Here is a 141979-nt window from a genome sequence, read left to right as displayed (position 1 = left end):
GTTATGGGCCTGTTTTGCTGCAAATATAAATTCTTCAGGACAACCTAAAATCATCAGCCCGGAGCTTGGGTCTTGGGCGCAGTTGGGTGTTCCAACATGACAATGACCCCAAACCATACTTGCCCACCCTCACAAATTTTCCAGGGGGCCTCCTTAATTTCAGTTCATCTCCCGGGACAACCATTTTCCTGAAGAAGAGACCGTCATGACAACGACGAGTAAGAAGAATAAGTACGCTTGAAAGTCATCAGAGAGGGTGTTGAGCATGGTTAGAAAGATAGTGACGGGATAGAACAAGGATGGACAATTTAACCCTAAACTCACTCCTTTCCTGCAAGTTAAATTTCACAGATGCTGCCCATACCTATCAATCAATCAATCATTCAATGTTTATTTATATAGCCTTAAATCACAAATGTCTCAAAGGACTGTACAAACCACTACGACTACGACATCCTCGGAAGAACCCACATAAGGGCAAGGAAAACTCACACCCAGTGGGACGTCGGTGACAATGATGACTGAGAACCTTGGAGAGGACCTCATATGTTGGCAACCCCTCCCCTCTAGGGGACCGAAAGCAACGGATGTCGAGCGGGTCTAACATGATACTGTGAAAGTTCAATCCATAGTGGCTCCAACACAGCCGCGAGAGTTCAGTTCAAAGCAGATCCAAGACCACAGCGAGAGTCCCGTCCACAGGAAACCATCCCAAGCGAAGTCGAATCAGCAACGTAGAGATGTCCCCAACCGATACACAGGCAAGCGGTCCATCCTGGGTCCCAAAAAGCGGTCCATCCTGGGTCCCGACTCTGGACAGCCAGTACTTCATCCATGGTCATCGGACCGGACCCCCTCCACAAGGGAGGGGGAGACAGAGGAGAAAAAGAAAAGAAGCGGCAGATCAACTGGTCTAAAAAGGAGGTCTATTTAAAGGCTAGAGTATACAGATGAGTTTTAAGGTGAGACTTAAATGCTTCTACTGAGGTAGCATCTCGAACTGTTACCGGGAGGGCATTCCAGAGTACTGTAGCCCGAACGGAAAACGCTCTATAGCCCGCAGACTTTTTTTGGGCTTTAGGAATCACTAATAAGCCGGAGTCCTTTGAACGCAGATTTCTTGCCGGGACATATGGTACAATACAATCGGCAAGATAGGCTGGAGCTAGACCGTGTAGTATTTTATACGTAAGTAGTAAAACCTTAAAGTCACATCTTAAGTGCACAGGAAGCCAGTGCAGGTGAGCCAGTACAGGCGTAATGTGATCAAACTTTCTTGTTCTTGTCAAAAGTCTAGCAGCCGCATTTTGTACCAACTGTAATCTTTTAATGCTAGACATAGGGAGACCCGAAAATAACACGTTACAGTAATCGAGGCGAGACGTAACAAACGCATGGATAATGATCTCAGCGTCTTTAGTGGACAAAATGGAGTGGCTTTTAGCGATATTACGGAGATGAAAGAAGGCCGTTTTAGTAACGCTTTTAATGTGTGACTCAAAGGAGAGAGTTGGGTCGAAGATAATACCCAGATTTTTTACCGAGTCACCTTGTTTAATTGTTTGGTTGTCAAATGTTACAGTTGTATTATTAAATAGAGGTCGGTGTCTAGCAGGACCGATAATCAGCATTTCCGTTTTTTTGGCGTTGATTTGCAAAAAATTAGCGGACATCCATTGTTTAATTTCATTAAGACACGCCTCCAGCTGACTACAATCCGGCGTGTTGGTCAGCTTTAGGGGCATGTAGAGTTGGGTGTCATCAGCATAACAGTGAAAGCTAAGCTAACACCGTATGTGCGTATGATGTCACCCAGCGGCAGCATGTAGATGCTGAAGAGTGCAGGGCCAAGGACCGAACCTTGGGGAACTCCACAAGTTACCTTAACGTAGTCCGAGGTCACATTGTTGTGGGAGACGCACTGCACCCTGTCAGTAAGATAAGAGTTAAACCAAGACAGGGCTAAGTCTGACATACCAATTCGTGTTTTGATACGCTCTAATAAAATATTATGATCGGCGGTATCGAAAGCAGCGCTAAGAACGAGGAGCAGCAACATAGATGCTACTTCAAAGGCTGTGTTACTGGCTGTAAAGCATTGCACTTCGAACTCAACGATGAGTAGAGAGGAGTATTGTGTGTATTTGTATATGTGTAAATAAATGAAAACTGAAATTCAAGTATTAATTTTATTTTATATATATATTTATATATATATACATATACATATTTATATATATAATATATAGATATAATATATATATATGCATGAATCTTTGGGTGTCCCACAATTCGATTCAAAATCAATTTTTTTTTTTCAATTCAACACGATTCTCAATTCAAAAACTAGTTTTTTCCCTATTTAAAAGGATTCTGTATTCATTCAATACATAGAATTTCAGCAGGATCTACCCCAGTCTGCTGACATGCTAGCAAAGCAGTAGATTTTTGTAAAAAGCTTTTATATTTGTAAAGGACAATGTTTTATCAAATGATTGCAATAATGTAAATTTGTTTTAACTATGAATTGAACCAAAAATATGACTTATTTTATCTTTGTGAAAACATTGGACACAGTGTGTTGTCAAGTTTATGAGATGCGATGCAAGTGTAAGCCACTGTGACACTATTGTTATTTTTATTTTTTATAAATGTCTAATGATAATGTCAATGAGGGGTTTTTAATCACTGCTATGCTGAAATTATAACTTATATTGATACTGTTGTTGATAATATTCATTTTTGTTTCACTACTTTTGGTTTGTTCTGTGTCGTGTTTGTGTCTCCTCTCAATTGCTCTGTTTATTGCAGTTCTGAGTGTTGCTGGGTCAGGTTTGGTTTTGGAATTGGATTGCATTGTTATGGTATTGCTGTGTATTGTTTTGTTGGATTGATTAAAAAAATTTAAAAAATCTATATTTTTAAAAATGAGAATCGATTCTGAATCGCACAACTTGAGAATCGTGATTCGAATCGATTTTTTCCCCACACCCCTAATATGTATATATACTGTATGTATATATATATATGAAATACTTCAGTGAATTCTAGCTGTAAATATACTCCTCCCCCTTAACCCCGACCCCGCCCCATCACCCCACCCAGCTCTACATTCATTGATTGATTAATACTTTTATTAATAGATTGCACAGTTCAGTACATATTCCATACAATTGAACACTAAATGGTAACACCCGAATAAGTTTTTCAACTTGTTTAAGTCGGGGTCCACGTTAATCAATTCATGGTAAAAGCAAAAGCAATCTCCCGAATTCAGAGATCACAAGGTTGGCAAGTATGCCCAAAACACAAGTCAAAAGTGGTAAAGGAATGGCTAAATCAGAGTAGAACTAAGGTTTTAAAAAGGCCTAAAACTTTTGACCAGGACTATCTCCTCTGTGCTTGGTACAACATGTCATTCGTAGCGTTCAAATGCAGAAAGAAGAGGAAAAAGCTCAACGGGCTCACCATCAACTGCAGTCAGTGCCATCACGGCGCAAAGCAGGGACGCGGCAAGCGTGCCGGTTGTTGAAGGCCTCATTTTAGCACGGAGCTGGACCACCGTCGGGTCTCGCTCCTGCTGTGTTTTATAGCACACAGAAGATCAGAGTTCAGCACACATGACCCCATCCAGCCTATCTAGAAACAAATACGTCTACGTCACCACGGCGGCAGCTTCAACGTGCTCCTGATATCATCAGCCAATGATAGCAACAGTTTTTGAAACAAGCCTCTTGTCTGGACTCTTGCTGTGTGCAGAAAACCTGTTTTATTTTGGTGTTAAAATGTCATGCCACACATGAACTCTCGCATCTTGTCTCTCAACGTGGCTGCCGATCAGTCCCGTCTCAGAGCAGGCTGCGATAAGCTTCATCAAACTAAACCTTGCCCCCGTTTTTGTCAGTAAAGTTCATGTTGGCCAGTGTTGCACCAGTGAGGGTAAGGGTTTAGACATCTTCTGGCTGGTGGACTTACCAGCAATCCAGGTCGGACCCTGTCCCTCAACCCGAGTGATCTGGGACCATGAACCACCTACTCAGAGGCCTAGTTGGTTAGAGTGTCCGCCCTGAGTTCAAATACCGGCCGAGTCATTCCATCCATCTTCCTCCGCTTATCCGAGATCGGGTCGCGGAGGAAGCAGCCTAAGCAGGGAAACCCAGACTTCCCTCTCCCCAGCCACTTCGTCCAGCTCTTCCCGGGGATCCCGAGGTGTTCCCAGGCCAGCCAGGAGACATAGTCTTCCCAATGTGTCCTTGGTCTTCCCTGTGGCCTCCTACCGGTCGGACGTGCCCGCAACACCTCCCTAGAGAAGCGTTCGGGTGGCATCCTGACCAGATGCCCGAACCACCTCATCTGGCTCCTCTCGATGTGGAGGAGCAGCAGCTTTACTTTGAGTTCCTCCCGGATGGCAGAGCTTCTCACCCTATTTCTAAGGGAGAGACCTGCCAGCCGGCGGAGAAAACTCACTTGGGCTGCGTGTACCCGTGATCTTGTCCTTTCGGTCATAACCCAAAGCTCATGACCATAAGTGAGGATGGGATTGTAGATCGACCGGTAAATTGAGAGCTTTGCATTACGGCTCAGCTCCTTCTTCAACACAACAGATCGATACAGCGTCCGCATTACTGAAAACGCCCCACCGATCCACCTGTCGATCTCACGATCCACTCTTCCCTCACTCGTGGACAAGACTACGAGGTACTTCAACTCCTCCACTTGGGGCAGGGTCTCCTCCCCAACCCGGAGATGGCACTCCACCCTTTTCCGGGCAAGAACCATGGACTTGGAGGTGCTGATTCTCATCCCAGTCGCTTCACACTTGGCTGCGAACCGATCCGGTGAGAGCTGAAGGTCCTGGCCAGATAAAGTCATCAGGACCACATCCTCTGCAAAAAGCAGAGACCTAATCCTGCAGCCACCAAACCGGATCCCCACTGTATAGTACCGGCGGGGCAGCTCTAATGTTAATTTGATATTGCCTCAAGGACCAAATGAAATTACACGGCGGGCCAGAGATTGACACCCATGCCATACGGGATTACTCCAAACCCCCACCTTCGTCAATTGGACAACGACTGCGAATCAGGCTTGTCGGGATGAAATAGCCTCTGTGTTTTTTCCTGACCTAACGTATATTGCGCTCTACCACACCCGGTAATGAGCACTGTATAACGGATATACCACAGAAACCTTGCCTTTATTTATATATATATATATATATATATATATATATATATATATATATATATATATATATATATATATATATATATATATATATATATATATATATATATACACGTACACAAAAACACACGTTAGATCAGGGAAAAACAGGCTACATCATCCCAACAAGCCTGTTTCGCAGGTTTATATGCAAACCCCGTTTCCATATGAGTTGGGAAATTGTGTTAGATGTAAATATAAACGGAATACAATGATTTGCAAATCCTTTTCAATCCATATTCAGTTGAATATGCTACAAAGACAACATATTTGATGTTCAAACTCATAAACTTTATTTTTTCTTTGCCAATAATAATGAACTTAGAATTTCATGGCTGCAACACGTGCCAAAGTAGTTGGGAAAGGGCATGTTCACCACTGTGTTACATCACCTTTTCTTTTAACAACACTCAATACACATTTGGGAACTGAGGAAACTAATTGTTGAAGCTTTGAAAGTGGAATTCTTTCACGTTCTTGTTTTATGTAGAGCTTCAGTCGTTCAACAGTCCGGGGTCTTGTTGTCGTATTTTACGCTTCATAATGCGCCACACATTTTTGATGGGAGACAGGTCTGGACTGCAGGCGGGCCAGGAAAGTACCCGCTCTCTTTTACTATGAAGCCACGCTGTTGTAACACGTGGCTTGGCATTGTCATGCTGAAATAAGCAGGGGCGTCCATGATAACGTACACCCCCATACCATCACAGGTGGGGGCTTTTGAACTTCGCGCCTATAACAATCCGGATGGGTATTTTCCTCCTTGTTCCGGAGCACACAACGTCCACAGTTTCCAAATATAATTTGAAATGTGGACTCATCAGACCACAGAACACTTTCCCACTTTGCATCAGTCCATCTTAAATGACCTCGGGCCCAGCGAAGCCAGCGGCGTTCTTTGGTGTTGTTGATAAATGGGTTTTGCTTTGCATATCAGAGTTTTAAAGGCCTACTGAAACCCACTACTACCGACCTTGCAGTCTGATAGTTTATATATCAATGATGAAATCTTAACAATGCAACACGAAATTGCAATTTTAAATTTCCCGCGGAGTTTCTTGTTGAAAACGTCGTGGAATGATGACACGTATGATGACGCGTGTTTGTGACGTTATTGGTTGGAGGGGACATATTAGCCCAGCACCACACACGGCTAAAAGTCGTCTCTTTTCATCACACAGTGTTGCTGAATCTTTTGCAATTTGTTCAATTAATAATGGAGACTATAAAGAAGAATGCTGTTGGTGGAAAGCGGTGGATTGCAGCTGTCTTTAGCACCGAAACACAGCCAGTGTTTCTTCGTTTGTTGTGAAGCTTCAACACAGAGCGGTCAAGCGAACATGTTTCTCTACGTCAACCAGCAAGTTTTTGGATGGGAAAATTGTGATATTAAGTCAGCTCTTACCGGAGACTTCAGCGGATTATGCAACTTCCTCCCGCAGCTCAAAAAGGCAGCTGTGATCCTGGCTCCTGCATTGGCTTCTCTGAGAGACACTGGCGTTCACCGCAGCCATCCGACTTTCAGGTATGGCTTTACAATCTCACTAAAACACTATTAAAACAATAAGCAGATAAGGGATCTTCCAAAATTATCCTAGTAAATGTGTCTAATTACATCTGAGACGGTCCCACTGCTGTCACTTTTTCTTTTTCTTTCCTCATCCACGAATCTTTCATCCTCGCTCAAATTAATTGGGAAATTTACGCTTTCTCGGTCCAAATAACTCTTGCTGCTTGAGGCTATGACTATAAACAATGTGAGGAGCCCTCTCACTGGTGACGTCACGCGCACATCCTCTGCTACTTCCGGTAAAGGCAAGGCTTTTTTATTAGCGACCAAAAGTTGCGAACTTTATCGTCGATGTTCTCTACTAAATCCTTTCTGCAAAAATATGGCAATATCGCAAAATGATCAAGTATGACACATACAATGGACCTGCTATCCCCGTTTAAATAAGATAATCTCATTTCAGTAGGCTTTTAACTTGCACTTACAGATGAAGCAAACAACTGTCGTTACTGACAGTGGTTTTATGAAGTGTTCCTGAGCCCATGTGGTGATATCCTTTACTCACGGATGTCTGTTTTTTATGCAGTACCGCCTGACGGATCAACGGTCTGTAATAGCATCGCTTACGTGCAGTGAATTCTCCAGATTCTCTGAACCTTTTGATGATTTTACGGCCCCTAGATGGTAAAATCCCTAAATTCCTTGCAATAGCTCGTTGAGAAATGTTGTTCTAAAACTGTTCGACAATTTGTCTACAAATTGGTTACCCTCACCCCATCCTTGTTTGTGAATTACTTAGCATTTCATGGAAGCTGCTTTTATACCCAATCATGGCACCCACCTGTTCCCAAATAGCCTGCACACCTGTGGGATGTTCCAAATAAGTGTTTGATGAGCATTCCTCAACTTTATCAGTATTTATTGCCACCTTTCCCAACTTCTTTGTCACGTGTTGCTGGCATCAAATTCTAAAGTTAATTATTATTTGCAAAAACAAAATGTTTATCAGTTTGAACATCAAATATGTTGTCTTTGTAGCATATTCAACTGAATATGGTTTGAAAATGATTTATTAATCATTGTATTCCATTTATATTATATGTATATATATATATATATATATATATATACACATTCAGGACTGTCTCAGAAAATTTGAATATTGTGATAAAGTCCTTTATTTTCCGTAATGCAACGAAAAACATGAAAATATCATACATTCTGCATTCATTATGCATCAACTGAAATATTGCAAGCCTTTTATTTTAATATTGCTGATTATAGCATACAGCTTAAGAAAACACAAAAATCCTATCTCAAAAAATTTGAATATTTCCTCAGACCAAGTAAAAAAAAAGATTTATAACAGCAAAACAAAATCAAACATTTGAAGATTTCAATTAATGCACTCAGTACTTGCATGGTTAGGAATCCTTTTGCACGGATTACTCCATCAATGCGGCGTGGCATGGAGGCAATCGGCCTGTGGCATTGCTGAGGTATTATGGATGCCCAGGATACTTCAATAGCGGCCTTCAGCCCATTTGCATTATTGGGTTGGTTGTCTTTCAGCTTCTTCTTCACAATACCCCACAAATCCCTCACCCCACAAAGGATTGTTTTCACTGCTTGACTCTAGAAAGAGGTTCCGCAGCCTCCGGAGCAGAACCTCCAGGTTCTGTAACAGCTTCTTCCCTCAGACCATAAGACTCTTGAACGCATCATAATGATCCCATTAATACCCAGCCCCAACCCCCCACCACCACCACCACCACAAAATGGATTAACTGGCTGGAATATAAAGACAATATAACATACATCCATAAACGTGGATACACATGCAAAAGTGCAATATATTTATCTGTACAGTAATCTATTTATTTATATCTGCACCTTATTGCTCTTTTATACTGCACTACTATGAGCTAATGCAACAAATTTTTGTTTTTATCTGTACTGTAAAGAAGGCATCGAAACTATGAATAAACACATGTGGAGTTATGTACTTAACAAAAAAAGGTGAAATAACTGAAAACATGTTTTATGTTCTAGATTCTCCAAAATAGCCACCTTTTGCTCTGATTACTTTTTCGCACACTCTTGGCATTCTCTCCATGAGCTTCAAGAGGTCGTCACCTAAAATAGTTTGAAGCTCATCCAGAGAATGCCAAGAGTGTGAAAAGCAGTAATCAGAGCAAATGGTGGTTATTTTTAAGAAACGAGAACATAAAACATGTTTTCAGTTATTTCACCTTTTTTTGTAAAGTACATAACTCCACATGTGTTCATTCATAGTTTTGATGCCTTCAGTGACAATCTACAATGTAAATAGTCATGAAAATATATGTATATATATATATATATATATATATGTATATATATGTGTATATATATATATATATATATATATATATATATATATATATATATATATATATATATAGGGCTTCACGGTGGAAGAGGGGTTAGTGCGTCAGCCTCACAATACGAAGGTCCTGCAGTCCTGGGTTCAAATCCAGGCTCGGGATCTTTCTGTGTGGAGTTTGCATGTCCTCCCCGTGAATGCGTGGGTTCTCTCCGGGTACTCCAGCTTCCTCCCACCTCCAAAGACATGCACCTGGGGATAGGTTGATTGGCAACACTAAATTGGCCCTAGTGTGTGAATGTGAGTGTGAATGTTGTCTGTCTATCTGTGTTGGCCCTGTGATGAGGTCGCGACTTGTCCAGGGTATACACCGCCTTCCGCCTGATTGTAGCTGAGATAGGTGCCAGCGACCCCAAAAGGGAATAAGCGGTAGAAAATGGATATATATATATATATATATATATATATATATACATATATATATATATACAAACCCGGTTTCCATATTAGTTGGGAAATTATGCTAGATGTAAATATAAACGGAATACAATGATTTGCAAATCCCTTTCAACCCATATTCAATGGAATATGCGACAAAGACAACATATTTGATGTTCAAACTGATAAACATTTTGCAAATACTCATTAACTTTAGAATTTGATGCCAGCAACACGTGACAAAGAAGTTGGGAAAGGTGGCAATAAATACTGATAAAGTTGAGGAATGCTCATCAAACACTTATTTGGAAATCCCTCAGGTGTGCAGGCTATTTGGGAACAGGTGGGTGCCATGATTGGGTATAAAAGCAGCTTCCATGAAATGCTAAGTAATTCACAAACAAGGATGGGGCGAGGGTCACCACTTTGTAAGCAAATTGTCGAACAGTTTTAGAACAACATTTCTCAACGAGCTATTGCAAGGAATTTAGGGATTTTACCATCTACGGTCCGTAAAAATCATCAAAAAAGTTCAGAGAATCTGGAGAAATCACTGCTCGGAAGCGATGATATTATGTACTTTCGATTCCTCAGAGGGTACTGCATCAAAAACCGACATCAGTGTGTAAAGGTTATCACCACAGGGGATCAGGAACACTCATAAAACCACTGTCAGTAACTACAGTTGGTCGCTACATCTGTGAGTGCAAGTTAAAACTCTACAATGCAAAGCCAAACCCATTCATCAACAATATCCTGAAACGCCACCGGCTTGGCTGGGCCCGAGCTCACCTAAGATGGACTGATGCTAAGTGGAAAGGTGTTCTGTGGTCTGACAAGTCCACATTTCAAATTATATTTGGAAACAGAGGATGTGGTGTCCTCCGGAACAAAGAGGGAAAAAAAACATTCGGATTGTTATAGGCGCAAAGTTCAAAAGCCAGCATGTGTGATGGTATGGGGGTGTATTAGTGCCCAAGGCATGGGTAACTTACACATCTGTGAAGAAACCATTAATGCTGAATGGTCCATACAGGTTTTGGAGCAACATATATTGTCATCCAAGCAACGTTATCATGGACGCCCCTGCTTGCAGCAAGACAATGCCAAGTCACATGTCACAACAGCGTGGCTTCGTAAAAAAAAGAGTGAGGGTACTTTCCTGGCCCGCCTGCAGTCCAGACCTGTCTCCCATCGAAAATGTGTGGCGCATTATGAAGCGTAAAATACGACAGCGGAGACCCCGGACTGTTGAACGACTGAAGCTCTACATAAAACAAGAATGGGAAAGAATTCCACTTTCAAAGCTTCAACAATTAGTTTCCTCAGTTCCCAAAGGTTTATTGAGTGTTGTTAAAAGAAAAGGTGATGTGACACAGTGGTGAACATGCCCTTTCCCAACTACTTTGGCACGTGTTGCAGCCATGAAATTCTAAGTTAATTATTATTTGCAAAGAAAAAATAAAGTTTATGAGTTTGAACATCAAATATGTTGTCTTTGTAGCATATTCAACTGAATATGGATTGAAAAGGATTTGCAAATCACACACATATGTATATATATATACATACACGTACATATATATATATATATATATATATATATATATCTATATATATATATATATATAAATAAATATGTACACGTTAGGTCAGGAAAACACACAGAGGCTACAGTATTTAATCTCTACAAGTTTGTTTCGTAGGTTTCCCTTATCTTGTAATAAATAATATAATAAAATCCCCTGACGAGCAGGGAAACCTGTGAAACAGGCTTGTGGGGATGAAATATTCCGTTCTACCCTGGTATTGAGCACTGTATAATGGATATACCACAGAAACCTTGACTATATACTATATATATGTATATATATATATATATATGTATATATATATATATATATATATATATATATATATATCTATATATATATACATATATATATATATATATATATATATATATATATGATGTTGGAGCTTATTTATATTATTTATTTATGTATTGTTTAGACAATCTAATTCAATAATGCTAATGAAGATGTTGATTATTTATTGAATGTTTTGGATGAATTGTGATTGATAGGTGGTTTTCGGCTGCTCGCGCTCATCCTGGTGGGCAACTTCCTCTTCCTATGGTTGGGAGGGCGGCGCGGCTGGGCGCTGCCTTTGTCTGTCTGTCATATTGAAGGAGTGAGGAGTGATATTGTTTGTTTACCACTAAATAAGTTTATTTTCCATTATATAGAAAGTCAACCACGGTGAATATTTTTTGTTTGTGAAAATAAATTAACATTTTGAATCTAGAAATATCTCCGCGAGTGCTTATTTGGAATTTAGTGCGTCATAAAACCTCCTCCTCAAGGCTACTCTGCAAACTTTATTTTTATTCTTCCGAATCTTGTTGGAACGACAGAGTAGCCGTAACAAAGTAAACAAACTGAAGACCCAAAGGACCATCCACAGTCGTGCTTCACCGACTACAGCAATCAGCCAGCGAGCCGTGAGTAAAATCAGCTGATGACGTCAGGAAGTTGGACCACTGGACAGCATATCAAATGTATCTCACAAATCAAAGTCTGCCACTGGATCAAAAGCCTCCAGATGTTCCTCAGTATCCTCAGAATTAAAAATGGCCAAAGCAGACCAGGCTGCTACAATGGCTCGAGCTGCTGCACTGAAGGAAAAACACACCTTGCAACTGGAGGAAACAAAGCTTTAAGCAAAGATGGAGCAAATGGAGTTGGAAGCAGATCTAGCAGCATCAACTGCTAAAATACAAATCCTTCAAAGCGATTTAATTCATGGAAGCCATGAGGTGGCTCAGGAACCTCCGGGTGATGGCATGACCGAATATTATGATTCTCACCATGAAAGAAAAACTATGAAAAGGAATGTGGACTTTCTAGAGTTCGGTGCAGTACCCAAGTACCCTACTTCACCAAACCATCTCAAGTCTCCACAGACCTCAACCTAAAAGGAACACCAACACATCAGAAGATCTAAATAAATCTCAAAACAAAAACACAAACGAAGAACACAAGACCCAGAGTGTAAATCAGACTCAAATAATAAATCACCATGCACAAGATAATGTGGTCATTAATGCTCCTCATGATAACTTGGAAATGGTTATTCAAAGACAAAGTGACATCGCAAAACTCATTGTCTCGCAGCAAAAACTGTCTCTACTACCAACAAGAGAGATGTCTGTGTTTGATGGTAACCCACTGGCATATCAGTCTTTTATCCATGCATTTGAACACTTGATTGAAGACAAGACTGAGAATCATCAAGACCGACTCTACTACCTTGAACAATTTACATCCGGTTTGCCAAGAGACTTGGTTCGCAGCTGTTTGCACATGGAAGCCAGTAAGGGCTATAATGAAGCAAGGCGCCTCTTGAAAGAACACTATAGAAATGAGATGAACATTTCGGGAGCTTAATTGGAAAAAGCCTTGAATTGGACAGCGATTAAAGCTGAGGATGGGAAAATGCTGCATGCATATGCACTGTATTTGAGAGGATGCTGTAATGTAATGCAAGATTTACAGTATTTGGAGGAACTTGATATCCCATCAAACCTAAGGCTGATTACATCCAAACTACCCTACAAACTCAGAGAAAAGTGGCGCAGCACAGCTTATGAGACACAACAGAGAATCAGAGAATCAGGAAGGAGAATCAGATTCAACAACATTGTGGATTTCGTGTAAAACCATGCCAAGATGCTTTTGGATCCGTTGTTTGGAGACATTCAGGACCAAACAACGAAAAGGCTTCTGCCAAGAAGCACAAGTGGACTAAAACCAATCAGCGGCAGAAACAGCAGCTTTGCTAACTCAATAGCTGTGAATGCAGAGCCAGCAGCATCCACAGTAAAACAATCATCTGTTCCACAACAGCCTGCTCAAACCACACCCAGTGGTATCAATCAATCAATCAATGTTTACTTATATAGCCCTAAATCACTAGTGTCTCAAAGGGCTGCACAAACCACTACGACATCCTCGGTAGGCCCACATAAGGGCAAGGAAAACTCACACCCAGTGGGACATCGGTGACAATAATGACCCAGTGGGACGTCGGTGACAATGATGACTATGAGAACCTTGGAGAGGAGGAAAGCAATGGATGTCGAGCGGGTCTAACATGATACTGTGAAAGTTCAATCCATAATGGATCCAACACAGTCGCGAGAGTCCAGTCCAAAGCGGATCCAACACAGCAGCGAGAGTCCCGTTCACAGCGGAGCCAGCAGGAAACCATCCCAAGCGGAGGCGGATCAGCAGCGCAGAGATGTCCCCAGCCGATACACAGGCAAGCAGTACATGGTCACCGGATCGGACCGGACCCCCTCCACAAGGGAGAGTGGGACATAGAAGAAAAAGAAAAGAAACGGCAGATCAACTGGTCTAAAAAGGGAGTCTATTTAAAGGCTAGAGTATACAAATGAGTTTTAAGGTGAGACTTAAATGCTTCTACTGAGGTGGCATCTCGAACGGAGTACTGGAGCCCGAACGGAAAACGCTCTATAGCCCGCAGACTTTTTTTGGGCTTTGGGAATCACTAATAAGCCGGAGTCCTTTGAACGCAGATTTCTTGCCGGGACATATGGTACAATACAATCGGCAAGATAGGATGGAGCTAGACCGTGTAGTATTTTATACGTAAATAGTAAAACCTTAAAGTCACATCTTAAGTGCACAGGAAGCCAGTGCAGGTGAGCCAGTACAGGCGTAATGTGATCAAACTTTCTTGTTCTTGTCAAAAGTCTAGCAGCCGCATTTTGTACCAACTGTAATCTTTTAATGCTAGACATGGGGAGACCCGAAAATAATACGTTACAGTAATCGAGGCGAGGCGTAACAAACGCATGGATAATGATCTCAGCGTCTTTAGTGGACAGAATGGAGCGAATTTTAGCGATATTACGGAGATGAAAGAAGGCCGTTTTAGTAACGCTTTTAATGTGTGCCTCAAAGGAGAGAGTTGGGTCGAATATAATACCCAGATTCTTTACCATGTCGCCTTGTTTAATTGTTTGGTTGTCAAATGTTAGAGTTGTATTATTAAATAGAGTTCGGTGTCTAGCAGGACCAATAATCAGCATTTCCGTTTTTTTGGCGTTGAGTTGCAAAAAGTTAGCGGACATCCATTGTTTAATTTCATTAAGACACGCCTCCAGCTGACTACAATCCGGCGTGTTGGTCAGCTTTAAGGGCATGTAGAGTTGGGTGTCATCAGCATAACAGTGAAAGCCAACACCGTATTTGCGTATGATGTCACCTAGCGGCAGCATGTAGATGCTGAAGAGTGCAGGGCCATGGACCGAACCCTGGGGAACTCCACACGTTACCTTAACGTAGTCCGAGGTCACATTGTTATGGGAGACACACTGCATCCTATCAGTAAGATAAGAGTTAAACCAAGACAGGGCTAAGTCTGACATACCAATTCGTGTTTTGATACGTTCTAATAAAATATTATGATCGACAGTATCGAAAGCAGCGCTAAGATCGAGGAGCAGCAACATAGACGACACATCAGAATCCATCGTTAGCAATAGATCATTAGTCATTTTTGCGAGGGCTGTCTCCGTGGAGTGATTTGCCCTGAAACCGGATTGAAAGGTTTTACATAGATTGTTGGACGCTAAGTGTTCATTTAACTGCTCCGCAACAATTTTTTCGAGGATTTTTGAAATAAAGGGAAGGTGAGACACCGGTCGGTAGTTTACCATGAGGTCAGGATCGAGGTTAGGTCTTTTAAGAAGAGGATGAATAACCGCTTTTTTGAATGCTAGGGGAACAGTGCCCGAGGAAAGTTTATAATATTTAGCACTGATGGACCTAATAATACAAAGAGCTCCTTGATCAGTTTCCCAGGAAGAGGGTCAAGTAAACATGTTGTTTGTTCTATTCCATTTACACGTTGTAACAATTCCTCTAATGTTATTTCCTCAAAACGAGAGAAACTATTTTGGAGGGCAGTATCCGCCGTATATACCATCGTGTCAGTGTTAATAGAACCCCGTTGTAGCTGGGACGCATTGTCTTTAATCTCCTTTCTAATGACTTCAATTTTCTTACTAAAGAATTGCATAAAGTCATCAGCTGAGTGGGTGGAGCTACTGGAAGGAGTCCCTTGTTGGGTTAGCGATGCTACCGTACTAAACAAAAATTTAGGGTCGTTTTTATTACCGTGGATGAGATTTGAGTAATATTTAGCATTAGCTAAGGTAAGCATGCGTTTATAAGTTATTAAACCATCACTCCATGCTTGATGGTGCACCTCAAGTTTAGTCGTGCGCCATTTGCGTTCCAGCTTTCTACATAATAATTTCTGAGCTCTAGTTTCTTCTGTAAACCACGGGGTACGCTTTTTTGGAACCTTTTTTAACTTTGGCGGTGCTATGTTATCAATGGTTTCGCGCAGGGCGTCGTTAAAGTTGTTAGTGAGGTTATCAATAGAGCCCACATATTTTGGGAATGGTGCCATTACCGAGGGCAGTAGGTCAGCAAGAGTTGTCGTTGTGGCCGTATTAATGTTGCGGCTGCTATAGCAGTTATTATTATTATTAGTTTGACGAACATGCGTCTGAACCTGGAATTTTATAAGGTAATGATCGGACAATACTTTAGTATACGGGATTATCGTAACTTTGGAAACGGTGATACCCCTGACAAGTACTAGGTCTATCGTATTACCGTTCATTTATTATTTGTGTGAGACCACAGCTATCAATTATAGTCTGGAGCGCTACGCACGGTGGGTCCGATGGGGTATTCATATGGATATTCAAGTCCCCCATTATGATTATATTATCGGCGTGTGTCACTAGATCAGCAACGAACTCTGAGAATTCATTGATAAAGTCCGGATAGGGCCCTGGTGGTCGGTAGATAACAGCCATGTGTAGAGGCAGCGGTGTGACAGACCTCATAGTAAGCACCTCAAACGATTTATATTTATTATTTATGTTAGGACTAAGGTTAAAATTTTCGTTGTATATTAGTGCGACCCCCCCACCCCTTTTAAGCGGACGGGCAATATGCGCATGTGTAAAGTTAGGAGGACATGCCTCATTTAGCGCAAAAAAGTCGTTTGGTTTAAGCCAGGTTTCACTGAGACCGATGACGTTAAGATTGTTGTCTCTGATGATATCATTAACTAACAACGTTTTGGGAGACAATGATCTTATGTTTAAAAAACCTATATTATAGGTAGTCGGCTGTTTTAGGGAATTTTTTATCAAATTATCCGTAGTAGCAATATTAATAATGTTGTGTTTATTATGCCCAGTGCATTTAGTATAATTACGACCAAATCTAGGAATTGATACGACGGGAATTTTCCGATTGTTTGATTGTTGCTTTGATAAACTGCACGCATCACCTCGGTAAAACACAAGTCCAACTCTGAAACACTCAAAGCAGAAAAAACTTGTTTCTAATTTAACTGACTCCTTACCCAGACCAGTAGTCTCGCATCTTTTATTTAAATCCGGCTGCAGGATGGAGGGAAGTGGTGTTCTGTGGGGATTAGCCTTCTGCTTTGTTTTTAGCCCCGCTCGGCATCCGCGTTTCCGATCACACCGCTGGCGTCTGCTCCGTAGACGGCCCCCACTGCTACTATACTCCCCTGCTTCACAGGCCGCTAGATGTAGCCGCCGCAGCACTCCCGTGCTAGTCAGCACGTCCAGCAAGCACGCGTCTATCAGTCCAAAACGGCCCGATATGTCCATATCCAGAAGTGTCTGGTGGTCGTACGTGATCACGGAGTGACCACGATGCGAGCCAGCCATGAAGTCTGCAGAACTGTCCGGCATTTCCGCCAAATGTTCCATCCTTAGCAAGAGCTCCGCAATGTCGCAGCCCGTCCGGGCGCCGCCATCTCCCTTTATCATCCCTTTATGTGGATATTGTCTGGCAAACATGCTCTGATTGACTGCTCACAATTCAAAACACAGTCACATGACAAAAACATTTTCCTCCCACTTCCAAATTTTTAAGAACACAAGGATAGTGTTTTGGTTGCCTAATAAAAGGTCATCTAAGCAAACATTGTACAAGAAGATCAATGGGTCAGGTTTGCAAGATGAAACATCCTACTGCACTTCATATTTCAAGTAAAACATTCCCAAAACAGGAAAATCAAGCAAAGCCCACAGCTGAGACAAAAGAAACCCCTGTTAGCATTGCCCTTGTTTCAGCTGGTGATGCAACCGGGGCCGGGAAAGACTGTGCACTTGCAATCGTGCCAGTCAGAGTTAAGACAGGAAGAGGGAACAAGTATGTTCAGACCTATGCCTTCCTCGATCCAGGCAGCACAGCAACATTCTGCACAGAAAATCTAATGAACAAGCTGAATGTGAAAGGACGCAAAACACAAATTATTTTGCGAACAATGGGACAGGAAAAGCCTGCGATGACCAATGAGGTCAGAGCTCTGAAGGTTGGAGACTTGTAAGGGTTCACATATCTGGACCTGCCGAAAGTGTTTACACAGAGCAAGATACCTGTCTCAAAGGAAAACATTAACACAAAGACTGACTTGAAGAGGTGGCCATATCTTGGTGGCATCGACTTATAGGAAATTGAGGCAGACGTCGAACTTCTTATTGGGACTGATGTTCCTCGGGGAATGGAGCCATGGAATACAATTAACAGTCAAAAAGATGGACCATATGCAGTCCAAACTATACTGGGGTGGGTGGTAACTGGTACTCAGTTGCAGGGCTACAGAACTTGCTGGGCCCATTGCAGTGTCAACTAACAGAATCTCAGTAATTGAGCAGAAGGACCTCCTCATGAGAGAAAACGTAACCAGGATTTTTCTGAAAACATGTATGGGGAGAAAAATGAGATGTCAGTCAAGGATAAATATTCTATGGAGATTGCCTCCAGTTCAGTGTTTCTCAGAGATGGTCACGATCCTCTGCCACTGCCTTTCCGGCATAAGGACAAAATCACACCTCAGGATAAGTTTAGAGAGAAAGAAAGACATCGGCATTACTCCTCTTTTTCTTTCAAAAAATGCCAGGACAAAGATAAAGAAAACATCCCAAAGTTGACAAGGAGAAGACCACCAAGGAAGAGACATTTAAAAAGGACAAAGTTCAGAAGGACAAGTCGGAGTATGAAATCTACGACGTCAACAATGGTTTGCTCAACCTGGATAACACCATGCTCAGCGCCTCAGATGATCATCATGACAGATGGATGCGAGCAAAACCATGGTACAAGGAAACGCATAACAAGACCATGGACCATGCAACAAGGAAAAATACTGCTGGACTTAAGTAAACTCATGGACGATGGACCATATTGTAAAGAAATTCCAGATGCCAAAGGCTTCCTCAGAAGTGTTTTGGTTAAAACCAAGACCAACACGGTTCAAAGACCAATAGAAGCCCTGGCTGCTAATGGAAGGAGCTTGATGGACTGAAGGGGAATTTGATACTCCATCCTTGATGACTCGATGACCGCTTGAGATATGACTATAAACTTTGAGACTTGACTAGTAACTCAAGTAAGTCCATCTTGAATTTGAAGAACATAATTATATTGTTCTAATATGGCTCCTTTTGAATATTATTATTTATGTAATTCTTTGGACTAAAGCACACGATTAGGGGCCGAGATGTTGGAGCCTATTTATATTATTTATTTATTTATTGTTTTGACAATCTAATTCAATAATGCCAATGAAGATGTTGATTATTTATTGAATGTTTTGGATGAATTGTGATTGATAGGTGGTTTTCGGCTGCTCGCGCTCATCCTGGTGGGCAACTTCCTCTTCCTATGGTTGGGAGGGCGGCGCGGCTGGGCGCTGCCTTTGTCTGTCTGTCATATTGAAGGAGTGAGGAGTGATATTGTTTTTTTACCACTAAATACGTTTTTTTTTTATTATATAGAAAGTCAACCACACTGAATATTTTTTGTTTGTGAAAATAAATTAACATTTTGAATCTAGAAATATCTCCGTGAGTGCTTATTTGGAATTTAGTGCGTCATAAAACCTCCTCCTCAAGGCTACTCTGCAAACTTTATTTTTATTTTTCCGAATCTTGTTGGAACGACAGAGTAACATACATACATATATATATATATATATATATATATATATATATACATACACATACATGTGTGTGTGTATGTGTGTTTGTGTGTGTGTGTAAATATTAAGTTAATCCTAAACATTGCATCAATGGAGTAATTGTGTCGGCAAAAAATAAAAAATTAAAAAAATTATAAAAATTCTTACCTTATCCCTTTTGAATTTGGCAAAATCTTTCTTCAACAATCACTTATTGGTATCATTTTTGAGGAGCAGAAACTTATCTGTATCGGTATTCCTGTCCTTTTTGGGTTCGGTGTTATCTTGTAAAAAAAAATATATGTATATATATATATACATACATATATAAAAAAAATATATGTATATATATATATATATATATATATATATATATATACATATATATATATATATATATATATATATATATACACATATATATGTATATATATATATATATATATATATATATATATATATATATATATATATATATCGTACATCTCTAGTTTTTAGTGTTAACAATTCAGAATTTTCCTGTTACTTTACACCTATTTTCTTTTTTTATTACACTTTGTATATTTTTTTTTGTAAAAGTATCTTTCGGACACAGGGTGTCTGAACTTTGGATCACTCAAATGTGATCCTCCGTACTTTGTGTTGCTCACACAAACATTTACGGTCTATCTCATTTTGTTCAAGAGTGCAATTCAATATTTGTATGGAATAATAAATAGTGTGATGCACGTCGATTTGTTGACAGAGCCCAAAGTCTAGTTGAAAGAAAACACTGCAATGAATAAACGGGCAGCTTTTGAAGGTTGACTGACAGTATATAAGAGCAGCTCTTGTTCATGAGCTCTATCTACACAGAAGCAAGAAGGAGCTCTCACCTGCAGGTTTGTACTCGCATGCTTTTTGTCGTCTCTCTCGTGCAGATTGTGATGACTCAGCAGCTCTTTTGGGTTTCTCAGTCTGTCGTCCTCAACCTCTGCACCATCTTCCTGGCCAAGATGCTGACTGTGACTTTCGTTCTTTGTGCAACGGTGGCACTGGCTACAGCTGACGGTGAGCAGCAAAAGACCAAGTGTTCTACAGGATGGACACACAGAAACAGACGGACAGTCAGTCACTGGTTCTTGTTTGTCCACTCTAGATGCAGCTGCCAACCATACCGAGCTTTTTGCGTCACAGTGTCCACCCAACTGGCAAAAACACAACCAACGGTGTTTCTACTTTGAATCCTCCACCAAGAACTGGGTTAATGCTGAGGTGGGTATCATTATTTCATGCTCATAGACAGCTGCTCAGTTGGTCTGGTGTGTAAGAGACGTGTTTCTCTGGCTCTACCCTCCGCAGAGACAATGCCAGACCATGGGTGGGAACCTCGCATCGATACACCAGGATGACGAGCATAAATTCCTTCAGACCTTGAGTCAGGCAGAAGCATGGATTGGAGGCTCAGATTGCCAAACGGTAGTAAGAACTTTCCCTAAATTTCATTTTTGTGTTTTGAGGCTAACATGATTCACCGCGTGTACAGGCTGGAAACTGGTTATGGAGTGATGGTACGGGCATGTCCGGAACTTTCTGGTGTCCACAAAAACCGGACGACACGCTGGATGAGTGCTGTCTGCAGACCAACTCACAAAGTAGACAGACTTAAGATCTGATCTTAATCAATCTCAGTAACTACATTTGTTAAAAAGAGATGACATTTTCTCTTTGTTAACAGTCGGCAAATGCTGGGATGATGTCGCCTGTAACACACTACTGCCTTTTGTGTGTGCAAAGCCACTTTAGACTGCAGGTATGTACAGTGACACGGTTTTGTTGCAGTCTCGTGCATATTCAAACTCTCTTTTTTATCATGCTATGTCAAAAGGCTGACCTGGACGCAAGAAGGCAGAAGACTGCGGATGGATGGATATTTATCAACTGGAGAATATATCACAGACATCCTTTCATACATGGAATAAACATATTCAGAATTGAGAAGTGCATTTTGAAATTATTTTTTTTACAAATATTTACACACCTAATTTTGACCTGCATCCTCCAATCGTTACGTGCACAGAAAAGGTAATAGACACAGGCCTAGTCGTCAGCGGTCACTCGAAGCGAGTCTGACGATCCTCCTGGTAAGGGGGGTATCCCTTTATGGAGGATGCCTGTGCGTGACTTAGTCTAACGTGGGGAGACTGGTTCAAGTCACCACACGATCCTTCACAGGTCCGGGTCAAGGTCCGGTGGCATGGAGTCCAAGACGACTGGGAAACCCGTTTCTGCTGCAGCCTTCTGCCGCCATCTCAGCCGTTGTGACGCTCCACAGGGTTAGCAATCATCCGCCGCCTGTTCCTGTTGAGAAGACAAAAGCTGTCTTTGAACCTACCAAGAAGAAGGCTTGTAGAACTCCACTGTGTAGGGTGGGAAGCAACATGAAGGTGTTCTGTTTCTTTGATGTGTTGTAATCCACAGAAAGATTTTGTCTTGACCCGAGAACTACAAAGCGGAGAGGAAGCAGGACCCGACTGATCACCAGGCACCTGTTCTTTGAACTCTTTTACGACCTTTTCTTTGAACCAACCTTTTCTTTAAACTGTTTTTAATCAGAGGGGTTGGCTGTTTACGACCCCCTCCCATAGAAACAGCTGTTGCCATGTAATCAAGGAAAGTCCAAATAAAAGAAGAGGCATACAATCTTTCATCAGAGTGTGGTGGACCTGTACAAAGAGTACAGTCCAGATGTTTCTCTTCACTGAGGCAAATTTAATTCAGTCTCTGTTTGATTCCTTGCTTCTTGTCTTTTTTAATAGATGTCATCAGTGTTTGAACTAGGGCTGGGCGATATATCGATGTATACGATACATCGCGGGTTTGTCTTTGTGCGATATACAAAATGACTATATCGTAATATTCGAGTATATGTTCTCATGCAGGACTTTTAACTGCGGGCGTACACTTCAGGCTCTCCTCGCTCTTTCCTGTCTCCTTCTCACAGACAAGCAGGCGCACATTCTTACATACGTCACAAACTGTCACGTCATACGTCACATACACACCCTCGCCCAACAGAGAGGTAGCGGCGTGGCTAACGTTAGCTGCTAACATTAGCCGTACGAGAGAAAGATGGTGCGGAACTGCTAACAAACGAAGGAAGACTTAATTCCCAATAAAAACAGCAGGGTTTCCATCGTCTGGCGGAGGTTCGGCTTCAAGTGGGAATATGTTGAACATCCATCCATCCATTTTCTACCGCTTATTCCCTTTTGGGGTCGCGGGGGGCTTATCTCAGCTACAATCGTGCGGAAGGCGGTGTACACCCTGGACAAGTCGCCACCTCAACGCAGGGCCAACACAGATAAAAGACAACATTCACACTCACATTCACACACTAGGGCCAATTTAGTGTTGCGAATCAACCTATCCCCAGGTGCATGTCTTTGGAGGTGGGAGGAAACCGGAGTACCCGGAGAGAACCCACGCATTCACGGGGAGGACATGTAAACTCCACACAGAAAGATCCCGAGCCTGGGATTGAACCCAGGACTGCAGGACCTTCGTATTGTGAGGCAGACGCACTAACCCCTCTTCCACCGTGAAGCCGAATATGTCGAACAGACAACCGTAATTTGTCAAGTGTGGGGGGAAAAGCGTTGCTATAAAAAGTAGCATTACTGCTAATATGTAGCATTATTTGTAAAGTCACTCGCTAGAGAATTAAGAGAATTTGATAACCTTAGTAACCTACCACATAGTGAATGACGAATACTATTTGATTTCCTGTTATGCAGCTCATTTTTATTTGACACATAGAATGTCTCTGACAATCTTGCAATTTTTGTTTTGGAAAGGACTTGAATGTTTGTGCCACTGCTTAATAACTTTAATAAATAAAGTTTTGGTCAATTGACTTAGTTGGGATTTCCCTCTCTGCATGAAAGTTTAAAATTAGCATATATGAATGCAGTATTAAGAAGAATGTTTGAATGTAGACACATAGAATCATCATACTGCTGTGATTATATGCATCAAGTGTTCATTCAAGGCCAAGGCAAAATATCGTAATATATATCGTATATCGGGATATGGCCTAAAAATACCGCGATATTAAAAAAAGGCAATATCGCCCAGCCCTAGTTTGAACCTTACAAGATACTTAACAAAAGCTTAGTTTTCTCTGGACATTTGTATTAAGTAGGGTAGGTAAATTATTAAGACTCCTTTAAATGTTTCACTTTGTTTCATTGCAACCATTTGCTAAAATACAATTTTAATGTACACTCAGCACCCCATATCGACATAAAAAAAAATATTGTAAAAATGTTTGCAAATTTGTTCAAAATAAACTGAAATATCACATGGTCATAAGTATTCAGAGCCTTTGCTCAGTATTAAGTACAAGCACCCTTTTGAGCGAGTACAGCCATGGGAACGATGCAACAAGTAATTCATACCTGCATTTGGGGATCCTCTGCCATTCTTCCCGTCAGACCCTCTCTAGTTCTATCCAGTTGGAGGGTGAACGTTGGTGGACAGCCATTTTCAGGTGGAAGGAAGAAAGAAAGCTGTAAAACAATTAGAAGCATACAGATAGAGAAAGATAATACTTTGCTTTTTTCACAACAATGAGCAGTCACTCATGGCGAACAGGAAACCGGAAAATATTGTAGGATGACAAAATAAAAGCTATACATATATGTATGCATATGTATACAAACATACATACATATAAATATATATATATATATATATATATATATATATATAAATATATATATATATTATATATACATATATATATAAATACACATACACATATATACATATATATATATATAAATATATATATATATATATATATATATATATATATATATATATATATATATATATATATATATAGCATTCTCCCGATGAGCTTCAAGAGGTAGTCACCTGAAATGGTTTTCACTTTACAGGTGTGCTTGAAGCTCATCGAGAGAATGCCAAGAGTGTGCAAAGCAGTAATGAGAGTAAAGGGTGGCTATTTTGAATAGACGTGAACATAAAGCATGTTTTCAGTTATTTCACCTTTTTTTGTTCTGTACATAACTCCACATGTGTTCATTCATAGTTTTGATGCCTTCTGTAATGGCAATCTTCACCTTCAATTGTTCAAATTTATTGTCAGGGGCGGCATGGCTTAGTGGGTAGAGTGGCCGTGCCAGAAACCTGAGGGTTGCAGGTTCGCTTCCCACCTATTGAAATCAAAGTCGCTGCCGTTGTGTTCTTGGGCAGGACACTTCACCCTTTGCCCCCGGTGCCGCTCACACTGGTGAATGAATGATGAATGAATGATTGATGGTGGTCGGAGGGGCCGTAGGTGCAAACTGGCAGCCACGCTTCCGTCAGTCTACCCCAGGGCAGCTGTGGCTACAAATGTAGCTTACCACCAACAGGTGTGAATGAATGATGGGTTCCCACTTCTCTGTGAGCGCTTTGAGTATATAACAATAGAAAAGCGCGATGTAAATCTAATCCATTATTATTATTATTATTATTATTCATTACTCAACAGGTTTGAGGGAGTGCTCCTATGCAGTAGCAAACCTTGCAAATGAAGTGAGGTCCAATCGGAAATCCAGTTTATGCATATTTATTAACAAACTTGCAGGGTGAATGAAACATACCATGGATTATTGCAGTGATATTGTGTTATATGTTCTCCTGTCTTTCCTGCCTGTTGCTGTCTGCTGTTGGTAAGAACGGTTTGTGCTCCCACACCTGAGTCCTTCCTGCCCTGGCTCACCTGTGCTCCTATATATGCATTCCCCCCTGCACTGCTCAATCAAAAAGCCCGCCACCCAGTGACAAAAGAAAGTAATGCCAACTCAAAATAAGGATGCCTAAAATGGCTCCTACACACCAGCCCTAATTGTTTACACTGTAACAATTACTTGAAAGGGAGCCATTCAAATTCACTTTTACATGATTCTTCTTCTGAGTTTTTATTTTTTTCACATTTCTTTTTTTTCCGTAATTTCAAAATAAAAATATGTTTGCATTTATCGTTAATTAATCTTGAATCTTCATCAATCTTCAATTTCAGTCTTTTGGAGGAGACATATCTTGGTTATTGGTCTTTCCAGTATGTTGTTTTGGTCTTTAGTCGAACGTGTGTGCTGTTTGTAAAACAGGGTGTGTGTGATGCATCAGCGCAGTAACACTGCGTAGAAGTGCTTGTAGTTAGCGCATGTTGCATTTTGCATGTTGCATGTTGCTTCTGCCTGCTACTGTCTGCTTTCAGCTACTGCCACCGGCTAGCCCTCCTTACGGGGGGTGAAAAGAAGAGCCGAGCGTGTAAGCCTCCTCTTGCCGGTACACAGCCTCTCCACCACCAAGACTCCTACAGTGCCTCCTTGCGGCCACACACGGTAACTGGGACCTCGCGGTCTCAGGCTAAACAGTAGGGGATCTCGGAGCAGCAGTGGGCCCCAGAGGCGAGGTGTGCAGACCCACCGGTGTGTGGACACGCCATGGCATCCGCCAACCACTGCCCCATCTATGGGTCAAATAGCTCTCATCCACCCCCCCGCCCCCACCTGCTGCCTTGCGGTACCTTTGGGAGAAGGAAAGGCTACGGGAGAAAACTCAGACAGAAAATCAGGAGTGGAGCCCCTGAGGCGACTGGGTGTCATTGCTGACCCCCCGCCGGCAGCTCCTGCAGCCAAGCCGATGCCAGATGTATTGCCTTGCTTTCTTCTGGGCCACATTGACACGGCCGATAGGGGCATCTTGATGTCTGGGCAACCCAAGATCTCCATACTTTCTGCCCAGACTTGCGCCACAGAGATTTCACTCCAGCCTTCCCCCAAAAGGGAGGAAACAACACGGAAGCTGGCAGTCTTAAGTTCCACCCGATTGGGGCCAGCTTCGACGGTGGGAGGAATCATTGACTAATGATTGGCCACCGCCCGCCTCAAGCCGGGAAGCTCCCGGTCAAATAGGTGCCAAACCGCCTGGCGGGGAATAGGGTAAAGCGCGACTAGCAAACGTCAACAATTGCACCAAAGATGATCAGAAAAAAAGCGAAAACTGTGAGAAAGAAAATGAAGATACCAGCTCTTCGAGTATCAAGCTAGAATGTCAGAACAATGCGCACAGGGCTCATGGACAACCTTGATCTCATTGGCGACTCGCGCAAGACAGCTATCATTGACCGTGAGCTCCACCCACTTAATGTCGACAGTGCTGCGCACGAGTGCAGAGAGATCCCGGGAATATAGTGTGGGATTTGCAGTGAATAACACTCTGCTTCCCATGATGGACCCACCGACAGGAGGATCTGACCAGATCCTTGTAATCCACCTTTCTACCAGCAGCAACCAGCAAACCTGTTGTGTGCTTATGCCCCGACCCTCGACTCACCACCAGAGCCAAAAGACAAGTTCTACGAGGAGCTAGATGCGGCTGTCAACAGCAGCCCGAAAAATGAGCATCTGCTACTTCTAGTAGACTTCAATGCCAGGGTAGATGCTGACCACAAATCCTGGCCAGACTGCCTTGGTCACTTTGAAATGGGTAGTATGTACGAAAATGGACGACGTCTGCTAGAGTTGTGCTGCTACCACAAGCTCTGCATCACGAACTCCTTCTTCCAGACTAAGCCTCTGCACCGGGTATCCTGGAGACACCCCAGATCTAAACATTGGCACTAGCTCGACCTCATCATCACAAGGCGAGAGGCCCTTAACAGCGTACTTCTCACAAGGACATTTCACAGTGCTGACTGCGACACGGACCATTCACTAGTCCTCAGCAAGGTCAAGCTTCGACCAAAACCGATCAATCACACCAAGCAGAAGGCCCGTCAACGAATCAATGCCAGCCGTTATACAAACCCAGCTGTCACACAACGCTTCCTCACCTCCCTTGACCAAGCATTCTGTGGACCATCAATCAGGCAAAGTGCTGTGGACAAATGGAATTCCTTGCGTGATACCATCTACGACCAAGCCATTGCAACATATGGCAAGAGAACGAGAAGAAATGCAGACTGGTTTGAGGCTAGTGCTGCTGTGATGGAGCCAGTTAGAGAGGCAAAGCGTACCGTTTTCCTCAAGCACAAGGGAAACCCGTCACAGAGGAACCTTGACGGCTTGAGAAACGCAAAGAGCGAAGCCCAGAGAATGGCACGTAGCTGTGCCAACAATTACTGGTTCGAACTCTCCTCAAACATACAAAGGGCCTCATACACGGGAGATATCAGGGGCATGTATGAGTGGATAAAGCAAGCAACCGGCCCGTCCGTCAAGAAAACAGCACCACTAAAAGCTAAGTCTGGTGAAGTGATCACTGACCGCAACAAGCAGATGGGCCGAACACTATACAGAGTTTTATGCCACTGAGAGCATTGTGTCAGAGGCGGGTCTGAATGGAGTTCCAAACCTGCCTGTTATGATGGAGCTCGACTAGGAACCCACGCAGGAAGAGCTCAGCAAAGCTATTGACAACCTTTCATGCGGCAAGGCCCCAGGTGCTGACGGGATAACACCTGATGTCATAAAACTTGCGAAACCTTCGTTACTGCCGCACCTTCACGATCTCCTCTGCTTCTGTTGGAAAGATGGAGCCGTCCCCCAGGATCTGCGTGACTCCAAGATTGTCACACTGTATAAGAACAAGGGAGACTGTAGTGACTGTAATAATTACCGCGGCATCTCCCTGCTTAACATTGTGGGGAAACTCTTCGCTCGTGTCGCCCTTGCTGGATTCCACCTTCTTGCAGAATGTGTCTACCCTGAGTCACAATGTGGCCTTAGGGCAGCAAGATCCACAGTGGATATGATTTTCACCCTTCGGCAGCTGCAGGAGAAGTGCTGGGAACAGAGGAGACCCTTATATCTCGCCTTTGTCGATCTCACTGAAGCATTCAACCTTGTCAGCAGGGATTGTCTTTTCAAGCTGCTTGCAAAGATCAGCTGCCCCCCAAAACTCCTCGCCGTCATAAGATCATTCCACGAAAACACACAGGGTTCCGTTTGTTGGGAAGGAGGAACATAAGAGGCCTTTCCAATCCGCAGCGGCGTAAATCAGGGCTGCGTTTTTGCGCCAACCCTCTTTGGAATTTTCTTCTCCCTCGTTCTGTCTGCTGCATTCGGCACATGTTCTAAAGGTGTCCTCCTACACACGAGAGCTGATGGGAAACTTTTCAACCTTGCCCGTTTGCGCTCCAAGACTAAGGTGACCAGTGTCCTCCTGAGGGAAATGCTTTTTGCTGATGATGCAGCTCTAGCATCCCACACCGAGTCCAGGCTCCAGAGGCTGATGGACAGGCTTTCATCTGCCTGTAAAGAGTTTGGTCTCACCATCAATCTAAAGAAGACCAATGTCATGGGCCAAGAGGCTGAAACTCCACTCTCCATCTCCGTCGACAATCAAACTCTGGAATGTGTCAACACCTTTACATTCCTTGGATCCGCAATCTCCAGTGACTTGTCACTCGACACAGAACGTGCCATCCGGCTTGCAAAAGCTGCCAGAGTGATGGCCAGGCTGTCCAAAAGAGTATGGTCGAACAACCAGCTATGCACGCGCACTAAACTCCAGGTCTACCAAGCCTGCGTCATTAGCACACTGATGTATGGCAGCGAGGCCTCGACCACCTACACCAGACATGAGAAAAAGCTAAACAGGTTCCACCTGCGCGGTCTTCGCCGCATCCTAGGAATCTCATGGCAGGACAAAGTTCCCAAGATGGAAGTCCTAGATCATGCTCACTCCACCAGCCTGTTCACCATGCTGAGCCAACGCTTCCTGAGATGGCTTGGCCATGTCCACAGGATGGACCCCAGCCGGCTCCCCAGAGCTGTCCTGTACGGCGAATTGTCAACAGGCTCCAGACCCCTTGTTCGCCCCTGACTGCGTTTCAAGGACGTGTGTAAACGTGACATGAAACTGGCAGACATCGACCACAACAACTGGGAGGAAGCTGCAAAAGTCCGCAACGTTTGGAGGCAGACTGTTGCCACAGGGACCCGCCGTGCCGAGGAGAAGCATATCTCCCTGTTGCAGGCGAGGAGACTAAAGCGGAAACTGCGTGACGCGGGACCTGTTCCTGTGTCAGAACCCTCCCCATACCTGTGCGCCAACTGCACCAGACATTGTCACTCTAGAGTGGGGCTGTACAGCCACAGCCGCCGCTGCAAGAAACAATGAACTCCCCCAGGCGCAACCCATCATCACTACTGACGGACGGATGCCTATGATGATCTTTAGTCGAACTGTGCGTACAAGACCTTTTGCATCAGGAATAGTTTCCGGTATCCTCCCCAGTAACCAGGATCCTCTTGGGGCAGGGGAATCGACCTCCACCACAATGTCACCAGGGGCAAAACTTCTCTTGGCTCTGGTCCATCGCTGACGTTCTTGGATTAAAGGTAAGTATTATTTTGTCCATCGTTTCCAAAAGAGATCTGCCATGTATTGTACTTGTTTCCATCTACGTTTGATGTACAGATCCTCTTTTACAAAGAGTCCAGGTGGCAATATTGGATTGTTTTTTACAAATGAAGATGGTTTGGGGTCAGCGCTTCCAGGTCCATGGGGTCATCAGAGGATTTAGTTATGGGTCGGTCTTTTAAGATTGCTTCAACCTCACACATTAAAGTTTGTAATCCTTCATCATCAAGTACTTGTTGATGAAGAACAGAGCGCAATACACTCCGTATCATGCGGATTAGTCGTTCCCATACACCACCGTGATGGGATGCTGCAGGGGGGTTAAAGTTCCACTCTGTACCTTGCTGTAGCACAGCGTTCTGGATTTTATCCTGATTCAAGCTGTTCAATGCTTTCTTTAATTCTTTTTCCGCTCCTACAAGACAGCATGTCATTTCTTCCTGCATGTCCGAGTTGCTTATGGATGTGGCATAATAGTAGTGTGGATATGTGGAACTCCTTAGAGAGAATAATCGGATGTTTGATTTCTTCAGGCATTGCTAGCCTATTCAGGCGACCACCTGCTCTGAGAAGTTGATCCTCCAGCACTGGATTCAATTTGTACAAATGACTGTTTCTTTTGACATTTTTATCAGTGTTTGGAACAGACATTTTCCCTTGAAATCTTTCAATTTGAATGAATGAGATTACTGCATTCTCTGCTTGGATTAGATCTTGGGGAGATAAGCCCTGTCCATGAAGTGTGGCTTTAATTACTTGCATCTCCTCTTCAATCTTCTTCTTTAATTTGACAGGATCATTTTCAACACTACTCACAGCAGTTTGAACTTGTTTTCTTTTCCTAGTCAGTTGCAAGAGTACGGTCTTTACTTTTAAAAGCCAGGCTATTGCAATCTTCAGTCTCATCCAGGGTGAGAAGTGTGGATGAAATAGTTAGTTGGGTTCACCTGAATTTTGACAATGGCATTACTGTGATTCCAGGTTTGATTTCTGGATCATCAACAGAGATTTTGGATTTAACTTGCAAGATTGGCCGTTCTTGGCTTGCTTTCCAGAGAAAATCTGGTCGTCTTATCCATTTTTTGTAGCCTAGGAAGCGATCTGCTGTCAGCCCTCTTGATGCTCCATCTGCAGGGTTTTCCTTTGTGCTCACATATCTCCATCATGATATGTCGGTGGCGTCCCTTACAAAAGAGACTCTGTTTGCTACAAATATTTTAAAGCGTTTGGTTTCGTTGCTTATGTATTTTAAGCACGGTTGTGCTATCCGTCCAGAAAAAAGATTTCTCCAGTTTTAACTGTAGGTCCTTTCGCAGCATTGGGTCAACTTTGACAGCGAGGACAGCTGCAGCCAGCTCCATTCTGGGAATTGTCATTAGTTTTAATGGTGCCACTCTTGATTTTCCTTTGATGAATGCAACATGCACTTCTTTGTTTTTGTTTTCCAGTCTTAGATATGAGACGGTTCCGTAGCCACTCTCACTGGCATCCGAAAAGTGATGCAGCTGTAAGTGTGTGATTTGACCAAAGTTTGTAGGCTTCATGCACCGGTCAACTTTAAACTCCTTCATGTTGCTGAGATCTGCTAGCCATCCTATCCACTGTTGAGAGAAAACGTGTGGTATGGTTTCATCACATTCAAGCTTTTCCTTGCAGAGCTCCTGCATAATGATTTTGGCTGGCAGAGTAAATGGTCCTAGAAATCCTAAAGGGTCGTATACAGAGCTGACCACAGACAAAATGCCACGTCTAGTGTGTGGTCTTTCTGGTACAACAACTGAACTTGAAGACATCAGTTTCCACACACCAGGGCTTTTTCCATTGGTAGATTGTCCTTGTCCAAATCCAACTCCTTGATTTCTTTAGCCCGGTGCTCTTGTGGAATAGATGTTAATACAGCACGGCTGTTGCTGATCCATTTGGACAGAGTATACCAACCAATTTGGCAGAGAGCAGTCAGATCTTTTACTAATTGTACTGCTTCTTGTTCTGAAGGAATCAAACGTAAACAGTCATCTACGGCAGTGGTTCTCAAATGGGGGTACACGCACCCCTGGGGGTACTTGAAGGTATGCCAAAGGGTACGTGAGATTTTTTTTAAATATTCCAAAAATAGCAACAATTCAAAAATCCTTTATAAATAAATATATTTATTTCATAATACTTCAACAAAATATGGGTCTAAGTTCCTAAACTGTGAAAAAAAAAAATACAAAAATGCAATATTCAGTTTTGACAGCTAGATTTTTTTGTGGACATGTTCCATAAATATTGATGTTAAAGATTTCTCTTTTTGTGAAGACATGTTTAGAATTGAGTTTATGAATCCAGATGGATCTCTATTACAATCCCCAAAGAGGGTGCTTTAAGTTGATGATTACTTCTATGTGTAGAAATCTTTATTTATAATTGAATAAAGTGTTTATCTTTCAACACATTTTTTGTTATTTTTGTTCTTTTTTTCCAAAAAGCTCAAGAAAGACCACTACAAATGAGCAATATTTTGTACTGTTATACAATTTAGTGAATCAGAAACTGATGACATAGTGCTGTATTTTATTTGTATATCTCTTTTTGTCAACCAAAAATGTTTTGCTCTGATTAAGGGGTACTTGAATTAAAAAAATATTCACAGGGGGTACATCAGTGAAAAAAGGTTGAGAACCACTGATCTACAGTGACAAAAGAAAGTAATGCCAACTCAAAATAAGGAGGCCTTAAATTGCTTCTACACCTTCAGTGACAATCTACAATGTGAATAGTCATTAAAATAAACAAAACACATTGAATGTGAAGGCGTATATATTTACACACACACACACACACATATAAGTGTGTGTGCGTGCGCGTGTGTGTGTGTGTGTGTGTGTGTGTGTGTGTGTGTGTGTGTGTGTGTGTGTGTATGTATATACTGTTCTGCCCTCACTATACGTGTTGGGGTTATACAGCTTGGCAGACAGCTAACAAACAATCCAAGACATCTATTAAAGTTCCAAAGCAGATTAATCCATTTAGGCTATTTATTGTTGTTGATCTTGCTTTGTCCTTTTAGTATCTTTACTTTTGTCTTGCACTGGACTTTTATTTTTTGTAAAACCAAAATACACACAATGACAAATGTATAAACTATGTGGTTCAAATTACGTACTGCAATGTAATACACAATATGTAAATATTAGCTTTACACAAATTTACAGCACAATTATCAAACCAATACTCCCGAGTGTTGAAACTATCTTGATGGTGGAAATACACGACGGGCAGCAATTTTAGGTCCTCAAAACATCCATTGAAACAGTGCACGAAAATCGTTTTTCAATAAACATTTAACTATCAAATGGAACCACATTCCATCTTAATATTGAGTTACATAAACAAGTTAAACAGTTTACTTACAGACTTAACTTTTCCAAGGCTTGTAAGAGCTAACACAACTTGTCTACTTCTCAATTGTCTCATGAAACGAACTGACATCGTCAACCCGGAAGTGCCCAAACTAGTGAGGTGTAGTATTTTCATATCGCCACTAGGTGTCAGTAAGAGTTTACAATCGAATGGGCATAACACATACACACACATATATAAATACACACACACACACACACACATATAAATATATAAATAAATATATATATATATATATATATATATATATGTATATATATATATATATATATATATATATATATATATATATATATATGTATCAGAATCAGAATCAGAATCAGACATACTTTATTAATCCCCGAGGGGAAAATGAAATTTTCAGCACAATCCCATTCATGATCAGACAAACATTACAGGGAGACAGAACAGGATCGCTGACGAGTCTGCCAACTTCTGGCGCCCCTTACAAAAAAGGTGAGATACAGGTAAACAAGTGGTTTAAGCCTGGGCCCTGGAGACGTGGTCCAGACTGAGGCCAAGGGAAAAAAACAACTCATAGCCATAGTACACATCCCTCTTAAATGTATGTAAGAGAGAAACATCAAACATCAAAGACCACAAACAACATTAAAGCAGCAGAGCTGATACAACCAGCCACTTCTACATACAGCTATGAATAAAAAGTAAAAGAAACATACACTGTGGTGGCCTCTGCGGTGTTCCACGCCGTCGTCTGCTGGGGTGGAGGGAGCATGGCCAGAGACTGGAGTAGACCCAACAAAGCAACCAAGAGAGCCGACTCCACTCTCGGTTGCCAACCAACTCTCGGCCAGTGTCCAGTCCTCATGGATGAGCGAGGATACGTCCAAGGAGACTGAGGTGTCCGATACCTGCTCATTCAGCCAAGACACTGTGAAGTTTCTCCGTCCCAGCGCTCAGTGCTACCTCCGCAGCCCTGCTTCTTCATCCATATCTCCTCCAGTCTCTCCAAACTGACTCTGGTGTGGCAGAGACCCAGCAGCTGGTCTCCATGGCCAAAAAGCTCCCTTGGAAGCAGATCCAGAAGTCCAAAAAAAGCACAGCAGAGAACACGAAAGTGCCATCCCTTGTCACACAGTCCCAAAAGGCAAAAAAATATATATACCGTATATATATAATAACACATGAAAACAAGAGGGAAACACAAAAGGATGACACAAGAGCACAGAGCTCCTGCCAACAGCAGCCACTACAGAAGCGCCATCTTGGAAAATTAAAAAAAAAAAAGTTTTCTATATATATATATATATATATATATATATATATATATATATATATATATATATATATATATATATATATATATATATATATATATATATATATATATATATAGGGCTTCACGGTGGCAGAGGGGTTAGTGCGTCTGCCTCACAATACGAAGGTCCTGCAGTCCTGGATTCAAATCCAGGCTCGGGATCTTTCTGTGTGGAGTTTGCATGTTCTCCCCGTGAATGCGTGGGTTCCCTCCGGGTACTCCGGCTTCCTCCCACCTCCAAAGACAAGCACCTGGGGATAGGTTGATTGGCAACACTAAATTGGCCCTAGTGTGTGAATGTGAGTGTGAATGTTGTCTGTCTATCTGTGTTGGCCCTGTGATGAGGTGGCGACTTGTCCTGGGTGTACCCTGCCTTCCGCCCGATTGTAGCTGAGATAGGCGCCAGCGCCCCCCCGCGACCCCGAAAGGGAATAAGCGGTAGAAAATGGATGGATGGATAAATATTAGGGGTGTAACGGTACGTGTATTTATATTGAACCGTTTCGGTATGGGAGTTTCGGTTCGGTACGAGGGTGTATCGAACGAGTTTGTAAACTAAAGTCTTAGTAAGCTGCTCTGCAGCTGCCTCTGAGCATTGAGCACCCAGCATTGTCCCGCCCAAACAACCATCTGATTGGTTACATACAAAGCCAATCAGCAATGCGTAATCAGAGCGCATGTTGTCAGTGCTCCGGCGTCAAGATGAGCAGATATGTGTCTAGCAGGTGAGCAGCTGACATTGTACACTCCCCAAATAAATGATAAAAACCACTTCCCAGTCACAACTATTACAAACATCACTATGAGCCCGTTGACCTTCTAGAAACTTAAACTGCAGCTCAGCTCGCTCATAGTTGAGGTGAACGCTAATTAGCTTTTAGCGTTACTTTAGCTCATTTTGCTGTGTGTGTGTGCGTATGTATGTGCGTGGGCGTGTGTGTGTGTGTGCGTGCGTGTGGGTGGGTGTGCATGTGTGTGTGTGTGTATAATAAATGTCAACTACAGGCTTCCCAAATGCTGTAATAAATTAAGCATGATGAGTTGACTTGGAACTGTTTAATGTTGCACTTTTTATACGTAGAAGAAGGTTTTGTCATTTTATTTAATCTAAGCAACAACTTGAGGCAGTTTAATGTGGATTAACGTGTGTAGAATTATTATAGTGTTCCCAATGTTAAAAGGATAAAGCCATTGTTTACAAATTTGGTAAATAAATAACCAAAAAATGTATATTTTGTTGTTTTCTTACTGTGACGAAAATGAACCGAACCGTGACCTCTAAACCGAGGTACGTACCGAACCGAAATTTTTGTGTACCGTTACACCCCTAATAAATATACATACATACATATATATATATACATATATACACACACACATATATATTTAATACTGTGGAGAGGGGCATGTCCTACGCGTCCCCTGCGGGCGGAGCATGTGCGGCAACCGGTCGTGAAGCAGCAATCAGGTGAGCAGATACCTCAGCTGGGACGAGTTATCTAATCACCTGTTTCCTTTATTAGCAGCGTTGGAATCCATGAGGAGGGCTGGCGAGTGAGGAGTGAGAGCCAGACGGAGGAGAGTTCAATTAAACATGTCATTCAGAGCTGAAAAGCTGGAAAGAGACATTTATGACAAATAAAAGTGTGTAAACCCTGAACCAGGCGTGGTGTTTCCGGGTAGGGAACGGAGGGTCCAAGACGAGGATCTCCACAGTGGCGCCCAACAAAGTGAAGGACCCAAAAGAAAGAAAAACTATGTCAGCACCAACCCCGCTGGAGGCACTTGCCCAAGTGCTGGCCCAGGTGGCAGCCGGGAGTCAGCAGCAGTCTCAGCTGCTCAAGACGCTGATGGACAGGGCGGAGGCGACAGGAGGAACATCGGCCATGAAGCGCATGGTGGAGGACCCACAGACGTTCCTCGACGTCTTCGAGGCAACGGCAAGGTCGAGCAGATGGCCGGAGGAAGAGTGGGGCGTGAAGTTTCTGCCGCTCCTGGTAGGGGGGGGCGCAGCGGGCGGTGTGGAGTCTCCCGGCAACCGCCCGCACGCAATACGCCAACTTACGTCATTCCATCTTGGACCGGGTCGGCAGCAGCAAAGAAGACCACCGTAGAAGATTCCGGGCGATGAGGCTGGAGCTAGGAGACTGGCCGTTTGTCTTCGCGCACAGGCTGAAAGACGCAGCAACCCGATGGCTCCAGCCAAATGGGCAGGACCCTCAGATGCTGGAAGACATAGTCCTGGAGCAGTTCCTGGATGCCATTCCGGCGAGGACCGCAGCCTGAGTCAAGTATCACAGCCCTTCAGAAGTGAATGTAGCCGTGAAATTGGCGCAGGAACATTTGGCAGTACAGCGAGAGGCGACGCCAAGGATGGACACGAGACCTGCTGCGGCCCCCCGCCGGCGACTCGCCCCACGATGGGGGGCGGTGGAGAGAGAAAAATCGCCCGGGCACCACGGACAGGTTCCCCAGGCGGACACAACGCAGAATGCACACACACACATGCACGCACACAACACAAAAAGGGGGACATGGAAATATGACAAACCTGCCTGTGGTTTTTTGTTACAGGGTGCCAGCTTCCCTCGCAAAGTGCACCTCAAATGCCGGGCCCGGTGTGTTGGGGGTGCGGTCAGCCCGGTCACGTGCGCAGGGAATGCTCCCTGATGGAGGTGGGGCAGGTGATGCGGTTACAAGGGGGTACATACCGGGCGATGGTGGATTCGGGCTGTAAACAATCCTTGATCCACCAGAATCTGGTTCGGCCCGGGGTTTTGAGGCAAGCAACACGGGTGAAAATCAGGTGTATTCATGGGGATGTGCACGAATATCCGATTGTACCAGTGGAAATTGCATATGGCAAACAAAAACATAAAGTCGAGGTAGCTGTAAGTACGCACCTCTCGCACCCCGTAATTTTGGGCACGAATTGGCCCAATGATTTGGTTCAATGATTTATTGGCAGAATGTGTGGGGGTCCGTTCATGGACAGTAGGAGAGGGGAGTATTTGCTCTGTTCTGAGTGGCGACGCGGATTCATCCGGGAGTGCCGAGCGGGAACCGGCGGGGGCTTCGCGGGAGGCCCCCCCGGCTCCTTGATGGTCACCTACGGAGGACATTCCCCTCGAACAGTCCCGTGATGAAACCTTGCGCGAGGCCTGGGACCAGGTCGACTTTATTGACGGTCAGCTGGTACGCTCGGGAAAAGCGCGAGTATTCCCTCATTTTTCAGTAATCAGAGATAGACTTTACCGAGTGGCCCGTGACACGCAAACAGGGGAGGAATGCACCCAGTTGTTGGTGCCAAAACGCCACCGGGAAATGGTTTTCCAGGCGTCGCATATGAACCCGATGGCTGGACATATGGGGTATGACAAGACACTTAATCGGGTCATGGTCCGTTTCTATTGGCCAGGCCTCCGGGCGGATGTGCGCCGCTGGTGCGCCGTCTGCCCGGACTGCCAGCTGGTGAATCCAGCGGCCACTCCAAAGGCACCATTACGCCCATTACCTCTCATAGAGGTCCCCTTCGAGGGAATGGTCATGGACCTCATCGGACCATTTCACCCGAGCACACAGGGATATCGCTTTGTTTTAGTCCTAGTGGATTATGCAACGCGCTATCCGGAGGCAGTGACGCTGCGCTCTATTTCCGCCAAAATTGTTGCGCAAGCGCTGTTTAAGGTCATTTCCCGGGTTGGGATCCCGAAAGAGATCTTAACTGACCAGGGCATGTCCTTTGTGTCGCGCACGATAAAAGAACTGTACGGATTATTGGGGATAAAATCGATCCGCACCAGCGTGTATCATCCGCAAACGGAAGGGCTGGTGGAGCGGCTAAATAAAACGCTGAAAACAATGATCCGTAAGTTTATGCACGAGGACAAACACAATTGGGATAAATGGTTGGATCCCCTCATGTTTGCGATGCGGGAGGTACCTCAGGCCTCGCTTGGTTTTGCACCGTTCGAGTTATTGTATGGCCGAAGGCCTCGCGGAGTCTTGGACGTTATTAAAGAAAGCTGGGAGGAGAGTCCAAGCTCCAGCAAAAATAAAATTCAATACGTCCTTGACATGCGAGCAAAACCCCACGAGGTGGGGCACTTGTCACGCGAGAAATTGCTCCGTGCTCAAGCGCGTCAACAGCGCACGTATAACCGGGGAACCCAACTGCGTAAATTCAAACCGGGAGAAAAAGTGCTTGTATTGCTTCCAACTTCAAGCTCTAAATTACTGGCAAAGTGGCAAGGACCCTTTGAGGTCACACGGCAAGTGAGTGATGTGGACTACGACGTTCGGCACTCGGACCGTCGGGGGGACACACAATTATATCATATTAATCTGCTGAAGGCATGGAGACAGGCGGAGCCTGTTTCCATGGCGACGGTGGTGAAGGAGGAAGAGGAGTTGGGGCCAAAGGTCCCACACTCTGGACCCACCCCTCCGCTTTCCTGTGACAACCAGCTCACATTGGCACAGCGGGCGGAGGTAGCTGAGTTACAGCGGCGCTTTTCTGACGTGTTCTCATCACGGCCCGGCCGCACGAATCTCATCCGACACCACATTGAGACTAGCCCGGGGATTACGGTGCGATCTCGGCCATATAGGCTCCCCGAACACAAGCGTAAAGTTGTGCGAGAGGAATTAAAAAAAATGCTTGAAATGGGAGGGATAGAAGAATCTCACAGCGCATGGTGCAGTCCCATTGTTTTGGTAGGGAAGAAGGATGGGACCGTGCGTTTCTGTGTAGATTACCGCAGGGTGAATGATCAGTCACGTTTTGACGCATACCCAATGCCCCGGGTCGATGAGCTCCTAGATCGGCTGGGCACTGCTAATTTTTTCACCACACTGGATTTAACCAAGGGCTACTGGCAGATTCCCTTATCACCAGAGTCCAGGGAAAAAACGGCCTTCTCCACTCCGGACGGTTTGTACCAGTTCGTAACACTTCCGTTCGGCTTGTTCGGTGCGCCTGCCACGTTCCAGCGTCTCATGGACCGGGTGCTGCGGCCCCACGCTGCATACGCGGCTGCGTACCTGGATGATGTCATCATCCAGAGTGACAGCTGGGAACAACACATGCAGCGTGTGGGGGCGGTGCTCGAGTCCCTGAGGCGGGTGGGGCTCACTGCCAACCAGGCAAAGTGCGCGGTTGGACGGAGGGAGGTACAGTATCTGGGGTACCACATGGGGGGGGGGGGGGGGGGGGGCAGGTGCGGCCACAGGTGGACAAAACAGCGGCGATCGCGGCCTGTCCACCTCCCAAGACAAAAAAAGAGGTGAGGCAGTTCTTTGGACTAGCAGGGTACTACCGGAGGTTCATTCCGCGGTTCGCGGATTGGACTGGTCCATTAACTGACCTCACCCGAAAAGGTGCTCCCGAACTGGTCCAGTGGACGGAGCAGTGCCAGGGGGGGTTTGAGAAGGTGAAAAAAGCACTTTGTGAGGAGCCGGTGCTGCACATGCCTAATTTTGAAATCCCTTTCTGTCTGCAGGCGGACGCGTCGAGTCGGGGGCTGTGGGCGGTATTGTCCCTCCACCGCAAGAGGGATTCAAACGCGAGGATCACCCGATGGTACCTTGCGCTGCAGCCTTATAACTTTCGGGTGGTCCACAAGCCGGGGAGTCAGATGGCCGTGGCCGACTTCCTCTCTCGCCCTAGGGAGGGGGGGGGGGGGGGGGGGGGGGGGGGGAGTGGCCGCGGCCGGACGGCTGCCCGACCTGAATCGGGCGGTGGAGGCATGTGGAGAGGGGCGTGTCCTACGCGTCCTCTGCGGGCGAACATGTGCGGCAAACGGTCGTGAAGCAGCAATCAGGTGAGCAGATACCCCAACTGGGACGAGTTATCTAATCACCTGCACAAATCGTAATGATTTGTGCAGTCCTTTGAGACATTTGTGATTTGGGGCTATATAAATAAACATTGATTGAAAAATGATTCCCAGGCGCGGCACTGCTGCTGCCCACTGCTAACCTCACCTCCCATGGGGTGATCAAGGGGATGGGTCAAATACAGAGGACACATTTCACCACACCTAGTGTGTGTGTGACAATCTTTGGTACTTTATCTTTATATATATATATATATATATATATATATACATACATATATATACATATATATATATATATATATATATATATATAATTAAACATTTTAATCGAAGTTAATCACACTATTTCTCCGATTAATCGCGATTCACTGCATTGTATACGCAAAGCCCAATAATGAATTCAAAAGTAGTGTGTAGTGCACCTTTATTGGAATATTCTCCCACATGAACAAAAGCGCCAAAACATTTGTTGTGCAAACACAATTTAAATCAGTCCTTCTTAAACAGTAGCAGTTAAATAGCATATTTTATGAAAATCAACTCAAAAATGTAAATACAAACATTTAAGCTTATTACCACTGCCATGGTATTTAAGTTATCCTGTTTGTTTTGGAAAATAAATATAACCTACATACAAATCTCTGAGCCACAATCATAACATCTGAACAGGCAATTTCTGAGGTAACAGCAGAAACATTTTTTTTATCAGGGATCTTATGTTTAAAAAACCTATATTATAGGTAGTGGGCTGTTTTAGGGAATTTTTGATCAAATTATCCGTAGTAGCAATATTAATAATGTTGTGTTTATTCTGCGTAGTGCACTTAAAATAATTATGACCATATCTAGGAATTGATATGATGGGAATTTTCCGATTGTTTGCTTGGTGTTTTAATAAACTGAAAGCATCATATACATGGTACTATATTGTGATGTTATGAGCCTGGGAAAAAAAGAACTACCCTGCCCAGCATGCAACAGGAATGACGATCATGCGCGGTAGCCTGGTATAGGTTGTGTCGCCATGATGGCATCTTGTATGTTGTGATTTGCACGCTCTGAAAGCAAACGTTAAGAACTCAGCCAACACTCCTCTTCTGCATTATTCATAAATAGACAGACAACACATATACTCCGCTGCTTCACAGGCCGCTGGATGTAGCCGGCAAAGTATTCCCATGCTAGCTAGCCGGTCTAGCAAGCACGCGTCATTCAGTCCAAAACGGCCCGATCTATCCACATTCAGAATTGTCTGGCGGTCGTAAGTGATCCCGGAGTGACCACGCTGTAAGCCAGCCATGAAATTTGCAGAATTGTCCGGTATTTTATATATATATATATATATATATATATATATATATATATATATATATATATATATATATATATATATATATATATGTATATATATATATATATATTAGGGGTGTATATAACTATATGTATATATATATTAGGGGTGTGGGAAAAAATCGATTCGAATGCGTTGTGCGATTCAGAATCGATTCTCATTTTTAAAAAATCTATTAAAAAAAAAACTTTTTTTTTCAAACCAACAAAACAATACACAGCAATACCATAACAATGCAATTCAATTCCAAAACCAAACTTGACCCAGCATAACTCAGAACTGCAATAAACAGAGCAATCAAAAAGTAGTGAAACAAAAATGAATATTATCAACAGTATCAACATTAGTTATAATTTCAGTATAGCAGTGATTAAAAATCCCTCATTGACATTATCATTAGACATTTATGAAAATAAAAATAAAAGAACATTAGTGTCACAGTGGCTTACACTTGCATCGCATCTCATAATCTTGACAACACACTGTGTCCAATGTTTTCACAAAGATAAAATAAGTCATATTTTTGGTTCATTTAATAGTTAAAACAAATTTACATAATTGCAATCAGTTGTCCTTTACAGTTATAAAAGCTTTTTTTTTTTAAATCTACTACTCTGCTAGCGTGTCAGCAGACTGGGGTAGATCCTGCTGAAATCATATGTATTGAATGAATACAAAATCGTTTTGAATCGGAAAAATATCGTTTTTGAATCGAGAATCGAATCGAATCAAAAAAATCGATACATATTTTCAAATCATGACCCCAAGAATCGATATTGAATCGAATTGTGGGACACCCTAATATATATATATATATATACATATATATATATATATATATATATATATATATATATATATATGTATGTATATATATATATATATATATATATATATATATGTATATATATATATATATATATGTATGTATATATATATATATATATACATATATATATATACATATACACATATATATTTATATATATACATATACACATATATATACACACATATATATATATACAAGCATATACATATACACATTTATATCTATGTATATACACACATATATATATATATATATATATATATATATATATATATATATATATATATATATAGAATCGAATCGAATCAAAAAAATCGATACATATTTTCAAATCATGACCCCAAGAATCGATATTGAATCGAATTGTGGGACACCCTAATATATATATATATATATATATATATATATATATATATATATACATATATATCAATCAATCAATCAATCAATGTTTACTTATATAGCCCTAAATCACTAGTGTCTCAAAGGGCTGCACAAACCACCACGACATCCTCGGTAGGCCCACATAAGGGCAAGGAAAACTCACACCCAGTGGGACATCGGTGACAATAATGACCCAGTGGGGCGTCTGTGACAATAATGATTATGAGAACCTTAGAGAGGAGGAAAGCAATGGATGTCGAGCGGGTCTAACATGATACTGTGAAAGTTCAATCCACAATGGATCCAACACAGTCGCGAGAGTCCAGTCCAAAGCGGGTCCAACTCAGCAGCGAGAGTCCCGTTCACAGCGGAGCCAGCAGGAAACCATCCCAAGCGGAGGCGGATCAGCAGCGCAGAGATGTCGAGGCGGATCAGCAGCGCAGAGATGTCCCCAGCCGATACACAGGCAAGCAGTACATGGCCACCGGATCGGACCGGACCCCCTCCACAGGGGAGAGTGGGACATAGAAGAAAAAGAAAAGAAACAGCAGATCAACTGGTCTAAAAAGGGAGTCTATTTAAAGGCTACAGTATACAAATGAGTTTTAAGGTGAGACTTAAATGCTTCTACTGAGGTGGCATCTCGAACTGTTACCGGGAGGGCATTCCAGAGTACTGGAGCCCGAACGGAAAACGCTCTATAGCCCGCAGACTTTTTTTGGGCTTTGGGAATCACTAACAAGCCGGAGTCCTTTGAACGCAGATTTCTTGCCGGGACATATGGTACAATACAATCGGCAAGATAGGATGGAGCTAGACCGTGTAGTATTTTATACGTAAGTAGTAAAACCTTAAAGTCACATCTTAAGTGCACAGGAAGCCAGTGCAGGTGAGCCAGTACAGGCGTAATGTGATCAAACTTTCTTGTTCTTGTCAAAAGTCTAGCAGCCGCATTTTGTACCAACTGTAATCTTTTAATGCTAGACATGGGGAGACCCGAAAATAATACGTTACAGTAGTCGAGGCGAGACGTAACAAACGCATGGATAATGATCTCAGCGTCTTTAGTGGACAGAATGGAGCGAATTTTAGCGATATTACGGAGATGAAAGAAGGCCGTTTTAGTAACGCTTTTAATGTGTGCCTCAAAGGAGAGAGTTGGGTCGAAGATAATACCCAGATTCTTTACCGTGTCTCCTTGTTTAATTGTTTGGTTGTCAAATGTTAGAGTTGTATTATTAAATAGAGTTCGGTGTCTAGCAGGACCGATAATCAGCATTTCCGTTTTTTTGGCGTTGAGTTGCAAAAAGTTAGCGGACATCCATTGTTTGATTTCATTAAGACACGCCTCCAGCTGACTACAATCCGGCGTGTTGGTCAGCTTTAGGGGCATGTAGAGTTGGGTGTCATCAGCATAACAGTGAAAGCTAACACCGTATTTGCGTATGATGTCACCTAGCGGCAGCATGTAGATGCTGAAGAGTGCAGGGCCAAGGACCGAACCCTGGGGAACTCCACACGTTACCTTAACGTAGTCCGAGGTCACATTGTTATGGGAGACACACTGCATCCTATCAGTAAGATAAGAGTTAAACCAAGACAGGGCTAAGTCTGACATACCAATTCGTGTTTTGATACGTTCTAATAAAATATTATGATCGACGGTATCGAAAGCAGCGCTAAGATCGAGGAGCAGCAACATAGATGACGCATCAGAATCCATCGTTAGCAATAGATCATTAGTCATTTTTGCGAGGGCTGTCTCCGTCGAGTGATTTGCCCTGAAACCGGATTGAAAGGTTTCACATAGATTGTTAGACGCTAAGTGTTCATTTAACTGCTCCGCAACAATTTTTTCGAGGATTTTTGAAATAAAGGGAAGGTGAGACACCGGTCGGTAGTTTACCATGAGGTCAGGATCGAGGTTAGGTCTTTTAAGAAGAGGATGAATAACCGCTTTTTTGAATGCTAGGGGAACAGTGCCCGAGGAAAGTGATAAGTTTATAATATTTAGCACTGATGGACCTAATAATACAAAGAGCTCCTTGATCAGTTTCCCAGGAAGAGGGTCAAGTAAACATGTTGTTTGTTTTATTCCATTTACACCTTGTAACAATTCCTCTAATGTTATTTCCTCAAAACGAGAGAAACTATTTTGGAGGGCAGTATCCGCCGTATATACAATCGTGTCAGTGTTAATAGAACCCCGTTGTAGCTGGGACGCATTGTCTTTAATCTCCTTTCTAATGACGTCAATTTTCTTACTAAAGAATTGCATAAAGTCATCAGCTGAGTGGGTGGAGCTACTGGAAGGAGTCCCTTGTTGGGTTAGCGATGCTACCGTACTAAACAAAAATTTAGGATCGTTTTTATTACGGTGGATGAGATTTGAGTAATAATTAGCTTTAGCTAAGGTAAGCATGCGTTTATAAGTTATTAAACCATCACTAAATGCTTGATGGTGCACCTCAAGTTTAGTCGTGCGCCATTTGCGTTCCAGCTTTCTGCATAATAATTTCTGAGCTCTAGTTTCTTCTGTAAACCATGGGGTGCGCTTTTTTGGAGCCTTTTTTAACTTTAGCGGTGCTATGTTATCAATGGTTTCGCGCAGGGCGTCGTTAAAGTTGTTAGTGAGGTTATCAATAGAGCCCACATACTTTGGGAATGGTGCCATTACCGAGGGCAGTAGGTCAGCAAGAGTTGTCGTTGTGGCCGTATTAATGTTGCGGCTGCTATAGCAGTTATTATTATTATTAGTTTGACGAACATGCGTCTGAACCTCGAATTTTATAAGGTAATGATCGGACAATACTTTAGTATACGGGAGTATCGTAACTTTGGAAGCGGTGATACCCCTGACAAGCACTAGGTCTATCGTATTACCGTTGCGATGCGTGGGTTCATTTATTATTTGTGTGAGACCACAGCTATCAATTATAGTCTGGAGCGCTACGCACGGTGGGTCCGATGGGGTATTCATATGGATATTCAAGTCCCCCATTATGATTATATTATCGGCGTGTGTCACTAGATCAGCAACGAACTTTGAGAATTCATTGATAAAGTCCGAACAGGGCCCTGGGGGGCGGTAGATAACAGCCAGGTGTAGAGGCAGCGGTGTGACAGACCTCATAGTAAGCACCTCAAACGATTTATATTTATTATTTATGTTAGGACTAAGGTTAAAGTTTTCGTTGTATATTAGTGCGACCCCCCCACCCCTTTTAAGCGGACGGGCAATATGCGCATGTGTAAAGTTAGGAGGACATGCCTCATTTAGCGCAAAAAAGTCGTTTGGTTTAAGCCAGGTTTCACTGAGACCGATGACGTTAAGATTGTTGTCTCTGATGATATCATTAACTAACAACGTTTTGGGAGACAATGATCTTATGTTTAAAAAACCTATATTATAGGTAGTGGGCTGTTTTAGGGAATTTTTGATCAAATTATCCGTAGTAGCAATATTAATAATGTTGTGTTTATTATGCCCAGTGCATTCAGTATAATTACGACCATATCTAGGAATTGATACGACGGGAATGTTCCGATTGTTTGATTGTTGCTTTGATAAACTGCACGCATCATGGTTAGCCTCCTCAGTAACGGGGATTTTCCGATTGTTTGTTTGTTGCTTTGATAAACTGCACGCATCATAGTTAGCCACCTCAGTAAAACACAAGTCCAACTCTGAAACACTCAAAGCAGAAAAAACTTGTTCTAATTCAACTGACTCCTTACCCAGACCAGTAGTCTCGCATCCTTTATTTAAATCCGTCTTCAGGGTGGAGGGAAGTGGTGTTCTGTGGGGATTAGCCTTCTGCTTTGTTTTTAGCCCCGCTCGACATCCGCGTTTCCGATCACACCGCTGGCGTCTGCTCCGTAGACGGCCCCCGCTGCTACTAGACTCCGCTGCTTCACAGGCCGCTGGATGTAGCCGCCGACGTATCCCCATGCTAGTTAGCATGTTTAGCACGCCCGCGTCTATCAGTCCAAAACGGCCCGATATGTCCATATCCAGAAGTGTCTGGCGGTCGTACGTGATCACGGAGTGACCACGATGCGAGCCAGCCATGAAGTCTGCAGAACTGTCCGGCGTTTCCGCCAAATGTTCCATCTTTAGCAAGAGCACCGCAGTGTCGCAGCCCGTCCGGGCGCCGCCATCTTGCCATCTGTATATATATATATATATATATGTATATATATATGTATATATATATATATACATATATATATATATATATATATATGTATATGTATATATATATATACATATATATATATATTTATATATATATACATATACACATATATATACACACATATATATATATACAAACATATACATATACACATTTATATCTATGTATATACACATATATATATATATATATATATATGTATATATATGTATACACATTTAAATATACACATATACACATGTATATATATACACATATACACATGTATATATATTAGGGGTGTAACGGTACACAAAAATTTCGTTTCGGTACGTACCTCGGTTCAGAGGTCACGGTTCGGTTCATTACCCAAATTTGCTAAATTTGCTAAATTTTCCACCAAACAGCTTTGTTTAATTAGACAACGTTGCAACTTTTTCTAAATTACATTTAGCCTCTAAACTTTTTTATTTCACTTTTGTTTATGTTTTTGTTTATTTTAATAGTATTTTTAGAACGTGCCACGGGGCACACTTTTGACACCCCTGCTATAGATGTTAAAAGATTGTTTATCATAACTCTCTCGCTCTGTCTGTCTCTGTCCCTCCCTCACGAATGCTGCTGTGTGCACAAATTGTATTGTTTTGAACCCCTTCTTAACCTAGAATGTACAGTGAAAATACATGCAACCAGGGGTGGTTCTAGGCATGCTTATATGAGGGGGCAGTCAGAAATGTGAAGGGGGCATCATGTGTACACATCATGCTCCAGCACTTTTTTTCCTGTGCTTATAGTAACAATGCTTTCTTCATTGAAATGGGTCTTTAGCTATGTGTCCAACCCCAACCTGGAGTAGTGGATTGCACTTTGTCAGGCCTCTACCTTCAGACCTGTCCAACTTGGGTGTCCCACCTGAAGACCAAGCTCATGCTGGTATAGCTCTTACGGTCACTGAGGCACGCAAACCCCCTGACCACAATAAGGTGGCAATCCCTCAGGGGGGGAAACATTAACAGCGCTGCCATATTTCCGAAAGGGGAAACAGAAGCAGGCGTCTCGCACCACAGAATACTCTAGCCATGGTCGTGTGCGGTACCAGGCAGGATTGAATGATCTTAATGTTGTACCAAATGCACGCTTTGGGTAGCCACCCAGTATTGGCTGAGATGGTGCGTTGCCATTTAAGTCACTGGGTAGCTGAGCAGGCTGCTTTGGGGGAGCGCTTGTTGGGGGGACGGAGGGAGCTGGTGCAGGAGAAACCGTGCTTGCTGGTGCTAAAGGTGCAGTATTGCTAGCTGATGTCCCTGATGTACTAGCAGTAGTGTCATTGCTACTACTACATGCAGGAGCAGGACTAGACTTTTTAAATGCTCTGAAAAATGGATGCATTACAGAGCATTAACTTTCTCTTTGTGAGCTGCTGGAAGCTGGAGCAGAAAATAAGTGAGCTTGAACAACAACAGAAAAAACCTGCTGTGATTACATGAAGAAAAACAACAACAGTACAGGACTACAGCCTGGGGCGGGGCTTTACGTAGGGGTCTGTCAGACACAGGTCACTTGTCTTCAGTTTGTCACATGCAGTGGACGTGGGCCAGGGGCGTCGCCAGACAGATTTCACTGGGGCACGTGCCCCACTGTTGATCTGCAGTGCCCCAGTAAAAAATTCACCAATAAAAAACAACACTTCAGAGTTTTAAGTCTACATAACATAGACAACAGCGCACATACTACTTAGTATGGTAATTGATTGCTACTGTATTCACTCCACGAAACAATGAGTACATGGCTAATTAATATGGTAATTTATTCACGTGTGGATCGAGACTTCGGTTGAGAGAGAGAGAGAGGGGGGCGGGGGGGGTGACAATCACTGCTGAGGTAGGTAACGTTAGCCAACAACAATTTGTTAATTACATTATTTTGATTTTGATTTGACACAAACTGTGACTCCTAGATGGATTTAAGAAAGTTAAAAGCTAGCTAGGCAACATCATTGTCTTAAGTTGATGCTAAGTTAGCTAACGTTATTCCTTGTATCAAGACAAACATATTCATTTGCTGTACGAGCTGTCGGGGGAATTTCCAATGAACATGAAACATAATACAATAGAATAGATAGAATACAATGAACTTTATTGTCATTATATTTGCATATAACGAGATTAAAGACTCCAACTTAAGGTGCGGTAGTGGGAACAAATATGGGGTGAAATAAATGACATAAGAGGTAATAAAGGAAAAAAACTAACAATTGAAATGAACAGACTACTATCCAATAAAAATAATAAGCATTTCTGTACAATATACAAAACACTATAGAAGTACAAAATACAAATACTGTACAATATACAGAGCAAGACAGGAGTACCGAAGTAATAAATAATAATCAGTGACGGACGTATTGCACTCGAAGGGTAGTATTGCACAGTAGGGTATTAGGGCATTATATAGTATATAATAATAACTTATATTATAAGTTAGAGTTCAACATGGTGACAGCTTTGGGAAAGAAGCTGTCTCTGAGCCTGTTTGTTCTGGCTCTGATGCACCTGTAGCGCCTACCTGATGGTTATAATGTTGAATAATGTTGGTTATTGTCTGCTGGTTCTGCATCAATGATGATTTGGAGTAAGCATGTGTGAGTTGAGTGCTTCTCAAATGGTTTATCTTCAGGAAGAAAAACATTTTTCCATATCAAGTCGTGAGCCATATTTTTAAATCATTCAAGTTTATTTCACAGAAAAATAGCACAGTAGACTTGTCTTGTTAATCGGTGTGACTTTGACTAAAATAATCTTGTATTGTCACCAGAAAAATGGCTACAGTTAAAGCATCTGGTTTTGTTTCCAGAAAAAATAGTAACATTTCTGTATTTGTTTTCAGAAAGATGGCTGAAAATATCGGGTTTTGTTGCCCTGTTTAGATTTTTAAAAAATATATTTCCATGTCTGTCCTGAGTCCTCCTCCAACTTGTTAGTCAGTTTGCCTTTTGCTAAAATACTCACTAATAGTCACTAGAAAAATAGCTAAAAATATCTGGTTTTGTTGCCACAATTTGATTTTTTTCTCCCTTAAACTTTTTTTTTTCCATGCACACATGTGACTGCGACTCACTGAAAATGACACACAACCCACTTTTATGTCACGACCCAGCAGTTGGGAACCACTGGTCAACTGTATAAGAGTTACTGTAATATTTCTATGTCTGTCCAGAGTGATTGACCACTTTGCAAAAATGAAAAGGAGACGTTACAGTTTACTTCTCAGAAAATGATTCCCTGAACAGACACACAACAGTTGTTCATTTATTCTACTACTGTGGCTTTATTGTTTTGTGTATATTTTATAGTTGTGTTTATCTGAAATAGGATTAGCCACGTTGCCATAAATAGAAATTAAATAATATTAAAGAACCCACAGATGTAGGGGTGCTTTATTTTTTGTTTTACTTTTGTAGATGTTAAATTTGCAGATGATTACTGCAATATATATTTCAAAAAGATTCATTGCTCTTCCTTTTGGCTTTTACCAGTAGCAGTTTAGAAGTCTGGAGTAAAAAAGTGCACAAGTAGGTCAAATGCATTAGTTAATTTCAGGTGGTTAATCAAAGATCCATACAACATAATCTGATATGATTCCATAGTTTAAAGCACTATTTATGTATTTTTTATGATAAATAAGAGCCAAAAATGTTTTTGCTTGCGCGCTTTGCACACTTACATGAATTATTTGTGCCCAAGGTGTGCCCCAGTACAGTATTAGGTCTAGTGACGCCTCTGGCTCAGAGCCTCTGCTGTCACTGCGTAGCACCGAAAGTCCGCGACGATAAACGTGTTTATGACAGATAAGACTACACAAATACACCCATCCTAACAAGTATATGATAAATGTAGACACCTTTTCCTTTTCTTTTACTTTCATACTGCAACAGTGATTGGATGTTTACTGAGGGCTGAGGGGTGTGTGCGGGTGTGTGTCTGCTGCGCAGCCTGTGGAATGTTGAATACACGCACAGCGGAGGGAGGGATGGGAGGGAAGCCGACACTACTATATCGTGTGTGTCCTTTTTTCTGCGGATTTTTCCGCTAGTGCAGATAATTTTGTCAACTTGTAATGTAGTAATTTTGTGAGTTTATTAAAATTTGCTTTCTCAAATTTTGATTTGAGGGGGCAAGACATTTATTTAAGGGGGCTCTGCCCCCTCTTGCCCCTGTGTAGAGCCGGCCATGCATGCAACCCTAACTTAAAATGCCGAACATTTGAGGCATTTAAGAAACTCCACCCGGACAGCCCCGCAAATGAGGACATATCCGGTAAAAAGAGGAGGGAGGTATGGTCAGTCTATCATAGCCCAGTCGTTGCTAGCATGCCGTGTGTTGTTGTTTTTTTGATTGATTGACACTTGTATTAGTAGATTGCACAGTACAGTACATATTCCGTACAATTGACCACTAAATTGACCAACAACTGTTTCAACCTGTTTTAAGTTGGGGTCCACGTAAATCAATTCATGGTGCCTCGTAGGGGTGCAACGGATCAAAAAAATCACGGATTGGATCATTTTTTTCGGATCAGCAAAGAAAAAGAAAAAAAAGACAAGAAAAAATAAACAGAAGTTTTGCCGTTTTGTTATGTAACACTTTTAAATTTTTAAATTAAAATACATAAAATCTAGTTCAAGTGCGCACGGCATAATATCTTCTTTTTAACATAATTAATGAAAAACAGTGCCACGTAAAAAGGGATTTCTTCTTTCCTCCACTGCTTGTGTACCTGCACAAGGTGACTCTCGTAGAGGGGGCGTGTTTTCTCATCTCCCACTCTGATGTGATGAAATGAGCGCTTATGGTCACATATAGTTCCCTTGGACCTCCACCCTTGCACTTATGGTCACATATAGTTCCCCTGGACCTCCACCCTTGCACTTATGGTCACATATAGTTCCCCTGGACCTCCACCCTTGCACTTATGGTCACATATAGTTCCCCTGGACCTCCACCCTTGCACTTATGGTCACATATAGTTCCCCTGGACCTCCAACCTTCTATCGTGAGCGCAACAGATGACGCTCGGGATAGTTCGTCCACAACTTTTTTCTTCTCTTGCTCATAAAAATCTGGCACAATCTTATCGCCTAAGTTGGTGCGCGACGGATGTCGTAATGTGGCTGAAGCACTTTTAGCATGTGTTTAAAACCCTCGTTTTGCCCAATGGAGTCTGCACCTATAAACACACCGATTAAATGGCACGGGGCGTTCAAGTTCCTCCGTTACTCCGCTCGCCATTTCACACACACATGTATCTACACGTTTATACACACACACACACACACACAAACACACACACACACACAAACATGTATAAATATCCATCCATCCATTTTCTACCGCTTATTCCCTTTCGGGGTCACGGGGGGCGCTGGCGCCTATCTCAGCATGTATAAATATATATATATATATATATATGTATGTATATGTATAAATATATATATATATATATATATATATATATATATATATATATATATATATATTTATACATATACATACATATATATATATATTTATATATATGTATGTATATGTATGTATATATATATATATTTATATATATATGTATGTATATATATATATATATATATATATATATATATATATATATATATATATATATATATATATATATACATACATATACATACATATATATAAATATATATATATACACATATATACATATATACATACATATATATATATATATATATATATATATATATATATATATATATATATATATATATATATATATATATATATATATATATCAATCAATGTTTACTTATATAGCCCTAAATCACTAGTGTCTCAAAGGGCTGCACAAACCACCACGACATCCTCGGTAGGCCCACATAAGGGCAAGGAAAACTCACACCCAGTGGGACATTGGTGACAATAATGACCCAGTGGGACGTCGGTGACAATGATGACTATGAGAACCTTAGAGAGGAGGAAAGCAATGGATGTCGAGCGGGTCTAACATGATACTGTGAAAGTTCAATCCACAATGGATCCAACAAAGTCGCGAGAGTCCAGTCCAAAGAGGATCCAACACACAGCAGCGAGAGTCCCGTTCACAGCGGAGCCAGCAGGAAACCATCCCAAGCGGAGGCGGACCAGCAGCGCAGAGATGTCCCCAGCCGATACACAGGCGAGCAGTACATGGCCACCAGATCGGACCGGACCCCCTCCACAAGGGAGAGTGGGACATAGAAGAAAAAGAAAAGAAACGGCAGATCAACTGGTCTAAAAAGGGAGTCTATTTAAAGGCTAGAGTATACAAATGAGTTTTAAGGTGAGACTTAAATGCTTCTACTGAGGTGGCATCGCGAACTGTTACCGGGAGGGTATTCCAGAGTACTGGAGCCCGAACGGAAAATGTTCTATAGCCCGCAGACTTTTTTTGGGCTTTGGGAATCACTAATAAGCCGGAGTCCTTTGAACGCAGATTTCTTGCCGGGACATATGGTACAATACAATCGGCAAGATAGGATGGAGCTAGACCGTGTAGTATTTTATACGTAAGTAGTAAAACCTTAAAGTCACATCTTAAGTGCACAGGAAGCCAGTGCAGGTGAGCCAGTGCAGGCGTAATGTGATCAAACTTTCTTGTTCTTGTCAAAAGTCTAGCAGCCGCATTTTGTACCAACTGTAATCTTTTAATGCTAGACATGGGGAGACCCGAAAATAATACTTTACAGTAGTCGAGGCGAGACGTAACAAACGCATGGATAATGATCTCAGCGTCTTTAGTGGACAGAATGGAGCGAATTTTAGCGATGTTACGGAGATGAAAGAAGGCCGTTTTAGTAACGCTTTTAATGTGTGCCTCAAAGGAGAGAGTTGGGTCGAAGATAATACCCAGATTCTTTACCGTGTCACCTTGTTTAATTGTTTGGTTGTCAAATGTTAGAGTTGTATTATTAAATAGAGTTCGGTGTCTAGCAGGACCGATAATCAGCATTTCCGTTTTTTTGGCGTTGAGTTGCAAAAAGTTAGCGGACATCCATTTGTTTAATTTCATTAAGACACGCCTCCAGCTGACTACAATCCGGCGTGTTGGTCAGCTTTAGGGGCATGTAGAGTTGGGTGTCATCAGCATAACAGTGAAAGCTAACACCGTATTTGCGTATGATGTCACCTAGCGGCAGCATGTAGATGCTGAAGAGTGCAGGGCCAAGGACCGAACCCTGGGGAACTCCACACGTTACCTTAACGTAGTCCGAGGTCACATTGTTATGTGAGACGCACTACATCCTGTCAGTAAGATACGAGTTAAACCAAGACAGGGCTAAGTCTGACATACCAATTCGTGTTTTGATACGTTCTAATAAAATACTATGATCGACGGTATCGAAAGCAGCGCTAAGATCGAGGAGCAGCAACATAGATGACGCATCAGAATCCATCGTTAGCAATAGATCATTAGTCATTTTTGCGAGGGCTGTCTCCGTGGAGTGATTTGCCTTGAAACCGGATTGAAAGGTTTCACATAGATTGTTAGACGTTAAGTGTTCATTTAACTGTTCCGCAACAATTTTTTCAAGGATTTTTGAAATAAAGGGAAGGTGAGACACCGGTCGGTAATTTACCATGAGGTCAGGATCGAGGTTAGGTCTTTTAAGAAGAGGATGAATAACCGCTTTTTTGAATGCTAGGGGAACAGTGCCCAAGGAGAGTGATACGTTTATAATATTTAGCACTGATGGACCTAATAATACAAAGAGCTCCTTGATCAGTTTCCCAGGAAGAGGGTCAAGTAAACATGTTGTCTGTTTTATTCCATTTACACGTTGTAACAATTCCTCTAATGTTATTTCCTCAAAACGAGAGAAACTATTTTGGAGGGCAGTATCCGCCGTATATACAATCGTATCTGTGTTAATAGAACCCCATTGAAGCTGGGACGCATTGTCTTTAATCTCCTTTCTAATGACTTCAATTTTCTTACTAAAGAATTGCATAAAGTCATCAGCTGAGTGGGTTGAGCTACTGGAAGGAGTCCCTTGTTGGGTTAGCGATGCTACCGTACTAAACAAAAATTTAGGATCGTTTTTATTACGGTGGATGAGATTTGAGTAATATTTAGCTTTAGCTAAGGTAAGCATGCGTTTATAAGTTATTAAACCATCACTCCATGCTTGATGGTGCACCTCAAGTTTAGTCGTGCGCCATTTGCGTTCCAGCTTTCTACATAATAATTTCTGAGCTCTAGTTTCTTCTGTAAACCACGGGGTGCGCTTTTTTGGAGCCTTTTTTAACTTTAGCGGTGCTATGTTATCAATGGTTTTGCGCAGGGCGTCGTCAAAGTTGTTAGTGAGGTTATCAATAGAGCCCACATACTTTGGGAATGGTGCCATTACCGAGGGCAGTAGGTCAGCAAGAGTTGTCATTGTGGCTGTATTAATGTTGCGGCTGCTATAGCAGTTATTATTATTATTAGTTTGACGAACATGCGTCTGAACCTCGAATTTTATAAGGTAATGATCGGACAATACTTTAGTATACGGGAGTATCGTAACTTTGGAAACGGTGATGCCCCTGACAAGCACTAGGTCTATCGTATTACCGTTGCGATGCGTGGGTTCATTTATTATTTGTATGAGACCACAGCTATCAATTACAGTCTGGAGCGCTACGCACGGTGGGTCCGATGGGGTATTCTTATGGATATTAAAGTCCCCCATTATGATTATATTATCGGCGTGTGTCACTAGATCAGCAACGAACTCTGAGAATTCATTGATAAAGTCCGAATAGGGCCCTGGGGAGCGGTAGATAACAGCCAGGTGTAGAGGCAGTGGTGTGACAGACCTCATAGTAAGCACCTCAAACGATTTATATTTATTATTTATGTTAGGACTAAGGTTAAAGTTTTCGTTGTATATTAGTGCGACCCCCCCACCCCTTTTAAGCGGACGGGCAATATGCGCATGTGTAAAGTTAGGAGGACATGCCTCATTTAGCGCAAAAAAGTTGTTTGGTTTAAGCCAGGTTTCGCTGAGACCGATGACGTTAAGATTGTTGTCTCTGATAATATCATTAACTAACAACGTTTTAGGAGACAATGATCTTATGTTTAAAAAACCTATATTATAGGTAGTGGGCTGTTTTAGAGAGTTTTTGATCAAATTATCCGTAGTAGCAATATTAATAATGTTGTGTTTATTCTGCCCAGTGCATTTAGTATAGTTACGACCATATCTAGGAATTGATACGACAGGAATTTTCCAATTGTTTGTTTGTTGCTTTGATAAACTGCACGCATCATGGTTAGCCACCTCAGTAACGGGGATTTTCCGATTGTTTGTTTGTTGCTTTGATAAACTGCATGCATCCTGGTTAGTCACCTCAGTAACGGGGATTTTCCGATTGTTTGTTTGTTGCTTTGATAAACTGCACGCATCATAGTTAGCCACCTCAGTAAAACACACGTCCAACTCTGAAACACTCAAAGCAGAAAAAACTTGTTATAATTTAACTGACTCCTTACCCGGACCAGTAGTCTCGCACTTTCCATCTAAATCCGTCTTCGGGATGAAGGGAAGTGGTGTTCTGTGGGGATTAGCCTTCTGCTTTGTTTTTAGCCCCGCTCGGCATCCGCGTTTCCGATCACACCGCTGGCGTCTGCTCCGTAGACGGCCCCCGCTGCTACTAGACTCCCCTGCTTCACAGGCCGCTGGATGTAGCCGCCGACGTATTCCCATGCTAGTTAGCATGTTTAGCACGCACGCGTCTATCAGTCCAAAACGGCCCGATATGTCCACATCCAGAAGTGTCTGGCGGTCGTACATGATCACGGAGTGACCACGATGTGAGCCAGCCATAAATATATATATATATATACAGTATACAGTCAAGTTTTCCGTGGTATATCCATAATACAGTGCTCAATACAAGGGTAAAGCGGAATATTTCATCCCTACAAGCATGTTTCAACTATTTTACTATATTATTTATTACAAGATCAGGGAAAATTACGAAACAAGCTTGTAGGGATGATGTACTGTAGCCTCTGTCTGTTTTCCTGACCTAACATGTGTGTATATATATATATATATATATATATGTGTGTGTGTGTGTATATATATATATATATATATATATATATATATATATATATATATATATATATATATATATATATATATGTGTGTGTGTGTAAATATTAAATTAATCCTAAACATTGCATTAATGGAGTAATTGTGTCGGCAAAAAAAATAAAATAAAAGAGCTAATAAAAATTCTTACCTTATCCCTTTCGAATTTGGCAAAATCTTTTCAAAAATCAGTTATTGGTATCGTTTTTGAGGAGCAGAAACTTGTCTGTATCGGTATTCCATCCATCCATCCCTTTTCTATCACTTGTCCTTTTCAAGTCCGGTATTATCTTGTAAAAAAAAAAAAAAAAAAAAAAAAAAATATATATATATATATATATCCATCCATCCATCCATCCATCATCTTCCGCTTATCCGAGGTCGGGTCGCGGGGGCAGCAGCCTAAGCAGGGAAGCCCAGACTTCCCTATCTCCAGCCACTTCGTCTAGCTCTTCCCGGAGGATCCCGAGGCGTTCCCAGGCCAGCCGGGAGACATAGTCTTTCCAACGTGTCCTGGGTCTTCCCCGTGGCCTCCTACCAGCTGGACGTGCCCTAAACACATCCCTAGGGAGGCGTTCGGGTGGCATCCTGACCAGATGCCCGAACCACCTCATCTGGCTCCTCTCGATGTGGAGGAGCAGCGGCTTTACGTTGAGCTCCTCCCGGATGGCAGAGCTTCTCACCCTATCTCTAAGGGAGAGCCCCGCCACCCGGCGGAGGAAACTCATTTCGGCCGCTTGTACCCGTGATCTTATCCTTTCGGTCATGACCCAAAGCTCATGACCATAGGTGAGGATGGGAACGTAGATCGACCGGTAAATTGAGAGCTTTGCCTTCCGGCTCAGCTCCTTCTTCACCACAACGGATCGATACAACGTCCGCATTACTGAAGACGCCGCACCGATCCGCCTGTCGATCTCACGATCCACTCTTCCCCCACTCGTGAACAAGACTCCTAGGTACTTGAACTCCTCCACTTGGGGCAGGGTCTCCTCCCCAACCCGGAGATGGCACTCCACCCTTTTCCGGGCGAGAACCATGGACTCGGACTTGGAGGTGCTGATTCTCATTCCGGTCGCTTCACACTCGGCTGCGAACCGATCCAGTGAGAGCTGAAGATCCCGGCCAGATGAAGCCATCAGGACTACATCATCTGCAAAAAGCAGAGACCTAATCCCGTGGCCACCAAACCGGAACCCCTCAACGCCTTGACTGCGCCTAGAAATTCTGTCCATAAAAGTTATGAACAGAATCGGTGACAAAGGACAGCCTTGGCGGAGTCCAACCTTCACTGGAAACGTGTCCGACTTACTGCCAGCAATGCGGACCAAGCTCTGACACTGATCATACAGGGAGCGGACTGCCACAATAAGACATTCCGATACCCCATACTCTCTGAGCACTCCCCACAGGACTTCCCGAGGGACACGGTCGAATGCCTTCTCCAAGTCCACAAAGCACATGTAGACTGGTTGGGCAAACTCCCATGCACCCTCAAGAACCCTGCCGAGAGTATAGAGCTGGTCCACAGTTCCACGACCAGGACGAAAACCACACTGTTCCTCCTGAATCCGAGGTTCGACTATCCGGCGAAGCCTCCTCTCCAGTACACCTGAATAAACCTTACCGGGAAGGCTGAGGAGTGTGATCCCACGATAGTTGGAACACACCCTCCGGTCCCCCTTCTTAAAGAGAGGGACCACCACCCCGGTCTGCCAATCCAGAGGTACCGCCCCCGATGTCCACGCGATGCTGCAGAGTCTTGTCAACCAAGACAGCCCCACAGCATCCAGAGCCTTAAGGAACTCCGGGCGGATCTCATCCACCCCCGGGGCCTTGCCGCCGAGGAGCTTTTTAACTACCTCAGCGACCTCAGCCCCAGAAATAGGAGAGTCCACTACAGATTCCCCAGGCACCGCTTCCTCAAAGAAAGACGTGTTGGTGGGATTGAGGAGGTCTTCGAAGTATTCCCTCCACCGATCCACAACATCCGCAGTCGAAGTCAGCAGAACACCATCCGCACCATACACGGTGTTGATAGTGCACTGCTTCCCCTTCCTGAGGCGCCGTATGGTGGTCCAGAATCGCTTCGAAGCCGTCCGGAAGTCGTTTTCCATGGCTTCCCCGAACTCTTCCCATGTCCGAGTTTTTGCCTCCGCGACCGCTAAAGCTGCACACCGCTTGGCCCGTCGGTACCCGTCCACTGCCTCCGGAGTCCTATGAGCCAAAAGAACCCGATAGGACTCCTTCTTCAGCTTGACGGCATCCCTCACTGCTGGTGTCCACCAACGGGTTCTGGGATTACCGCCACGACAGGCACCAACAACCTTGCGGCCACAGCTCCAATCAGCCGCCTCGACAATAGAGGTTCGGAACATGGTCCACTCGGACTCAATGTCCCGCACCTCCCTCGTGACATGTTCAAAGTTCTCCCGGAGGTGTGAATTGAAACTCTCTCTGACAGGAGACTCTGCCAGACGTTCCCAGCAGACCCTCACAATGCGCTTGGGCCTGCCAGGTCTGTCCGGCATCCTCCCCCACCATCGCAGCCAACTCACCACCAGGTGGTGATCGGTAGAAAGCTCCGCCCCTCTCTTCACCCGAGTGTCCAAAACATGAGGCCGCAAATCCGATGACACAACTACAAAGTCGATCATGGAACTGCGGCCTAGGGTGTCCTGGTGCCAAGTGCACATATGGACACCCTTATGTTTGAACATGGTGTTTGTTATGGACAATCCGTGACGAGCACAAAAGTCCAATAACAAAACACCACTCGGGTTTAGATCCGGGCGACCATTCTTCCCAATCACGCCTCTCCAGGTTTCACTGTCGTTGCCAACATGAGCGTTGAAGTCTCCCAGTAGGACAAGGGAATCACCCGGAGGAGCACTTTCCAGTACTCCCTCGAGTGTACCCAAAAAGGGTGGGTACTCTGAACTGCTGTTTGGTGCGTAAGCACAAACAACAGTCAGGACCCGTCCCCCCACCCGAAGGCGAAGGGAAGCTACCCTCTCGTCCACTGGGTTGAACTCAAACGTACAGGCTTTGAGCCGGGGGGCAACCAGAATTGCCACCCCAGCCCGTCGCCTCTCACTGCCGGCAACGCCAGAGTGGAAGAGGGTCCAGTCCCTCTCGAGAGAACTGGTTCCAGAGCCCTTGCTGTGCGTCGAGGTGAGTCCGACTATATCCAGCCGGAACTTCTCTACCTCGCGCACTAGCTCAGGCTCCTTCCCCCCCAGTGAGGTGACGTTCCACGTCCCAAGAGCTAGCTTCTGTAGCCGAGGATCGGACCGCCAAGTGCCCTGCCTTCGGCTGCCGCCCAGCTCACAATGCACCCGACCTCTATGGCCCCTCCTATGAGTGGTGAGCCCATTGGAGGGATGACCCACGTTGCCTCTTCGGGCTGTGCCCGGCCGGGCCCCATGGGAACAGGCCCGACCACCAGGCGCTCGCCATCGTGCCCCAACTCCGGGCCTGGCTCCAGAGCGGGGCCCCGGTGACCCACGTCCGGGCGAGGGAAATCTGGGTTCATTTCGTTGTAATTCCATAGAAGTCTTTGAGCTGCTCTTTGTCTGATCACTCACCTAGGACCTGTTTGTCTTGGGAGACCCTACCAGGGGGCATGAAAACCCCCAGACAACATAGCTCCTAGGATCATTGGGACACGCAAACTCCTCTACCACGGTAAGGTAGCAGCTCAGAGAGGAGATATATATATATATATATATATATATATATATATATATATATATATATATATATATATATATATATATAGATGTACGATATATATATTGTACATCTCTAGTTTTTAGCGTTAACAATTCAGAATTTTCCTGTTACTTTACACCTATTTTCTTTTTTTATTACACTTTGTATGTTTTTTTTTGTAAAAGTATCTTTCGGATACAGGGTGTCTGAACTTTGGATCACTCAAATATGATCCTCCGTACTTTGTGTTGCTCACACAAACATTTACGGTCTATCTTATGTTTGTTCAAGATTGCAATTCATTATTTGTATGGAATAATAAATAGTGTGATGCACGTCGATTTGTTGACAGAGCCCAAAGTCTAGTTGAAAGAAAACACTGCAATGAATAAACGGGCAGCTTTTGAAGGTTGACTGACAGTATATAAGAGGAGCTCTTGTTCATGAGCTCTATCTACACAGAAGCAAGAAGGAGCTCTCACCTGCAGGTTTGTACTCGCATGCTTTTTGTCGTCTCTCTCGTGCAGATTGTGATGACTCAGCAGCTCTTTTGGGTTTCTCAGTCCGTCGTCCTCAACCTCTGCACCATCTTCCTGGCCAAGATGCTGACTGTGACTTTAGTTCTTTGTATAACGGTGGCACTGGCTACAGCTGACGGTGAGCAGCAAAAGACCAAGTGTTCTACAGGATGGACACACAAAAACAGATGGACAGTCAGTCACTGGTTCTTGTTTGTCCACTCTAGATGCAGCTGCCAACCATACCGAGCTTTTTGCGTCACAGTGTCCACCCAACTGGCAAAAACACAACCACCGGTGTTTCTACTTTGAATCCTCCACCAAGAACTGGGTTAATGCTGAGGTGGGTATCATTATTTCATGCTCATAGACAGCTGCTCAGTTGGTCTGGTGTGTAAGAGACGTGTTTCTCTGGCTCTACCCTCCGCAGAGACAATGCCAGACCATGGGTGGGAACCTCGCATCGATACACCAGGATGACGAGCATAAATTCCTTCAGACCTTGAGTCAGGCAGAAGCATGGATTGGAGGCTCAGATTGCCAAACGGTAGTAAGAACTTTCCCTAAATTTCATTTTTGTGTTTTGAGGCTAACATGATTCACCGCGTGTACAGGCTGGAAACTGGTTATGGAGTGATGGTACGGGCATGTCCGGAACTTTCTGGTGTCCACAAAAACCGGACGACACGCTGGATGAGTGCTGTCTGCAGACCAACTCACAAAGTAGACAGACTTAAGATCTGATCTTAATCAATCTCAGTAACTACATTTGTTAAAAAGAGATGACATTTTCTCTTTGTTAACAGTCGGCAAATGCTGGGATGATGTCGCCTGTAACACACTACTGCCTTTTGTGTGTGCAAAGGCACTTTAGACTGCAGGTATGTACAGTGACACGGTTTTGTTGCAGTCTCGTGCATATTCAAACTCTCTTTTTTATCATGCTATGTCAAAAGGCTGACCTGGACCCAAGCAGGCAGAAGACTGCGGATGGAAGGATATTTACCAACTGGAGAATATATCACAGACATCCTTTCATACATGGAATAAACATATTCAGAATTGAGAAGTGCATTTTGAAATTATTTTTTTTACAAATATTTACACACCTAATTTTGACCTACATCCTCCAATCGTTACGTGCACAGAAAAGGTAATAGACACAGGCCTAGTCGTCAGCGGTCACTCGAAGCGAGTCTGACGATCCTCCTGGTAAGGGGGGTATCCCTTTATGGAGGATGCCTGTGCGTGACTTAGTCTAACGTGGGGAGACTGGTGCAAGTCACCACACGATCCTTCACAGGTCCGGGTCAGGGTCCGGTGGCATGGAGTCCAAGATGACTGGGAAACCCGTTTCTGCTGCAGCCTTCTGCCGCCATCTCAGCCGTTGTGACGCTCCACAGGGTTAGCAATCATCCGCCGCCTGTTCCTGTTGAGAAGACAAAAGCTGTCTTTGAACCTACCAAGAAGAAGGCTTGTAAAACTCCACTGTGTAGGGTGGGAAGCAACATGAAGGTGTTCTGTTTCTTTGATGTGTTGTAATCCACAGAAAGATTTTGTCTTGACCCGAGAACTATAAAGCGGAGAGGAAGCACTGACCACTAGGCACCTGTTCTTTGAACTCTTTTACAACCTTTTCTTTGAACCAACCTTTTCTTTAAACTGTTTTTAATCAGAGGGGTTGGCTGTTTACGACCCCCTCCCATAGAAACAGCTGTTGCCATGTAATCAAGGAAAGTCCAAATAAAAGAGGAGGCATACAATCTTTCATCAGAGTGTGGTGGACCTGTACAAAGAGTACAGTCCAGATGTTTCTCTTCACTGAGGCAAATTTAATTCAGTCTCTGTTTGATTCCTTGCTTCTTGTCTTTTTTAATAGATGTCATCAGTGTTTGAACTAGGGCTGGGCGATATATCGATGTATACGATACATCGCGGGTTTGTCTTTGTGCGATATAGAAAATGACTATATCGTAATATTCGAGTATATGTTCTCATGCAGGACTTTTAGCTGCGGGCGTACACTTCAGGCTCTCCTCGCTCTTTCCTGTCTCCTTCTCACAGACAAGCAGGCGCACATTCTTACATACGTCACAAACTGTCACGTCATACGTCACATACACACCCTCGCCCAACAGAGAGGTAGCGGCGTGGCTAACGTTAGCTGCTAACATTAGCCGTACGAGAGAAAGATGGTGCGGAACTGCTAACAAATGAAGGAAGACTTAATTCCCAATAAAAACAGCAGGGTTTCCATCGTTTGGCGGAGGTTAGGCTTCAAGTGGGAATATGTCAAACATCCATCCATCCATTTTCTACCGCTTATTCCCTTTTGGGGTCGCCGGGGGCTTATCTCAGCTACAATCGGGCGGAAGGCGGTGTACACCCTGGACAAGTCGCCACCTCAACGCAGGAGCAACACAGATAAAAGACAACATTCACACTCACATTCACACACTGGGGCCAATTTAGTGTTGCCAATCAACCTATCCCCAGGTGCATGTCTTTGGAGGTGGGAGGAAGCCGGAGTACCCGGAGAGAACCCACGCATTCACGGGGAGGACATGTAAACTCCACACAGAAAGATCCCGAGCCTGGGATTGAACCCAGGACTGCAGGACCTTCGTATTGTGAGGCAGACGCACTAACCCCTCTTCCACCGTGAAGCCGAATATGTCGAACAGACAACCGTAATTTGTCAAGTGTGGGGGGAAAAGCGTTGCTATAAAAAGTAGCATTACTGCTAATATGTAGCATTATTTGTAAAGTCACTCGCTAGAGAATGAAGAAAATTTGATAACCTTAGTAACCTACCACATAGTCAATCAATCAATCAATCAATGTTTATTTATATAGCCCCAAATCACAAATGTCTCAAAGGACTGCACAAATCATTACGACTACAACATCCTCGGAAGAACCCACAAAAGGGCAAGGAAAACTCACACCCAGTGGGCAGGGAGAATTCACATTCAGTGGGACGCCAGTGACAATGCTGACTATGAGAAACCTTGGAGAGGACCTCAGATGTGGGCAACCCCCCCCCTCTAGGGGACCGAAAGCAATGGATGTCGAGCGGGTCTAACATGATACTGTGAAAGTTCAATCCATAGTGGCTCCAAGACAGCAGTGAGAGTCCCGTCCACAGGAAACCATCTCAAGCGGATCAGCAGCGTAGAGATGTCCCCAACCGATACAGGCGAGCGGTCCATCCTGGGTCCCGACGAGCGGTCCATCCTGGGTCTCGACTCTGGACAGTCAGTACTTCATCCATGGTCATCGGACCGGACCCCCTCCACAAGGGAGGGGGGGACATAGGAGAAAGAAAAGAAGCGGCAGATCAACTGGTCTAAAAAGGAGGTCTATTTAAAGGCTAGAGTATACAGATGAGTTTTAAGATGAGACTTAAATGCTTCTACTGAGGTAGCATCTCGAACTGTTACCGGGAGGGCATTCCAGAGTACTGGAGCCCGAACGGAAAACGCTCTATAGCCCGCAGACTTTTTTTGAGCTCTAGGAATCACTAATAAGCCGGAGTCTTTTGAACGCAGATTTCTTGCCGGGACATACGGTACAATACAATCGGCAAGATAGGCTGGAGCTAGACCGTGTAGTATTTTATACGTAAGTAGTAAAACCTTAAAGTCACATCTTAAGTGCACAGGAAGCCAGTGCAGGTGAGCCAGTACAGGCGTAATATGATCAAACTTTCTTGTTCTTGTCAAAAGTCTAGCAGCCGCATTTTGTACCAACTGTAATCTTTTAATGCTAGACATGGGGAGACCCGAAAATAATACGTTACAGTAATCGAGACGAGACGTAACAAACGCATGGATAATGATCTCGGCGTCTTTAGTGGACAAAATGGAGCGAATTTTAGCGATATTACGGAGATGAAAGAAGGCCGTTTTAGTAACGCTTTTAATGTGTGACTCAAAGGAGAGAGTTGGGTCGAAGATAATACCCAGATTTTTTACAGAGTCACCTTGTTTTATTATTTGGTTGTCAAATGTTAAAGTTGTATTATTAAATAGAGGTCGGTGTCTAGCAGGACCGATAATCAGCATTTCCGTTTTTTTGGCATTAAGTTGCAAAAAGTTAGCGGACATCCATTGTTTAATTTCATTAAGACACGCCTCCAGCTGACTACAGTCCGGCGTGTTGGTCAGCTTTAGGGGCATGTAAAGTTGGGTGTCATCAGCATAACAGTGAAAGCTAATACCGTATTTGCGTATGACGTCACCTAGCGGCAGCATGTAGATGCTGAAGAGTGCAGGGCCAAGGACCGAACCCTGGGGAACTCCACACGTTACCTTAACATAGTCCGAGGTCACACTGTTATAGGAGACGCACTGCATCCTATCAGTAAGATAAGAGTTAAACCATGACAGGGCTGAGTCCGACATACCAATTCGTATTTTGATACGCTCTAATAAAATATTATGATCGACGGTATCGAAAGCAGCGCTAAGATCGAGGAGCAGCAACATAGATGACGCATCAGAGTCCATCGTTAGCAATAGATCATTAGTCAATTTTGCGAGGGCTGTCTCAGTCGAGTCATTTGCCCTGAAACCGGATTGAAAGGTTTCACATAGATTGTTAAACGCTAAGTGCTCATTTAGCTGCTCCGCAACAATTTTTTCGAGGATTTTCGAAATAAAGGGAAGGTGAGACACCGGTCGGTAGTTTACCATGAGGTCAGGATCGAGGTTAGGTCTTTTAAGGAGAGGATGAATAACCGCTTTTTTGAATGCAAAATGGAACAGTGCCCGAGGAAAGTGATAAGTTTATAATATTTAGCACTGATGGACCTAATAATACAAAAAGCTCCTTGATAAGTTTCCCAGGAAATGGGTCAAGTAAACATGTTGTTTGTTTTATTCCATTTACACGTTGTAACAATCCTTCTAATGTTATTTCATCAAAACGAGAGAAACTATTTTGGATATTTGCAGTATCCGCCGTATATACAATCGTATCTGTGTTACTATAACCCCGTTGTAGCTGGGACGCATTGTCTTTAATCTCCTTTCTAATAAGTTCAATTTTCTTATTAAAGAACTTCATAAAGTCATCTGCCGAATGGGTGGAGCTACTGGAAGGAGTCCCTTGTTGGGTTAGCGATGCTACTGTACTAAACACAAATTTTGGATCGTTTTTATTAATGCGGATGAGATTTGAGTAATAATTAGTTTTAGCTAAGGTAAGCATGCGTTTATAAGTTATTAAACTATCACTCCATGCTTGATGGTGCACCTCAAGTTTAGTCGCGCGCCATTTGCGTTCCAGCTTTCTACATAATAATTTCTGAGCTCTAGTTTCTTCAGTAAACCATGGCGTATGCCTTTTTGGAGCCTTTTTTAACTTTAGCGGTGCTATGTTTTCAATGGTTTTGCGCAGGGCGTCGTTAAAGTTGTTAGTGAGGTTATCAATTGAGCCCACATACTTTGGGAACGGTGCCATTACCGAGGGCAGTAGGTCCGCAAGAGTCGTCGTTGTGGCAGCATTAATGTTGCGGCTGCTATAGCAGTTATTATTATTATTAGCTTGCCGAACATGAGTCTGAACTTCGAATTTTATAAGTTAATGATCGGACATTACTTTAGTATACGGGAGTATCATAACTTTGGAGACGGTGATACCTCTGACAAGCACTAGGTCTATCGTATTACCGCTGCGATGCGTCGGTTCATTTATTATTTGTGTAAGACCACAGCTATCAATTATAGTCTGGAGCGCCACGCACGGTGGGTCCAATGGGGTATTCATATGGATATTAAAGTCCCCAATTATAATTATATTATCGGCGTGCGTCACTAGATCAGCAACAAACACTGAGAATTCACTAATAAAGTCCGAATAGGGCCCTGGGGGGCGGTAGATAACGGCCAGGCACAGAGGCAGAGGTGTGGCAGACTTCATAGAAAGCACCTCAAACGATTTATATTTATTATTTAAGTTAGGACTAAAGTTAAAGTTTTCGTTGTATATTAGTGTGACACCCCCTCCCCTTTTGAGGTGACGGGCAAAATTATATACATAGTGAATGACGAATACTATTTGATTTCCTGTTATGCAGCTCATTTTCATTTGACACATAAAATTTCTCTGACAATCTTGCAATTTTTGTTTTGGAAAGGACTTGAATGTTTGTGCCACTGCTTAATAACTTTAATAAATACAGTTTTGGTCAATTGACTTAGTTGAGTTTTCCCTCTCTGCATGAAAGTTTAAAATTAGCATATATGAATGCAGCATGAAGAAGAATGTTTGAATGTAGACACATAGAATCATCATACTGCTGTGATTATATGCATCAAGTGTTCATTCAAGGCCAAGGCAAAATATCGTGATATATATCCTATATCGCGATATGGCCTAAAAATACCGCGATATTAAAAAAAGGCAATATCGCCCAGCCCTAGTTTGAACCTTACAAGATACTTAACAAAAGCTTAGTTTTTTCTGGACATTTGTATTAAGTATATATATATATATATATATATATATATATACATATACACATATATATATATATATACATATATATATATATATATATATATATATATATATATATATACATATATATATATATACATATATATATATATAGCATTCTCCCGATGAGCTTCAAGAGGTAGTCACCTGAAATGGTTTTCACTTTACAGGTGTGCTTGAAGCTCATTGAGAGAATGCCAAGAGTGTGCAAACAAGTAATGAGAGTAAAGGGTGGCTATTTTGAATAGACGTGAACATAAAGCATGTTTTCAGTTATTTTACCTTTTTTTGTTCAGTACATAACTCCACATGTGTTCATTCATAGTTTTGATGCCTTCTATAATGGCTATCTTCACCTTCAATTGTTCAAATTTATTGTCATTACTCAACAGGTTTGAGGGAGTGCTCCTATGCAGTAGCAAACCTTGCAAATGAAGTGAGGTCCAATCGGAAATCCAGTTTATGCATATTTATTAACAAACTTGCAGGGTGAATGAAACATACCATGGATTATTGCAGTGATATTGTGTTATATGTTCTCCTGTCTTTCCTGCCTGTTGCTGTCTGCTGTTGGTAAGAACGGTTTGTGCTCCCACACCTGAGTCCTTCCTGCCCTGGCTCACCTGTGCTCCTATATATGCATTCCCCCCTGCACTGCTCAATCAAAAAGCCCGCCACCCAGTGACAAAAGAAAGTAATGCCAACTCAAAATAAGGATGCCTAAAATGGCTCCTACACACCAGCCCTAATTGTTCACACTGTAACAATTACTTGAAAGGGAGCCATTCAAATTCACTTTTACATGATTCTTCTTCTCAGTTTTTATTTTTTTCACATTTCTTTTTTTTCCGTAATTTCAAAATAAAAATATGTTTGCATTTATCGTTAATTAATCTTGAATCTTCATCAATCTTCAATTTCAGTCTTTTGGAGGAGACATATCTTGGTTATAGGTCTTTCCAGTATGTTGTTTTGGTCTTTAGTCGAACGTGTGTGCTGTTTGTAAAACAGGGTGTGTGTGATGCATCAGCGCAGTAGCACTGCGTAGAAGTGCTTGTAGTTAGCGCATGTTGCATTTTGCATGTTGCATGTTGCTTCTGCCTGCTACTGTCTGCTTTCAGCTACTGCCACCGGCTAGCCCTCCTTACGTGGGGTGAAAAGAAGAGCCGAGCGTGTAAGCCTCCTCTTGCCAGTACACAGCCTCTCCACCACCAAGACTCCTACAGTGCCTCCGCGCAGCCACAAACGGTAACTGGGACCTCGCGGTCTCAGGCTAAACTGTAGGGGATCTCGGAGCAGCAGTGGGCCCCAGAGGCGAGGTGTGCAGTTCCACCGGTGTGTGGACACGCCATGGCCTCCGCCAACCACTGCCCCATCTATGGGTCAAATAGCTCTCATCCACCTCCACCTGACCCCCCGCCGGCAGCTCCTGCAGCCAAGCCGATGCCAGATGTATTGCCTTGCTTTCTTCTGGGCCACATTGACACGGCCGATAGGGGGATCTTGATGTCAGGGCAACCCAAGATCTCCATACTTTCTGCCCAGGCTTGCGCCACAGAGATTTCACTCCAGGCTCCCCCTAAAAGGGAGGAAACAACACGGAAGCTGGCAGTCTTAAGTTCCACCCGATTGGCGCCAGCTTCGACGGTGGGAGGAATCATTGACTAATGATTGGCCACCGCCCGCCTCAAGCCGGGAAGCTTCCGGTTAAATAGGTGCCAACCCGCCTGGCGGGGAATAGGGTAAAGCGCGACTAGCAAACGTCAACAATTGCACCAAAGATGATCAGAAAAAAAGGGAAAACTGTGAGAAAGAAAATGAAGATACCAGCTCTTCGAGTATCAAGCTAGAATGTCAGAACAATGCGCACAGGGCTCAGGGACAACCCTGATCTCATTGGCGACTCGCGCAAGACAGCTATCATTGACCGTGAGCTCCATCCACTTAATGTCGACATTGCTGCGCTCCAAGAGACACATCTTGCTGACTTTGGCTCTCTGAAGGAAAAGCACTATACTTTCCTCCGGCTGGGAAAGAGTGCAGGGAAATCCCGGGAATATAAATAAATAAATGGGTTGCACTTGTATAGCGCTTTTCTACCTTCAAGGTACTCAAAGCGCTTTGACACTACTTCCACATTTACCCATTCACACACACATTCACACACTGATGGAGGGAACTGCCATGCAAGGCGCTACCCAGCACCCATCAGGAGCAAGGGTGAAGTGTCTTGCTCAGGACACAACGGACATGACGAGGTTGGTACTAGGTGGGAATTGAGCCAGGGACGCTCGGGTTGCGCACGGCCACTCTCCCCACTGCGCCACGCCATCCCTGTGTGGGACGGCGTGGTGTGGGATTTGCAGTGAATAACACTCTGCTTCCCATGATGGACCCACCGACAGGAGGGTTTGAGCAGATTCTTGTAATCCACCTTTCTACCAGCAGCGGACCAGCAAACCTGTTGTGTGCTTATGCCCCGACCCTCGACTCACCACCAGAGCCAAAAGACAAGTTCTACGAGGAGCTAGACGCGGCTGTCAACACCATCCGAAAAATGAGCATCTGCTACTTCTAGTAGACTTCAATGCCAGGGTAGATGCTGACCACAAATCCTGGCCAGACTGCTTTGGTCACTTTGAAATGGGTAGTATGAACGAAAATGGACAACGTCTGCTAGAGCTGTGCAGCTACCACAAGCTCTGCATCACGAACACCTTCTTCCAGACTAAGCTTCTGCACCGGGTATCCTGGAGACACCCCAGATCTAAACATTGGCACAAGCTCGACCTCATCATGACAAGGCGAGAGGCCCTTAACAGCGTACTTCTCACAAGGACATTTCACAGTGCTGACTGCGACACGGACCATTCACTAGTCCTCAGCAAGGTCAAGCTTCGACCAAAACCGATCAATCACACCAAGCAGAAGGCCCGTCAACGAATCAATGCCAGCCGTTATACAAACCCAGCTGTCACACAACGCTTCCTCACCTCCCTTGACCAAGCATTCTGTGGACCATCAATCAGGCAAAGTGCTGTGGACAAATGGAATTGCTTGCGTGATACCATCTACAACCAAGCCATTGCAACATACGGGAAGAGAACGAGAAGAAATGCAGACTGGTTTGAGGCTAGTGCTGCTGTGATGGAGCCAGTTAGAGAGGCAAAGCGTACCGCTTTCCTCAAGCACAAGGGAAACCCCTCACAGAGGAACCTTGACGGCTTGAGAAATGCAAAGAGCGAAGCCCAGAGAATGGCACGTAGCTGTGCCAACAATTACTGGTTCTAGCTCTCCTCAAACATACAAAGGGCCTCATACACGGGAGATATCAGGGGCATGTATGAGTGGATAAAGCAAGCAACCGGCCCGTCCGTCAAGAAAACAGCACCACTAAAAGCCAAGTCTGGTGAAGTGATCACTGACCGCAACAAGCAGATGGGCCGAACACTATACAGAGTTTTATGCCACTGAGAGCATTGTGTCAGAGGCGGGTCTGAATGGAGTTGCAAACCTGCCTGTTATGATGGAGCTCGACAAGGAACCCACGCAGGAAGAGCTCAGCAAAGCTATTGACAACCTTTCATGCGGCAAGGCCCCAGGTGCTGACGGGATAACACCTGAGTCATTAAAGTTGGGAAACCTTCGTTACTGCCGCACCTTCACCATCTCCTCTGCCTCTGTTGGAAAGATGGAGCCGTCCCCCAGGATCTGCGTGACTCCAAGATTGTCACACTGTATAAGAACAAGGGAGACTGTAGTGACTGTAATAATTACCGCGGCATCTCCCTGCTTAACATTGTGGGGAAAGTCTTCGCTCGTGTCGCCCTTGCTAGATTCCACCTTATTGCAGAATGTGTCTACCCTGAGTCACAATGTGGCTTTAGGGCAGCAAGATCCACAGTGGACATGATTTTCACCCTTCGGCAGCTGCAGGAGAAGTGCTGGGAACAGAGGAGACCCTTATATCTCGCCTTTGTCGATCTCACTAAAGCATTCAACCTTGTCAGCAGAGATGGTCTTTTCAAGCTGCTTGCAAAGATCAGCTGCCCCCCAAAACTCCTCGCCGTCATAAGATCATTCCACGAAAACACACAGGGTTCCGTTTGTTGGGAAGGAGGAACATAAGAGGCCTTTCCAATCCGCAGCAGCGTAAATCAGGGCTGCGTTTTTGCGCCAACCCTCTTTGGAATTTTCTTCTCCCTCGTTCTGTCTGCTGCATTCGGCACATGTTCTGAAGGTGTCCTCCTACACACAAGAGCTGATGGGAAACTTTTCAACCTTGCCCGTTTGCGCTCCAAGACTAAGGTGACCAGTGTCCTCCTGAGGGAAATGCTTTTTGCTGATGATGCAGCTCTAGCATCCCACACCGAGTCCAGGCTCCAGAGGCTGATGGACAGGCTTTCATCTGCCTGTAAAGAGTTTGGTCTCACCATCAATCTAAAGAAGACCAATGTCATGGGCCAAGATGCTGAAACTCCACTCTCCATCTCCGTCGACAATCAAACTCTGAAATGTGTCAACACCTTTACATTCCTTGGATCCGCAATCTCCAGTGACTTGTCACTCGACACAGAACGTGCCATCCGGCTTGCGAAAGCTGACACAGTGATGGCCAGGCTGTCCAAAAGAGTATGGTCGAACAACCAGCTATCCACGCGCACTAAACTCCAGGTCTACCAAGCCTGCGTCATTAGCACACTGATGTATGGCAGCGAGGCCTGGACCACCTACACCAGACATGAGGAAAAGCTAAACAGCTTCCACCTGCGCTGTCTTTGCCGCATCCTAGGAATCCCATGGCAGGACAAAGTTCCCAAGATGGAAGTCCTAGATCATGCTCACTCCACCAGCCTGTTCACCATGCTCAGCCAACGCTTCCTGAGATGGCTTGGCCATGTCCACAGGATGAACCCCAGCCGGCTCCCCAGAGCTGTCCTGTACGGCGAATTGTCAACAGGCTCCAGACTCCTTGTTCGCCCCTGACTGCGTTTCAAGGACGTGTGCAAACGTGACATGAAACTGGCAGAGATCGACAACAGGAACTGGGAGGAAGCTGCAAAAGACCGCAACATTTGGAGGCAGACTGTTGCCACAGGGACCCGCCGTGCCGAGGAAAAGCATATCTCCCTGATGCAGGCGAGGAGACTAAATCGGAAACTGCGTTACGCGGGACCTGCTCCTGTGTCAGAACCCTCCCCATACCTCTGCGCCAACTGCACCAGAGATTGTCACTCCAGACTGGGGCTGTACAGCCACAGCGGCCGCTGCAAGAAAGAATGAACTCCCCCAGACGCAACCCATCATCACTACTGACGGACGGATGCCTATGATGATCTTTAGTCGAACTGTGCGTACAAGACCTTTTGCATCAGGAATAGTTTCCGGTATCCTCCTCAGTAACCGGGATCCTCGTGGGGCAGTGGAATCGACCACCACCACAATGTCACCTGGGGAAAAACTTCTCTTGGCTCTGGTCCATCGCTGACGTTCTTGGATTAAAGGTAAGTATTATTTTGTCCATCGTTTCCAAAAGAGATCTGCCATGTATTGTACTTGTTTCCATCTACGTTTGATGTACAGATCCTCGTTTTACAAAGAGTCCAGGTGGCAATATTGGATTGTTTTTTACAAAAGAAGATGGTTTGGGGTCAGCGCTTCCAGGTCCATGGGGTCATCAGAGGATTTAGTTATGGGTCGGTCTTTTAAGATTGCTTCAACCTCACACATTAAAGTTTGCAATCCTTCATCATCAACTACTTGTTGATGAAGAACAGAGCGCAATACACTCCGTATTAAGCGGATTAGTCGTTCCCATACACCACGGTGATGGGATGCTGCAGGGGGGTTAAAGTTCCACTCTGTACCTTGCTGTAGTTTAGCGTTCTGGATTTTATCCTGATTCAAGCTGTTCAATGCTTTCTTCAATTCTTTTTCCGCTCCAACAAAGTTTGTACCATTGTCCGATCTCAGAGATGAAACTTGACCTCTTCCACAGATGAATCTCCTTAATGCATGGATACAGGAGTCTGTGTCAAGTGTGTGTGCATCTTCCAGGTGTACTGCCCTGCTTGCCATGCAGGTGAAAATTACACCATACCTTTCAACAAGACTTTGTCCTCTTTTGATTTCTATAGGACCGAAGTAGTCCACTCCTACATCCGTGAATGGAGGTTTGTCTGGTTGAATTCTTTCCAAAGGTAAGTCTGGCATTTTTTGCTCTCTGACATTACTCCTCTGTCGTTTACACACAATACAGTCATTTATGACTTTTCTTGCAGCAGAATCTGCTGTGATGATCCAATATTTTTTGCGGAGACAAGACAGCATGTAATTTCTTCCTGCATGTCCGAGTTGCTTATGGATGTGGCATAATAGTAGAGTGGATATGTGGAGGTCCTTAGAGAGAATAATCGGATGTTTGATTTCTTCAGGCATTGCTAGCCTATTCAGGCGACCACCTACTCTGAGAAGTCCATCCTCCAGCACTGGATCCAATTTGTACAAATGACTGTTTCGTTTGACATTTTTATCAGTCTTTAGAACAGACATTTTCCCTTGAAATCTTTAACTTTGACCGAATGAGATTACTGCATTCTCTGCTTGGATTAGATCTTGGGGAGATAAACCCTGTCCATGAAGTGTGGGTTTAAATACTTGCATCTCCTCTTCAATCTTCTTCTTTAATTTGACAGAATCATTTTCAACACTACTCACAGCAGTTTGAACTTCTTTTCTTTTCCTAGTCAGTTGCAAGATTACGGTCTTTACTTTTAAAAGCCAGGCTATTGCAATCTTCAGTCTCATCCAGGAAGAGAAGTAGTAGATTAAATAGTTAGTTGGGTTCAACTGAATTTTGACAATGGCATCTACTGTGATTCCAGGTTTGATTTCTGGATCATCAACAGAGATTTTGGATTCAACTTGCAAGATTGGTCATTCTTGGCTTGCTTTCCAGAGAAAATCTGTTCGTCTTATCCATTTTTTGTAGCCTAGGAAGCGATCTGCTGTCAGCCCTCTTGATGCTCCATCTGCAGGGTTTTCCTTTGTGCTCACATATCTCCATTATGATATGTCGGTGGCATCCCCTACAAAAGAGACTGTTTGCTACAAATATTTTAAAGCGTTTGGTTTCGTTGCTTATGTATTTTAAGCACTTTTGTGCTATCCGTCCAGAAAAAAGATTTCTCCAGTTTTAACTGTAGGTCCTTTCGCAGCATTGTGTCAACTTTGACAGCGTGGACAGCTGCAGCCAGCTCCATTCTGGGAATTGTCATTAGTTTTAATGGTGCCACTCTTAATTTTCCGATGATGAATGCAACATGCACTTCTTTGTTTTTGTTTTCCAGTCTTAAATAAGAGACGGTTCCGTAGCCACTCTCACTGGCATCCGAAAAGTGATGCAGCTGTAAGTGTGTGATTTGACCAAAGTGTGTAGGCTTCATGCACCGGTCAACTTTAAACTCCTTCATGTTGCATAACACATACACACATATATATATATACACACACACACACACATACATATATATATATATATATATATATATATGTATATATATATATATATATAAATTAGGGGTATTAGAAAAAATTGATTCGAATACGAATCGAATCGTTTACGTTGTGCGATTCAGAATCGATTCTCATTTTTAAAAAATCTTTTTTTTTTTAATTAAATTTATTTCATTTTTTTATCAATCAAACAAAACAATACACAGCAATACCATAACAATGCAATCAATTTCCAAAACCAAACCTGACCCAGCAACCAGCAACACTCAGAACTGCAGTAAACAGAGCAATTTAGAGGAGACACAAACACGACACAGAACAAACCAAAAAGTAGTGAAACAAAAATGAATATTATCAACAACAGTATCAATATTAGTTATAATTTCAGCATAGCAGTAATTAAAAATCCCTCACTGGCATTATCATTAGACATTTATATCCATCCATCCATCCATTTTCTACCGCTTATTCCCTTTAGGGGTCGCGGGGGGCGCTGGCACCTATCTCAGCTACAATCGGGCGGAAGGCGGGGTACACCCTGGACAAGTCGCCACCTCATCGCAGGGCCTAGACATTTATAAAAATAATAAAAACAATAGTGTCAGAGTGGCTTACACTTGCATCGCATCTCATAAGCTTGACAGCACACTGTGTCCAATAATTTCACATCCTAAAATAAGTCATATTTTTGGTTCGTTTAATAGTTAAAACAAATTTACATTATTGCAATCAGTTGATAAAACATTGTCCTTTACAATTATAAGAGCTATTTTTTTTAAATCTACTACTCTGCTAGCGTGTCAGCAGACTGGGGTAGATCCTGCTGAAATCCTATGTATTGAATGAATACAGAATCGTTTTGAATCGGAAAAATATCGTTTTCGAATCGAGAATCGAATCAGATCGAAAAAATCGATACATATTTTCGAATCGTGACCCCAAGAATCGATATTGAATCGAATCGTGGGACACCCTGATATATATATATATATATATATATATATATATATATATATATATATATATATATACATATATATATATATATATATATATACATATATATATATATATATATATATATATATATATATCCATCCATCCATTTTCTACCGCTTATTCCCTTTTGGGGTCGCGGGGGGCGCTGGCGCCTATCACAGCTACAATCGGGCGGAAGGCGGGGTACACCCTGGACAAGTCGCCACCTCATCGCATCACATAAATATTTATACACACACACACACACACACATATATATATATATATAAATATATATATATATATATATATATATATATATATATATATGTGTGTAGGAGCCATTTAAGGCATCCTTATTTTTGTGTTGGCAATTACTTTCTTTTGTCAGTAGGTGGCGGGCTTTTTGGTTGAGCAGTGCAGGGGGAATGTATATACAGGAGCACAGGTGAGCTGATTAGGGGGACTCAGGTGTGGGAGCACAAACCGTTCTTACCAACAGCCGACAACAACAGCAGACAACAGCAACAGGCAGGAAAGACAGGAGAACATATAACACAATGTCACTACAATAATCCATGGTATGTTTCATTCACCCTGCAAGTTAATAAATATGAATTAACTGGATTTCTGACTGGACCTCACTTCATTGCAACGTTTGCTGCTGCGTAGGATCACTCCCTCAAACCTGTTGAGTAGTGACAATAAATTTGAACATTTGAAGGTGAAGATTGCCACTACAGCTCAAGTAAGAACGGTGCTCTTCCAGTGAAAAGGACAACAAGAAGAACACTGAAGGACACCAAAAAGCCGCAAGAGGACGAGTTGTGCCACGGCCACGCTTTGCTCATCAGCCAGGGTGATTGGAAACACCTGCCAGCTCTATAGGGTGAGTTGTTTGGAGCTGAAAGCAGCAAAAGGAAGATACTTTGCCGATTATGTCTGGTGGCAAAGATGATGTACAGCCACAAGGTGGCAAAAATGTGGATCCTGAAAGGGAAAATGTACAATATGCTGAAAAGGAAAAAAGAGCCATAAAGTATACTGCCAAAGGCTTGGAAATCAAAGTTGACAATTATCGTAATGCAATAGGAGCATGTGTTAAAAAAGCTGCTAAAATAAGGGACACAATGAAACAACTCATGCATTTAAATGAAAATGATGAAAATGCAAATGCTGTAAGTGGTTACTTGGATAAATTGATTCATTTGTGTGGAGAGGCAAGGGAGAATCATTTCTCATTGATTGCCTTACCATTGCCTGAAGAGGAACTGGATAGAAAAAAATGACTAGTTTCAAAAAAAGATTAAGATACTAGAAGGTTTCATAAAACTTGTGCATGAACGGTTATCAGAAGTGAAAAAGCTAACCACACATGACACTGCCCCTGTGGGAGAGGAGTCACAATTGCATCCTTCTCAAACACATGGCTCACTTGAAACGCAATTCCAAGATGAAATGTATGTCCCACTTGCCCATGATGAACATTTATGTGTTACACTTTCTGATATTGGAGCCCAGGACAGTGCATCGAATTTCTCAATCACACGCAACTTCATAACATCAAGAACCTCTTCTACCTCATCTGCTCTCATACGAGCCCAGGCCGAAAAGGCAACTCTAATGGCAGAGGTTGCTGCATTGGAGAAAAAACATCAGATTGAATCACAACAAAGAATTCGACAGGAACAATTCACAAAACAACAGGAACAATTCGCAAAACAACAGGAACAACTCAAAATGGAAAAGGAAAAGTTGGAATTGGAAACCAAGCTGGCAGCAGCAAATGCAAGGGAGTAAGTTTTTGCAACCATGGGATCTAGGGAAGGATCAAGAGTGTCAAGAATGAGCTCTGAATCACACAAGGGAGCTGCTGCTCCAAAGAAAACAATGCCTCTCTTTGACACACAGGTTGTGAAGCCAAAACAATTCATATATGAAAAGTACACCAAAACTCATTACATGACTCCAAGACAGGATGCTCTCTCTTTAATGCAAACTGACAATGTATCAAAATCAACTATGCAAATGTAAAATGTGTCGAATACAACTGGGCAAAGTAATCACGCTCATGTGAAAAAAGATGATGTTAAAGGTCATACAGTTCAAACTACATCCCCTGTCACAAATGCCATCAAACAAGATCACATTCTTGATTTACTAAAAGGACAACATGATTTCAATGCCTTATTGGTTAAGCAGAATGTCCATTCCTCTTTACCATCAAGAGACGTACCTGTGTTTGATGGAGATCCGTTTCAGTATGAAACCTTTATAAGGGCATTTGAATATGGAGTGGAGAAAAGGTGTGACACCTATGACTGTTTGCATTACCTGGAACAATATACTAGAGGGCATCCAAAAGAGCTGGTTCAAAGTTGCCAACATTTGCCTCTGTCCTAGGCCTACCAGAAGGCAAGACAGCTACTCAAAGAACATTTTGGAAATGAATATCATATTGCAACAGTATATATGAAAAAGGCGTTTTCCTGGGGAACAATTAAATTGGAGGATTCAAAAGGATTGGGAGCATTCTCTCTATTCCTCAGAAGTTGTTCCAATGCAATGGGAAGTCTGCCCTATATGGAAGAAATGAATGTTGTTTCTAATATGAGGACCATCATCCTAAAGCTTCCATACAAGCTCAGAGAGCAGTGGAGGAACAAGGCCTGTGACCTACAAGAGAAGCAAAGCCATCGTGCCATTTTCCCAGACCTTGTAAATTTTATTGAAAAACAAGTCAAAATACTTTCTGATCCACTGTTTGGTAACATTCAGGACACTAAGCAATCAACTGTCAAACCCTCATCCGTCCCTATGCCAAGAGTAAATTCAAGTCCAAGAAGCAGCTTTGCAACAACATTAATACCCATAGAAACTGTGGAGTCAAATGAAGGAAAAAGGAATGTGACTGTCAAATCTCAAAGTTGTCTGTTCTGTAAGAAGAGTGATCACAGACTGGAGTGCTTTCCACAATTCAAGAGGAAGAAGCAGAAAGAAAAAATAAACTTCTTAAAGGAAAAAGGAGTCTGTTTTGGCTGTCTGAAAATAGGACATTTAAGTCGAGACTGCAGAAATCGTCTATTATGTGAAATCTGTAAACAACAACATCCACAGATACTCCACATTGAAAAGACAGAACAAACACAAACCAAATCAATCGGAATCAATGCTGTTGTCCCACCTCCCAAGCATACTTGTGGTCATATTGGGGCCGGGGATGACCCCTCCAGCTACTCCATTGTACCTGTACAAGTCAAAAGCAACAAGGGAGACACTGTTACAAACATATGCATTCTTGGATCATGGAAGCACCTCCACATTCTGCACAGAAAAACTGATGCAAAGACTGAACATTACAGGACAAAACAAAAACCATCCTTCTCAAAACCATAAATCAAGTGAAACCCGAAACCAGCTACCACATCACTGGACTGAAAATAGCCAGGATAAACACAAATGACTTTATTCAATTGCCTGATGTATTTACACACAAAACCATGCCTGTTTCACCACACAATATTCCAAAACAGCAGGATTTGAAACACTGGCCATATCTAAACAATATCAAATTACCTGAAATTGACTCTGACATCAACCTCCTCATTGGCACGAATGCCTCTAAGGTACTGGAACCCTGGGAGGTGGTCAATAGCCAGGAGGACGGGCCATACGCAGTGAGGACCCTATTGGGATGGGTCATTTATGGTCCTTTAATAGGAGATGACACCAGCAGGCATAATGGCTGCCCTGTTGCTGATGTCAATAGAATATCTATTCTAAACCTGGAGGAGAAATGCTTTGCCTACGACAAGATGGAGAAAAGCAAGAGACGTCTCCAGCAAGAGTTGGACGACATGGTGATAGATCACGACCAACTTCGACTAACTGTCACCAATCTGGAGAAGAAGCAGAAGTTTGACCAGATGCTGGCGGAAGAGAAAAACATATATGCACGCTATGCAGAGGAGCGAGATCGGGCTGAAGCCGAGGCCCGTGAGAAAGAGACCCGTACACTGTGTTTGACCCGCGAGCTGGAAACTCTGATGGAACTAAAAGACGAGGTGGACCGCAACAACAAACTGCTTTGGGCTGAAATGGAGGATCTGGTGTCATCCAAAGATGATGTTGGAAAGAGCGTGCACGAGCTGGAGAAGTCCAAGCGTGCCATGGATCAGCAGCTGGAGGAGATGAAAACACAGCTTGAGGAACTAGAGGATGAGTTGCAGGCCACGGAAGATGCCAAGCTGCGTCTGAAGGTCAAAATGCAGGCCATGAAGGCCCAGTATGAACGGGACCTGTCCGGACGTGACGAAATGGGTGAGGAAAAGAAGAGGTCTTTGATCAAGCAGGTCCGTGAAATGGAAATGGAGCTGGAAGATGAGCGCAAGCAGCGTTCTGGTGCCGCTGTTAAATGTAAAAAACTGGAGCTGGACTTGAAGGAACTGGAGGCGGGCATCGACATGGCCAACAAGCACCGTGAGGAAGCCCTCAAACAACTGTAGAAACAGCAGGCCCAGATGAAAGAACTTATCGGGGAACTGGATGACACTCGCATGTCTCAAGAAGAAATTCTGGCCCAGAGTAAGGAGTCTGAGAAGAAGTTAAAGGGCATGGAAGCTGATATGCTCCAAATGCAGGAGGAGATGGCTGCTGCAGAACGGGCCAAGCGACAAGCTCAGCTGGAGAGAGACCAGTTGCAGGATGAGATGAACAATCAGGCCACCAAGAATGCTCAAATCGCAAAGGCGAGGAGACGTTTGGAGGCACTTATCGCTCAGCTGGAAGAGGAGCTGGAGGAGGAGCAGTGCAACACGGAGCTGGTTAACGACAGGCTGAAGAAGTCCATGCAGCAGACTGATCAAATGAACGTGGAGCTGACCTCAGAACGCAGCTCCTTTAAGCGCGTGGAATGCACCCGCGCCCAGCTGGAGCGTCAGAACAAGGAGCTGAAGCTCAAGCTGCAGGAGCTGGAAGGAGCGGTGAAGTCCAAGTACAAGGCCAACATGGCCGCCCTTGAGGCCAAGTTTGCTCAGCTAGAGGATCAGCTGGACATCGAGACCAGGGAGCGGCAAGGTGCCAACAAGCTTGTGTGGCGAACTGAGAAAAAACTGAAAGAGCTGGTTCTGCAGGTGGATGATGAGAGACCCAACACCGAGCAGTACAAAGACCAGGCATACAAGTTGAACTCTCGCGTGAAGCAGCTGAAGCGGCAGCTGGAGGAGACCGAGGAGGAGGCTCAGAGGGCAAACGCCTACCGAAGGAAGATGCAGAGGGAGCTGGAGGATGCCACAGAGTCAGCAGACGCCATGACTTGTGAAGTCAGCACCCTCAAGAGCAAGCTGAGGCGTGGCGACCTCCCTTTCACTATGCTTCGCATTGTGACCCGCATTGGCGTGGAAAGTGACGAGGAGGCCGAGCCCAAGACCGAGACCCCTGAGCCCAGGTAAAGACCTGCCATGCCACTTAATTGTTTTTTTTTTTTGCTTTTGTTTTTTAGCATCCGACCAACCCAAATCTTGTCTACATAATGAAGATTCAAGATTAATGAACTATAAATGCCAACATATTTTTATTTTTAAAATATGAAAAAAAAAAAACAACGAAATTTGAAAAAAAAAACTAAGAAAAACCAATATTGCCACCTGGACTCTTTGTAAAACGAGGATCTGTACATCAAACGTAGATGGAAACAAGTACAATACATGGCAGATCTCTTTTGGAAACGATGGACAAAAGAATACTTACCTTTAATCCAAGAACGTTAGCGATGGACCAGAGCCAAGAGAAGTTTTGCCCCTGGTGACATTGTGGTGGTGGTCGATTCCACTGCCCCATTAGGATCCTGGTTATTGGGGAGGATACTGGAAACTATTCCTGATGCAAAAGGTCTTGTACGCACAGTTCGACTAAAGACCAAAAACAACATACTGGAAAGACCAATAACCAAGATATGTCTCCTCCAAAAGACTGAAATTGAAGATGAAGGAAGATTCAAGATTAATGAACTATAAATGCCAACATATTTTTATTTTGAAATTATGAAAAAAAAAAAAAAACTGTGAAGAAGAATCGTGTAAAAGTGAATTTGAATGGCTCCCTTTCAAGTAATTGTTACAGTGTAAACATTTAGGGCTGGTGTGTAAGAGCCATTTAAGGCATCCTTATTTTGAGGTGGCATTACTTCCTTTTGTCAGTAGGTGGCGGACTTTTTGGTTGAGCAGTGCAGGGGGGAATGCATATATAGGAGCACAGGTGAGCCAGGGCAGGAAGGACTCAGGTGTGGGAGCACAAACCGTTCTTACCAACAGCAGACAGCAACAGGCAGGAAAGACAGGAGAACATATAACACAATATCACTGCAATAATCCATGGTATGTTTCATTCACCCTGCAAGTCAATTAATAAATATGAATTAACTGGATTGCTGACTGGACCTCACTTCATTGCAATGTTTGCTGCTGCGTAGGATCACTCCCTCAAACCTGTTGAGTAGTGACAATAAATTTGAACATTTGAAGGTGAAGATTGCCACTACAAAATATATAAATATATAAATATATAAATATATATATATATATATATATATATATATATATATATATATATATATATATATATATATGTATATATGAACATATACACACACATATATATAGATGTATACACATATGGATATATATATACACACATTGGTACACACACATTATTATACATATATATTCATACATATACATTTACACACATATATATATACACGTATATATACACATATACATGTACACATTTATATATGTATATACATATATATATAAATATATACATATATGTATACACATTTAAATATACACATATACACATGTATATACATATATATACACACACACATATATATACACATTTATACACACACATACACACACACACATATATCTATATATATATATATATATATATATATATATATATATATATATATATATATATATATATATATATATATATGCATACATATATGTATAGCTTTTATTTGTCATCCATACAAAGTGTAATATATATATATATATATATATATATATATATATATATATATATACATATATATATATATATATATATTACACTTTGTATGTTTTTTTTTGTAAAAGTATCTTTCGGACACGGGGGTGTCCGAACTTTGGATCACTCAAATGTGACCCTCCGTACTTTGTGTTGCTCACACAAACATTTACGGTCTATCTCATCTTTGTTCAAGAGTGCAATTCAATATTTGTATGGAATAATAAATAGTGTGATGCACGTCGATTTGTTGACAGAGCCCAAAGTCTAGTTGAAAGAAAACACTGCAATGAATAAACGGGCAGCTTTTGAAGGTTGACTGACAGTATATAAGAGCAACTCTTGTTCATGAGCTCTATCTACACAGAAGCAAGAAGGAGCTCTCACCTGCAGGTTTGTACTCGCATGCTTTTTGTCGTCTCTCTCGTGCAGATTGTGATGACTCAGCAGCTCTTTTGGGTTTCTCAGTCCGTCGTCCTCAACCTCTGCACCATCTTCCTGGCCAAGATGCTGACTGTGACTTTAGTTCTTTGTGCAACGGTGGCACTGGCTACAGCTGACGGTGAGCAGCAAAAGACCAAATGTTCTACAGGATGGACACACAGAAACAGACGGACAGTCAATCACTGGTTCTTGTTTGTCCACTCTAGATGCAGCTGCAAACCATACCGAGCTTTTTGCGTCACAGTGTCCACCCAACTGGCAAAAACACAACCAACGGTGTTTCTACTTTGAATCCTCCACCAAGAACTGGGTTAATGCTGAGGTTGGTATCATTATTTCATGCTCATAGACAGCTGCTCAGTTGGTCTGGTGTGTAAGAGACGTGTTTCTCTGGCTCTACCCTCCGCAGAAACAATGCCAGACCATGGGTGGGAACCTCGCATCGATACACCAGGATGACGAGCATAAATTCCTTCAGACCTTGAGTCAGGCAGAAGCATGGATTGGAGGCTCAGATTGCCAAACGGTAGTAAGAACTTTCCCTAAATTTCATTTTTGTGTTTTGAGGCTAACATGATTCACCGCGTGTACAGGCTGGAAACTGGTTATGGAGTGATGGTACGGGCATGTCCGGAACTTTCTGGTGTCCACAAAAACCGGACGACACGCTGGATGAGTGCTGTCTGCAGACCAACTCACAAAGTAGACAGACTTAAGATCTGATCTTAATCAATCTCAGTAACTACATTTGTTAAAAAGAGATGACATTTTCTCTTTGTTAACAGTCGGCAAATGCTGGGATGATGTCGCCTGTAACACACTACTGCCTTTTGTGTGTGCAAAGCCACTTTAGACTGCAGGTATGTACAGTGACACGGTTTTGTTGCAGTCTCGTGCATATTCAAACTCTCTTTTTTATCATGCTATGTCAAAAGGCTGACCTGGACCCAAGAAGGCAGAAGACTGCGGATGGATGGATATTTATCAACTGGAGAATATATCACAGACATTCTTTCGTACATGGAATAAACATATTCGGAATTGAGAAGTGCATTTTGAAATTATTTTTTTTACAAATATTTACACACCTAATTTTGACCTGCATCCTCCAATCGTTACGTGCACAGAAAAGGTAATAGACACAGGCCTAGTCGTCAGCGGTCACTCGAAGCGAGTCTGACGATCATCCTGGTAGGGGGGGTATCCCTTCATGGAGGATGCCTGTGCGTGACTTAGTCTAACGTGGGGAGACTAGTTCAAGTCACCACACGATCCTTCACAGGTCCGGGTCAGGGTCCAGTGGCATGGAGTCCAAGATGACTGGGAAACCCGTTTCTGCTGCAGCCTTCTGCCGCCATCTCAGCCGTTGTGACGCTCCACAGGGTTAGCAATCATCCGCCGCCTGTTCCTGTTGAGAAGACAAAAGCTGTCTTTGAACCTACCAAGAAGAAGGCTTGTAAAACTCCACTGTGTAGGGTGGGAAGCAACATGAAGGTGTTCTGTTTCTTTGATGTGTTGTAATCCACAGAAAGATTTTGTCTTGACCCGAGAACTATAAAGCGGAGAGGAAGCAGGGCCCGACTGACCACCAGGCACCTGTTCTTTGATCTCTTTTACGACCTTTTCTTTGAACCAACCTTTTCTTTAAACTGTTTTTAATCAGAGGGGTTGGCTGTTTACGACCCCCTCCCATAGAAACAGCTGTTGCCATGTAATCAAGGAAAGTCCAAATAAAAGAAGAGGCATACAATCTTTCATCAGAGTGTGGTGGAATTGTACAAAGAGTACAGTCCAGATGTTTCTCTTCACTGAGCCAAATTTAATTCAGTCTCTGTTTGATTCCTTGCTTCTTGTCTTTTTTAATAGATGTCATCAGTGTTTGAACTAGGGCTGGGCGATATATCGATGTATACGATACATCGCGGGTTTGTCTTTGTGCGATATAGAAAATGACTATGTCGTAAAATTCGAGTATATGTTCTCACGCAGGACTTTTAGCTGCGGGCGTACACTTCAGGCTCTCCTCGCTCTTTCCTATGTCTCCTTCTCACAGACAAGCAGGCGCACATTCTTACATACGTCACAAACTGTCACGTCATACGTCACATACACACCCTCGCCCAACAGAGAGGTAGCGGCGTGGCTAACGTTAGCTGCTAACATTAGCCGAACGAGAGAAAGATGGTGCGGAACTGCTAACAAACGAAGGAAGACTTAATTCCCAATAAAAACAGCAGGGTTTCCATCGTCTGGCGGAGGTTCGGCTTCAAGTGGGAATATGTCAAACATCCATCCATCCATTTGCTACCGCTTATTCCCTTTTGGGGTCGCGGTGGGCTTATCTCAGCTACAATCGGGCGGAAGGCGGTGTACACCCTGGACAAGTCGCCACCTCAACGCAGGGCCAACACAGATAAAAGACAACATTCCCACTCACATTCACACACTGGGGCCAATTTAGTGTTGCCAATCAACCTCTTCTTAAAAGACCTAACCTCGATCCTGACCTCATGGTAAACTACCGACCGGTGTCTCACCTTCCCTTTATTTCAAAAATCCTCGAAAAAATTGTTGCGGAGCAGTTAAATGAACACTTAGCGTCTAACAATCTATGTGAAACCTTTCAATCCGGTTTCAGGGCAAATCACTCGACGGAGACAGCCCTCGCAAAAATGACTAATGATCTATTGCTAACGATGGATTCTGATGCGTCATCTATGTTGCTGCTCCTCGATCTTAGCGCTGCTTTCGATACCGTCGATCATAATATTTTATTAGAACGTATCAAAACACGAATTGGTATGTCAGACTTAGCCCTGTCTTGGTTTAACTCTTATCTTACTGATAGGATGCAGTGTGTCTCCCATAACAATGTGACCTCGGACTACGTTAAGGTAACGTGTGGAGTTCCCCAGGGTTCGGTCCTTGGCCCTGCACTCTTCAGCATCTACATGCTGCCGCTAGGTGACATCATACGCAAATACGGTGTTAGCTTTCACTGTTATGCTGATGACACCCAACTCTACATGCCCCTAAAGCTGACCAACACGCCGGATTGTAGTCAGCTGGAGGCGTGTCTTAATGAAATCAAACAATGGATGTCCGCTAACTTTTTGCAACTCAACGCCAAAAAAACGGAAATGCTGATTATCGGTCCTGCTAGACACCGAACTCTATTTAATAATACAACTCTAACATTTGACAACCAAACAATTAAACAAGGCGACACGGTAAAGAATCTGGGTATTATCTTCGACCCAACTCTCTCCTTTGAGGCACACATTAAAAGCGTTACTAAAACGGCCTTCTTTCATCTCCGTAATATCGCTAAAATTCGCTCCATTCTGTCCACTAAAGACGCTGAGATCATTATCCATGCGTTTGTTACGTCTCGCCTCGACTACTGTAACGTATTATTTTCGGGTCTCCCCATGTCTAGCATTAAAAGATTACAGTTGGTACAAAATGCGGCTGCTAGACTTTTGACAAGAACAAGAAAGTTTGATCACATTACGCCTGTACTGGCTCACCTGCACTGGCTTCCTGTGCACTTAAGATGTGACTTTAAGGTTTTACTACTTACGTATAAAATACTACACGGTCTAGCTCCATCCTATCTTGCCGATTGTATTGTACCATATGTCCCGGCAAGAAATCTGCGTTCAAAGGACTCCGGCTTGTTAGTGATTCCCAAAGCCCAAAAAAAGTCTGCGGGCTATAGAGCGTTTTCCGTTCGGGCTCCAGTACTCTGGAATGCCCTCCCGGTAACAGTTCGAGATGCCACCTCAGTAGAAGCATTTAAGTCTCACCTTAAAACTCATTTGTATACTGTAGCCTTTAAATAGACTCCCTTTTTAGACCAGTTGATCTGCTGTTTCTTTTCTTTTTCTTCTATGTCCCACTCTCCCCTGTGGAGGGGGTCCGGTCCGATCTGGTGGCCATGTACTGCTTGCCTGTGTATCGGCTGGGGACATCTCTGCGCTGCTGATCCGCCTCCGCTTGGGATGGTTTCCTGCTGGCTCCGCTGTGAACGGGACTCTTGCTGCTGAGTTGGATCCGCTTTGGACTGGACTCTCGCGACTGTGTTGGATCCATTGTGGATTGAACTTTCACAGTATCATGTTAGACCCGCTCGACATCCATTGCTTTCCTCCTCTCTAAGGTTCTCATAGTCATTATTGTCACAGACGTCCCACTGGATCATTATTGTCACCGATGTCCCACTGGGTGTGAGTTTTCCTTGCCCTTATGTGGGCCTACCGAGGATGTCGTGGTGGTTTGTGCAGCCCTTTGAGACACTAGTGATTTAGGGCTATATAAGTAAACATTGATTGATTGATTGATTGAACCTATCCCCAGGTTCATGTCTTTGGAGGTGGGAGGAAGCCGGAGTACCCGGAGAGAACCCACGCATTCACGGGGAGGACATGGAAACTCCACACAGAAAGATCCCGAGCCTGGGATTGAACCCAGGACTGCAGGACCTTCGTATTGTGAGGCAAACGCACCAACCCCTCTTCCACCGTGAAGCCGAATATGTCGAACAGACAACCGTAATTTGTCAAGTGTGGGGGGAAAAGCGTTGCTATAAAAAGTAGCATTACTGCTAATATGTAGCATTATTTGTAAAGTCACTCGCTAGAGAATGAAGAGAATTTGATAACCTTAGTAACCTACCACATAGTGTATGACGAATACTATTTGATTTCCTGTTATGCAGCTCATTTTTATTTGACACATAGAATATCTCTGACAATCTTCCAATTTTTGTTTTGGAAAGGACTTGAATGTTTGTGCCACTGCTTAATAACTTTAATAAATACAGTTTTGGTCAATTGACTTAGTTGGGATTTCCCTCTCTGCATGAAAGTTCAAAAGTAGCATTTATGAATGCAGTATGAAGAAGATTGTTTGAATGTAGACACATAGAATCATCATACTGCTGTGATTATATGCATCAAGTGTTCATTTAAGGCCAAGGCAAAATATCGTAATATATATCGTATATCGCGATATGGCCTAAAAAATACCGCGATATTAAAACAAGGCAATATCGCCCAGCCCTAGTTTGAACCTTACAAGATACTTAACAAAAGCTTAGTTTTCTCTGGACATTTGTATTAAGTAGGGTAGGTAAAGTATTAAGACTCCTTTAAATGTTTCACTTTGTTTCATTGCAACCATTTGCTAAAATACAATTTTAATGTACACTCAGCACCCCATATCGACATAAAAAAAAATATTGTAAAAATGTTTGCAAATTTGTTCAAAATAAACTGAAATATCACATGGTCATAAGTATTCAGAGCCTTTGCTCAGTATTAAGTACAAGCACCCTTTTGAGCGAGTACAGCCATGGGAACGATGCAACAAGTAATTCATACCTGCATTTGGGGATCCTCTGCCATTCTTCCCGTCAGACCCTCTCTAGTTCTGTCCAGTTGGATGGTGAACGTTGGTGGACAGCCATTTTCAGGTGGAAGGAAGAAAGAAAGCTGTGAAACAATTAGAAGCATACAGATAGAAAGATAATACTTTGCTTTTTTCACAACAGTGAGCAGTCACTCATGGCAAACAGGAAACAGGAAAATATTGTAGGATGACAAAATAAAAGCTATACATATATGTATACATATACATACATACATACACATATATATATGTGTATATATATATACATATATATATATGTATATATATATGTATATATATATATATATATATATATATATATATATATATATATATATATATATATATACATATATATATATATAGCATTCTCCCGATCAGCTTCAAGAGGTAGTCACCTGAAATGGTTTTCACTTTACAGGTGTGCTTGAAGCTCATCGAGAGAATGCCAAGAGTGTGCGAACAAGTAATGAGAGTAAAGGGTGGCTATTTTGAATAGACGTGAACATAAAGCATGTTTTCAGTTATTTTACCTTTTTTTGTTCAGTACATAACTCCACATGTGTTCATTCATAGTTTTGATGCCTTCTATAATGGCAATCTTCACCTTCAATTGTTCAAATTTATGGGGGGTGAAAAGAAGAGCCGAGCGTGTAAGCCTCCTCTTGCCGGTACACAGCCTCTCCACCACCAAGACTCCTACAGTGCCTCCTTGCGGCCACACACGGTAACTGGGACCTCGCGGTCTCAGGCTAAACAGTAGGGGATCTCGGAGCAGCAGTGGGCCCCAGAGGCGAGGTGTGCAGACCCACCGGTGTGTGGACACGCCATGGCATCCGCCAACCACTGCCCCATCTATGGGTCAAATAGCTCTCATCCACCCCCCCACCCCCACCCGCTGCCTTGCGGTACCTTTGGGAGAAGGAAAGGCTACGGGAGAAAACCCAGACATAAAATCAGGAGTGGAGCCCTTGAGGCGACTGGGTGTCATTGCTGACCCCCCGCTGGCAGCTCCTGCAGCCAAGCCGATGCCAGATGTATTGCCTTGCTTTCTTCTGGGCCACATTGACACGGCCGATAGGGGGATCTTGATGTCTAGGCAACCCAAGATCTCCATACTTTCTGCCCAGGCTTGCGCCACAGAGATTTCACTCCAGCCTCCCCCCAAAAGGGAGGAAACAACACGGAAGCTGGCAGTCTTAAGTTCCACCCGATTGGCGCCAGCTTCGACGGTGGGAGGAATCATTGACTAATGATTGGCCACCGCCCGCCTCAAGCCGGGAAGCTTCTGGTTAAATAGGTGCCAACCCGCCTGGCGGGGAATAGGGTAAAGCGCGACTAGCAAACGTCAACAATTGCACCAAAGATGATCAGAAAAAAAGGGAAAACTATGAGAAAGAAAACGAAGATACCAGCTCTTCGAGTATCAAGCTAGAATGTCAGAACAATGCGCACAGGGCTCAGGGACAACCTTGATCTCATTGGCGACTCGCGCAAGACAGCTATCATTGACCGTGAGCTCCACCCACTTAATGTCGACATTGCTGCGCTCCAAGAGACACATCTTGCTGACTTTGGCTCTCTGAAGGAAAAGCACTATACTTTCTTCCGGCTGGGAAAGAGTGCAGGGAAATCCCGGGAATATAGTGTGGGATTTGCAGTGAATAACACTCTGCTTCCCATGATGGACCCACCGACAGGAGGGTTTGAGCAGATTCTTGTAATCCACCTTTCTACCAGCAGCGGACCAGCAAACTTGTTGTGTGCTTATGCCCCGACCCTCGACTCACCACCAGAGTCAAAAGACAAGTTATACGAGGAGCTAGACGCGGCCGTCAACACCATCCGAAAAATGAGCATCTGCTACTACTAGGAGACTTCAATGCCAGGGTAGATGCTGACCACAAATCCTGGCCAGACTGCCTTGGTCACTTTGAAATGGGTAGTATGAACGAAAATGGACAACGTCTGCTAGAGCTGTGCTGCTACCACAAGCTCTGCATCACGAACACCTTCTTCCAGACTAAGCTTCTGCACTGGGTATCCTGGAGACACCCCAGATCTAAACATTGGAACCAGCTCGACCTCATCATCACAAGGCGAGAGGCCCTTAACACCGTACTTCTCACAAGGACATTTCACAGTGCTGACTGCGACAAGGACCATTCACTAGTCCTCAGCAAGGTCAAGCTTCGACCAAAACCGATCAATCACACCAAGCAGAAGGCCCGTCAACGAATCAATGCCAGCCGTTATACAAACCCAGCTGTCACACAACGCTTCCTCACCTCCCTTGACCAAGCATTCTGTGGACCATCAATCAGGCAAAGTGCTGTGGACAAATGGAATTGCTTGCGTGATACCATCTACGACCAAGCCATTGCAACATACGGGAAGAGAACGAGAAGAAATGCAGACTGGTTTGAGGCTAGTGCTGCTGTGATGGAGCCAGTTAGAGAGGCAAAGCGTACCGCTTTCCTCAAGCACAAGGGAAACCCCTCACAGAGGAACATTGACGGCTTGAGAAACGCAAAGAGCGAAGCCCAGAGAATGGCACGTAGCTGTGCCAACAATTACTGGTTCTAGCTCCCCTCAAACATACAAAGGGCCTCATACACGGGAGATATCAGGGGCATGTATGAGTGGATAAAGCAAGCAACCGGCCCGTCCGTCAAGAAAACAGCACCACTAAAAGCCAAGTCTGGTGAAGTGATCACTGACCGCAACAAGCAGATGGGCCGAACACTATACAGAGTTTTATGCCACTGAGAGCATTGTGTCAGAGGCGGGTCTGAATGGAGTTGCAAACCTGCCTGTTATGATGGAGCTCGACAAGGAACCCACGCAGGAAGAGCTCAGCAAAGCTATTGACAACCTTTCATGCGGCAAGGCCCCAGGTGCTGACGGGATAACACCTGATGTCATAAAACTTGGGAAACCTTCGTTACTGCCGCACCTTCACCATCTCCTCTGGCTCTGTTGGAAAGATGGAGCCGTCCCCCAGGATCTGCGTGACTCCAAGATTGTCACACTGTATAAGAACAAGGGAGACTGTAGTGACTGTAATAATTACCGCGGCATCTCCCTGCTTAACATTGTGGGGAAACTCTTCGCTCGTGTCGCCCTTGCTAGATTCCACCTTCTTGCAGAATGTGTCTACCCTGAGTCACAATGTGGCCTTAGGGCAGCAAGATCCACAGTGGACATGATTTTCACCCTTCGGCAGCTGCAGGAGAAGTGCCGGGAACAAAGGAGACCCTTATATCTCGCCTTTGTCGATCTCACTAAAGCATTCAACCTTGTCAGCAGAGATGGTCTTTTCAAGCTGCTTGCAAAGATCAGGTGCCCCCCAAAACTCCTCGCCGTCATAAGATCATTCCACGAAAACACACAGGGTTCCGTTTGTTGGGCAGGAGGAACATAAGAGGCCTTTCCAATCCGCAGCAGCGTAAAACAGGGCTGCGTTTTTGCGCCAACCCTCTTTGGAATTTTCTTCTCCCTCGTTCTGTCTGCTGCTTTCGGCACATGTTCTAAAGGTGTCCTCCTACACACGAGAGCTGATGGGAAACTTTTCAACCTTGCCCGTTTGCGCTCCAAGACTAAGGTGACCAGTGTCCTCCTGAGGGAAATGCTTTTTGCTGATGATGCAGCTCTAGCATCCCACACCGAGTCCAGGCTCCAGAGGCTGATGGACAGGCTTTCATCTGCCTGTAAAGAGTTTGGTCTCACCATCAATCTAAAGAAGACCAATGTCATGGGCCAAGATGCTGAAACTCCACTCTCCATCTCCGTCGACAATCAAACAATGGAATGTGTCAACACCTTTACATTCCTTGGATCCGCAATCTCCAGTGACTTGTCACTCGACACAGAACGTGCCATCCGGCTTGCGAGAGCCGCCACAGTGATGGCCAGGCTGTCCAAAAGAGTATGGTCGAACAACCAGCTATCCACGCGCACTAAACTCCAGGTCTACCAAGCCTGCGTCATTAGCACACTGATGTATGGCAGCGAGGCCTGGACCACCTACACCAGACATGAGAAACAGCTAAACAGCTTCCACCTGCGCTGTCTTCGCCGCATCCTAGGAATCTCATGGCAGGACAAAGTTCCCAAGATGGAAGTCCTAGATCGTGCTCACTCCACCAGCCTGTTCACCATGCTCAGCCAACGCCGCCTGAGATGGCTTGGCCATGTCCACAGGATGGACCCCAGCCGGCTCCCCAGAGCTGTCCTGTACGGCGAATTGTCAACAAGCTCCAGACCCCTTGTTCGCCCCTGACTGCGTTTCAAGGACGTGTGCAAACGTGACATGAAACTGGCAGACATCGACCACAACAACTGGGAGGAAGCTGCAAAAGACCGCAACATTTGGAGGCAGACTGTTGCCACAGGGACCCGCCGTGCCGAGGAGAAGCATATCTCCCTGATGCAGGCGAGGAGACTAAAGTGGAAACTGCGTGACGCGGGACCTGCTCCTGTGTCAGAACACTCCCCATACCTGTGCGCCAACTGCACCAGAGATTGTCACTCCAGAGTGGGGCTGTACAGCCACAGCCGCCGCTGCAAGAAACAATGAACTCCCCCAGGCGCAACCCATCATCACTACTGACGGACGGATGCCTATGATGATCTTTAGTCGAACTGTGCGTACAAGACCTTTTGCATCAGGAATAGTTTCCGGTATCCTCCCCAGTAACCAGGATCCTCTTGGGGCAGGGGAATCGACCTCCACCACAATGTCACCAGGGGCAAAACTTCTCTTGGCTCTGGTCCATCGCTGACGTTCTTGGATTAATGGTAAGTAGTCTTTTCTCCATCGTTTCCAAAAGACATCTGCCATGTATTGTACTTGTTTCCATCTACATTTGATGTACAGATCCTCGTTTTACAAAGAGTCCAGGTGACAATATTGGATTGTTTTTTAACAAAAGAAAAGGGTTTGGGGTCAGCGCTTCCAGGTCCATGGGGTCATCAAAGGATTTAGTTATGGGTCGGTCTTTTAAGATTGCTTCAACCTCACACATTAAAGTTTGCAATCTTTCATCATCAAGTACTTGTTGATGAGGAACAGAGCGCAATACACTCCGTATCATGCGGATTAGTCGTTCCCATACACCACCGTGATGGGATGCTGCAGGGGGGTTAAAGTTCCACTCTGTACCTTGCTGTAGCATAGCGTTCTGGATTTTATCCTGATTCAAGCTGTTCAATGCTTTCTTTAATTCTTTTTCCGCTCCTACAAAGTTTGTACCATTGTCCGATCTCAGAGATGAAATCTGACCTCTTCGACAGATGAATCTCCTTAATGCATGGATACAGGAGTCTGTGTCAAGTGTGTGTGCAACTTCCAGGTGTACTGCCCTGCTTGCCATGCAGGTGAAAATTACACCATACATTTCAACAAGACTTTGTCCTCTTTTTATTTCAATAGGACTGAAGTAGTCCACTCCTACCTCCGTGAATGGAGGTTTGTCTGGTTGAATTCTTTCCAAAGGTAAATCTGACATTTTTTGCTCTCCGACTTTACTCCTCTGTCGTTTACACACAATACAGTCATTTATGACTTTTCTTGCAGCAGAATCTGCTGTGATGATCCAATATTTTTTGCGGAGACAAGACAGCATGTAATGTCTTCCTGGATGTCCGAGTTGCTTATGGATGTGGCATAATAGTAGAGTGGATATGTGGAACTCCTTAGAGAGAATAATCGGATGTTTGATTTATTCAGGAATTGCTAGCCTATTCAGGCGACCACGTACTCTGAGAAGTCCATCCTCCAGCACTGGATCCAATTTGTACAAATGACTGTTTCTTTTGACATTTTTCTCAGTCTTTAGAACAGATATTTTCCCTTGAAATCTTTAACTTTGACTGAATGAGATGACTGCATTCTCTGCTTGGATTAGATCTTGGGGAGATAAGCCCTGTCCATGAAGTGTGGGTTTAAATACTTGCATCTCCTCTTCAATCTTCTTCTTTAATTTGACAGGATCATTTTCAACACTACTCACAGCAGTTTGAACTTCTTTTCTTTTCCTAGTCAGTTGCAAGAGTGCGGTCTTTACTATTAAAAGCCAGGCTATTGCAATCTTCAGTCTCATCCAGGGTGAGAAGTGTGGATGAAATAGTTAGTTGGGTTCAACTGAATTTTGACAATGGCATTTATTGTGATTCCAGGTTTGATTACTGGATCATCAACAGAGATTTTGGATTTAACTTGCAAGATTGGCCTTTCTTGGCTTGCTTTCCAGAGAAAATATGGTCGTCTTATCCATTTTTTGTAGCCTAGGAAGCGATCTGCTGTCAGCCCTCTTGATGCTCCATCTGCAGGGTTTTCCTTTGTGCTCACGTATCTCCATTATGATATGTCGGTGGCATCCCCTACAAAAGAGACTGTTTGCTACAAATATTTTAAAGCGTTTGGTTTCATTGCTTATGTATTTTAAGCACGGTTGTGCTATCCGTCCAGAAAAATGATTTCTCCAGTTTTAACTGTAGGTCCTTTCGCAGCATTGTGTCAATTTTGACAGCGAGGACAGCTGCAGCCAGCTTCATTCTGTGAATTGTTATTAGTTTTAATGGTGCCACTCTTGATTTTCCTTTGATGAATGCAACATGCACTTCTTTGTTTTTGTTTTCCAGTCTTGGATATGAGACGGTTCCGTAGCCACTCTCACTGGCATCCGAAAAGTGATGCAGCTGTGAGTGTGTGATTTGACCAAAGTGTGTAGGCTTCATGCACCGGTCAACTTTAAACTCCTTCATGTTGCATAACACATACACACACATATATATATATTTATATATATATATATATATATATATATATATATATATATGTATATATATATATATATATATATATATATATATATATATATATATATATATATATGCATACATACATATATATACATACATATATTCATATATGTATGTATATATGTATCAGAATCAGAATCAGAATCAGACATACTTTATTAATCCCCGAGGGGAAAATGAAATCTTCAGCACAATCCCATTCAAGATCAGACAAACATTACAGGGACACAGAGCAGGATCGCTGACGGGTCTGCCAACTTCTGGCGCCCGTTACACAAAAGGTGAGATACAGGTAAACAAAATAAATTAAAAGAAAATAATTGGTCTAAGCCTGGGCCCTGGAGAGGTGGTCCAGACTGAGGCAAAGGGAAAAAAACAACTCAAAGCCATAGTACACATCCCTCTTAAACATCAAACATCAAAGACCACAAACAACATTAAAGCAGCAGAGCTGATACAACCAGCCACTCCTACATACAGCTATGAATAAAAAGTAAAAGAAACATACACTGTGGTGGCCTCAGCGGTGTTCCACGCCGTCGTCTGCTGGGGTGGAGGGAGCATGGCCAGAGACAGGAGCAGACCCAACAAAGCAACCAAGAGAGGCGACTCCACTCTCGGTTGCCAACCAACTCTCGGCCAGTGTCCACTCCTCATGGATGAGCGAGGATACGTCCAAGGAGACTGAGGTGTCCGATACCTGCTCATTCAGCCAAGACACTGTGAAGCTTCTCGGTCCTGGCGCACAGTGCTACCTCCGCAGCCCTGCCTCTTCATCCACATCTCCTCCAGTCTCTCCAAACTGACTCTGGTGTGGCAGAGGCCCAGCAACTGGTCTCCATTGCCAAAAAGCTCCCTTGGAAGCAGATCCAGAAGTCCACAAAAAAGCACAGCAGAGAACACGAAAGTGCCATCCCTTGTCACACAGTCCCAAAAGGCAAAAAAATATATATACCGTATATATATAATAACACATGAAAACAAGAGGGAAACACAGAAGGATGACACAAGAGCACAGAGCTCCTGCCAACAGCAGCCACTACAGCAGCGCCATCTTGGGAAAAAAAAAAGTATATATATATATATATACACATATACACATACATACATATATATATATACACATACATATATATATATATGACTATATACACATACATAAATATACATTAATACATATATATACATATGCATGCACACATATGTCAATCAATCAATCAATAAATGTTTATTTATATAGCCCTAAATCACAAATGTCTCAAATGACTGCACAAACCAGTACGACTACGACATCCTCGGAAGAACCCACAAATATATATATATGTATATATATGTGTATATATATATATATATATATATATATATATATATATATATATATATATATATATATATATATATATATGTACACACATATATTTACATATACATACACATACATACATCTGCGATGAGGGGGCGACTTGTCCAGGGTGTAGCCCGCCTTCCGCCCGATTGTAGCTGAGATAGGCGCCAGCGCCCCCCGTGACCCCAAAAGGGAATAAGCGGTAGAAAAAGGATGGATGGATGGATGGACATACACCTATACACACACACACACACACACACACACACACACACACACACACACACACACACACACACACACACACACACACACACACACACACACACACACACACACACACACACACACACACACACACACACACACACTCAGTGGCCTGGTGGTTAGAGTGTCCGCCCTGAGACCGGTAGGTTGTGAGTTCAAATCCCGACAGAGTCCTACCAAAGACTATAAAAAATTGGGACCCATTACTTCCCTAATTGGCACTCAGCATCAAAGGTTGGTATTGGGGGTTAAATCACCAAAAATGATTCACGGGCGTGGCACCGCTGCTGCCCACTGCTCTCCTCACCTCCCAGTGGGTGATCAAGGGGATGGGTCAAATGCAGAGGACAACTTTCACCACACCTAGTGTGTGTGTGACAATCTTTGGTACCTTAACTTTAATTGATATATATATATATATATATATATATATATATATATATATATATATATATATATATATATATATATATATATATATATATATATATATATATATAAGCCCTGTTTCCATATGAGTTGGGACATTGTGTTAGTTGTAAATATAAACGGAATACAATGATTTGCAAATCATTTTTAACCCATATTCAGTTGAATATGCTACAAAGACAACATATTTGAAGTTAAAACTGATAAACATTTTTTATTTTGCAAACAATCATTAACTTTAGAATTTGATGCCAGCAACACGTGACAAAGAAGTTGGGAAAGGTGGCAATAAATACTGATAAAGTTGAGGAATGCTCACTTATTTGGAACATCCCACAGGTGCTCAGGCTAATTGGGAACAGGTGGGTGCCATGATTGGGTATAAAAGCATGAAATGCTAAGTAATTCCCAAACAAGGATGGGGCGAGGGTCACCAATTTGTAAGCAAATTGTCGAACAGTTTTAGAACAACATTTCTCAACGAGCTATTGCAAGGAATTTACGGAATTTACCATCTACGGTCCGTAAAATCATCAAAAAGTTCAGAGAATCTGGAGAAATCACTGCATGGAAGCGATGATATTATGGACGTTTGATCCCTCAGAGGGTACTGCATCAAAAACCGACATCAGTGTGTAAAGGTTATCACCACATGGGTTCAAGAACACTTCATAAAATCACTGTCAGTAATACAGTTGGTCGCTACATCTGTAAGTGCAAGTTAAAACTCTACTATGCGAAGCCAAACCCATTTATCAACAATATCCTGAAATGCCACCGGCTTGGCTGGACACGAGCTCACCTAAGATGGACTTATGCAAAGTGGTAGAGTGTTTTGTGGTCTGACGAGTCCACATTTCAAATTATATTTGGAAACTGTGGCCGTGGTGTCCTCCGGAACAAAGATGAAAATAACCATCCGGATTGTTATAGGCGCAAAGTTCAAAAGCCAGCATCTGTGATGGTATGGGGGTGTATTAGTGCCCAAGGCATGGGTAACTTACACATCTGTGAAGGCACCATTAATGCTGAATGGTCCATACAGGTTTTGGAGCAACATATGTTGTCATCCAAGCAACGTTATCATGGACGCCCCTGCTTATTTCAGCAAAACTATGCCAAGCCACGTGTTACAACAGCGTGGCTTTGTAGTAAAAGAGTGCGGGTACTTTCCTGGCCCACCTGCATTCCATACCTGTCTCCCATCAGAAATGTGTGGCGCATTATGAAGCGTAAAATACGACAGCGGAGACCCTGGACTGTTGAACGACTAAAGCTCTACATAAAACAAGAATGAGAAAGAATTCCACTTTCAAAGCTTCAACAATTAGTTTCCTCAGTTCCTAAACGTTTATTGAGTGTTGCTTAAAGAAAATGTGATGTAACACAGTGCTGAACATGCCCTTTCCTAACTACTTTGGCATGTGTTGCAGCCATGAAATTCTAAGTTAGTTATTATTTGCAAAAAAAAATAAAGTTTATGAGTTTGAACATCAAATATCTTGTCTTTGTAGTGCATTAGACTGAATATGGGTTGAAAAGGATTTGCAAATCATTGTATTCCGTTTATATTTACATTTAACACAATTTCCCAACTCATAGGGAAACCGGGTTTGTATATATATATATATATATATACATTTACAAATATATATATATATATATATATATATATACTGTATATATATTTATACACGGCTTCACGGTGGCAGAGGGGTTAGTGCGTCACAATACGAAGGTCCTGCAGTCCTGCGTTCAATCCCGGGCTCGGGATCTTTCTGTGTGGAGTTTGCATGTTCTCCCCTTGAATGCGTGGGTTCCCTCCGGGTACTCCGGCTTCTTCCCTTTTCCAAAGACATGCACCTGGGGATAGGTTGATTGGCAACACTAAATTGGCCCCAGTGTGTGAATGTCGTCTGTCTATCAGTGTTGGCCCTGCGATGAGGTGGCGACTTGTCCAGTGTGTACACCGCCATCTGCCCAATTGTAGCTGAGATAGGCACCAGCGCCCCCCGCGACCCCAAAAGGGAATAAGCGGTAGAAAATGGATGGATGGAAATATATATATACACATATACATCCATCCATCCATCCATCATCTTCCGCTTATCCGAGGTCGGGTCGCGGGGGCAACAGCCTAAGCAGGGAAACCCAGACTTCCCTCTCCCCAGCCACTTCGTCTAGCTCTTCCCGGGGGATCCCGAGGCGTTCCCAGGCCAGCCGGGAGACATAGTCTTCCCAACGTGTCCTGGGTCTTCCCCGTGGCCTCCTACCGGTTGGACGTGACCTAAACACCTCCCTAGGGAGGCGTTCGGGTGGCATCCTGACCAGATGCCCGAACCACCTCATCTGGCTCCTCTCGATGTGGAGGAGCAGCGGCTTTACTTTGAGTTCCTCCCGGATGGCAGAGCTTCTCACCCTATCTCTAAGGGAGAGCCCCGCCACACGGCGGAGGAAACTCATTTTGGCCGCTTGTACCCGTGATCTTATCCTTTCGGTCATGACCCAAAGCTCATGACCATAGGTGAGGATGGGAACGTAGATCGACCGGTAAATTGAGAGCTTTACCTTCCGGCTCAGCTCCTTCTTCACCACAACGGACCGGTACAACGTCCGCATTACTGAAGACGCCGCACCGATCCGCCTGTCGATCTCACGATCCACTCTTCCCTCACTCGTGAACAAGACTCCTAGGTACTTGAACTCCTCCACTTGGGGCAGGGTCTCCTCCCCAACCCGGAGATGGCACTCCACCCTTTTCCGGGCGAGAACCATGGACTCGGACTTGGAGGTGCTGATTCTCATTCCGGTCGCTTCACACTCGGCTGCGAAACGATCCAGCGAGAGCTGAAGATCCCGGTCAGATGAAGCCATCAGGACCACATCATCTGCAAAAAGCAGAGACCTAATCCTGCGGTTACCAAACCGGAACCCCTCAACGCCTTGACTGCGCCTAGAAATTCTGTCCATAAAAGTTATGAACAGAATCGGTGACAAAGGACAGCCTTGGCGGAGTCCAACCCTCACTGGAAATGTGTTCGACTTACTGCCGGCAATGCGGACCAAGCTCTGGCACTGATTGTACAGGGAACGGACCGCCACAATAAGACAGTCCGATACCCCATACTCTCTGAGCACTCCCCACAGGACTTCCCGAGGGACACGGTCGAATGCCTTCTCCAAGTCCACAAAGCACATGTAGACTGGTTGGGCAAACTCCCATGCACCCTCAAGAACCCTGCCGAGAGTATAGAGCTGGTCCACAGTTCCACGACCAGGACGAAAACCACTCTGTTCCTCCTGAATCCGAGGTTCGACTATCCGACGTAGCCTCCTCTCCAGTACACCTGAATAAACCTTACCGGGAAGGCTGAGGAGTGTGATCCCACGATAGTTGGAACACACCCTCCGGTCCCCCTTCTTAAAGAGAGGAACCACCACCCCGGTCTGCCAATCCAGAGGTACCGCCCCCGATGTCCACGCGATGCTGCAAAGTCTTGCCAACCAAGACAGCCCCACAGCATCCAGAGCCTTAAGGAACTCCGGGCGGATCTCGTCCACCCCTGGGGCCTTGCCACCGAGGAGCTTTTTAACTACCTCAGCGACCTCAGCCCCAGAAATAGGAGAGACCACCACAGATTCCCCAGGCACTGCTTCCTCATAGGAAGACGTGTTGGTGGGATTGAGGAGGTCTTCGAAGTATTCCTTCCACCTATCCACAACATCCGCAGTCGAGGTCAGCAGAACACCATCCGCACCATACACGGTGTTGATAGTGCACTGCTTCCCCTTCCTGAGGCGGCGGACGGTGGTCCAGAATCGCTTCGAAGCCGTCCGGAAGTCGTTTTCCATGGCTTCCCCGAACTCTTCCCATGTCCGAGTTTTTGCCTCCGCGACCGCTGAAGCTGCACACCGCTTGGCCTGTCGGTACCTGTCCACTGCCTCCGGAGTCCTATGAGCCAAAAGGACCCGATAGGACTCCTTCTTCAGCTTGACGGCATCCCTCACCGCTGGTGTCCACCAAGGGGTTTTAGGATTGCCGCCCCGACAGGCACCAACTACCTTGCGGCTACAGCTCCGATCTGCCGCCTCGACAATAGAGGTGCGGAACATGGTCCACTCGGACTCAATGTCCAGCACCTCCCTCGTGACATGTTCAAAGTTCTTCCGGAGGTGGGAATTGAAACTTTGTCTGACAGGAGACTCTGCCAGACTTTCCCAGCAGACCCTCACAATGCGTTTGGGCCTCCCAGGTCTGTCCGGCATCCTCCCCCACCATCGCAGCCAACTCACCACCAGGTGGTGATCGGTAGAAAGCTCCGCCCCTCTCTTCACCCGAGTGTCCATAACATGAGGCCGCAAATCCGATGACACAACTACAAAGTCGATCATGGAACTGCGGCCTAGGGTGTCCTGGTGCCAAGTGCACATATGGACACCCTTATGTTTGAACATGGTGTTTGTTATGGACAAACTGTGACGAGCACAAAAGTCCAATAACAAAACACCACTCGGGTTCAGATCCGGGCGGCCATTCTTCCCAATCACGCCTCTCCAGGTTTCACTGTCGTTGCCAACGTGAGCGTTGAAGTCTCCCAGTAGGACAAGGGAATCACCCGGGGGAGCACTTTCCAGTACTCCCTCGAGCGTTCCCAAAAAGGGTGGGTACTCTGAACTGCTGTTTGGTGCATAAGCACAAACAACAGTCAGGACCCGTCCCCCCACCCGAAGGCGGAGGGAGGCTACCCTTTCGTCCACCGGGTTGAACTCCAACGTACAGGCTTTGAGCCGTGGGTAAACAAGAATTGCCACCCCAGCCCGTTGCCTCTCACTGCCGGCAACGCCAGAGTGGAAGAGGGTCCAATCCCTCTCGAGAGAAGTGGTTCCAGAGCCCTTGCTGTGCGTCGAAGTGAGTCCGACTATATCCAGCCGGAATTTCTCGACTTCGCGCACTAGCTCAGGCTCTTTCCCCCCCAGTGACGTGACGTTCCACGTCCCAAGAGCTAGCTTCTGTAGCCGAGGATCGGACCGCCAAGTGCCCTGCCTTGGCGGTATGTATATATACATATACATATTCATATTCATATATACATACATACATATATACATGCATACATACATACATACATCTACATACCATACCATACCAACTTTATTTATAAGGCCCTTTAAAAAGAACAAAGGGCTGTACACCACATAGAAATAAAGGCAAAGGACAAAAAAAAAAAAATAACATTTAAAACAGAAGTAAAAAATCCATTGAAATAGCAAATACAAAATTACCCTAAGAAGAATTTGTTAGATAAAAAGCAGTTAAAAAGTTAAAAACAGTACAAAAGTTAAAAGTTAAAAGTTAAAAACAGTTTAAAGTCTCATGCTGGGTTAAAAGCCAGTGAATAAAAATGGGTTTTAAGAAGGGTCCTAAAAATAGCCAAAGAAGGGGCCTGTCTCACATGAAGAGGGAGATCGTTCCAGCGTTTGGGACCCGCAACAGAGAAGGCTCTGTCCCCTCTGAGCATGCGCTTTGATTTGGGGAACTCCAGGATCAGCTGGTCAGCTAACCTGAGGGACCGACTGGGGGCATAGAGGTGGAGCAGCTCAGAGAGGTATGGTGGGGCAAGACCATGTAAGGATTTAAAAACGAGTAAGATAATTTTAAAATGGACTCTAAAAGACACAGGCAGCCAGTGGAGGGAGGCTAAAACAGGAGTAATGTGCTCTCTTTTTCTTGTGTTGGTTAAAAGTCGGGCAGCTGCATTTTGGACCAGCTGCAGACGTGAGAGAGAGGATTAATTAATCCCAAAATACAAATAGTTACAGTAATCCATCAGAGATGTAATAAATGCATGGATAACTGTCTCAAACTGTTGCCTAGAAAGGAGGTTTTTAACCTTGGCCAGCTGACGTAAATAAAAAAAAGCTGTCTTTTACCACTGTGCCAATCTGACGGTCCAATTTAAAATCACTGTCAATATGAAAGCCCAGGTTGGTGACGATGGGCTTAATGTGCAAAGTCAAGGGGCCAAAGTCAACAGGGGGGAGCTCACAGGCACCACTAGGTCCAAAGACTATCACTTTTGTTTTCTTTTCATTGAAATTTAAGAAGTTCTGCGCCATCCAGGCTTTGATATATTTAAGGCAAGCAAGTAGTGACTGCATTGAAGAGGTATGATTTCTCTTTAACGGAAAATACATTTGTGTGTCATCTGTATAACAATGAAAACAAATATCATGCTTTCTTAGGATTGAGCCCAGAGGAAGTAAATAAATACAAAAGGGCAGTGGTCCTAAAACTGAGCCTTGTGGGACCCCACATGTCAATGGAGCAACAGAGGACTCAAAACCAGCAACATTTACAGAGAAAGTCCAGTTAGTCAAATATGACGTCAGCCAACTCAAAGCAGTACCACAGATGCCCACTTGATGCTGTAGGCGACTAATTAAAATGTTATGGTCCACCGTAACAAATACTGCTGTTAGATCCAGTAAAACTAAAATCACATGATCACCTAAATCTGTTGCTCTCAGGATGTCATTAAAAACCCTTAGTAATGCTGACTCGGTACTATGGAGGGGTTAAAAACCAGATTGAATGATTTCTAAAATATCACAGTCCTCTAAAAAGGTGATTAACTGGGTAAAAACTATCTTTTCCAAGATCTTTGAGAGGAAAGGCAGCTTAGAAATGGGTCTAAAATGGGCAAAAACTGAACTGTCAAGACCAGGTTTCTTTAAAAGCGGTTGAACCACGGCGTGTTTAAAACTGGTAAGAACTACACCAGAAAACAGAGTGCTATTTAAAATGTTAAGAACAGGCTGCCCTATGCAAGAAAAGACTTCTTTAAAAAATGTAGGAGGGACAGCATCATGGGGGGGAACTTGAGGGCTTCATATGATTCGTTAATTCTTCTAACTGCCGCAGAGTCACTTGCTCAAACTGATTAAAAACAGCATAGTAGTTAAACGGGACAGAAGGGTCAGAAGTCAGAAAATAAATGAGAGCCCTTGTTGTGGCAATCTCATCAATAAAATACTCTAAAAAGGTATTACACAATTCACAGGAGGGTTCCAAGCATGTAGGCTGAGGGGCATTAAGAACAGAGTCAATGGTTTTGAATAAAACACGAGGGTCAAAACCATTGGAGGCAATAATGTTTGCCAAATGTTCTCTTTTTTTCTCTTTTACTGTGCTCTGATATCGATGCCAACAGTCCTTTAAAATCTGGAGTGACACCTGAAGCTTGTCCTTCCACCTGCGCTCAGCTTTGCGGCACTCGTGCCTGATCGCACGGGTTCTCTCATCAAACCAGGGTTCTGATTTAGTTTTGGCCTTTTTTAATTTTTAAAGGAGCCACTGAGTTCAAGGCAGTCTCACAGGTGGAGTCAAACAATGCACTAAGTTTCTCAGTGTCAGAAAAAACAGAGTCAGAGGGTAAAAAACCTTGGTTAAAAGCAATAATAAACTGACCAGCAGTGGAAGGGTTAAAAACTCGACAGAGACGCGCAGGAGAGTGCGCTCCAGCCGCCAGGCGGTTAAAATTGGCCTCAAATATGACAGTCTGACAGCACATTGTCACAAATGTCCAAGTTAGACACAGGTAGACCATATGACAGGACAAGATCAAGCGTGTGACCACGTACGTTCGTGTGTGGGGCCAAACACAAACGGTGTCAAATTAAAAGAGTCTATAAGGTTTAAAAAATCCTTCACCAGTGGCTTGTCGGGACAGCATACATGGATATTAAAATCTCCAACAATGAGGACACGATCATTGCGGGCCATAATTCCTGCCAAAAACTCAGAAAAAACTCAGATGAAGTCCTTATTGTATTTGAGCGGGCGGTAAATGACAGCGCACAGCACCGCGTCAGTGCAACACACCTCAAATAAAGTCATTTCAAAGCTGGCGAAAAATGACAAAGGAAAGCATTGCTTACATTTATAGTCATTTTTATAAAGTGTCGCCGTTCCTCCTCCACAGCCTGAGGTACGAGGAGAGTTAAAATAGCATCAGTCTGCCGGCAGAAGTTCGGAGAAAACACTGGACTCACTGGCACCGAGCCACGTCTCCGGTATGCAAAGGAAGTCAAGACAGCGTGACTCGAAAAAATCCCTGAGTCGGAACGTTTTGTTCGCCAGTGATCTAGCATTTACAAGACCAATCCTGGCAGGAGATGAGACCGGCGTGGCAGCACACCGGGTATCCCGGCATAGCAACTTTAAATTCGAAGGATTCACCCCACGTTGGCGGCACCGAGCTGTACAGCTGCAGGTGCAGCGAGTGCGGGGTCTCTCATTGGGGCCAATTTCCGGAACGGGGTAACCCGATGGATCCACGGACGGCCAGAAAGTAAGAAGGGGACAGCTTAATCCGTTTCCCGTCCGGGCAGCGCTGGAAGAGCATGCCAACAGTACTCTCTGCTTTACCCGCCGGCCACTACAGGTGCCACGGCGACGCTTCCGCGGAAAGCTCAGGGCTGGAAACCGGAAGAGGTGAGCTGGTATACCTGACAGCAACGGGGGCACTTCATTTGGACCATCAAAATCAAAAGAAAAAATATTTTTGATAGGTGGTCGAAAACAAAACAAATCTTGGCGATCATACAAGAGTGGAGACACGAACTGTTTAGTGCAGCAGGACAAAATCAACAAAAACTGAAAGCAGACTGAGAGCAGTAGACGGCCAGCCACACACGGCGGCGCCATCATACATACAGTACATATATATATATATACATCCATCCATCCATTTTCTACCGCTTATTCCCTTTGGGGTCTCGGGGGGCGCTGGTGCCTATCTCAGCTACAAGGCGGGGTACACCCTGAACAAGTCACCACCTCATCGCAGGGCCAACACGGATAGACAGACAACAATCACACTCACATTCACACACTAGGGCCAATTTAGTGTTGCCAATCAACCTATCCCCAGGTGCATGTCTTTGGAAAAGGGAGGTAGTCGGAGTACCCGGAGGGAACCCACGCATTCACGGGGAGGACATGCAAACTCCACACAGAAAGATCCCGAGCCCGGGATTTAACACAGGACTACTCAGGACCTTTGTATTGTGAGGCAGATGCACTAACCCCTCTGCCACTGTGAAGCCATATATATATATATATATATATATATATATATATATATATATATATATATATATATATATATATATATATATATATATATATATATATGTACACACACACATATATATATATTTATACACATATATATACACACACATATATATATATACAAACATATATATATATATATATATATATATATATATGTATATATATACATATATATATATATATATATGTATATATATACATGTATATATATATATATATATATATATATATATATATATATATATATATATATATATATATATATACGCGCTAGGTCTGGAAAAAACAGAGGCTATAATCATCCCTACAAGCCTGTTTCGCAGGTTTTCCTGCTCGTCAGGGGATAATATAATAAAATCTCCTAACGAGCAGAGAAACCTGCGAAACAGGCCTGTTGGGATGATATAGCCTCTGTGCTTTTTCCTGACCTAACGTATATTCCACTCTACCCAGGTATTGAGCACTCTATAACGGATATACCACAGAATCCTCGACTAGATACAGTGGGGCAAAAAAGTATTTAGTCAGCCACCGATTGTTCTCCCGATTGTTCTCCCACTTAAAATGATGACAGAGTTCTGTAATTTTCATCATAAGTACACTTCAACTGTGAAAGACAGAATGTGAAAAAAAATCCAGGAATTCACATCGTAGGAATTTTAAAGAATTTATTCGTAAATTATGGTGGAAAATAAGTATTTGGTCAACCATTCAAAGCTCTCACTATGTATCCAAAATGGATACATGGATGACACAGCAGAGGATTGGAAAAATGTCATGTGGTCAGATGAAACCAAAATATAACTTATTGGTATAAACTCAACTCGTCGTGTTTGGAGGAAGAAGAATACTGAGTTGCATCCCAAGAACACCATACTTACTGTGAAGCATGGGGGTGGAAACATCATGCTTTGGGGCTGTTTTTCTGCTAAGTGGACAGGACGATTGATCCGTGTTAAGGAAAGAATGAATGGGGCCATGTATCGTGAGATTTTGAGCCAAAACCTCTTTCCATCAGTGAGAGCTTTGAATGGTTGACCAAATACTTATTTTCCAGCATAATTTACAAATACATTCTTAAAAATTCCTACAATGTGAATTCCTGGATTTTTTCCCCCACATTCTGTCTCTCACAGTTGAAGTGTACTTATGATGAAATTTACAGACCTCTGTCATCATTTCAAAGTGGGAGATCTTGCACAATCGTTGGCTGATTATGAGAAGACATACATTTTCGGTGTGAACTGTAAAAGATAAAAGACACTTTATTCAGTCATGTGTCTATACAATGTGTGTGTAAATGTATAAATTGTTTGTAAATTTGAATACAAATGTTTGTGTATGAAACTGTTTATAGTCAGCTATTAAAGATTAGTCTCCTGCAATAATGAAGCTGTTTTGTAGCAACAATTCAAAAATCCTTTATACATATATTTATTGAATAATACTTCAACAAAATATGAAAATAAGTTCATAAACTGTGAAAAGAAATGCAACAATGCAATATTCAGTGTTGACAGCTAGATTTTTTGTGGATATGTTCCATAAATATTGATGTGAAAGATTTCTTTTTTTGTGAAGAAATGTTTGGAATTAAGTTCATAGACCCGGATGGATCTCTATTACAATCCCCAAAGAGGGCACTTTAAGTTGATGATTACTGCCATGTGTAGAAATCTTTATTTAGAGTTGAATCATTAGTTATTTTTATATCTTTTTTTCCAAATAGTTCAAGAAAGACCACTACAAATGAGCAATATTTTGCACTGTTATACAATTTAATAAATCAGAAACTGATGACATAGTGCTGTATTTTACTTCTTTATCTCTTTTTTTCAACCATAAATGCTTTGCTCTGATTAGGGGGTACTTGAATTAAAAACATCTTCACAGGGGGTACATCACTGAAAAAAGGTTGAGAACCACTGCTTTAGTATTTTGCTTTTGCCCCAAAGTCCTAGTTGCAGGTGGTAACCACCGACGCCACCAACAGGCGATCAGCTATGGAACGCCTCCACCATAATACACTGTACTTTGTGTGTGTGGTTCAATCCAACCGTGTTCGCTTCTTCTTTGTAGTCTCGATTATTAATTGAACAAATTGCAAAAGATTCAGCAACACAGATGTCCAGAATACTGTGTAATTATGCGATTAAAGCAGACGATTTTTAGCCGTAAGCGGTGCTGGAAGAACATGTCCGCTACAACCGGTGACGTCACGCGCATGCGTCATCATACGAGTAATCATTCCGCGACGTTTTCAACAGGATACTTCACAGGAAATTTAAAATTGCAATTTAGTAAACTCAACCGGCCGTATTGGCATGTGTTGCAATGTTAATATTTCATCATTGATATATAAACTATCAGACTGCGTGGTCGGTAGTAGTTGGTTTCAGTAGGCCTTTAACATTTCCGTATTTTCCTGTTACTTTACGCCTATTTGATTTTTTTATTCCACTTTGTATGTTTTTTTTGTGTAAAAGTATCTTTCGAACACGGGGGTGTCGGGACTTTGGATCACTCAAATGTGATTTTCCGTACTTTGTGTTGCTCACACAAACATTTACGGTCTATCTCATGTTTGTTCAAGAGTGCAATTCAATATTTGTATGGAATAATAAATAGTGTGATGCACGTCGATTTGTTGACAGAGCCCAAAGTCTAGTTGAAAGAAAACACTGCAATGAATAAACGGGCAGCTTTTGAAGGTTGACTGACAGTATATAAGAGCAGCTCTTGTTCATGAGCTCTATCTACACAGAAGCAAGAAGGAGCTCTCACCTGCAGGTTTGTACTCGCATGCTTTTTGTCGTCTCTCTCGTGCAGATTGTGATGACTCAGCAGCTCTTTTGGGTTTCTCAGTCCGTCGTCCTCAACCTCTGCACCATCTTCCTGGCCAAGATGCTGACTGTGACTTTAGTTCTTTGTGCATCGGTGGCACTGGCTACAGCTGACGGTGAGCAGCAAAACACCAAGTGTTCTACAGGATGGACACACAGAAACAGACGGACAGTCAGTCACTGGTTCTTGTTTGTCCACTCTAGATGCAGCTGCCAACCATACCGAGCTTTTTGCGTCACAGTGTCCACCCAACTGGCAAAAACACAACCAACGGTGTTTCTACTTTGAATCCTCCACCAAGAACTGGGTTAATGCTGAGGTGGGTATCATTATTTCATGCTCATAGACAGCTGCTCAGATGGTTTGGTGTGTAAGAGACGTGTTTCTCTGGCTCTACCCTCCGCAGAAACAATGCCAGACCATGGGTGGGAACCTCGCATCGATACACCAGGATGACGAGCATAAATTCCTTCAGACCTTGAGTCAGGCAGAAGCATGGCTTGGAGGCTCAGATTGCCAAACGGTAGTAAGAACTTTCCCTAAATTTCATTTTTGTGTTTTGAGGCTAACATGATTCACCGCGTGTACAGGCTGGAAACTGGTTATGGAGTGATGGTACGGGCATGTCCGGAACTTTCTGGTGTCCACAAAAACCGGACGACACGCTGGATGAGTGCTGTCTGCAGACCAACTCACAAAGTAGACAGACTTAAGATCTGATCTTAATCAATCTCAGTAACTACATTTGTTAAAAAGAGATGACATTTTCTCTTTGTTAACAGTCGGCAAATGCTGGGATGATGTCGCCTGTAACACACTACTGCCTTTTGTGTGTGCAAAGCCACTTTAGACTGCAGGTATGTACAGTGACACGGTTTTGTTGCAGTCTCGTGCATATTCAAACTCTCTTTTTTATCATGCTATGTCAAAAGGCTGACCTGGACCCAAGCAGGCAGAAGACTGCGGATGGATGGATAATCCTTTCATACATGTAATAAACATATTGAGAATTGACATGTCCATTTTGAAATTCTTTTTTTTACAAATATTTACACACCTAATTCTCCTCTCTGAGCTGCTACCTTACCGTGGTAGAGGAGGTTGCGTGTCCCAATGATCCTAGGAGCTATGTTGTCTGGGGGCTTTCATGCCCCCTGGTAGGGTCTCCCAAGACAAACAGGTCCTAGGTGAGTGATCAGACAAAGAGCAGCTCAAAGACTTCTATGGAATTACAACAAAATGAACTCAGATTTCCCTCGCCCGGACGTGGGTCACCGGGGCCCCGCTTTGGAGCCAGGCCCGGAGTTGGGGCACGATGGCGAGCGCCTGGTGGTCGGGCCTGTCCCCATGGGGCCCGGCCGGGCACAGCCCGAAGAGGCAACGTGGGTCATCCCTCCAATGGGCTCACCACTCATAGGAGGGGCCATAGAGGTCGGGTGCATTGTGAGCTGGGCGGCAGCCGAAGGCAGGGCACTTGGCGGTCCGATCCTCGGCTACAGAAGCTAGCTCTTGGGACGTGGAACGTCACCTCACTGGGGGGGAAGGAGCCTGAGCTAGTGCGCGAGGTAGAGAAGTTCCGGCTGGACATAGTCGGACTCACCTCGACGCACAGCAAGGGCTCTGGAACCAGTTCTCTCGAGAGGGACTGGACCCTCTTCCACTCTGGCGTTGCCGGCAGTGAGAGGCGACGGGCTGGGGTGGCAATTCTCGTTTCCCCCCAGCTCAAAGCCTGCACGTTTGAGTTCAACCCAGTGGACGAGAGGGTAGCTTCCCTTCGCCTTCGGGTGGGGGGACGGGTCCTGACTGTTGTTTGTGCTTACGCACCAAACAGCAGTTCAGAATACCCACCCTTTTTGGGCACACTCGAGGGAGTACTGGAAAGTGCTCCTCTGGGTGATTCCCTTGTCCTACTGGGAGACTTCAACGCTCATGTTGGCAACGACAGTGAAACCTGGAGAGGCGTGATTGGGAAGAATGGTCGCCCGGATCTAAACCCGAGTGGTGTTTTGTTATTGGACTTTTGTGCTCGTCACGGATTGTCCATAACAAACACCATGTTCAAACATAAGGGTGTCCATATGTGCACTTGGCACCAGGACACCCTAGGCCGCAGTTCCATGATCGACTTTGTAGTTGTGTCATCGGATTTGCGGCCTTATGTTTTGGACACTCGGGTGAAGAGAGGGGCGGAGCTTTCTACCGATCACCACCTGGTGGTGAGTTGGCTGCGATGGTGGGGGAGGATGCCGGACAGACCTGGCAGGCCCAAGCGCATTTCGAGGGTCTGCTGGGAACGTCTGGCAGAGTCTCCTGTCAGAGAGAGTTTCAATTCACACCTCCGGGAGAACTTTGAACATGTCACGAGGGAGGTGCGGGACATTGAGTCCGAGTGGACCATGTTCCGAACCTCTATTGTCGAGGCGGCTGATTGGAGCTGTGGCCGCAAGGTTGTTGGTTCCTGTCGTGGCGGTAATCCCAGAACCCGTTGGTGGACACCAGCAGTGAGGGATGCCGTCAAGCTGAAGAAGGAGTCCTATCGGGTTCTTTTGGCTCATAGGGCTCCGGAGGCAGTGGACGGGTACCGACGGGCCAAGCGGTGTGCAGCTTTAGCGGTCGCGGAGGCAAAAACTCGGACATGGGAAGAGTTCGGGGAAGCCATGGAAAACGACTTCCGGACGGCTTCGAAGCGATTCTGGACCACCATACGGCGCCTCAGGAAGGGGAAGCAGTGCACTATCAACACCGTGTATGGTGCGGATGGTGTTCTGCTGATTTCGACTGCGGATGTTGTGGATCGGTGGAGGGAATACTTCGAAGACCTCCTCAATCCCACCAACACGTCTTTCTTTGAGGAAGCGGTGCCTGGGGAATCTGTAGTGGACTCTCCTATTTCTGGGGCTGAGGTCGCTGAGGTAGTTAAAAAGCTCCTCGGCGGCAAGGCCCCGGGGGTGGATGAGATCCGCCCGGAGTTCCTTAAGGCTCTGGATGCTGTGGGGCTGTCTGGGTTGACAAGACTCTGCAGCATCGCGTGGACATCGGGGGCGGTACCTCTGGATTGGCAGACCGGGGTGGTGGTCCCTCTCTTTAAGAAGGGGGACCGGAGGGTTTGTTCCAACTATTGTGGGATCACACTCCTCAGCCTTCCCGGTAAGGTTTATTCAGGTGTACTGGAGAGGAGGCTTCGCCGGATAGTCGAACCTCGGATTCAGGAGGAACAGTGTGGTTTTCGTCCTGGTGGTGGAACTGTGGACCAGCTCTATACTCTCGGCAGGGTTCTTGAGGGTGCATGGGAGTTTGCCCAACCAGTCTACATGTGCTTTGTGGACTTGGAGAAGGCATTCGACCGTGTCCCTCGGGAAGTCCTGTGGGGAGTGCTCAGAGAGTATGGGGTATCGGAATGTCTTATTGTGGCAGTCCGGTCCCTGTATGATCAGTGTCAGAGCTTGGTCCGCATTGCTGGCAGTAAGTCGGACACGTTTCCAGTGAGGGTTGGACTCCGCCAAGGCTGTCCTTTGTCACCGATTCTGTTCATAACTTTTATGGACAGAATTTCTAGGCGCAGCCAAGGCGTTGAGGGGTTCCGGTTTGGTGGCCACAGGATTAGGTCTCTCCTTTTTGCAGATGATGAAGTCCTGATGGCTTCATCCGGCCGGGATCTTCAGCTCTCACTGGATCGGTTCGCAGCCGAGTGTGAAGCGACCGGAATGAGAATCAGCACCTCCAAGTCCGAGTCCATGGTTCTCGCCCGGAAAAGGGTGGAGTGCCATCTCCGGGTTGGGGAGGAGACCCTGCCCCAAGTGGAGGAGTTCAAGTACCTAGGAGTCTTGTTCACGAGTGGGGGAAGAGTGGATCGTGAGATCGACAGGCGGATCGGTGCGGCGTCTTCAGTAATGCGGACGTTGTATCGATCCGTTGTGGTGAAGAAGGAGCTGAGCCGGAAGGCAAAGCTCTCAATTTACCGGTCGATCTACGTTCCCATCCTCACCTATGGTCATGAGCTTTGGGTCATGACCGAAAGGATAAGATCACGGGTACAAGCGGCCAAAATGAGTTTCCTCCGCCGGGTGGCGGGGCTCTCCCTTAGAGATAGGGTGAGAAGCTCTGCCATCCGGGAGGAGCTCAACGTAAAGCCGCTGCTCCTCCACATCGAGAGGAGCCAGATGAAGTGGTTCGGGCATCTGGCCAGGATGCCACCCGAACGCCTCCCTAGGGATGTGTTTAGGGCACGTCCAGCTGGTAGGAGGCCACGGGCTATGTCTCCCGGCTGGCCTGGGAACGCCTCGGGATCCCCTGGGAAGAGCTAGACGAAGTGGCTGGAGATAGGGAAGTCTGGGCTTCCCTGCTTAGGCTGCTGCCCCCGCGACCCGACCTCGGATAAGCGGAAGATGATGGATGGACACACCTAATTTTGACCTGCATCCTCCAATCGTCACGTGCACAGAACAGGTAATAGACACAGGCCTAGTCATCGGCGGTCACTGGAAGCGAGTATGACGATCCTCCCTTATGGAGGATGCCTGTGCGTGACTTAGTTTGACGTGGGGAGACTGGTGCACAGACAGTCACCACACCTTCCTTGACAGATCCGGGCCAGGGTTCAGTGGCATGGAGTCCAAGACGACTGGGGACCCTTTTCTGCTGCAGCCTTCTTTCCGCCATCGCAGCCGTTATGATTGCTCCGTAGGGTTAGCAATCATCCTCCGCCTGTTCCACCGTTGAGGACTTGGGTCATTATTTCCCCATAACTGGGCCCCTAATGGATGTGGGGGTGCCTTCAACCGCCATCGCGGCCGCTGTGGTGGTTCTTACATCAACCTGTCTTCCGCCTGCTCTGCCGTTGAGGTTTGTCATTTATGTTATACTGTATGAAACTATAAAATGACAAACACAGAGGCTCTAGTTTTACACAAGGACCACTTTATTTTCTCTCTTTTCAAAACCCTCCGCTCTACTCCAACGCGACACCTCTTCCACTCTTCGCGCCTTCAAAATAAGAGCTCAAGGCATATACTGTATAACAGGAAATCAACATCACAAAGAGACAAAACCATAAAAATAGGTTACATTAGCATTAAAAACAGATATAAAGTATTGTCATCAAACAAATACTGCTGAGTGTTGAAACTATTTTGATGGTGGGAATATATGACTGGCCGCCATTTTAAGTTCTCAAAACATCCATTGAAATGGTGCACAAAATTAGTTTTTCAGTAAACATCTTACTATAAAATTGAACCACTTTCCACCTTAATATACAGTTACATACACAATTTCAACGGTTTACTTACAGACGTATCTTTTCCAAGGCTTGTAAGAGCTAACACAACTTGTCTACTTCTCATTATCTCATCAACTGAACTGACATCGTCAACCCGGAAGTTGCCAAACAAATCAAGCGTAGTATTTTCCTATTGCCACATGGTGTCAGTAAGAGTCTACAATCAATTGGGCATAACGCATTTGTTGTGGGTCTACTGAAAATGTGCGCAAATGTGCTGGGTCAAAAGTATACATACAGCAATGTTAATGTTTGCTTACATGTCCCTTGGCAAGTTTCACTGCAATAAAGCGCTTTTAGTAGCCATCCACAAGCTTCTGGTTGAATTTTGGACCACTCCTCTTGACCAAATTTGGTGCAGTTCAGCTAAATGTGTCGGTTTTCTGACAGGGACTTGGTTCTTCAGCATGTTTAAGTCAGGATTTAGGGGAGCCCATTCTAAAACCTTGGCAAGTTTCACTGCAATAAGGCGCTTTTGGTAGCCATCCACAAGCTTCTGCTTGAATTTCTGACCGCTCATCTTGACAAAATTGGTGCAGTTCAGCATTGTCCACACGTTTAAGTCAGGACTGGATATCCCTAGAATGTCTTTGATATAAAATACTCACAAGAATGCTTATTTGAATACTCATGCTTGAAATAAATCATTTTGCAACAAATTGTGCGTGTGATGAAATCCATGACCTGTTGACTTTTGCGTAAAAGTGTGGTTGAACAAAAAGTGCAAGCTAAGCGCGTGACTTCCTGCTTCCGTCAGTATGATAAGGCTCGAGCGGGAAAGACATGAGGCCTCATAAAATTCTTAGAAAAGGAACAATTCGCCCCAAAACTGTGGTCAACACCTTGCAAAAACGGCCACGCGTGGGCTGCAAGAGCAACCGATACACGCCCTGTTGACACCTCCCCTAGTTTGTGCATAAAAAGCGATGGATTCTGTACGAGAGCGCGCTTGCCTCCACGTCATCCAACGAGCTTGGCGATTGTGTTGCCCACTGCCCAGAGCCTCTGTGAGTACACGTTTTCTCATTGATGTGTTCGGAAAATTACCTTTTAAAAGTAACTGTTACTTTACCATAGGGCTGTAAGGTATACCGGTATTAGTGTAGTACCGCGGTACTAATGAATCATTTTCGGTACAATATATAGTGCTATATATTACAGTACTCTGAAAAGGACCCCCCCAAAAACAAAAGCAACTGGTGGAATCACACCTGACGTCCACTGTAATGATACCAAGTACAGTAACGTATCTCATCAATACGACTATGATTGAGTCGATATATTTTTGGCATCACATCTTCACTGCAAAAACTGAAATCTAAGTAAGAATAAATATCTCAAATAAGGGTGATATCGGCTTATTTTCTGTCTGATAAGATAATTCTTCTCACTAAGCAGATTTTATGTTAGCGTTTTACTTGTTTTATGTTTTGGTCCTAAATGATCTCAGTAAGATATTACAACTTATTGCTGAGATTGGATGACCTATATTGAGTAAAACATGCTTCAAACTAGAATATCAAGTGTTGCAAAGCTGTGTCATCAACACTCACAAGTATAAAACTACTTTTTTTATCACAAGTATAAAACTACTTTTTTAAAGTAAATATTCTTACTTCCAGCATGAAATAACAAATCATGACTTTGACACGATCGTGTCTCATAATTGAAACAGATGAGAGCCAAATAAACTTTGCTGTTTTATTTTCAATGAAACAAGAGAAAAGACGTACTCATATAGTATTACAGTTGGCACAGTCCAGTAAGCTGACAGTTAATATTTAAACATTTAAGATGTGACATTTGAAACTATTTTGAACAGAAATAGTTAATGTACATTCAGGTAAATACTTCAAAATTACTATTAAAAAAAATGTGGCTAGAGTTAGGAATAATATATATATGTATATATATATATATATATATATATATATATATATATATATATATATATATATATATATACACACCTCCTCTCTGAGCTGCAACTTTATCGTGGTAGAGGAGTTTGCGTGTCCCAATGATCCTAGGAGCTATGTTGTCCGGGGGCATTAAGCCCCCTGGTAGGGTCTCCCAAGGCAAACAGGTTCTAGGTGAGGGATCAGACAAAGAGCAGCTCGAAGACCTTTATGAAGAAGAAAAAGCATGGACCCAGATTTCCCTCACCCGGATGCGGGTCACCAGGGCCCCCCTCTGGAGCCAGGCCCGGAAGTGGGGCACGATGGCGAGCGCCTGGTGGCCGGGCCTATTCCCATGGGGCCCGGCCGGGCACAGCCCGAAGAGGCAACGTGGGTCACCCCTCCAATGGGTTCACCACCCATAGCAGGGGCCATAGAGGTCGGGTGCAATGTGAGCTGGGCGGCAGCCGAAGGCAGGGCACTTGGCGGTCCGATCCTCGGCTACAGAAGCTAGCTCTTGGGACGTGGAACGTCACGTCACTGGGGGGAAAGAGCCTGAGCTAGTGCGCGAAGTCGAGAAATTCCGGCTGGATATAGTCGGACTCACTTCGACGCACAGCAAGGGCTCTGGAACCAGTACTCTCGAGAGGGATTGGACCCTCTTCCACTCTGGCGTTGCCGGCAGTGAGAGGCAACGGGCTGGGGTGGCAATTCTTGTTTACCCCCGGCTCAAAGCCTGTACGTTGGAGTTCAACCCGGTGGACGAAAGGGTAGCCTCCCTCCGCCTTCGGGTGGGGGGACGGGTCCTGACTGTTGTTTGTGCTTATGCACCAAACAGCAGTTCAGAGTACCCACCCTTTTTGGGTACACTCGAGGGAGTACTGGAAAGTGCTCCCCCGGGTGATTCCCTTGTCCTACTGGGGGACTTCAACGCTCACGTTGGCAACGACAGTGAAACCTGGAGAGGCGTGATTGGGAAGAATGGCCGCCCGGATCTGAACCCGAGTGGTGTTTTGTTATTGGACTTTTGTGCTCGTCACAGTTTGTCCATTACAAACACCATGTTCAAACATAAGGGTGTCCATATGTGCACTTGGCACCAGGACACCCTAGGCCGCAGTTCCATGATCGACTTTGTAGTTGTGTCATCGGATTTGCGGCCTTATGTTTTGGACACTCGGGTGAAGAGAGGGGCGGAGCTTTCTACCGATCACCACCTGGTGGTGAGTTGGCTGCGATGGTGGGGAAGGATGCCGGACAGACCTGGGAGGCCCAAATGCATTGTGAGGGTCTGCTGGGAACGTCTGGCAGAGTCTCCTGTCAGACAAAGTTTCAATTCCCACCTCCGGAAGAACTTTGAACATGTCACGAGGGAGGTGCTGGACATTGAGTCCGAGTGGACCATGTTCCGCACCTCTATTGTCGTGGCGGCAGATCGGAGCTGTGGCCGCAAGGTAGTTGGTGCCTGTCGGGGCGGCAATCCTAAAACCCCTTGTTGGACACCAGCGGTGAGGGATGCCGTCAAGCTGAAGAAGGAGTCCTATCGGGTCCTTTTGGCTCATAGGACTCCGGAGGCAGTGGACAGGTACCGACAGGCCAAGCGGTGTGCGGCTTCAGCGGTCGCGGAGGCAAAAACTCGGAAATGGGAGGAGTTCGGGGAAGCCATGGAAAACGACTTCCGGATGGCTTCGAAGCGATTCTGGACCACCGTCCGCCGCCTCAGGAAGGGGAAGCAGTGCACTATCAACACCGTGTATGGTGCGGATGGTGTTCTGCTGACCTCAACAGCGGATGTTGTGGATAGGTGGAAGGAATACTTCGAAGACCTCCTCAATCCCACCAACACGTCTTCCTATGAGGAAGCGGTGCCTGGGGAATCTGTGGTGGGCTCTCCTATTTCTGGGGCCGAGGTCTGGGGCTAAAAACCTCCTCGGTGGCAAGGCCCCGGGGGTGGACGAGACCCGCCCGGAGTTCCTTAAGGCTCTGGATGCTGTGGGGCTGTCTTGGTTGACAAGACTTTGCAGCATCGCGTGGACATCGGGGGCGGTACCTCTGGATTGGCAGACCGGGGTGGTGGTTCCTCTCTTTAAGAAGGCGGACCGGAGGGTGTGTTCCAACTATCGTGGGATCACACTCCTCAGCCTTCCCGGTAAGGTTTATTCAGGTGTACTGGAGAGGAGGCTATGCCGGATAGTCGAACCTCGGATTCAGGAGGAACAGTGTGGTTTTCGTCCTGGTCGTGGAACTGTGGACCAGCTCTATACTCTCGGCAGGGTTCTTGAGGGTGCATGGGAGTTTGCCCGACCAGTCTACATGTGCTTTGTGGACTTGGAGAAGGCATTCGACCGTGTCCCTCGGGAAGTCCTGTGGGGAGTACTCAGAGAGTATGGGGTATCGGACTGTCTTATTGTGGCGGTCCATTCCCTGTACGAACAGTGCCAGAGCTTGGTCCGCATTGCCGGCAGTAAGTCGAACACATTTCCAGTGAGGGTTGGACTCCGCCAAGGCTGTCCTTTGTCACCGATTCTGTTCATAGATTTTATGGAGAGAATTTATAGGCGCAGTCAAGGCGTTGAGGGGTTCCGGTTTGGTAACCGAAGGATTAGGTCTCTGCTTTTTGCAGATGATGTGGTCCTGATGGCTTCATCTGACCGGGATCTTCAGCTCTCGCTGGATCGGTTCGCAGCCGAGTGTGAAGCGACCGGAATGAGAATCAGCACCTCCAAGTCCGAGTCCATGGTTCATCCCCCGGAAAAGGGTGGGATGCCATCTCCGGGTTGGGGAGGAGACCCTGCCCCAAGTGGAGGAGTTCAAGTACCTCGGAGTCTTGTTCACGAGTGAGGGAAGAGTGGATCGTGAGATCGACAGGCGGATCGGTGCGGCGTCTTCAGTAATGCGGACGTTGTACCGATCCGTTGCGGTGAAGAAGGAGCTGAGCCGGAAGGCAAAGATCTCAATTTACCGGTCGATCTACGTTCCCATCCTCACCTATGGTCATGAGCTTTGAGTCATGACCGAAAGGATAAGATCACGGGTACAAGCGGCCGAAATGAGTTTCCTACGCCGTGTGGCGGTGCTCTCCCTTAGAGATAGGGTGAGAAGCTCTGCCATCCAGGAGGAACTCAAAGTAAAGCAGACTTGCGCCACAGAGATTTCACTCCAGCCTCCCCCCAAAAGTGAGGAAACAACACGGAAGCTGGCAGTCTTAAGTTCCACCCGATTGGCGCCAGCTTCGACGGTGGGAGGAATCATTGACTAATGATTGGCCACCGCCTGCCTCAAGCCGGGAAACTTCCGGTTAAATAGGTGCCAACCCGCCTGACGGGGAATAGGGTAAAGCGCGACTAGCAAACGTCAACAATTGCACCAAAGATGATCAGAAAAAAAGGGAAAACTGTGAGAAAGAAAACAAAGATACCAGCTCTTCGAGTATCAAGCTAGAATGTCAGAACAATGCGCACAGGGCTCTTGGACAACCTTGATCTCATTGGCGACTCGTGCAAGACAGCTATCATTGACCGTGAGCTCCACCCACTTAATGTCGACATTGCTGCGCTCCAAGAGACACATCTTGCTGACTTTGGCTCTCCGAAGGAAAAGCACTATACTTTCTTCCGGCTGGGAAAGAGTGCAGGGAAATCCCGGGAATATAGTGTGGGATTTGCAGTGAATAACACTCTGCTTCCCATGATGGACCCACCGACAGGAGGGTTTGAGCAGATTCTTGTAATCCACCTTTCTACCAGCAGCGGACCAGCAAACCTGTTGTGTGCTTATGCCCCGACCCTCGACTCACCACCAGAGTCAAAAGACAAGTTCTACGAGGAGCTAGACGCGGCTGTCAACACCATCCGAAAAATGAGCATCTGCTACTTCTAGGAGACTTCAATGCCAGGACAGATGCTGACCACAAATCCTGGCCGGACTGCCTTGGTCACTTTGAAATGGGTAGTATGAACGAAAATGGACAACGTCTGCTAGAGCTGTGCTGCTACCACAAGCTCTGCATCACGAACACCTTCTTCCAGACTAAGCTTCTGCACTGGGTATCCTGGAGACACCCCAGATCTAAACATTGGAACCAGCTCGACCTCATCATCACAAGGCGAGAGGCCCTTAACAGCGTACTTCTCACAAGGACATTTCACAGTGCTGACTGCGACAAGGACCATTCACTAGTCCTCAGCAAGGTCAAGCTTCGACCAAAACCGATCAATCACACCAAGCAGAAGGCCCGTGAACGAATCAATGCCAGCGGTTATACAAACCCAGCTGTCACACAACGCTTCCTCACCTCCCTTGACCAAGCATTCTGTGGACCATCAATCAGGCAAAGTGCTGTGGACAAATGGAATTGCTTGCGTGATACCATCTACGACCAAGCCATTGCAACATACGGGAAGAGAACGAGAAGAAATGCAGACTGGTTTGAGGCTAGTGCTGTTGTGATGGAGCCAGTTAGAGAGGCAAAGCGTACCGCTTTCCTCAAGCACAAGGGAAACCCCTCACAGAGGAACATTGACGGCTTGAGAAACGCAAAGAGCGAAGCCCAGAGAATGGCACGTAGCTGTGCCAACAATTACTGGTTCTAGCTCCCCTCAAACATACAAAGGACCTCATACACGGGAGATATCAGGGGCATGTATGAGTGGATGAAGCAAGCAACCGGCCCGTCCGTCAAGAAAACAGCACCACTAAAAGCCAAGTCTGGTGAAGTGATCACTGACCGCAACAAGCAGATGGGCCGAACACTATACAGAGTTTTATGCCACTGAGAGCATTGTGTCAGAGGCGGGTCTGAATGGAGTTGCAAACCTGCCTGTTATGATGGAGCTCGACAAGGAACCCACGCAGGAAGAGCTCAGCAAAGCTATTGACAACCTTTTGTGCGGCAAGGCCCCAGGTGCTGACGGGATAACACCTGATGTCATAAAACTTGGGAAACCTTCGTTACTGCCGCACCTTCACCATCTCCTCTGCCTCTGTTGGAAAGATGGAGCCGTCCCCCAGGATCTGCGTGACTCCAAGATTGTCACACTGTATAAGAACAAGGGAGACTGTAGTGACTGTAATAATTACCGCGGCATCTCCCTGCTTAACATTGTGGGGAAACTCTTCGCTCGTGTCGCCCTTGCTAGATTCCACCTTCTTGCAGAATGTGTCTACCCTGAGTCACAATGTGGCCTTAGGGCAGCAAGATCCACAGTGGACATGATGTTCACCCTTCGGCAGCTGCAGGAGAAGTGCTGGGAACAGAGGAGACCCTTATATCTCGCCTTTGTCGATCTCACTAAAGCATTCAACATTGTCAGCAGAGATGGTCTTTTCAAGCTTCTTGCAAAGATCAGCTGCCCCCCAAAACTCCTCGCCGTCATAAGATCATTCCACGAAAACACACAGGGTTCCGTTTGTTGGGCAGGAGGAACATAAGAGGCCTTTCCAATCCGCAGCGGCGTAAAACAGGGCTGCGTTTTTGCGCCAACCCTCTTTGGAATTTTCTTCTCCCTCGTTCTGTCTGCTGCTTTCGGCACATGTTCTAAAGGTGTCCTCCTACACACGAGAGCTGATGGGAAACTTTTCAACCTTGCCCGTTTGCGCTCCAAGACTAAGGTGACCAGTGTCCTCCTGAGGGAAATGCTTTTTGCTGATGATGCAGCTCTAGCATCCCACACCGAGTCCAGGCTCCAGAGGCTGATGGACAGGCTTTCATCTGCCTGTAAAGAGTTTGGTCTCACCATCAATCTAAAGAAGACCAATGTCATGGGCCAAGATGCTGAAACTCCACTCTCCATCTCTGTCGACAATCAAACTCTGGAATGTGTCAACACCTTTACATTCCTTGGATCCGCAATCTCCAGTGACTTGTCACTCGACACAGAATGTGCCATCCGGCTTGCGAGAGCCGCCACAGTGATGGCCAGGCTGTCCAAAAGAGTATGGTCGAACAACCAGCTATCCACGCGCACTAAACTCCAGGTCTACCAAGCCTGCGTCATTAGCACACTGATGTATGGCAGCGAGGCCTGGACCACCTACACCGGGCATGAGAAACAGCTAAACAGCTTCCACCTGCGCTGTCTTCGCCGCATCCTAGGAATCTCATGGCAGGACAAAGTTCCCAAGATGGAAGTCCTAGATCGTGCTCACTCCACCAGCCTGTTCACCATGCTGAGCCAACGCCGCCTGAGATGGCTTGGCCTTGTCCACAGGATGGACCCCAGCCGGCTCCCCAGAGCTGTCCTGTACGGCGAATTGTCAACAGGCTCCAGACCCCTTGTTCGCCCCTGACTGCGTTTTAAGGACGTGTGCAAACGTGACATGAAACTGGCTGACATCGACCACAACAACTGGGAGGAAGCTGCAAAAGACCGCAACATTTGGAGGCAGACTGTTGCCACAGGGACCCGCCGTGCCGAGGAAAAGCATATCTCCCTGATGCAGGCGAGGAGACTAAAGCGGAAACTGCGTGACGCGGGACCTGCTCCTGTGTCAGAACCCTCCCCATACCTGTGCGCCAACTGCACCACAGATTGTCACTCCAGAGTGGGGCTGTACAGCCACAGCCGCCGCTGCAAGAAACAATGAACTCCCCCAGGCGCAACCCATCATCACTACTGACGGACGGATGCCTATGATGATCTTTAGTCGAACTGTGCGTACAAGACCTTTTGCATCAGGAATAGTTTCCGGTATCCTCCCCTAGTAACCAGGATCCTCTTGGGGCAGGGGAATCGACCTCCACCACAATGTCACCAGGGGCAAAACTTCACCCTCACCTATGAACCCACCCCAGGAAACCAACCAAAAAAGAGCAGAAAACGAAACAACATCATCTGGTACAATCCGCCATTCAGCAAAGACGTCTCAACCAACATCGGCCACAAGTTCCTCACTCTGATCGACAAACACTTCCCCAAAGGCAACACCCTAAGAAAAATATTCAACAAGAACAACATTAAATTGAGCTACAGCTGTATGAACAACATGCAACAAATCATTTCAAACCACAACAAAGCAATTGCAAAAGGACTGCCTACCCCCAGACTAAACGACTCTGAAACCAATAATGAATGTAACTGTCGCAAGAAACCTGATTGCCCTCTCAACGGAAGGTGCTTACAGACATCAGTCGTTTACCAAGCAAAGGTAATACGCAAGGACATTAACACATCCGACACGTACGTAGGATTAACCGAAGGAGCGTTCAAAACAAGATGGAATAATCACAACGCCTCCTTTAGAAACCAGACTTTGCAGAATTCTACAGAACTCAGCAAACACATTTGGAACCTCAAAGACAATAATGTTGAATATTCAATAACATGGCAAATCCTTGCATCCAGCACACCTTACAACAGTGGTAATAAAAGATGCAACCTATGCTTAAAAGAGAAACTGTTTATTATATATCATCCAGATCTATCATCTCTCAACAAGCGCAGTGAAATCATTTCAACATGCCGCCATAGACGGAAACACCTCCTAGGTAACACATGAGCCAATCACCACACCCTACGCCTGCTTGTACCCACCCACTCTGTGCTCTATATAAACCATTGTATGTGAATGCTTCCATTAAAATCTCCTGATGATTGAGGGAACCCCTCATGAAACAGATCTTTAGAGATGAAGTAGTCTTGTGATTTTTTCCCACACCTACATATATATATATATATATATATATATATATATATATATATATATATATATATATATATATATATATATATATATATAGATATATGCATATATACATATATACATACATATATTCATATATGTATGTATATATGTATCAGAATCAGAATCAGAATCAGACATACTTTATTAATCCCCGAGGGGAAAATGAAATCTTCAGCACTATCCCATTCAAGATCAGACAAACATTACAGGGACACAGAACAGGATCGCTGACGGGTCTGCCAACTTCTGGCGCCCCTTACACAAAAGGTGAGATACAGGTAAACAAAATAAATTAAAAGAAAATAATTGGTCTAAGCCTGGGCCCTGGAGAGGTGGTCCAGACTGAGGCCAAGGGAAAAAAACAACTCAAAGCCATAGTACACATCCCTCTTAAACATCAAACATCAAAGACCACAAACAACATTAAAGCAGCAGAGCTGATACAACCAGCCACTCCTACATACAGCTATGAATAAAAAGTAAAAGAAACATACACTGTGGTGGCCTCTGCGGTGTTCCACGCCATCGTCTGCTGGGGTGGAGGGAGCATGGGCAGAGACAGACCCAACAAAGCAACCAAGAGAGCCGACTCCACTCTCGGTTGCCAACCAACTCTCGGCCAGTGTCCACTCCTCATGGATGAGCGAGGATACGTCCAAGGAGACTGAGGTCTCCGATACCTGCTCATTCAGCCAAGACACTGTGAAGCTTCTCCATCCTGGCGCTCAGTGCTACCTCCGCAGCCCCGCCTCTTCATCCACATCTCCTCCAGTCTCTCCAAACTGACTCTGGTATGGCAGAGGCCCAGCAACTGGTCTCCATGGCCAAAAAGCTCCCTTGGAAGCAGATCCAGAAGTCCACAAAAAAGCACAGCAGAGAACACGAAAGTGCCATCCCTTGTCACACAGTCCCAAAAGGCAAAAAAATATATATACCGTATATATATAATAACACATGAAAACAAGAGGGAAACACAAAAGGATGACACAAGAGCACAGAGCTCCTGCCAACAGCAGCCACTACAGCAGCGCCATCTTGGGAAAAAAAAAAGTATATATATATATATATATATATATATATATATATATACATATATACACATACATACATATATATATACACATACATTTATATATAGGAATATATACACATACATAAATATACATACACACATATGTCAATCAATCAATCAATAAATGTTTATTTATATAGCCCTAAATCACAAATGTCTCAAAGGACTGCACAAACCAGTACGACTACGACATCCTCGGAAGAACCCACAAATATATATATATGTATATATATATATATATATATATATATATATATATATATATATATATATATATATATATATATATGTACACACATATATTTACATATACATATATACATACACATACATACATCTGCGATGAGGTGTAGCCCGCCTTCCGCCCGATTGTAGCTGAGATAGGCGCCAGCGCCCCCCGTGACCCCAAAAGGGAATAAGCGGTAGAAAAAGGATGGATGGATGGATGGACATACAGATATACACACACACACACACACACGCACACGCACACGCACGCACACACACACACACACACACACACACACACACACACACGCACACACACACACACACACACACATACACACATACACACACACACACACACACACACACACACACACACACACACACACACACACATACGTGTTTGGGTGACATATGAGGACTTATGACAAAAACGTGACATATGGGGACATGCCTTTCCAATGGTCCTACAGGCCTGGGACTCAGACGGTTAGTGAACCAGAATTTTAGAAACACAGTGGTCTATTGAGATTTTTGCAACTCTTTTGTTTTTTTATGAACCTGATTTTTATGGTACATATGAGGACTTGTCAGGTTTAGGTGACAAATGAAGACCAGAGTGTTTAAGATTTCAAGTTTATGTGACATATGACGACCATGACATCACAGAGTGTTTAAGATTTCAGGTTCATGTGACATATGACAACCATGACGTCACAGAGTGTTTAAGATTTCAAGTTTATGTGACATATGATGACCATGACGTCACAGAGTGTTTAAGATTTCAAGTTTGTGAAATATGACAACCATGACATCACAGAGTGTTTAAGATTTCAGGTTCATGTGACATATGAGGCTAATGACATCAGAGACTTAACAAAACCACCTGAGTTGGTTTAGTTGATGTGTTGTCATTTAAAAAAAAAATCCCAATCCCATGCTACTGTAATCTAAAACCAAGAAGAGTTTAAAAGAAACATGGGTAAAAATGTAATTGTCGAGTAAGTGTAACTGAATTGTTTTTGTGGATTTTGTCGCTAAGAATTATCTGGAATAAATACAAAACGCTTGCTGTTTATTTTGCTTTTTTAATTGCTGGTAACATACTCAAACTACCACAGAAGATGTGGGAAAACATTTTTTTTTTCCTTTTTTAAATATAATTCTGTTATGGATGTAGTACTTGATGTCAAGCCAATCTCTGTCCTGTAGAGTTACTAGTTCTTTATGGAGGCAGGCTTCACAATCTTTTTTACCTGGTACTTTGTTGCCAGTTACAAAATGCAACATGTGTCATTCAACTGCTTCCACTTCTTCCCCTTTGCAGCTGTCATAAAGGAGACAAAATACAATTTCTTACTGAAGGAATAATGACTATAACACAGTGAAAAGGTGCAAAACGTAATATAATATTCTAGTAAATGATGTGGATTATTTATTTACCCCGCTTTGGAGTGGACCAAGTGGAAGAAGCTTGAGACATACCCACTTCCAGCGATTTGTCCTGCTGTCAATCTGAAAGGAAGAATTACAAAACTGTAAAAGTAAACGTTTAACATATTGTGCTTTGTGAAGCAGCGGAGTATATGTGTTGTCCATCTATTTATCAATAATGCAGACGAGGAGTGTTGGCTGAGTTCTTAACGTTTGCTTTCAGAGCGTGCATATCACAACATACAAGATGCCGTCATGGCGACACAACCTATCCCGGGCTACCACGCATGCTCGTCACTCCTGTTGCATGCTGGGTAGGGTAGTTCTTTTTTCCCCTGGCTCATAACATCACAATATAGTACCATGTATATGCGTTCAGTTTATCAAAGCACCAAGCAAACAGATATGGTCATAATTATTTTAAGTGCATTACGCAGAATAAACACAACATTATTAATATTGCTACTAAGGATAATTTGATCAAAAATTCCCTAAAACAGCCCACTACCTATAATATAAGTTTTTTAAACATAAGATCCCTGATAAAAAAAAAATGTTTCTGCTGTTACCTCAGAAATTGCCTGTTCAGATGTTATGATTGTGGCTCAGAGATTTGTATGTAGATTATATTTATTTTCCATAACAAACAGGATAACTTAAATACCCTGGCAGTGGCAATAAGCTTAAATGTTTGTATTTACATTTTTTGAGTTGATTTTCATAAAATATGCTATTTAACTGCTACTGTTTAACAAGGACTGATTTAAATTGTGTTTGCACAACAAATGTTTTGGCGCTTTTGTTCATGTGGGAGAATATTCCAATAAAGGTGCACTACACACTACTTTCGAATTCATTATTGGGCTTTGCGTATACAATGCAGTTAATCGCGATTAATAAGAGAAATAGTGCGATTAACTTCGATTAAAAATTTTAATCGTTGCCCAGCCCTAATATATATACAAAAAAATTGGGAAAATTGTGTTAGATGTAAATATAAACTGAATACAATGATTTGCAAATCCTTTTCAACCCATATTCAATTGAAAGCATTACAAAGACAACATATTTGATGTTAAAACTCAAACTTTTTTTTTTTTGCAAATAATAATTAACTTAGAATTTCATGGCTGCAACACGTGCCAAAGTAGTTGGGAAAGGGCATGTTCACCACTGTGTTACATCACATTTTCTTTTAACAACACTCAATAAACGTTTGGGAACTGAGGAAACTAATTGTTGAAGCTTTGAAAGTAGAATTCTTTACCATTCTTGCTTGATGTAGAGCTTAAGTTGTCGTATTTTACGCTTCATAATGCGCTACACATTTTCGATGGGAGACATGTCTGGACTGCAGGCGGACCAGGAAAGTACCCGCACTCTTTTACTACGAAGACACGCTGTTGTAACACGTGGCTTGGCATTGTTTTGCTGAAATAAGCAGGGGCGTCCATGATAATGTTGCTTGGATGACAACATATGTTGCTCCAAAACCTGTATGGACCATTCAGCATTAATGGTGCCTTCACAGATGTGTAAGTTACCCATGCCTTGGGCACTTATACACCCCCATACCATCACACATGCTGACTACAACACACTAATACACCCCCATACCATCACACATGCTGACTACAACACACTAATACACCCCCATACCATCACACATGCTGACTACAACACACTAATACACCCCCATACCATCACACATGCTGACTACAACACACTAATACACCCCCATACCATCACACATGCTGACTACAACACACTAATACCATCACACATGCTGGCTTTTGAACTTTGCGCCTATAACAATCCGGATGGTTATTTTCCTCTTTGTTCCGGAGAACACCACGTCCACAATTTCCATATATAATTTGAAATGTGGACTCGTCAGACCACAGAACACTTTTCCACTTTGCATCAGTCCATCTTAGATGAGCTCGGGCCAAGCGAAGCCCGCGACGTTCCTCTGTGTTGTTGATAAATGGCATTTGCTTTGCATAGTAGAGTTTTAACTTGCATTTACAGATGTAGCAACCAACTGTAGTAACTGACAGTGGTTTTCTGAAGTATTTCTGAGCCCATGTGGTGATATCTTTTACACACTGATGTCGGTTTTTAATGCAGTACATCGCTTACGTCCAGTGATTTCTCCAGATTCTCTGAACCTTTTGATAATTTTACGGACCCTAGATGGTAAAATCCCTAAATTCTTTTCAAAAAAAATGTTTAGCAGTTTTAACATCAAATATGTTGTCTTTGTAGCATATTCAACAGAATTGGGGTTGAAAATTCTTTGCAAATCATTGTATCCCGTTTATATGTACATCTAACACAATTTCCCAACTCATATGGAAACGGGGTTTGAATGTATTTATATATATATATATATATATATATATATATATATATATATATATAGCCTATTATTTGCGCACTATTTACAAGTTATGTACCAAAAACACGACCACCGAAAAAATACTTTGATCAATGAAAACAGCGCTGCAGAAACCGGCTGTAAACATCTCCTGTTTTGCTAAAAATGAGTTCCAAACTCCCTACTGACTAACATGGATGTACCCTTACGAAAATGATGTCATATAAACTGATCTGTGAGAGATTAAAATTAATAAATGTCTTTCAAAATATAGGTTGGGTCAAATTTAGAGCAGATATAGTAAAAATAGACATGTAATAACCTGTTGGAGGGATGAAGTCGGTTTATGGCTGTCATCTGAATCTAGAGAATGTTGAGATAGAACCTCAACAGTTGGTTTCTGCAACAAAACACAAAAATATAATGTCATAACTAATTAATTATAACATTCTCACCACTTTTTGTTGATAAAAATCTGAGCATACAATGCCAGATAAAGGGTAAAACTTATTACAGAGTTTCAGCTCTTAGACAATTCATTAAGAATGTAACACACACAAAAATCTGGTTCAGAAAATATGAGGACCTGAATTGAGACACTCATTTTAAAGCTTTGACATTAACATTGTAACACATATTTTCTGGTTCAGAAAATATGAGGACCTTATATGAAACACACCTAAGTCTTTCTTGCTTCAAACAATATAAGGACATGACGAGGGCTCACATGTAGAATTTATGTTGTTGACTTGTAACATCTCCTGTTTTGCTAAACATGAGTTCTAAACTTCCTACTGACTAACATGGATGTACCCTTGCGAAAAAGTTGTCATATAAACTGATCTGTGAGAGATTAAATAAATAAATGTCTTTCAAAATATAGGTTGGGTCAAATTTAGAGCAGATATAGTAAAAATAGACATGTAATAACCTGTTGGAGGGATGAAGTCAGTTAATGGCTCACATCTGAATCTGGAGAATGTTGAGATGGAACCTCAACAGTTGGTTTCTGCAACAAAACACAAAAATATAATGTCAAAACTAATTAATTATAACATTATCAGCACTTTTTGTTGATAAAACTCTGAGCATACAATGGCAGATAAATAGTAACGATTATTACAGAGTTTCAGCTCTTAGACAATTAATTAAGAATATAAAACACACTAAAATCTGGTTCAGAAAATATGAGGACCTGAATTGAGACACTCATTTTAAAGCTTGGACATTAACATTGTAACACACACTAATCTGGTTTAGAAAATATGAGGACCTTATATGAAACACACCTAAGTCTTTCTTGGTTCAAACAATATAAGGACATGACGAGTGGTCACATGTAGAATGTATGTTGTTGACTTGTAACATCTCCTGTTTTGCTAAACATGAGTTCCAAACTCCTTACTGACTAACATGGATGTACCCTTACGAAAATGTTGTCAAATAAACTGATCTGTGAGAGATTAAAATTAATAAATGTCTTTCAAAATATAGGTTGGGTCACATTTAGAGCAGATATAGTAAAAATAGACTTGTAATAACCTGTTAGAGGGATGAAGTCGGTTTATCGCTCACATCTGAATCTGGAGAATGTTGAGATAGAACCCCAACAGTTGGTGTCTGCAACAAAACACAAAAATATAATGTCAGAACTAATTAATTATAACATTAACAACCACTTTTGGTTGATAATATTCTGAGCATATAATTCTACATAAACAGTAAAGATTATTATAGCGTTTTAGCTCTTAGAATATTATTTAAGAATGTAACATTCACTAAAATGTGGTTCAGAAAATATGAGGACCTGGATTGAAACACTCATTTTAAAGCTTTGAATTAAACATTGTAACACACACTAATGTGGTTCAGAAAATATGAGGACCTTATATGAAACACACTGAAGTCTTTTTTAGTTCAAACAATATGAGTACATGACAAGTGATCACATACAGAATTCATGTTGCTGACCTGTAACATCTCCTGTTTTGCTAAACATGAGTTGTTATTTCCACACTGACTAACATGGATGTACCCTTAAAAAATGTTGTCATATAAACTGATCTGTGAGAGGTTAAAAGGATTAAATGTCTTTTGAAGTATAGGTTGTGTCAAGTTTTTAGCAGATATAGGGCAGCACGGTATAGGGCGGTATAGCTCGGTTGGTAGAGCAGCCGTGCCAGCAACTTGAGGGTTGCAGGTTCGATTCCCGCTTCCGCCATCCTAGTCACTGCCGTTGTGTCCTTGGGCAAGACACTTTACCCACGTGCTCTCAGTGCCACCCACACTGGTTTAAATGTAACTTAGATATTGGGTTTCACTATGTAAAGCGCTTTGAGTCACTAGAGATAAGCGCTATATAAATATAATTCACTTCACTTCACGGTGGTACAGGGGTTACTGCATGTGTGTCACAAATCGAAGGTCCTGAGTAGTCCTGAGTTAAATCCTGGGCTCGTGATCTTTCTGTGTGGAGTTTGCATGTTCTCCCCGTGACTGCGTGGGTTCCCTCCGGGTACTCCGGCTTCATCTTACCTCCAAAGACATGCACCTGGGGATAGGTTGATTGGCAACACTAAATTGGCCCTAGTGTGTGAATGTGAGTGTAAATGTTGTCTATTTGTGTTGGCCGTGTAATGAGGTGGCGACTTGTCCAGGGTGTACTCCGCCTTCCGCCCGAATGCAGCTCAGATAGGCTCAAGCACACCCCGCCACCCCAAAAAAGGGACAGGTAGTAGAAAATGGATGGATGGATGGATAGTAAAATAGTCAAGTAATAACCTGTTGGAGGGATGAAGTCGGTTTATCGCTCACATGAATCTGGAGAATGTTGAGATAGAACATCAACAGTTGGTGTCTGCAACAAAACACATAAAAATAATGTTAGAACTTATTAACTATAACATTATCAGCACTTTTTGTTGTTAACATTATGAGCATATAATGCCAGATAAATAGTAAAGATATTTATAGAGGGTTTCTGTCTCTTGTCCCGCTCATGTCTTGAGATGAACTTCCCTCGGTACTCGACCACAAAAGAACCTTTTTAAATTGATGCAAGAGCAAATACACCATATCCTGATAAAACAGTTTATCAATTAACAATGTTTGGAATATCTGTTTTAAAAAGGAATAATAATAGTCGTTACTTGACAAAAAATTCAATTACAAACAGAATTACTCTTTCATAAATGTAATTAATTATTAAATTAAGTACAAACCCCGTTTCCATATGAGTTGGGAAATTGTGTTAGATGTAAATATAAACAGAATACAATGATTTGCAAATCATTTTCAACCCATATTCAGTTGAATATGCTACAAAGACAACATATTTGATGTTCAAACTTATAAACGTTTTTTTGGTGCAAATAATCAATAACTTTAGAATTTGATGCCAGCAACACGCGACAAAGAAGTTGGGAAAGGTGGCAATAAATACTGATAAAGTTAAGAAATGCTCATCAAACACTTATTTGGGACATCCCACAGGTGTGAAGGCTAATTTGGAACAGGTGGGTGCCATGATTGGGTATAAAAACAGCTTCCCAAAAAATGCTCAGTCTTTCACAAGAAAGGATGGGGCGAGGTACACCCCTTTGTCCACAACTGTGTGAGCAAATAGTCAAACAGTTTAAGAACAACCTTTCTCAAAGTGCAATTGCAAGAAATTTAGGGATTTCAACATCTACGCTCCATAATATCATCAAAAGGTTCAGAGAATCTGGAGAAATCACTCCACGTAAGCGGCATGTCTGGAAACTAACATTGAATAACCGTGACCTTCGATCCCTCAGACGGCACTGTATCAAAAACCGACATCAATCTCTAAAGGATATCATCACATGAGTTCAGGAACACTTCAGAAAACCCATCCATCCATCCATTTTCTACCGCTTATTCCCTTTTTGGGGTCGCGGGGGGCGCTGGTGCCTATCTCAGCTACAATCGGGCGGAAGGCGGGGTACACCCTGGACAAGTCGCCACCTCATCGCAGGGCCAACACAGATAGACAACATTTACACTCACATTCACACACTAGGGCCATTTTTTAGTGTTGCCAATCAACCTATCCCCAGGTGCATGTCTTTGGAAGTGGGAGGAAGCCGGAGTACCCGGAGGGAACCCACGCATTCACGGGGAGAACATGCAAACTCCACACAGGAAGATCCCAAGACTGGATTTGAACCCAGGACTGCAGGACCTTCGTATTGTGAGGCAGACGCACTAACCCCTCTTCCACCGTGAAGCCCACTTCAGAAAACCACTGTCACTAAATACAGTTTGTTGCTATATCTGTAAGTGCAAGTTAAAGCTCTATTATGCAAAGCGAAAGCCGATTATCAACATCCAGAAACGCCGCCGGCTTCTCTGGGCCCGAGATCATCTAAGATGGACTGATGCAAAGTGGAAAGGTGTTCTGTGGTCTAACGAGCCCAAATTTCAAATTGTTTTTGGAAATATTCGACACCGTTTCATCCGGACCAAAGGGGAAGCGAACCATCCAGACTGTTATCGACGCAAAGTTCAAAAGCCAGCATCTGTGATGGTATGGGGGTGCATTAGTGCCCAAGGCATGGGTAACTTACACATCTGTAAGTTACCCATCTGTTTGGAACAACATTTGCTGCCATTTAAGCGCCGACTTTTTCATGTACGCCCCTGCTTATTTCAGCAAGACAATGCCAAGCCACATTCAGCACGTGTTCAGCTTCATAAAAAAAGAGTGCAGGTACTTTCCTGACCGGCCTGCAGTCCTATCAAAAATGTGTGGTGCATTATGAAGCGCAAAATACGACAGAGGAGACCACGGACTGTTGAAGGACTGAAGCTCTACATAAAACAAGAATGGGAAAGAATTCCACCTTCCAAGCTTCAACAATTAGTTTCCTCAGTTCCCAAACGGTTATTGAGTGTTGTTGAAAGAAAAGGTGATGTAACACAGTGGTGAACATGCCCTTTCCCAACTACTTTGGCACGTGTTACAGCCATGAAATTCTAAGTTAATTATTATTTGTAAAAAAAATTATTCCGTTTGGATTTACATCTAACACAATTTCCCAACTCATATGGAAACGGGGTTTGTAATTAATGTGTTACTTGAAAAAGAAAAGTTTTAAATATCTAGCATATGCAGTTGAGAGACATTTCATGAGAGCAGAGTGTGTGTGTGCCTTTAAAAAGCTGTGCCTTTTGCCAAGTGGGACGTCAGCGCCCAGACATAGCAGAATAGTTCAGCTGTATTTTTTAGCTTAGCAGTGGCAGTTAAGATAGTTCTGTTGAATGTTTTTGTTTGCGTGTGGATGAGGCCTCTTTCTATTTGATATCGTGTTCGTAATTACTTCCGGGGGTTGCTTTCATTAGTAATAAGATATTACCTGCACTAAACCTTTTGTGCTTCTAACGCTGTCTTGTTGACATACAATCACATCAAAAGTAGCATGCCACATTACATAAAACGCATCGTAACAGCGTTGTAGCGTACATAAAAGTTATTAGATTACTCGTTACCGGTAAAAGTAACAGCATTAGTAACATCGTTTTCATATACCGCTGTTATACCATCCATCGATCCATCCATCATCTTCCGCTTTTCCGAGGTGGGGTCGCGGGGGCAACAGCCTAAGCAGGGAAACCCAGACTTCCCTCTCTCCAGCCACTTCGTCTAGCTCTTCCCGGGGGATCCCGAGGCGTTCCCAGGCCAGCCGGGAGACATAGTCTTCCCAACGTGTCCTGGGTCTTCCCCGTGGCCTCCTACCGGTTGGACGTGCCCTAAGCACCTCCCTAGGGAGGCGTTCGGGTGGCATCCTGACCAGATGCCCGAACCACCTCATCTGGCTCCTCTCCATGTGGAGGAGCAGCGGCTTTACTTTGAGTTCCTCCTGGATGGCAGAGCTTCTCACCCTATCTCTAAGGGAGAGCACCCCTACACGGCGGAGGAAACTCATTCCGGCTGCTTGTACCCGTGATCTTATCCTTTCGGTCATGACCCAAAGCTCATGACCATAGGTGAGGATGGGAACGTAGATCGACCGGTAAATTGAGAGCTTTGCCTTCCGGCTCAGCTCCTTCTTCACCACAACGGATCGATACAACGTCCGCATTACTGAAGACGCCGCACCGATCCGCCCGTCAATCTCACGATCCACTCTTCCCCCACTCGTGAACAAGACTCCGAGGGGCCATAGAGGTCGGGTGCATTGTGAGCTGGGCGGCAGCCGAAGGCAGGGCACTTGGCGGTCCGATCCTCGGCTACAGAAGCTAGCTCTTGGGACGTAGAACGCTGTTATTCCAAACACTTCTAATTAAAGCCATATAATACAACCTCTATTAGACAATGAGGAAATGATCCAAATGAGATGTTGATACAGTTACCATTGATATGTTACATAACAAGACATACCTTTCCAATCATTGATCCACTGGGCCTTAAAACAAGACTTGTCACATCCAGATCACATAAACTCGGTGGCTTCAGCCTCAGGATTACATCTCGCTCTTCTTTTGGGCACGATGTCTATATCATGTGTTGATGCGCCTAACAAATCCACACATAAAAATGAAAAAAGTCAGTGACACAGAAATAAAACAAAGAACTAAACCCTTCAAAAACTGTTAAATTTAGGCTCAATGCAGACATGTAGCTTCTCAAACAAAGAACTAATGTAACAATATCAGTAACATGCCTACTCCACAGTGCTTATCAGCTTGAAATATTTGTATTTGAGAAAAAGTATAAACAATTTGAAGAACTCTAGTCTGTCTTGTTTAAAATTAAGACAAGGTTTACTTGCATAGTGATCAAGGGTGATGGGTCAAATGCAGAGAATAATTTCACCACACCTAGTGTGTGTGCCAATCACTGCTACTTATAATCTTCATTGCAACTTTAAAAAAAAAAAATTTAAATGCCTTTTGGCCTTGGCCCAGAACTGAAATGCTTTATTTAACCTCATAAAATCAAATCTGGTTGCAATTAATAACAAAAAACATTTTACTGTTCTTTATAATGAACTATTTTCCTATGTTAAAAAACATTGGTCTATTTAATTACGTTAAACTCCATTTTATGCTCACCTGATTCAACCATGCTGCCGAAGACTGTCAAAGATGGTTTGTGGCCAAGATAGATGTCCCCCTCCGGTGATGCAGGTCCCGGAAGTGCTGCTCACTGAGCGCTCTTTTGTGCTCAAAATCGTGTGTGAAGTTTTGTATTTCGATTATAAATGGTCCTTTTGGAAAACCCTTTTTATATATATTCAATATTAAGTGTGATACATGAGCTGTATAACTTCCAAGATGAAAATAGTTAACTAGTGATTTAGCCCTCTGTTAGGAGCAGACATCATCCACTGGCCAATCAGGCAGCGCCTAACTGAAAATTGGACCAATCAGACGCCGAGACTCTTCAGAGTGGGCGGAAGTAAGCATCTTGAACACAATGTGAAGTGAATACCTCCAAAAACAATCCCCAATTGAATCCAAAATTTGTCCCAAAGATAAAAATACCAAAATCATGTGCTATTGTAACCATTTGAAAATATTAAATACTGGATGTAGTTTGAATTGCATTTGAATTATCGCCTTTGTCTCAATCAAGGTTGAAGGTTTTTTTTCAGGCACATTTAAAGTAATTATTGTGCGGCATTGTATTTTAGACAACAGAATAGAAAAAAGCCCAATACAGTAAAATACTGAATCAAACCGATTAAATCATCACCATAATCCCTTTATTATTGATTGTCCAGCACAAATCCTCTCCAGATAAACCAAATGAATAGATAAAACTAACATAAAAAAGGTTGAGATCATCAGATCAGTTGAAAATGTGTTATTTGATTTAGAATTCAAAAGTATGTTTATTGCTGTAATGATTAGATGTTTTTCAAATGTTGGAGTGTGTGAGTTTCTGACCCACATGACATATGAGGACATATGACATATGAGGACAAGTGTGTGTGTGTGTGTGTCATAATAGCAAAGATGGCCACTAGGGGCAAAATCGAAGGTGACCAAAAAAATTAAACACACTTTCACACACTTTTTCTGAAAATTTGACAAATGAAGACTTTAGGGATTTTTGGTCTGGGAACATGCTGGGAGGGTCTAGAACACGATAGCATTGCGGGAAATATGGGGACATGGAAAATGTCCCCATATTTCAACAGGTCCTCATATGTAAGGTGAAATTTCATAAAAATGTCCCCATATGTCACTTTGACAAACGCACACACACACACACACACACACACACACACACACACACACACTCAGTGGCCTGGTGGTTAGAGTGTCCGCCCTGAGACCGGTAGGTTGTGAGTTCAAATCCCGACAGAGTCCTACCAAAGACTATAAAAAAATGGGACCCATTACTTCCCTAATTAACACTCAGCATCAAAGGTTGGTATTGGGGGTTGAATCACCAAAAATGATTCCCGGGCGCGGCACCGCTGCTGCCCACTGCTCTCCTCACCTCCCAGTGGGTGATCAAGGGGAAGGGTCAAATGCAGAGGACAACTTTCACCACACCTAGTGTGTGTGTGACAATCTTTGGTACCTTAACTTTAATATATATATATATATATATATATATATATATATATATATATGTATATATATACATATACATATATATACATATATATATATATATATATATATATATATAGAAGCCCTGTATCCATATGAGTTGGGACATTGTGTTAGTTGTAAATATAAACGGAATACAATGATTTGCAAATATTTTTTAACCCATATTCAGTTGAATATGCTACAAAGACAACATATTTGGAGTTAAAACTGGTAAACATTTTTTATTTTGCAAACAATCATTAACTTTAGAATTTGATGCCAGCAACACGTAACAAAGAAGTTGGGAAAGGTGGCAATAAATACTGATAAAGTTGAGGAATGCTCACTTATTTGGAACATCCCACAGGTGCTCAGGCTAATTGGGAACAGGTGGGTGCCATGATTGGGTATAAAAGCATGAAATGCTAAGTAATTCCCAAACAAGGATGGGGCGAGGGCCACCAATTTGTAAGCAAATTGTCGAACAGTTTTAGAACAACATTTCTCAACGAGCTATTGCAAGGAATTTAGGGAATTTACCATCTACGGTCCGTAAAATCATCAAAAAGTTCAGAGAATCTGGAGAAATCACTGCATGGAAGCGATGATATTATGGACGTTTGATCCCTCAGAGGGTACTGCATCAAAAACCGACATCAGTGTGTAAAGGTTATCACCACATGGGTTCAAGAACACTTCATAAAATCACTGTCAGTAATACAGTTGGTCGCTACATCTGTAAGTGCAAGTTAAAACTCTACTATGCAAAGCCAAACCCATTTATCAACAATATCCTGAAATGCCACCGGCTTGGCTGGACACGAGCTCACCTAAGATGGACTGATGCAAAGTGGTAGAGTGTTTTGTGGTCTGACGAGTCCACATTTCAAATTATATTTGGAAACTGTGGCCGTGGTGTCCTCCGGAACAAAGATGAAAATAACCATCCGGATTGTTATAGGCGCAAAGTTCAAAAGCCAGCATCTGTGATGGTATGGGGGTGTATTAGTGCCCAAGGCATGGGTAACTTACACATCTGTGAAGGCACCATTAATGCTGAATGGTCCATACATGTTTTGGAGGAACATATGTTGTCATCCAAGCAACGTTATCATGGACGCCCCTGCTTATTTCAGCAAAACAATGCCAAGCCACATGTCACAACAGCGTGGCTTCGTAGTAAAAAAGTGCGGGTACTTTCCTGGCCCACCTGCATTCCATACCTGTCTCCCATCGGAAATGTGTGGCGCATTATGAAACGTAAAATACGACAGCGGAGACCCTGGACTGTTGAACGACTAAAGCTCTACATAAAACAAGAATGAGAAAGAATTCCACTTTCAAAGCTTCAACAATTAGTTTCCTCAGTTCCTAAACTTTTATTGAGTGTTGCTTAAAGAAAATGTGATGTAACACAGTGCTGAACATGCCCTTTCCTAACTACTTTGGCACGTGTTGCAGCCATGAAATTCTAAGTTAGTTATTATTTGCAAAAAAAAATAAAGTTTATGAGTTTGAACATCAAATATCTTGTCTTTGTAGTGCATTCGACTGAATATGGGTTGAAAAGGATTTGCAAATCATTATATTCCGTTTATATTTACATTTAACACAATTTCCCAACTCATAGGGAAACCGGGTTTGTGTGTATATATATATATATATATATATATATATATATATATATATATATATATATACACATATATATACATTTACATATATATATATATATATATATATATATATATATATATATATATATATATATATATATATATATATATACATATATATATATATATACTGTATATATATTTATACACGGCTTCAGGTGGAAGAGGGGTTAGTGCGTCTGCCTCACAATACGAAGGTCCTGCAGTCCTGCGTTCAATCCCGGGCTCGGGATCTTTCTGTGTGGAGTTTGCATGTTCTCCCCTTGAATGCGTGGGTTCCCTCCGGGTACTCCGGCTTCTTCCCTTTTCCAAAGACATGCACCTGGGGATAGGTTGATTGGCAACACTAAATTGGCCCCAGTGTGTGAATGTGAGTGTGAATGTCGTCTGTCTATCTGTGTTGGCCCTGCGATGAGGTGGCGACTTGTCCAGTCTGTACACCGCCATCTGCCCAATTGTAGCTGAGATAGGCACCAGCGCCCCCCGCGACCCCAAAAGGGAATAAGCGGTAGAAAATGGATGGATGGAAATATATATATACACATATACATATACATATTCATATTCATATATACATACATACATATATACATGCATACATACATACATACATCTACATACCATACCATACCAACTTTATTTATAAGGCCCTTTAAAAATAACCACAGTTAAAGAACAAAGGGCTGTACACCACATAGACATAAAGGCAAAGGACAAACAAAAAAAATAACATTTAAAACAGAAGTAAAAAACACATTGAAATAGCAAATACAAAATTACCCTAAGAAGAATTTGTTAGATAAAAAGCAGTTAAAAAGTTAAAAACAGTAAAAAAGTTAAAAGTTAAAAACAGTTTAAAGTCTCATGCTGGGTTAAAAGCCAGTGAATAAAAATGGGTTTTAAGAAGGGTCCTAAAAATAGCCAAAGAAGGGGCCTGTCTCACATGAAGAGGGAGATCGTTCCAGCGTTTGGGACCCGCAACATGGAAGGCTCTGTCCCCTCTGAGCATGCGCTTTGATTTGGGGAACTCCAGGATCAGCTGGTCAGCTAACCTGAGGGACCGACTGGGGGCATAGAGGTGGAGCAGCTCAGAGAGGTATGGTGGGGCAAGACCATGTAAGGATTTAAAAACGAGTAAAATAATTTTAAAATGGACCCTAAAAGACACAGGCAGCCAGTGGAGGGAGGCTAAAACAGGAGTAATGTGCTCTCTTTTTCTTGTGTTGGTTAAAAGTCGGGCAGCTGCATTTTGGACCAGCTGCAG

At 43.6% G+C, this 141979-nt stretch overlaps 6 protein-coding genes and 2 long non-coding RNA genes across 13 annotated transcripts in view; 5 read left to right on the top strand and 3 right to left on the bottom strand.

Moving 5' to 3' along the window:
• Positions 1-3599, bottom strand: part of LOC133556887 (type-2 ice-structuring protein-like) — a 7933-nt gene extending 4334 nt beyond the window's left edge. Inside the window, exon 1 of the mRNA XM_061907235.1 lies at positions 3469-3599. Coding sequence (XP_061763219.1) covers positions 3469-3541 — 73 coding nt within the window. The 5' untranslated portion in view covers positions 3542-3599. The remainder of the gene's footprint in view (positions 1-3468) is intronic.
• Positions 3600-20458: 16859 nt separating this feature from the next.
• On the top strand, positions 20459-21626 carry LOC133536303 (type-2 ice-structuring protein-like). 2 transcript variants are annotated; one of them, XM_061876848.1, is made up of 7 exons: positions 20459-20527; positions 20603-20696; positions 20785-20900; positions 20988-21104; positions 21172-21280; positions 21364-21438; positions 21514-21626. In XM_061876848.1, exons 1-6 carry the CDS (start codon positions 20483-20485, stop codon positions 21429-21431), a joined length of 549 nt encoding a protein of 182 aa, XP_061732832.1. In that variant the 5' UTR covers positions 20459-20482; the 3' UTR covers positions 21432-21438; positions 21514-21626. The 2 variants fall into 2 exon arrangements, with proteins under 2 accessions (XP_061732832.1, XP_061732747.1); XM_061876763.1 differs by having other exon boundaries at positions 20468-20527; positions 20585-20696.
• On the bottom strand, positions 21582-57750 carry LOC133536424 (uncharacterized). Its single transcript, XR_009802465.1, has 3 exons — positions 57654-57750; positions 24086-24196; positions 21582-21986 (listed from the first exon to the last, which is right to left on the bottom strand). It is a non-coding gene; the product is annotated as an uncharacterized LOC133536424 (long non-coding RNA).
• A 3885-nt stretch (positions 57751-61635) lies between these two features.
• On the top strand, positions 61636-62803 carry LOC133536200 (type-2 ice-structuring protein-like). 2 transcript variants are annotated; one of them, XM_061876655.1, is made up of 7 exons: positions 61636-61704; positions 61780-61873; positions 61962-62077; positions 62165-62281; positions 62349-62457; positions 62541-62615; positions 62691-62803. In XM_061876655.1, exons 1-6 carry the CDS (start codon positions 61660-61662, stop codon positions 62606-62608), a joined length of 549 nt encoding a protein of 182 aa, XP_061732639.1. In that variant the 5' UTR covers positions 61636-61659; the 3' UTR covers positions 62609-62615; positions 62691-62803. The 2 variants fall into 2 exon arrangements, with proteins under 2 accessions (XP_061732639.1, XP_061732558.1); XM_061876574.1 differs by having other exon boundaries at positions 61645-61704; positions 61762-61873.
• A 17428-nt stretch (positions 62804-80231) lies between these two features.
• Positions 80232-82211, top strand: LOC133559215 (myosin heavy chain, embryonic smooth muscle isoform-like). Its single transcript, XM_061910802.1, is given in 1 exon segment — positions 80232-82211. A coding segment is annotated over 1 exon segment (1950 nt). The 3' UTR covers positions 82182-82211.
• Positions 82212-84114: 1903 nt separating this feature from the next.
• On the top strand, positions 84115-85282 carry LOC133536119 (type-2 ice-structuring protein-like). Of its 2 annotated transcripts, none has more exons than XM_061876453.1 (7): positions 84115-84183; positions 84259-84352; positions 84441-84556; positions 84644-84760; positions 84828-84936; positions 85020-85094; positions 85170-85282. In XM_061876453.1, exons 1-6 carry the CDS (start codon positions 84139-84141, stop codon positions 85085-85087), a joined length of 549 nt encoding a protein of 182 aa, XP_061732437.1. In that variant the 5' UTR covers positions 84115-84138; the 3' UTR covers positions 85088-85094; positions 85170-85282. The 2 variants fall into 2 exon arrangements, with proteins under 2 accessions (XP_061732437.1, XP_061732356.1); XM_061876372.1 differs by having other exon boundaries at positions 84124-84183; positions 84241-84352.
• A 25099-nt stretch (positions 85283-110381) lies between these two features.
• Positions 110382-111509, top strand: LOC133535995 (type-2 ice-structuring protein-like). Of its 2 annotated transcripts, XM_061876251.1 has the most exons (7): positions 110382-110441; positions 110517-110610; positions 110699-110814; positions 110902-111018; positions 111086-111194; positions 111278-111352; positions 111428-111509. In XM_061876251.1, exons 1-6 carry the CDS (start codon positions 110397-110399, stop codon positions 111343-111345), a joined length of 549 nt encoding a protein of 182 aa, XP_061732235.1. In that variant the 5' UTR covers positions 110382-110396; the 3' UTR covers positions 111346-111352; positions 111428-111509. The 2 variants fall into 2 exon arrangements, with proteins under 2 accessions (XP_061732235.1, XP_061732154.1); XM_061876170.1 differs by having other exon boundaries at positions 110439-110610.
• A 15423-nt stretch (positions 111510-126932) lies between these two features.
• LOC133556860 (uncharacterized) lies at positions 126933-137701 on the bottom strand. 2 transcript variants are annotated; one of them, XR_009807622.1, is made up of 8 exons: positions 137546-137701; positions 136872-137006; positions 133250-133325; positions 132011-132088; positions 131400-131477; positions 130791-130868; positions 128098-128169; positions 126933-127981 (listed from the first exon to the last, which is right to left on the bottom strand). It is a non-coding gene; the product is annotated as an uncharacterized LOC133556860 (long non-coding RNA). The 2 variants fall into 2 exon arrangements; XR_009807621.1 differs by having other exon boundaries at positions 136872-137701.
• Between the last annotated feature and the right edge of the window lie 4278 nt (positions 137702-141979).

Source organism: Nerophis ophidion, linkage group LG01 (genome assembly GCF_033978795.1).
Source record: "Nerophis ophidion isolate RoL-2023_Sa linkage group LG01, RoL_Noph_v1.0, whole genome shotgun sequence".
Classification (NCBI taxonomy): Eukaryota; Metazoa; Chordata; class Actinopteri; order Syngnathiformes; family Syngnathidae; genus Nerophis; species Nerophis ophidion.
The sequence above is the reverse complement of the archived record's forward strand: the minus strand, read 5'-3'. Positions and strand labels throughout refer to the sequence as shown.

Bases quoted from the DNA above. Each gene is read 5' to 3' on its own strand.
- LOC133536303 (XM_061876763.1), top strand. From the start codon at position 20,483: ATGAGCTCTATCTACACAGAAGCAAGAAGGAGCTCTCACCTGCAG. The intron at 20,528-20,584 runs GTTTGTACTCGC...ATGACTCAGCAG, and splicing joins GAAGGAGCTCTCACCTGCAG to CTCTTTTGGGTTTCTCAGTC. The intron at 20,697-20,784 runs GTGAGCAGCAAA...TGTCCACTCTAG, and splicing joins GGCACTGGCTACAGCTGACG to ATGCAGCTGCCAACCATACC.
- LOC133536119 (XM_061876372.1), top strand. From the start codon at position 84,139: ATGAGCTCTATCTACACAGAAGCAAGAAGGAGCTCTCACCTGCAG. The intron at 84,353-84,440 runs GTGAGCAGCAAA...TGTCCACTCTAG, and splicing joins GGCACTGGCTACAGCTGACG to ATGCAGCTGCAAACCATACC. The intron at 84,761-84,827 runs GTAGTAAGAACT...CCGCGTGTACAG, and splicing joins GAGGCTCAGATTGCCAAACG to GCTGGAAACTGGTTATGGAG.
- LOC133536200 (XM_061876574.1), top strand. From the start codon at position 61,660: ATGAGCTCTATCTACACAGAAGCAAGAAGGAGCTCTCACCTGCAG. The intron at 61,705-61,761 runs GTTTGTACTCGC...ATGACTCAGCAG, and splicing joins GAAGGAGCTCTCACCTGCAG to CTCTTTTGGGTTTCTCAGTC. The intron at 62,078-62,164 runs GTGGGTATCATT...TACCCTCCGCAG, and splicing joins AGAACTGGGTTAATGCTGAG to AGACAATGCCAGACCATGGG.
- LOC133535995 (XM_061876170.1), top strand. From the start codon at position 110,454: ATGCTTTTTGTCGTCTCTCTCGTGCAGATTGTGATGACTCAGCAGCTC. The intron at 110,815-110,901 runs GTGGGTATCATT...TACCCTCCGCAG, and splicing joins AGAACTGGGTTAATGCTGAG to AAACAATGCCAGACCATGGG. The intron at 111,195-111,277 runs GTAGACAGACTT...CTTTGTTAACAG, and splicing joins TCTGCAGACCAACTCACAAA to TCGGCAAATGCTGGGATGAT.